This window comes from Onychostruthus taczanowskii, unplaced genomic scaffold, assembly GCF_017590055.1.
Source record: "Onychostruthus taczanowskii isolate IOZ18803 unplaced genomic scaffold, ASM1759005v1 scaffold76, whole genome shotgun sequence".
NCBI lineage: Eukaryota > Metazoa > Chordata > Aves > Passeriformes > Passeridae > Onychostruthus > Onychostruthus taczanowskii.
This window is the reverse complement of record NW_024505450.1, coordinates 2,483,533-2,614,681: the sequence shown is the minus strand read 5'-3', so window position 1 is coordinate 2,614,681 and position 131,149 is coordinate 2,483,533. Positions and strand designations below refer to the sequence as shown.

Genomic DNA, 131,149 nt, shown 5'->3' with positions numbered 1-131,149 from the left:
CGGGCTCCCCGCTGTCCCCGGCGGCCCGCGGCGGTGGCGGCGGCGGGGCGGGCGGTCTCTCCGCCCCGGAGGCTCGCGTCGGGCTGCGGCGCGGGTTCAAGAGTTCACGCGTCCGTGCCCGGCTCCCGGAGGGAAGCGGGGCCGCGGGCACCGGCGCTGCCCGGCCGAACAATGCTGCCCGCCGGGGCACCGGGCCGGCGGAGGCGGCCGCGCCGCGCCAGCATCCCCCGCGCCCTTCCATTTCTCCGCTGTTGTGCGCTCCGCTGTGCCTGGAGAACCTCTCCTCTAAAGCGCTGCTCCGGGGCGTGCGGAGCCTCCTCTCAGCCAAAACTTGTCTGGAGCGATTCAGTCCCACGGAGAGTTCTGCAAAGTTCCGGGAAGTGCGGGGAAAATACAGGCTATCTTATTGGCTTCGGGTTGCTTTTTGATTGTGTAACTCTGCCAACTAAAACGAGTATTCTCTAGGCGATGAGATTTTCGTTATCGCCTGCCTTTTATGTCTCTAGCTTGATTTATCTGCAGTTCCCATCTCGACGACGTCTAAAGGTAAAAGAGAGTCTCGGGCTAAAAATATCCCGTTAAAATAGGTGCGCTAATAGATGACTTTGCACTTCGTTCTGAGAGTGGTCAGACATGTCTGATAAGATTAATAGATTATCAAGTCAGAAGGACTGTTGCAATCATCTAATCTGACCTCTTCATAATGCAGGCCATAGAGCTTTTCTTTTTTCCCAATCTGTGTTTGAAAACAGAGCTCACTTTTTAGAAGGTGTAGTCAAAAATTTCTAGTGAGGCAAAATTCAGCACAGTTCTTGGTAAAGTATACAAGTGACTGATTTATATTGTATTTCTGATATGAAGAGGGCTAGCTTTAATTTTTGGCCACTGAGTCTTGTTTATAGCCTCATCGACACTGAAAATACCTTGAATATGAATTCTTACTAATTTTAATAAATTTGTTTTACTTTTCTTAATGAAAAGAACATAATCTTTTGAAGTCTATTGCCAGAGATTTTTTTTCTTTTTTCTCGCTGCTTTAGTTATTCTCCCAGATTTCTTTCAGATTTCCTCCACGTTGTTGTCAGTTTCCCTTCCTGAATTGTGCACATTGCATCTGAGATGCAGTTAAGGCAGTGAGAGGTGAGATCACAGGAGCTCCGTGGGATTAGAGGCTGTACATTCCATGTTTCACAGAGAGTTGCAAGGAGAGGCAGCTTTTTGGCCCAACCCTTGTCCCATGAAGCTCTTTAGCCAGTTTTTCTGAGGAGTTGCCTGCATGGCAAAATAAGGTCTCCATTAAATTATTTCCAGTTTTTCTTCATAATCACTGAAGTGCTTTTGGTCATGTTGCTATGTTGATTTCAGTGGAAGTCAGTGACCTGTCCTTTCTATATTGCTTTTGCCAGTTCTCATCATCTCTTGAGGGTCGTGCCAGCTGTTCCACAAAGGAGGTTTGGGTTTCCCAGGTTGTTTAGGAACAGGTAGTGTAGAAGCAGAAGTGGATCTGTCTTGGATTTTACAAGAAACAAAAGTGCTTGGTGATGTTTTTTTAATTTTTCAAAGAATCTCCTGGTTTTAGAACACATCTTTCACTTTTTTAATGACTGCTCTATTAATGATGTCTAAAATGTACATTTTGGGAATTCTTTAGAAGAAATGGCATGGAGAAAAATTCCAAGACAAGTACCATGCAGAAGCTCATTAGATCAATGCCTGCTGCCTTTACCAATCAAATTAGTATTACTGCATCCCTGTATGATACAGCAATATTTATACTATGCTTCAGGAAACAATGTGAAGAAAACCTTCTTTTAGTTCTTTCAAGTTTCATCTCCAGGTTCTATACATAGTGACAAATGATGCATTTAAAATGTGTTGGCTGAAACATTTAAACTTTGTTCTTTTGTTCCCAAGAACAGGGAAAATACAGAATAATGAATCATATTTTGTGCTTGAAATTCTCCTGAACTGATTTCTTTGGGTTCATATCATTTTAACAAGAATTAATATACCCTGTCTTTGGCCAGATTTAAAGATTTTCGTGTCCATGTTGGATGCAGTGATAAGTAGAGTCTGGGCTTTAGGTGCTTGTGGTTTCCTCTACTGCTGATAGCATTTGTCTTTGGATGGATGGAGTTGCTGAGGAATTGGGATGGAAGAGTAATTTCTGTCACTGCCAAGGCTTGCAGCAGCCTGGAAGGAAAGTGTGAAGGTATAGATGTACTGTAAAGGAATATGCTGTCCATGCCCTCAACTTGTGTTACAGATCACATCACATTTTTCCAAGTGGTGTTTTTGATTGTGGTTGACAGGTAGTCACCTTAACAGCTGAAGCTGCATTAGCCTGATGTTAAATTAAAAACTGTGTGTCATGTTCATCTGGTACTTGCTTGAAAAGAATTCAGCCTTTAGGTGATATAGATGACAATATTTCATTCAAATTTCATAGTTATGCTCTTGCAGGCTGTGTCGTGGCAGGTTATGTTTCCTTTGTGTGGAGACCATGTTCACAATCTCAGCTCATCTAAATGATTTCTCCTCCCTACAAGCATTGCTCCTGTCTTCCTGCGCTTCACTTCAGCCATCTGGTTTTTATCCTGCTTCTTATTTCTTGCAGGCACTGTTTTGTCTGTGCAATGCCTCTATTCTTATCAACTAAAGGAAATGTGTGGTGAAGTGTTACAAGGACATTTCTACCAGGCCTGCTGTGACATAGCTGTTCCCATGGAACAGGAGATGGTGAGCGGGGGTGGAAGCTGATGGAAATCCCTGGGATCACTGTGGTTCCTAAGCAGGGACCACTCTTGCTGGGGAGCACACTGGGACACTGCAGCCTGGTAGCAGGGGCTGAGGGGGTGCTCCTGACCCCCAGACCTCTTACACAGCCTGTCAGCATCTTGGAGGAATTTCTGGTGGTTCTAGCAGTGCACTGCCACTTTTGGCCTTTTACCGTAGCTGTCAAAAAACCCTCTTAAACCCTCTGTGCTTAAACCCTCTTTTTGCCAAAAGCTGTTGAATAGCAGATAAAGTGTGTCATGCTAACTTGATGCTTGCTCAGGAATTACTGAGTCTTCAGAAACCAGGTGGTGTGTAGTAGTGTGAGAAACTGTTGAAATTGCTTGGAAAGAGACATGGAGACACCTGTTAAAGGATGAGGTTTCTGGCTGAGTTTCTCTGACTTGGGGGTACTCGTGTAGTTAGTTTTTTGCTAATGGAAAGGTCTCACTCTTCTTGTTCTGTTTTTACCACAGCTCTAAGACTTAGATCTGCTACATGTGATTAAAAGTCAGTCGCAATTATTTTGTTGTTGATTTAAATTTTATGGTGATTGCCATGGTCTCTGATGTTCCTTTATGTCTGTATCCATCTCTGTCCTACCCAAGCATATGGGGTTTTATGTCATTTAGTTCAGTATGGTTCTTTATAACAGCACTGACATTATGTTAGTGTGGCCTATAACAGCTAATCTAAGATAAAGAGTTAGTTACTGTGATAGTTCATTTGCAAAATTACATAAATGGGAGACTTACACTTTTATGATAAATGGTTATGATGGGTTTTTAAACTCATTTTTGCATAGCTGTCAAACTAATGCTTATTGTAACAGCTGTGTGATAATTGTGTTTTAGTTAAGGCTCAGTTTTAAATTCTAATGGGGTTTTGCATAGCTATAGGAACTCTGTAAGTGCAGAGTATTTTAGAAAAGCAGAGAATGTTTCCTTTCATCGAATGAAATTGTTCTGAGAGGTGAAACCAATGTTTGTTGTTAAACACATTCTACAAAAAGTTCCCTATGGCGTAGTATTTCAAGTGTTGAAAGGAAAGCTCATAATCTGGGAATATACTTAGAATTTTTGTATTAAAACGCACAGAAAGATTAAATAAATTTTACAAACATATAGAAAGATAGGTCACTTTTCAAATCTTACCAAACTTTCTGTCGTAGTTTATATCTGAAACATTTATACATGCAAAATAAACACAGGTAGTCCATGGTATAGCACAGATACCTTACAGGGACTTGCTGGCTTTTGTTGGCCTTCCTTTCTTTTTCTTTTTTTTTCACCTGCATTCATTACACACTGAAATCACAGCTGTGGGAAGGTCAAAGATTGGCTGAACAGAAGTTGAATGCATTCTTGCTCTGTGTCCCATAGCCTTTCCCTTGTGCAGATGTGTGGTCATCTTGCAAAATCTTGGCTAAAGTTTCAAAATGAGCCAGCCAGGCTTGTTTGGATTGAGATGCTGCTTACCTGTGTGAGATTTAATGCCAGCTTTACATGGAAGATTTCAAGCGGTGTGTGTCATTCTGCTGCAGTGAGAAATGGTGATAAAGAACTGTCTGCAGAAGGAGTGAGCTGAAACTTAGTGTGAGGGTGCAGTTACCTGAGAAGGCTGAACTGGCTGCTCAGGCTCACTGCTGCTGAAGGGGCTCCCTTCCTCTTCCCTTGTCTTGGTTTGGTGTTTGTGCAACTGCACAGGGAGCTGGTCCCGTTTGTTAATCCGTGAGAACTTTCTTGGCTGAGGCAGTGAATGGCTTGAGCTGGATATCTGTGCTGGTGAGCCTGTGCTGGCAGACTGGAAGCCAGAGGTGGCACCTGGGGACAAGCAGGGAGCAGAACTGCAAGGAGTGAGCTGCGTGCCTTGGCAGGGATTCTTCCCAGTGGCTCTGGACAGGATTTAGATGGGCTTACTCTTGCCATGCCACTGCCTTTGAACATCCCACACAAATTGTGCTGCCTGCTTCCCTGGCAGGAGCACTTGGTGAGGTGTTAGCTGGGTGCCAGATCTGTCTTCAGATCACCTACAATGCCATTCCAGATGTGAGCCCTTTCCCGTGGAGCCAACATCCTCAACACAGGGTACAGAATACATTGTTCTGCACGACAGGGGGGCTGTATCCCACCACCTATGCAAAAAATGTTTCATTCCCATGTGTGTATTTTGCCTTTCATCCTGTTAACTTTAATCATAGGTGTGTTTACCTATGCCAACAGAGAGCAACCTTTTCACCTTGTTTCTTCTGTACTTTTGCCCACCTTTTATTTTTTTTGTTGGAGTTGCTGCTGATTCTGGAATGAAGCTGTCATAGGAAGGAGGTTGTTTTTAGAAAAATCCTTGTTCCTGTCAAGAAAAAAACACCTGTGCCTGAACTATAGTAATTCTGAGCAATACTAGGGCTCTTATTGAGTGGGTGTATTTTGCATGGATATCTTTGTTGTATTTTGTCAAAGCTTTCACAAATTTGTGTGTCAAGAAGTTACTTTGCATGGTGAGTGCCTGTTCCATACATTAAACAAACAAAGAAAAGACAAACCAAAACAAAAACCAGTCAAAAGGCGGTACATTAATAGTTTCACTTCAGACTTTCCTTAGCAGCCTTAACTGTGACAAAAATAATTTTGAGCAGCATGCAGAGTTCAGCCTTTCCAGCACAGCATTTCTTGCTGTACCATGCAAGTGGCAGAGAAAAGAAAATTCTTTGAATTTTTAAGCAAAGAGAAATGCTTTCTGAGAGGACAGAGTGCGTGGTTATTAAGTACTAGATTTACTTGTCTCACTGGGCAGATTTCATAGGTTTTAGGTTTACTTCTGCTTGCTATTCTGTCATTGTTACATGGCTTCTTTTGTTTCATTGCTCTGGACAGACCTGGGGCTAAGTGGACACTTCTATTCTTTAGAGCCTCCTCAGAACCTCTCTGATGATAGGCTACAAAAAGGGGCAGGGAGCTCTTATTCCTGGATTTCTGCACACTTCAAAGTTTCTTATTCCAAAACAATTCAGCAAGAACTTACATATGTTTAGACAAGCTTTTACTTTCCCATATTGCTTTTCTCGTTTTTCATCTTCCTTCTACATGCCTACCTGTACTCCTCGCTTAGGACTTGGAAAAGTGCAACCAATTATGCTCAGCAGGAAGAAGGCACCCTTAGGCATCCTTATCTTAGAGTAATAGTGTTTACACAGCAGGGTACTGAGGAGCATTTATTCCTTAATAATCCTGCAGGAGTTCTACTTGAGGCAGTCATACAGCTAAATTTCATGGGAGATATCCCTCCTTTTTCAGCTGGCAGTGCTGTGGGAGAAGAGTTAGAGAGCTCCAGCTCTTGGTCTAGCATTCCAGATGTCTGGCAAGCTGTTCTGAGAGCTTTTGGTCATCCAGAACGTGCCAGACAAAGGGTCACAGCGTGGGCCAGGCTGAATGTACCAGTCTGTGCTGCACCTTCCACGCTGCCCTTTTTCCTGACCAGGAAATCCCTGTCAGAAATATGGCAGCTTGGTGTTTCACACCACATCCTGTTTACTTTCTCTCGTCTTCGTGTCAAAAATTCCAGTGCTAGACAGTGAATAATCCTTCAATCCCCATGCTCGTCCCATTTCATTATGTTCTGCTGAGTCTGCCAAGAACAGGATTTCTAATAAGTTTTTCTTGAATCTGAACATTTGTTCATTTGCTGTGCAAAGAGTGATTGTAGAAAGCCAACTCCTCCCTACTCTGAGCACAGCCATGTGTTAACTACCTTCAGCTGCTGGCACTGGTGAGCTGCAGCTTGCTGATAGTCAGCACCACTGGAGAGAGATGGGATTTTCATCTTTTCCCTTTCAAAAAACTCCCTTTTGTTATTGTTTTTAAGAGAATACAGTTTTTTCACCAGTTAAAGGATATTTTTTTAGTTTCATGTGCATATGCTGTTTTGATCTGGATTAATAGTTTTGTTTAGACATGATCATCATGAAAGCTCAAATCAGTATAAATATTCCTTGAACATCAGTATATTCAAGGAATTTGTTTAATATGGTGTGGTTTTTCCTATCTCAAAGTAAATGCCATGTAGCTGTAACTGTATTTCTACAGTTTTGAACAATGCACATTTTCTGGTTGAAGCATTCACAAGCAACAGGGTTCATCTGGTATTTTTAGCTAAATAGTGACTTGTGGCAAATGAAATGATAGCCAGGGTCCCAGGATGAGGAGAGCACTTGTGAAGAGGCGTAAGAGCTGTGCTAATTTTCCTTATAAACTTGGTTAATAACACCCTGTGATGCTTCCTTTAATGTTAAGGACTCTTTGCTGCTGTGTTTTATGATGAACTTTGTTGTTAATATGTTAGATCTTTCCTGGGCACACCTCCTAAATTGGGATGGAAGTGGTGTTAGTCATAGGATACCTCTTGTTATGAATCTGAAGGAGCTCATATGAGCTGCTTAGCCCCTGTGGTGTGTTGTGGGGTGTGGAAAACACTGTGCTGGCCATGTGGAGGCTTAGAGCCCATCTAATGGCCCTGAATTTTTGGCTGTAGGGTGGCAGGATGTATGATCTCAGATGTGGTCGCTGAGTAGCTGCCCCATTCTGTGCCAGTGGCTGTGGGCCGTGAGACCCCGCTCTTCACAGGGATGCATTTAAACTTCACAAAACCTGGAGAAACTGCCTTTTTTCAGTACTGGAGACTAAGTGGTGAGGGATGTAAATCAGAGTGGTTATTCCTTGTTCCTGGCTTTCCCTAGAGTGAAGCACAAGGCATTCCTTGGGTTATGGAACTGGAAAGTGCTTCAAGGTTAGGTAATGAAGGGAACCCACTGACAGCATAAGATGGCTCTGTCAGTGTACAGCACACATGTATTTGCACTTCTTACCTCTTTCTGTGATGAGAACCTCAGCTTTGTCCTTTCCATATAAATGGAAAATAAAGGGCTTTGGTAAGAAATGGGATTTCAAGTATTCCTGTAGTACCCTAAAGGTAAGACTCAAGCTTGCCACAAAATATGATGCTGTAATAACTGTGGGAGAATGAGGGTTGAAAAGCCTCAATTTCAATAGGTAAAATGAACTGTAATTTTATTAAGGCTCTGATGTGGCTAACCCACATCTTGAGATAATGCTCTGCTGATTTTTATATTTTGAAATAAAATTTTGTTATTAAAAGCAATGGAATCTTTTCGTCTGCATCTCAGCTGTAATAGAGGATTATGCTGTGTGTTCAACCATTAATACTGGAACGATCTAGAGAAGAGTTTTGAATATGCCCCAAGTACACTTTTGACAACAGAATAGTATCACATATCAGAGAAAATGTGTTAGATTTCCATTACTGTCTGTTACAAAAATCTTTTGAAATTGTAAGTAAAACTCCAGGAGAGAAGTGTTTATAATTTTAAAAATCACAGCTATTCTCTTTATGCTGGGTAAAGCAAAAGTTCTTTCATAGAGGGAAGATAAGAGAAGAAGATAAATGTAGTGACAAAATAATCCAATGTCTCAAAAGGCAAAAAAATAAGATTGCAGATCTTCCAGTGGTGGAAGCTGCACAGACCATAATAATACTCCTGTTTCTGCAGGCACTGATTGAGTAGAAGCTGTCAGGGAAGATGTATGCATCCCCAAAACACTGCTTGGCAAACAAATGTCTTAAAATTATTTCTGACACTACATTATAATGCAAATTGGGAGGAATGTGTTACAATGTCTGTTTAAATGATAACTGTCTTAATAAGGACATCAAAGTTAGTCTTGAATATTCAGAGCAGGAAAGCACTGAGAGCTCCTTTCCAGACCTTGAAATCTTAAAACATGCATGAGGAGCTCTAGACTGACATTGTAAAATAGTTTAATTTTAGTTTCTTTTTTGTAAGCTGCAAAGTTTCTGTTTTGGTTATGTTACAAAGTTTTTTTTGTCAAAGCCAAGAGAAGTGGTTCCAAATTTACCAGTTATGATTTTTAAAAAAATTTGTTAAATGTACTCCATGTCAGCCATAAATAACCTCATAAAGAAAACTGGTTTAGGTTGCATGCATTAAAAAATGACAAAGTAATTAATCCAGTGCCTTAGTAGTAATTGAAGTTTATAAGTAGCTCATTTTTATTTGAATATTAGTTTTCACATACACATTTTAAAGACAGAATTTAACTGATTTTTTGGAAACAGAATCATATTCTTTGTTGTTAAGAACTCCACAGGTTACTTAATCAGACAAGCCAGCACTTGCACTCAGGTATTAAAGTCCCAGTAAGACTATTTTGGCATCCCTGTTTTTCATTTTTAAAAGGATCAAGCATAAGGAGTTCAGACACATTAACATGGGAATAAAAGGGAGCTGGACCTTTTGTGTCATACAATCTCTTTATTCCTTTAAGATACGATATATATTCAGGTGAAGAATCACAGGAACAGTGTGAATTTTGCTTATTGAGGCAGCACCCTGCATGTAATTTTCTACCTCAAAATCTGTTTCTTAGAAGCTCCTTATCTCTGCTCCTAGAAAGCAAGGAAGTAATGAGAGTTTCCTCTCACAAGTACCTCCAGGCAATCCTTGGCCCACATTGTGGTAGTCTCAGCCATGCTCTTGGTGGCTCTGCCTTTGAATTGAAGGGGAAAATTAACATTATAGCTTCATTTTTGATGAAAGAGTGGAGGGTGATTGCCTTTGGTGTGTTAGGATGGGATATATTCTATTCTGGGTATGTAGTGTGTAATTGCATTAAAAGGGAGACTGTGCCATAACCAACAGACAGTGAAGCTTGTCAGTAAAATGCTGCTCCTCTGTGGTTTACTGACTTAACTCAGTACTGGTGTCTAATTCTGTAGTTTCCATCTTTACAAAAGTTATCCACCCTGAAGAATAATGCTAATAACACTTAAAAATATTGACATCTATTTTTTCTTGCTATAACAGAAAAATAGGCTAGACAAATGATAAAGATTTATGCTGTTCTTAAAAGAATGCATTGTGTACCTTGAGGTATTAGTTGATTTTCTTTTGATTTTTCAGCAGTGGACTTTATTTTTTTCAAGTAGTAATTTTTTTTTCATTTGTTTCTTGTAGTGTGGGGCAAACATATTTGTGTGTAGACGATGTCTATGTTTTTAAATACAGCTGCAAAATATTCTACCCCTTTTCCTTCTCTCCCCGTTCACTCTCAGATCTAGATTTAAAGGCACAAAACTGATTTCTGGGCTAAACAGACAAATGGGGATAGAATTGAGCATCATAGTCACCCCAGAACACATGGACACTGCACTGTTCTGGATTGTTAAATATTCTTTCTCTTTGTGCAGTTATGATGTTAAGGTTTGTCTTGTCTTGTATAATCTAATGAGAGGATCAAGAGAATTAGATGCAGGGTGTAGGCTGGTTTCCTATTTTTCTTGAACCTGCCAACATTTTCAGGCTTCAACCCAAATTTGTGTTTGTACTGTCTTCCCCCTCCCTTCAGCATGTCTGTGGCTGGGAAATAGAAGTGAAAAATCACATATTGTATACATTTAAAAATGTTTTGCACTGAAATGAGTTTCTGGGCTGAGAAGGCATTTGTTTTCCATTGGAATTAATTATTGAAACATTCTCAATTTGTTTTCTGTTGTTTTTAAGGGCTTTCTGTGCTTTTAAACTTCCCTAAGTGTGTTGGACAGGAGTGACTTGGTATTACTAATGGTACTGAACTCATTTAAGTAGCAACTTTCTTCCTGGGCAACTCCCTCCTCTGCTTCTTAGGGTCATGGCTTATTTAAAATAGAAGATTATATCCATTTCTGGATTGAAGTCATCTACCTGTAACATTGCTTTTAAATTTTAATTTTATTCTGAGCTGCAGATAACCCCTGGGTGCTGAATTACATTCTAGTTTGACTGCAGCAAAGAGGGAACTCTTGCTGTTAAAATGAGCAGCTGACGGGCCATCTACCCTCCATTTCATCTCTATTAAATTCAAGTGAAGTTTTCAAGTAAAGCTCTTCCATTCTTTCTCCAGGAGATGTTTGAGTAAAGGCAAAATAACATAGAGAAGTATTTAAGGAAAGTAATAAGCATTGAATCTAATATTAAAGCTATTATTCTAATGATAGTATCTATTATATATATACTAGATGTTCTAATATGTAACACTAAAGGTATTAAATATTAATCCTAGCTATGTACTTGCTAGCAGGTAGTACAACCTGGAACTGCATTTTACACATCTAAAATCAAATACAGTGGACAAAAAAAGACGTAAGCTGCTTATCAGTTTCTAGATCTTATATTTCTTATGACATTTTTAATATTTAGAAGTGCATTTGTGAGTTTTATGGCTTTGCTTTCTGTCTGTGAGTGCTATAGCACAGCTGAGTAGCTGGTTGGAGAGACACTCCTTTGCCAAGTGTCTGAGCTTTGGGATAGAGAGGGAAGTTTGATGTTTCCCCTATTTCACGTATATCTCAAGTAAGATAAAATGCAAAGTGTGAGTTTAAAGGTATTTTCTTGCCAGTACGAGGCTATCACTGTTCTTTTTAATCTATTTTGTGGTGATTTAATTAGAAGGGGGCTGTGCCGAGTCATCTTCTCACAGGAGCTCTTGTTTTCAGTAAGGCAGAAGGGGCAGACAAAAATGAGATCAAATTTCCTGCTCTGCCTCAAATCTGATGCCTTGTGTGCATGCTGGGTCGGTGGCTTTTGTTGTTTGTGCTTGGTTGTTTTGGTCTCGGACTTGTGCTGGGGCACTGAGTTCCCTTCTCAGGGTGCTGGCAGCACCTCTGGGGTTTCCTGGAGCCAGGAGCTCCCTGTGCACCCTCTTGTCTTTGTTGGTGTCCGGGTTCACTTTGAGCACAGCTTTGGAAGTGCTCTGGGGTTTAATCTGGGTGTTTCTGTAGCAGTTTTCCTTTATGTGAGAGGCAGGAGGTACAGGTGCCCAAGAGCAAGGGATTGCACCCTGAAGAGTTCTGGTCTGCTTTCCAGAACCAGAAATTGTGAGGTTCCCTGGTACTTGAATGATTGCCGTTACTGAACGAAACATAACCCAAACAACCCCCCCAGAAAACACAGAATGCAAAAATAATCAATCAACCTTAAAAATTGCTAAGCTGTTATGAAGATTTATCCAGAAAATCAAGTAGAAAGATGAAAAAAATTACTTTACTTAGTAAAAAGAGTATCATTACATGGAAAGGGGACAAAGATACTCATGTGAAGTGCTTGTCTTCCATTTCTGTGTTTTATTCTGCATGGATGCCTTGGAGAGTATGGTGTTTTATATAAGTAAAAGAAATAAAAATACTTACTTGTATGTCCAGTGTTTATTGCAGCTAAATTTTGCTTCCATGTAAAAATGATACTTCAATCTGAGTTTGAAACTGGGAAATGAATCCCTCACTTGTGTGAAGGATAAACCTGATAATTGTCTTGGCAGGTGAGGAGGGTGGTGAGTGCAATGAGACTCGATAACCTTTTGCAGATGGAGACCTGAATTTGTATGAAACTATTTGATTGAAGAATGCTTTGAAAATAAATGATCATGAGAATAGCAATGCAAACAGATGTGTGAAGGGTCCATTCCTGACAGATTTAATATGGGCTAACAAAAAGGAGTTGTAAATCAAGGTTGAGGTATGTAAGTAACAATGAAGTGCAATGACTGTACAGTTTTCTTCCAGAAATTTTACTGGAGAAGTAAAAATCTTCTGTTAGCCCAGCTGACGCAGCTGAAAAAAATCAGATTAATACTTGAGTCATTTAACTTCCATTGTCATACACACTTTTCAATTGCATTATTACAGCAATGACAAATAATAACTCGTTACAGGCTATCTCTTACATTTAATTTTAGAGTAATATTTATCTTTTCAATGAAAAGTACTTCAGGGGAACCATTTTCCAAATGTGTGTGTCAAATTAATATTATTTCCTAGCAGTAATCACTCCATTATGACAGTGGGAGTGAGAAATCACTGTGATAATCAGGGATAAGGGCCGAGTGCTTTTGGAGCAGGGCATAACGAAGTACAGAGTCATGTGAATGTTTCTTCAGTAATTTATCTGACATTTCAGGACAAGTAAGAGCTTGCACAATTGTAGCAAACTTCCAAACAAGAGCATACAGAGTTTGGTAGCCATAAGGGTGTTTGCCATGCTGGATGTATTTTTGATATGCAAATTACATGCTGTGTAAATTCATCTGTTTAAAAGTTAAATTTTCTAAAAAGAAACCTTAAGGCAGTAACCTCTCAGATTGCTGTGCTTGTTTAGGATAAGCTTATGTAAACTGAAGGCATATATGCAGGGCTTTTTGAGATAAGAATCTACATTCCAGCGAGCAGTAATTATACCATAAACAATTAACTGTTCAAATAAATACAATGTTTTTTATTGAAAGACAGATTCATTTTTGAGGTTGCGGTTGCATGAACTATGGGCTGGGAGTTTGTATTAAAAAAAAAGCACCATCATATACTTGGAGTGCTCCAAGATGCCCAGCATTACTAGAATTTTGAGGTTCTAGTAATTAACAATGTTTCTGAGTGGTGAAGTCTAGGAGTTATTTTGTATCCCAGTGCTAATTCTAGCACCCTCCTTGTTACAAAGTCTTTGTCCAAGTTTGTTTTACAAGTTACTTTTATCTTCCAGAGGATTCTGCCTCTGGTCTGCAGGCTTGTCTTATGGTGTCTTACGGTATTTGTGTGTACTGTACCTGTCCTTTGCAAAAAAAGGTATTTATTGTATAGAAGTGAGGAGGGGAGAAATTAATCACAGTCCTGAACAAGCAGAAGAAATAGAATTTTAAAATAAAACAAACAACAAAAACCCAAACAAACAAAAATTCACAACAATTTTTTTTAATTTTCAGGTGGTTAATTAAAGTTAATCTACTTTTTGCTGATGACCTTTTGCTTTTACAATTATAGAGGAGGAATGAGGTGATGTTGCTTGATACACTGAACTGGGTCTGGGGTCTTGCCTCATCTGAAAGAATTTTGCTGCCAAGTGTAGCCCCAGTTGCCTGGAACACCACCAGAGTGCCTCTCATCTGAAAATACAGAATGGGAAAGGGAAGCTGTGCTGCTGTAGGGCTTTAGAGTTTGCCTTTAAAACACGTGTGAGAGAGAGGTCAGCACCACATACTTTTATATAGCTAAAATCTTTAAGTAAACTTGCAAGAAAACCTAAAAACAACCTATTGCTGTTGCAGGAAAGTTTCCACAAGCTCAGCATCTTTGTGAGTGAAGATAATTCTTGCGAGCAATCTGCCATGCTTCAGATTAGAAGCTTATTTTCTCATGTAGTGCTTTTTTATTTCTTAAAAAGACCTGAAGAAAGCTGCATGTCCCTGAAGTTCTATGTTTTGGGGGCTTTTTTCCCAGCTATCAAGTTTGTTCAAAAATCCTAGACCACCTTAACTTTAAAATTTTTCTTGTGAAAATGTTTGCACTTCAGTTGGCTTTATTACTTGCATAATGGTTTATGTGCAGAACACTGTTGCAATTTTTTGGGGGGTCTGGAAATAATAGAAATTGTTTCATGCTGTAAATAAAAAAATAATCTACAGTGGCATGCAATCATGTCTGCCAGTTGTCCATAGCAGTGATGCAAATAGTTAGATTTCAGTCAGCATATAATAGAAATCAGTTGCTGATGCATAGTGTTGAACTGCACAAAGATCTGTCCTCTACAGCATAAGCACAGGGATCTGCTGACTCTGAATTTAGGTTTGGCAATTCTCTAAATTGCAATTACTGCTGTGAAAGGTGTTAAAGTGCTAGACAATGAGCACAACTGAGAAAAGCAGTAGCTGAGGTTCTTTGTTTTTTCAAAGGATTTTGGTTCATTCTTTAGGCCTGTGCTGTAGCCTGGCATGCTGACTATAGAGCATTGCTGAAGTGGAAAATACATCCCCTGATAGTGCATCTCAGGCAGGAAAGTCCTGCACAGGCAGGCTCTTGCTGGTCCATGATGTGTGCAGGTCACAGTGCTCTAAGAGGCTCATCTGCCTCTTAATGAAAATGAAGCAAAGCCAGCAATGTTGCCAGTTTTTATATTATTTGGTGTATTCTATAAAAGTTTCCCATGATGTCATGATTCCTGGCACAGAGAGTTTAATTTTTCCTGATGCAAAGTGCCTGCCCCTCATCCCCAGGGATGAAAGATAAGGGAAGTCTCCCTTAGAGCAGGCAGCAGGGAGGGCTGTGGGTGTCCTTGTTTGGGTTGTTTTGGCATTTGTTTACACTTGAATTTTGAAATTGAAGCAGTCTCACATCTGCACCGGAGTAAGTAGCAGCTACCTATAAACTTAGTGTCCAAAAGCAAGAAAAGAAGCAGGTAAATGGTTACTTGGTCATGCTGGCCTTAATTTTCTTCCATTTGGCAGGTAGTATGCAGAGCTGAGTCTGGGGAAGCTTGAAAGTTTGGGAATTTTGTTTTGCTTCTCCTTCTGTTTTCTGCTTTTTAAACTGGAAATCATTAGGGCTTTTGGCAAGTTCCTAAGTTTGCTTGGTGTTTAGATTGCATTTATTTCTTTTGTGTGTTATTGGTTTTGCACAGACCCAGACAATGTATATTTTATGTGTGCTTCCATTAAGTCTGATTGAAACATCATGTTAATTTAGGTGACTCACTTAAAAATGTTAAATAAAAGCTGTGAATCATTAACTTGCATTTCATGCTAGGAGGTCTGAAGATGGATTTGTCACTTGGTAGTGCTTTCACTGTCAATTTTATTAAATTGTACCAAAAGCACCAAAATCTTTTTTAAAACTATTGCTCCTACAGCTTCCTAGTCATTTCAGCCTTTTAATTAAATGAGTCTGCAAGTTTTAATGGAATTAAAAATGGAGATGTTGAAGTGGGCATGTATTCATAGTTATCTGCTTTGCAGACTTGCTATCAGTAAATCATTACAAAAAGTGCCCAGTGAGTGTTTCTTACAGTTGAACTCTGTCTTTCTGATCTAGTCCTTTATAAACTTTTCTGTAGGCAGCTTTGATTTTTGTAAGGTTTTTCCCACCCTAAATCCTTTGGCTTTTTAGGTTTCAATAGTACATTTTTTTATCTGCTTAACATCTTTTGTGATATTCTAGCAGAGAGATCTGCCTGATCTTGGGCGTTTGCTTCCCTGTATTTCTGTAACTTCTTGGCTTGTGATTGAAACTTCATAATTGTTTTTTGTTTCTATAGGTGTACATTTTGTTAATAATGCTTAATTTCTTCCTTAGTTTAAGCTATGGAGGAGGACATTCATCACATTCAGAAACAGACCTTCACAGACAGACATACACAGCTTCTCATCAGCTTCCTGGATACTCAACTACACAACATCCTGCTGGTAACTGTCCATATCATGAGAATACTGCTTAAATTGCTACAGAGGAAAAAGAAAAAATAAACCAACTGTTATGTCATTTAGATTGAAGTTAATGAATTTTATAATCAAAGGGAGTTTGTCATGTAAGTGGTGGCAACTGGTATTAAAACATCTGTGTGTGTAGCAGGTGGTTAACAGTTGTTAGCTTTTTATCAAAATGTTGTAATTAGAAAGGAAAATATGAAGGCAGGTTATGCAGGCAAACAGCAGAACTGATGTGAGCTGGAGCATGCTGCTGCTGGTACTGCCATGTGCACACTGAGACCCTGCTGGGGAAAAGTTTAAATTCATTTAAAATGTAGCAGTAGCTTAGGCTATGTTATAGCTGCATCAGGGTCTGTCTTTGAGCCTGATTATATCCTGTCTCTGGATCCTTCCAGAACATGAGGCTTCACCTCTTCCTGTTCATTTTGCAACCCAGGTTCCAAAGAAAGGTGTTTGAGCTCATGTGCTGACTGGAGTCTGTATCTCCTGCCAGGTCCTTGATCAGGGTGATGGAGGGTTGGAATTGCAGTCTTGACATAATCTCAGTTACTCACAGCTCTGGATCTCACCAGTGCTTCCCACTGAGCCCCCTGCTATGGAAAGGTCTGAGCAGTGGGAAACACATGAAGGTGTTTGTTGAAACAGGGAATGCAACCAAAACCCCTTTTCACGTGCCAGTCTTATAGATGTGTCCAAACTTCCATAAGCTGTCCAAAAGGGAGAAACTGGATGTAGAAAAATTGGACATGTTTCAGGAGGAATTCTGAATGTTTAACCAGGTGAAAATAGAACAGTGAACCTTCAGATAAAGGGAACATTTTACTGGTATACCTAAGTACTGTTAGAAGCATCATATTTAGCATGCATTTATTAATAGGTTTTAAAATGTATACTGATGTTTCAGTTTACAGTCATAGCACTGCATAACAGTAAAACACAGAAAAATCCATGTACTTTACATTGCTAATGTTTCATAAGGTGGGGGTTTTTAGTGATTTATGAACATATATCTTTATTATTTGATTTTGCTTCTTTGAAGTTCATCTGAATAATCTGTTTTGTTTCATTTCCCTCCACTATCATCTAGGTCTTTCAGGAATATTTGATACCAGTATGCACAGTGCTGGAGGTAACACTAAGGAAACTTCTTCAGTTATGAATTTTCTCTCTGCTATTGAGTCTCGTACTGCTCAAGCAGTCTCTTCAGGATCTACCCTTTTACCACAATTCAGGGCTCCTTCCTGGCAGACAGGTGAGCATTTTCTCTTTAAATAAATTTTGTCATTGTTATATTGAATGTTTGGGAGGATTTGAAATAAATATTCTGACTAAGTGAAAAGGCTGCATGTTTTCTACCTCTTTTACATCTCAATATTTAAAAATATTAAAATAAAGGAAATTATGTTGGCATGAGATTTATATGAGCAGTTCTTGTTGTTTAGAAGAAATTTAGGTGTATAGGGTATTATTTTGTCTGACAAGTCAAATTTATTTTCTCAGCTTTGTTTACAATTAGTCTCACTATAAGCATTTTCAGGTACACTATCTGTACCTCCTAGCAAATCTTTCACTCTCAAACTGTTCCCTATGATAGTTCTTCTGTGGTATTAGTACCAAAAGTTATGGGTAGCTTTGGCCCCTTTGTTATGCAGAAGTAATGAGCATGGGGTTCTCAAAAATAAGGTCTGAGGTGCATGTCACATAGAAATAAGGGATCTAATTTACAACTGAACGAATGTGCCATCTCTTTTGGCAGACTGACTGCCTTCCACAAACCTCCCCCATCTGTCAAGCCTTCTGTGCAGAGCAGGAAACTGCAGATTTTGAGCTTGCTGTAGACAGTCACACCAAGATAAGTGTTGCTACTGCATCTGTGGGTAGCTTCAGGTTCTGCTTCATCTTATGGAGTGATTGTGCAGCTGTGCAGTGAATTGGATCTATTCACTGATCTGGCAGAAAATGTTTGAGTGGCTGTTTTCCTTTGGTAGGATGGTTTTCCTCTGTATCAGCAGGCTGATCTGTGTCTCAGTGCAGCTGTATGATTGCTGTTCTGATTTGGGGAGGAGGCACAAGGTAGCTAGAGTGGAGCAGTCCTTTTGTTGACAGTTTGCACTCGTTCTGTTAAGGGTAATGTGCAGCTGCATTCTGTGAAGAGCTGCTCAAAAAGTTGAGACTAGAGACTGTGGGTTTTAACTCGCCATTGACAAAAGCAGATATGTGGGAGCACAGATGAAGATGCATGCTGGTAATCTGGCAAACAAACTTAATATCAATCAGTTATGAGTTTAGAGTTATGATGACCCATCCTCACATCAGAATGTCATCTGGGAAGAAATCTTTTTTTCTCTTTGTCCTAGCATTCTCTCCATTGCAGCCTGCCTAACAGTGAATTGTGAAGAATGGGGAGACACGCTGTGGGTTGGGTTTGATGTTGGTACCAATGACTGGGAGACTTCTCAGTACTCATTGCTAAGAACTCATCAGCAAGCCCATTTTTCAATATTGCCATATCTCTGAGCTTTCTATTGTCCTTTAATACTTTTGCTGCTTTTCTGTAACCCTCGATCCTTCCAAGTGTCTTTTGAGAGCTTTGTCTTCTGCAGACTTCTTTGATGAGGGAAAGCAAGAGCTCTTCACTCTGGAAGCTGAACCCTTTTTTCAGAAGGGTTTCTTACTTTGGGGTTTTCTGCAAACCCTGCACTGCGGATTTTGGGGGAAAAAAAGAAGAACATTGTTATATTAGTCTTTCCAACTGTTCCTTTGATCTGTGTTATCAGGGTTCTGATTTGTTCGGGGCGTGAGGGTGTGTCTGTGCATGCAACTTAGTACCTTTGCCATGCCTTTTTTCTGCTCCTGAGCAAATATTAGAATATAAAGCCCAGCAGTTCTGCCATAGTACTGCTCCTGTGACAGGCTCTTGTCTGGTTTAAGAAGTTACAGGTGTATTTGGAAGGGTTTTGATTTATGGAAGAGAAAGGTAAAATACAGGTTAGATGAGAAATTAACATCTGCAGTTAAAACAGGTTGAAATTCTTCCTTTTCTTTGAGGCTTCCAGATGGCCCTTCCTTTGTGTTAGCAGTAGGGATCAGTAGAAGAGAACCCAGTTGTACATGATGTTGCGGTTTTTTAGAATAGGGGGAGAAAAATGCCTTAAAACACTGATTATGCTTTCTCACTCAGAAAGACCTTATTGTTGACTAAGGAAAAATATCTTGGCATTCCTTCACTATCACATCTCTTCGTATCAGTTTGTCTTGGACTGAAAGGGAGAAACAAAGAATTTATTTCTCAGCTTCACCTGAAACTTCAAAAGCAATTGTATGATTAAGTTGCAATCAGCTTAAGAAGACTTACTGTATCGTAAATGAAATATTTTTTTAACTGAAGTATTTGTTTCAAAACAAGCTTTATTTACTGAGAGTTTTTATTTGTTCTTGAATGATGCTAAGCTAAAAAGTGTTTTAAGTGTGCAAGAAGAATCTAGAAAGGTCAAATCATTCCACTGATTTTAATTTTTTCTGATTTGCATACCCTGGTAAATTTCCCAGAGGAGAAACTGAGTCCTTTACAAGAATTTTAAGCTCCTCTGGGAATAAACTTGTCTTCTTCACTCTTCTTGGTAGACTTTGGAAACAGTACACAAACTTCACCAGAGTCTGCAAGTTACAGGGTGAAAAGCAAGGTGAATAATTGCAGGGTTACAGGGTGAATGATATGGATCACTGCTCTAAGCCTCAAAGCTTGCAAGGGAATTTCATACTCCTGTTTCAGTTGGAGTAGTGTATTCTATTGAGAAATCTTGTTTAGCCAGGGTGTCATACCCATGGCTGGATGCAAATAAGAAATATGCTTTTCATTTGGATAGTTGATATCGCACCATGCAGATAATTGTTGTCTGAGGATATTTGGTACTTTCACTTCAGAAAGCATACAAATTATATTTACTGCTTGTACTGAAAGTCAAACCCCTCCTTTAAGAAAATTGATTGCACTGTATGCTCTGAAATGCTTCCCATAAAGTGAGTTAGAAAATTATTGCTGAGGGTAACTCCAGGAGATGGGATTGCTTCTTAAAGCAATTGTAATGTACTGTGTATATATTACAACTGCTAAGGTGTAATTTTGCCTTTTTAGTGTTTATTAAAGGTGGCTAGGGCTTTTGATCAGTTTACTATGACTTTCTTTTTAAACTGAAATAAAAACTAATAAACAGCCTGCAGTTTCAAAGCAGAATTAATCTTGTACAATTTTTTAATCAATAATTTGCATCTTAAGGATATGAGGTTTTCCCTCAGCAATTCACTGCAGGTATAGAGTTTGGCATTCTAAAAAACCCTGCACTTCCATTTTGAAAATAATTTCCACAAGAAGTGCCTCCCTATGTATGTTTGGGGCTTTTTTAAGTGTGGTGATTCTAAGGAGCATTATATTTGTAAATGCTCTAAGAGCTTGCAGTTAAATGACTTACAGAAATGCAATGTTGTTACTTTTAAAGCTCTCTTATGCTCCTTTTACCTCCTTGTTTTGTTTTTGTTTTTTCCAGGTATGCATTCCTCGACAGCCACAGAACTATTTGTTACTGGAGCTTTGCCAACCTCTGGAACATTTCCACCAACCTCTGCTTTGTCAGCGTATCAGCATCCCAACACCTTCAGCAGCAGAAACTTTGCTACTACCCCTTCTCTTACTCTTCAAGATGCCACTTTCAGTGCCACGTCCAACGGTCTCTTAACTGCCCACGATCCTTTATTGCAGATTAAAACATCCCAAGGCACTGTTCCAACCGCTTTGACATTCGAGCGCCTGGGCAGCTCTGTTCTGAGTACCAGTGTACCGCCCCAGTCATCCACATACCGTTCTGCTCAAGAATCTGCACCCCATCTTTTGCAGCCTCAGTTCAGTTTGTTGCCTTCGACCCTTGGAGGAGCCCAGCAGGTGTCTCAGGCCTACAGCACGTCTGTCTTCACTGGTTCCACTGCTTCCATGGACAGAGCACTTCAGCGAGAATGTAGTGTTATTAAACACCACCAGCGGCCTTCGAGTACTCAGTCTGTCCAGCCTCAGCTGACTGTTTCACAGCATTCCTTACACAGCTATTTAACAAGTACAAGTGGAGTTAACTTTCAGGATACATCTAGGCACTCAGCATTACCCTGCAGTCCGGTTGGAGATGTTACTCAGGTGAGCAATGGAGGACCACAGCAGAAGACTTCTCAAGTCACAGTGGAACTTGCTCAGTCGTACACATCTGCAATTCCATCGCCCGGTTTTCCCTCTGCTTCCACTGCAAAAGTGAAAAACTGTTCCATGAAGCAGCCTCCAAGGTCAACAAAGACCCCCAAACCTCAGAGTGTAGCTCCCACTGTGCAGACACAAAGCTATGCCAAAACTGCACAAAACCAGAGTTCTGTCATTACGGGCCAAGCACAGATCTATTCTACAGCACAGCTCCCCAGCCTCCTGTCGGTCAGTCAGTCCCAAAATTATATTTCATGCCAGGCTCAGAATGTGCCACCTGTCAGCCACTCACAGGACTTCTCATCCAGTAAGGTTGAGAAGCTGCCCTCACTGTACAAAACATTGACTTTTTCTGGGCAATCTCAAGCTATTACTTCTGACAGTCAGACTCTAAGTTACTCCTCAGAGGAACAGGTATTGACCTCAGTTCCAAACGAGAACTACTCTGGGCAAATGAGGGAACTTTCTTCAGTCAGCCAAGCTCAGAACTACTCTTCTAGTCACTCTCAGGGTTTATCTCCAGTTACCCAGTCCCAAGTTAATTTTTCATCTCAATCACAAGTTTTAGCAGCTGTTAGTCCTTCAGAAAGCTATTCTTCAGGGCAGTCTTTAACATTAACATCGCCTTCTCTTTCCTTTAATGCCTCTCCTCGGGTACAAACTCTTCCAGCCTCGAGCCCTAATCAAAGCTATATTTCTTTACATTCTTCTCAGAACTCTCAGTCACAAGAATCCTCCTCTCCGCAGTCTCAAAAGTTTTTGCCATCTGTCCAGTCTCCTTTTGCATCCCCAGCTCACTCCCAGACGCTGCAGAACAACAGACCTTCCTCAGAAACAAAGTCCTATGTTAAAAGGAAGTCTGACTCTAACTTGTACGCCTCATCGAAACAGGAGGAGGAATTATCAATGCAGGACATGCAGGCATTGCAACAGCAAGCTACTCTTGAATCTTCCACTCAAAGCCTAACAGAGGAGGAGATCAATGCTCAGGATGCATCCTACAGGGTCTCAAAAGCAAATGACAGATACTCTCAAAGTGTAATCAGAAGCAACTCTCGTCTTGAAGATCAAGTTGTTGGACTCACTCTTCAAGGAACAAAAAAAGATGAAAGAATGGTCAGTTCTGTGGAACAGCTTTCCCAACACATTGGCCATATCAGCAGCCTAAGCCATGATATCAAAAAGACAGCGAATTTAATGCAAACAGCACAGGGAACTGTGAGTGCTAAGGAACTAAACCAGCAGCATTCCCTTATGCATAAGGTACATGACAGTAAAGCTCAAGAGCAGCAGGGCCAAGTCATCAGCACGCCACCGCAGGTGCAGCCTCATGCTTTAAGACGTGGTCATCAGCTGTGCTTGCCAAGTGCACAGGTACTGCTGGAATCAAGCTGTGACTTGCAGATTCTTCACCAGTCAATCCTGCAGTCGGCTTTAGGACAAGCAAAGGCATCACCGCAAGTGCAAAGAATACAGAGTCCTCAGCAGGTGGCACATCCGTTCCTTCAGATGGATGGTCACATTGTTCAGAGTAATGGGGGTCATTCTCAGCAGCAGCTTCATAGTCAGAATTCAGAAGTAATGAAAATGGACATTTCTGAGTCTTCAAAACCACTACAACAACATTTGACCGCAAAAGATCATTTTACTCAGACAAATCAACATGATGCAAAAAATCAATTTGTTTCTCTTAGTTCAATATGCTTCCCAGAATCTATGCTTCTCAGCGATGACAGGAATATATTATCCAACGTGGATGACATCTTAGCAGCAACAGTAGCAGCCTGTGGAGTAACACCGTCTGACTTTGCCAAATCAGCCTCTAATGAAGAGGAAATCCAAACTGTGGAAAATAGTGAGGAGTCTAAAACGCAGTTCCGAACGTTGGATTCCAGACACGTGTCTTCTGTTTTCAGTGCCTCACCTACTGTAGTTGGAAAGCCAGCAAGCAGAAATAATATTTCACTGAATGGAGGCCAAATTACCCTAAATCTTACCCCAGTGTCAACAATACAGACAAAAGCTGTGAACCTGGATCAGCAGCACCTTGAAACTTCTGATCAGAGTGTACCAATAAGAATGACCTCTCCCACCCTTGGTCCTGGTCAGGAGGAGCAGGAGGCTGTTCGAGTGAAGAAACAATCTAGCATCAGTCACGAGTCTGAAGAAGATAATGATGCTTCTGTTGATGGTGCACTGAATGCAAGGGAGACAGAGTTTGTTTCAAGTGGTAGGAGCCTGAGTGAGGAAAGTGCTGCTTCAGAGAATGATTTTAATGTGGGCGGTGATGATGGCGCAGTAGCAGGTAACCAGCCAAAGGTGCCGTTGCAACCGCTGTCTGTGCCCCAGAGTGCAGATGGAGCCATTAATAGAACTGAAGAAGAATGCCAGGATTTAACTCAAGGTAGCCTTCAGAAGAAAAAAAGCAAAGGAAAAAGCCAAAACAAAAATGCTGCAGAAGATGACAGTGCAACTCAGAAACAGGTAAAAAGAAGCGGACAGTGTAAACGTCAAAATTCAAGAGGAAATGATGCATGTTTCACATACTCTTCTCCTGTTTCTGAAGGTTGTTATGATACTTACCAACATCAGGAAAGAATGAGGCAAAAAATTAAAGAAGTTGAAGAAAAACAGCCTGAAGTCAGAACAGGATTTATTGCATCTTTTTTAGACTTTCTAAAGTCTGGGCCTAGGCAACAGTTTTCCACTCCAGCTGTACGAATGCCAAACAGGACTAGGAGACCAGTCACACAAATAGTTCGTGCCCCTTGCCTGCAGCCCTCTGCAAAGCCTCAGCCAGCAGCAGCACCACCTATGGCTGCTGAGGTCAGTGGAGAAAGTCCAACCAAAAAAGTTGATGAGGAACTTAAGAAAAATTTAGAAACGCTGCCTTCATTTTCTTCTGATGAAGATGATTCTGTGGGTGGTAACCATGATCTTCAAAAGAGCATCTCTACTGCATTGTCAGCCCTGGATGAAACATCTGACAAAAAGATCAAATCAGGTAAAAAGGTTACTACACGTGCATATGTTGAAGGAGATTTTTGTAGCTGATGGGACAAAAAAAAGAATAATTTTATCTCTCTTCAGGTAAAGGTTTTGATTTAGTTTGGTTTTGGCCACAATTGAGAGTTTTCTTCAGAAGGTGTATTGACTATGGATTAAAATAGTGTTTTCCACAATTAGAAAATATGTAAATAAACTTTTTCGTGCTACTTAAATAGGACTAATGCCAAAAAGTTATTTTAGCCTGGAGTTGGAATAATGTGTGTGTTCTCTTCAATTCTGGCTTGAAACACTAAATATGATTTTCATCTGGGAACATCAACAAAACATGTCAGAGGTTCTAAACCTATTTCAAACAAATTCTAGCAAGAGAATCTATTAATAATTGCCATCAGCAGGTGATAGGTTCATGCTAGGTAAACACACATTTTCTGTGTTTTGGAGTTGCACTGGATATGTGTGTGAAACAACTTTTGCTCTTGTAAATTGCACTCATTTACTTCTTGTAAACTTGTGGTCCAAGGTAGGAGTCATTTGAACCATATTGATCAGGGGTGTTGTAGCTCCATGTGTGTTGATAGGTTACTAACAAAAGAACAAAACCTGGGAAGGATTGGTTTGGGTAGGGAAGAGCAGGCAGCAACCACTGATCACAGTAGTAATTAGTTTTTCACACACTTTTCAGTTTCACTTGTGTTACATCCATGCTGTACATGCATCTTCAGAGCTTTTAACTGATGGTGCTTTGTTGTGAAGTATTTTCAGCATAGAGAATGTTTTTGCCTGGACAGGTCTCTTCAGTAAAGATTTTTTTTTTCCTCCCCCTCTGGTAAGCAATTAGAAACTATCCAGCCAATCACATAATTGTACTAATTCCAGAGAAATACCATTGTCTTCCAAAATAATCACAAGGAGAAAATGAAACAGTTCTTTAACTCTTCTCAGGATTCAGGACCTGTGACCCATAAGCTGATTCTTAACAAGAGAGAATGAAGTAATGGTTTCCCTTTTTAGATTAAAGGAGAAAAGGAGATTTTTCTTTCTATAGGTGTGACATGATTTACTGAAAAATACATAGCAAAATTAAACTTGGATTGTAATAATCATACCTAAGATACTGGGAAATTATTGCAGAATGTGTGAGATGCTGAACAATACTTTATCTTAATTACTGTTCTGGTTTTTTTCTGTGCCTATTTCTATGTAATTATGTTAAGTGCATGCATTTCAAAAATGTTGTTATAGAGGATGAAGTTCCTTCTGTCTGTCAGCTGAATATATACTTCAAACAAGAAAGCACTGATCATTTTTCTTCCCAGAAAGCTGAAACCTAGACAGTGCCAGGGCATGAGCCTCTTGCTGAAGTTTGTTAATTTTAGTAAGCCATTTCTGTGTACAATGTCCAAAGAAGTATTTCAAATGGGGTTTTTTTTGTTTGTGTGTTTTGTTTTTTTGGGTGAACATTTCCATTAGTGTTTTATTTTCAGTGATTTATTTTATGATATTATTGTATCTTCTTTGCTATCCATAAGGATGTATTATTTATGTCACCAATTTCTTGAATTCACCTTCCTGTTTTGTGACACACAAGATTATTTGTACAAGATGCTTAACAATGACATCTTTCTTCCTTTCTTGCTGGTGTTTTGCAGGTTTTTTTGTAATACCCTCTTCTGTCTGTTTTTACAAATAAGTATAGACAGACAAATATTGAAACATAGTCTTTTGTTGATAGTATTAAGTAGTACATGTACCTTTATCTGCTGTTATGACAAATATATAAATATACCTGGGCAACTAATAATGGTGTGGCTAATTAAAGCTGTTGGAGCTCTCTTTCACTGAAGAAGTAGAACATATTTGCAATAATGTGAGGTGATGTATCTGGAAGAACACATTTCACATTCCAAATTAACAATTTTATTGAATCGATTTAGTGACTCTTCACTTAGTTAGGTATATGGGTTTTGTGTTGACACATTAATTTGACATTTAACTCACTTGTTTGGAGTCACTTTTGTTAAAATATGTTACATTATCTTTTATATAATTTTTCAAGTGAAAAAGTGAACAATTAGCAGTGATTATAACAAAAATGTGCAGTGGTTTAAGTTTCCTGAGTGATATTAGTAATTGTGTTATAGTTAATATAATTTGATTTCTTTTAGATCAGCAAGTCACTGTTAAAACTAATACGCATAGAAAATTGTAAAGTAATATCTAAAAAGGATTCTAATTTTTTTCAGGTGGGAAAGAATAATTTTGAAAGGTGGGACTTCTCTGTGGCTCTTTGGAATAGAGGAGGAAAGGAATGTTCTTTTCCCTTCTTTGTTTTGTATCATCAGTTCTCATTGCTCACCTCTGTTAATATTAAAAATCATTAGGCTATTGCTGAAGATTTAATCTGGAACGTCCCATTATATTATCACAAGATATAAATTATAAATGTCCAAAAGTCACACAGAAAATGTTTTCATATTTCACGTGTATTTCTCTTTCTGCAATCCAATTTCAAAAGATTTATCAGCAGATAACAAGATTCAGTGTTATAACCTTTACTGTTGTATTTGCTTATTGTCACAAAGTACAGCAGTACTACCTGGTGATCATGTCTGTAACTGTCAAATTGTTTTCCAAAGCATTTTGTTAATTCCAGATGCTAACAGATGTAGCAGTTTAATACAAACAGAGGTATATTAGCTACAGTATTCTGGTTTTGTTTAATATTTAGTTGTGGTCAAATACTGCTTCTAATTTAACTCCTAGAACAGGTGTTTTTCCTAGAATAGTTGCTTTTAATATAAATTGTAACAGAAAAGAAGAGAAACCTAGCTCCATATTGCATTGCTAATCCTTGATAATTTAACTGAAATTTGGGTTTTTTCCTTCAGAAACTGAAAAAGTGACAGCTGTTACTGCTGCTGCCACCACCACCAGTGCTGTGGTGAAGCAGGAATCTCCACAGACAACTGCTCCTGTAGGCAATGTGCAGGAGAAAATGAATCCAGCTGACCCCTTAAAAGTAGCTCAACAGGATGCTGTGACTTCAGAACAATTGGCAAAAATGCAGGAGACTGTTGCAATAGAAGGATGTACTGATGAGGAGAATATGGACAGTGAAGGAGAGGGGATGTACAGAGAACGTGATGAATTTGTAGTGAAGATTGAAGATATAGAGACACTAAAGGTAATCTGAATATTTGCTGGGGGGGAAACACAGCACAAAACCCCTGCATATGAATTTAGCCTCAAGGAACTACCAGAAGAGGAAAGGCTGCAGAGTAGTTTTCTCTTTCTATTCTACTGTTCCCTGATTGCTGCCAAAATGCCTTGAAGGTGTCTTTCTAGTGCAGATTACAAACATGTTTTGAATGTCCATGACCCATTTTATGCTACATACATAATAAAGTAAATCTGTGTGCTGGTAACCTCTGTTAGAACTTGGAATTACCTATTTGAATATTAAAAAGCATAAATTTTTCAAAGGCTCTTGACTACTTTTTTTTTTTAAGATATGAGTACACTTTCATGTGTAACTTTGCAAAAGAACTTGAATGGAATTGGCTTCTGGTTCTTTGTAAGAGGTTCTGCTTTGTATTTCAACAAGAAATTATTGCCATAAGCAACCAGTGCAACTCTTCACATGAGTTTATGTGAATTTCCTTGTTGTCTTTGATTGTTTGGTTTGGTTTTGTTGCTTCGCCATTTTAATTCTTCTGCATGTTAACCTTTCCTTTTGTTGCTATCATAGCCAGCAATATTCTTACTGTTAGAAATTTTCTATTTTTGATTACTTGTCTCTGTGCTCATCCTCTGAAGCTGCAGTTTTAAATTAAGTTATGCTGTTTTGTCAGATAAGACAAGTGTGTATCAGTCTGAAATATTCCCTTGTCACTTATAAAATGGATTTAAGTACATTAGGAGATATTTTGAATTTTAAATTTGTTAGTTCAGGAGTCATGAAAAAGTAATCAATGTTTGACTACATTTTCCAAAAGGTTTATTTGAGTTAGTAGTTTGTTTGTAGGATCTGGAGAAAATTCTCATTCAAGCTGATAATTACAAACTTGCCTTGATGCAAACAGGACTTAATAACGATGGTGTTGGAATTTTAAATTACTTATTTACATTTTATCCTTGGGTAACTTCCTCAAAAAACATGATGCACAAACACATTTCTGGAAGAAAAATAAGCACTGCTTTTAGCAATTTTTATGTTCTTCCAGGTTGCTTTGCAGACAGGAAAAGAGCCTCCAGCTATCTGGAAAGTACAGAAGGCTTTATTGCAGAAGTTTGTTCCTGAAGTGCGTGACGGACACAGAGAGTTTGCTGCTACTAACAGTGTGAGTCCTCAGAATTCCTTGGGAAGCCTCCTGGGAGCTGCTTTCCTTCATGCAAGGCTAGGAAGCTAAACAGAATGTGATTCTGCATACATTTTTAGCAATCATCCTTGAGGGGAAAACCCCCTCCAACTCTCTCCCTAAAGACATCCATGGACTGATTTTCTGCTTTCCAGCACAGGGTCTTTGATATCATTTTGATATCACTTTCATGTCTTTTGTAAAGGAACAAGTTTTCCTGACCAGAATCAAATTAGTGGAAAAAAGCTGGTGAACCAGCTGCTTTCTGCAATAGGAGTGATACAGAGAGGAAGGATGCAGTTTTAACAGGCAGCCTTTTGCCAGGCAGATAATGCTTTTGGGATAACACATGTGGAGAATAAAATCAAGGGAGAAAAAGAAGCCCAGAGTACCTCCCCTTACTATATTGTCTTCAGTTTTAATTATTATCAGGAAATCTGATGGAGAATTTTGTTTAAATGATAAATGCTGTAAAGTGGCTTGTTGTTGTATTTAAACGTGGCGGAGTTTAAACTGATTTTTTTTCTTTAGTATTGAAATTTTTACTTGTTAAAACTGACAAATTTTGCTTAACATAAACACTTGTGGTTTGGTTTTTTTTCCTTTTAGTATCTTGGGTACTTTGGGGATGCAAAGACAAAATACAAACGAGTGTACGTGAAGTTTGTTGAAAATGCAAACAAAAAGGAATATGTCAGAGTATGCTCAAAAAAACCACGAATCAAGCCTGTGCAGTCAGCAAGGTACTTTATTTCAATTTGTTTTTCATTTTGCCATATTGTTTTCATATTAAGTACGCACCTGTTGAAATAAACAGGAGTTATAACTTTCATGTATATTAACTGTGCTTTAATATGGAAACGGAGAACTGTCTGGTTTGCTTTAAGAAATTAAATATGAATCACTGCCTTGTCTTCCCTACTCTATTCTGTCCCATAATCAGTTATTTTGGAGGTGTTAGGTCTCTACATCCTATTTCTATGTCATCCTTTGCCCTACATGCCTGCTAGTGTAATGATTTTAATTTTCTGTGTGTTGTTTTCTCATATCCTGTGGACTTCGCTAATTTTAGTTTTTTCTGGGTTGTTTTAATGACTGTTCTGTCCCAGTGTACTGAAAGTACCATGCTTTCTTCACAATCCTGGAAAGAAAATTTGAAACCACGTGTTCGTGACAGTGCCCTTCATTCAGGGAAACACTGGAGTTTTAAGTCTAGTTTGCTCTCAAAGAAAGCAGTGCCATCAGATAATAAATTCTATGAAATAATCCTGTTCTACTAAAAGAATTTGATGGGATTTTGAAGCTCCTTTTTTCTTGGGCTGTGGAAGACTGTTCCAGGACTGACCTGTTCTTGCAGTGCTCTGAAGCAGCCCCCTCTTTTAACAAAACATTGTGATAAGCTCGTTAAGCTTCTACTGTTCTCTCAACACTGCTTTTGGCTTTTCTTTCTGTTTGTACTGCATGTTGTATTTGTGGAGAAATCAGTCAGATCCTACCTCTGTGTCCAGTGTTTACTGAGCTCCATTAAGTGAGGTCTTTCAGCTTCCTCCTTTGGAGCAGACTTTCCATTGCTCTCATCCTTCTACTGTCTGTTGTCTCCATCCATTTTGGTTTGAAGTCTCCATTTCTGACAGATGTCTAGAATTATTCTCAGTGTTCCAGAAGATACTGGCAATATTTCTGCTGTACATATCACTGCTTTCCCATCTTGACAAAACTCTTAACTCAAGATTGTATTCCCTGCCATGCTCTCAAAACTGTATTGCATTATTAGTCCTAAACCACAGAACTTTGTATTTCTGATATTAACATTCCTGTTTGTTTCCTGTTTTGAGGGGTAGGAAGAGAAAGGCGTTGTTTGGTCAAGTATTATTTCAAAAATATAGTAGTATGTAAAATGGGTAGGACCTAATACCCAGTTACAGTGAAATAAGTATGTATAATCAGTGGGGAGTATATTCTGGTTAAATAAGATTATAGCTGTTTTATTACTGCCAAAACTTGTGTGAATTATATACATAAACATTCTCCTCATAATTTTGCAGGACTATTCACTGCAAACCTAGTAATAGCAACATCAAACCCCCCGATCCACCAACACCAAAACCAGCAGCAACAAAAGTCTCTTCTGTGAAACCCAAAGCTAAACAGCCAAAGGTAAAGGCTGAACCACCACCAAAGAAAAGGAAAAAGTGGAAAGAAGAATTTTCATCTTCCCAGTCTGATTCTTCACCTGAGGCCCAGAGTGAAGAAGATGGTGAGTGAGATACCATTGCTGGCACCCTAGACCCTTTTGACCTTAGCTGGGAAGAGTATTATAAAATTACATTGTTTGATCTTGCATATTTTTCTGTACAAGCCTCAGAAAGAAAATATAAAATCCAACAGTGCCATGCAAATTGAGTTTGTTAAAACTTTTCAGCTGCTGTTGGTGTATAAGCAAATTGAATTTCTTTCAAATGTAGTTTATCTACATGAATACATTTTTTGCCACTTGCTGTCTGTGACGGGTACAATTGTAGGAGGAGAAGCCAATTTGAGTTTTGAATACATCTTAAGAATGAGATTCTTCATTAGTTTTCCATTGCAACTGAATGTCATGTCTAAAATAACATTCCTGTAGTGTTTGCCTGCATGCAGATATGGGCAGAATTCAGATGCTTCTGTTGTTTTTTCAGAACCCAAGGAGAAAAAGCAGTTGACTTTTTGGCTGCTCCATTGCTTGTCTGAATGCCAGCTGTTCAAATGTAGCCTGCTGAGCAGATTTGCTATTAAGACATTCATAGAACATTGAGATTCAATGTTTGCAGGAGCTCTCCAGAAGAAAAAGGGATTTCTGAATTATAGGGGTTATCTGTTCTAGCAGATTTACAGTCCATTTTGCAGGGTTCTATTTCCTGGTTGTTTGAAGCAAAGCTGTGTATTGCTCGTACTTTGTTATTGCTGCATTTCTAAAGCATCCTGGTGACTTTTAAATATAGATACACTCTCAGTGGTGTACTGGCACACTGCCTCTGTGAGGACAGCACCTTTGAAATAATTTTCAAGCAAACTTGCCCAAGTAACACTGTCCATATTTAAGACCTCAAATAACTTGGTGATTATGGTCATCCCTAAGGAAGTTTAGCAGCCTTGCTGGCTGAATCACTGCAAAACCCTGGTGTCAGACATGGAGCCTATAAAAAGCTGCAGAATGCTTCCTAGTACTGATGACTACTCTGTGTGCATGTTAAAATCGCTGTCTATGAAAAAATAAAAGCTTCCTCAGAGTAAGCATAGCATGCCTATATCGCTACGCTGATAAAATGTGTTTTACCTTTTTGTGGTTTTTTTTTTTTTGAGTTTAAAAATGAGGTGTGATTGACTTCAAAGTATGCAGGCTCCTAAGTGACATTAGTAGTCAGAAATTATTTTTCCTGTTAGATGACTTCAAATTTTGCAGTTTTGGGAGGTACTTGCCCTGATGTGGAAATTAGGGCACTTAAGGTACTTCACTTGACTGAAGTTATGAATTATCCTGTTTCTCTGAATTTCCATCTACAATAATAGGAAAATGTTTTAATTCTTTAAAATATAATTTAAATGCTTATAGTTAAAACATTGAACCATTTGTACCACATTTGGTGTCTGTCCCTGTTTTTGATATTTAAGTAGTTTATTGCAATTGACTGCACTGAATTTTAATCTCTTAGGGTACCAGTAGGGGTCACTTGTGTTTTAAGAAAGAAACCTTCAGTTTTGAAAAACACAAGTGTTTTTAGGATATTGAAGGGAAAAAAATCATTCTATCCTGTTGGCTTTTTAGAGGTTGTACCTCCAGCTCCACTTGTTACTCGTTTTTTGAATACAAGAGCTATGAAAGAGACTTTCAAGAGCTACATGGAGTTGCTTGTGAGCATTGCCTTGGATCCAGACACAATGCAAGCCTTGGAAAAGAGCAATGGTACAGTATGTTTAACATTTGTGTGTTCTTACTAGATTTCAAGGTTATTAATCAGTAAAGTAAGTGTTCTTTTAAAAAAACCCCGCAAACACAACAAAATTCAAGTTATATAACCTCATCTGAAGAATCTACACATATTATATGTGTGTGAGTATATACATGTATTTTTGCATTATCTCTTTCAACAATCAAAGTTACTTGGAAATATTGTTTTATCTTCTTTGCTGCATTAGAATTTTGCTGTGAATGTCAGAATTGAGCTATTTGTTCCTACAAAACCTTAGCAAAGATTTATTTCAAGTTACAGAGTTTCAAGTCTATTTGCTTTCTCATGAAAAAATAGGCATATAAGTAGGTATGATTCCTCCTACTATTAAAAATACAGCTTTTTAAACTCTGAAATCTTGAAATCCTGATCACAGTGAATTATATTAATACACACTTTTTCTTTGAAGACAAAATATTTGGATTTGTTTATCCTAGTAAACTCCAGGGTAAAATCAAAACTCCTATTTCTCAAAATTTAGTAAAACACCCACGTTCAAAGATAAAGGTTCCAAAAGAGAAATCCTTTCATGTATTATTTAGTTGCAAGCTGTTGTTTTGTACTACATTCTACTTGTCTGTGTTTTAAAAAAAATATTTTTTAGCCTTTCCTCTCCTGCCTCTCTTATTTGAGCGTGCATCAGTGCACACTTATCTCAAGATTTCAGACCCATGCATTATGTCAGTAGTACCACTAAAATCAAAGTCATTGACTTTATAAATAAAATGTTCCATACTGAGCTGTAAATTTTCATTCCTGGCTACATGCCTATGTTCAGCTGTATATTGTGCAATTCATAGTGGTTTATCAAATAACTTTTATAAGTAAGCACTTATCTCAATTTTTTTTTTTGTTATAAATGCCAGCAGGACCATTTCTTGTAAAGTGGAATAACAAATGTCAAAACCACATACTTGTGTTCATAAAACTGCCAGCTGTATTTCACAGAAGAGGATTATCTAGGAATTGGTGTAAAATTGTCTCTAATATTTATGCTCTGTATTGCTCTATCTTAATTTTTCCTTGCAGCAAAGGAAACTGAGAGAAGGAGTAATTAAACTTCATACTATCTACACCAGCTTAGTGGGCTGATGAAAAATAAAAGATTTTTCTCTCACGTTTGAAATTAGATTGTGTGCCAGTTGCTTTATTTTTCCACTTTGTATATTAATGGGTTAAAGTATAGCATGAATATGAATCTCATTATTGTGCATCTCTTAATAATCAACTGCTGTGGGTTTTTAATGTGTTTTAGATGAGCTGCTTTTGCCTCACATGAGAAAGATTGATGGTATGCTGAATGACAATAGGAAAAGGCTGCTGTCCAAATTGCGCTTGGATCACGCTTTCAAGGTACTCTCTTTCAAATTGCAGGCTTTTAACAGTGGTGTTTTGGGTAGATGACTGAATTCATACCATGCAGGCACAGCTTAAAACCCATTTGTAACAGAAGCGAATGTGGATTTGAAAGCCGTGCTATAAATTTAGTGCTTGTATGTGGCATTTGGAGAACATTTTGGGATGGAGGAGTTTATACTGCAGAGGTGAAGTTCTAGTTTTACTCCCCATGCTTTCTGATTCGTTCTCAAGCATTTTTTCCTTTAGGTTTTTCAAGTTTGCCAAAAGAAAATCTGTTTCCTGTCCTTCTAGAGCTTTTGGTTAAGTGAGTGTATTGCCTAAAAATAAAGTTTTACATGAAATAGCTGTGCTGTGGAGCAGATGTCTGACCCTCTTTGAAGTAGAGAACATGATCAGAGGAGTTTAAAGCCAGGACAAAGAGATGCAAGAACAACTCATTTGTGTGCTCTTTCATGTATCTTCAGCATGGAAGGTTGAGGAAAGTGTGGATAACAAGCCCACATTACAGCAGCTTTGACATGGTAATAAAAAAAACAGGTCTGGATGTGGCCAGGGAAGAGAGAAGCCATACCATCTCAGTAGAGAGAAGGTAAACAGGAGGATAATCACTGTGCCTCCTACTGTTCCCACCCACCCTCCAAGCAACAATGCAGAGCTTGCAAGTGCAGGAAGGTGATTTCCACTCATGTAGGTTAGAAAAGATCGATTCCAACTGTTAACCCAGCACTGCCAAGTCCACCACTAAACCCTGTCCCAAAGTGCCACCACATCTGCTGCACGTGTTTCAGGACCTCCAGGGATGGTGACTCCACCACTTCCCTGGGCAGCCTGTTCCAATACTTCATAACCTTCCTGGTAAAGAAATCTTTTGCAATATCCACTCTAAATCTCCCATTTCCTCTTGTCCTTCTGCTTGAGAATAAGACATCCTTTTGTCAGTGTCTCTAAGCAGACTGATGATTTGTTCTTGTAAGAGTTTTGAGGCCAACAACAGTAAAGCAGGCCTGACTATGAACACCATCACCAAACTTGTTCTTTGCCTCTCTTTCCCTGTCCCACAGCACAGAGACACTTGGAGAATGAGTGCTGTTCTTTGTACTGCTGTGAGCTTATATCTGATAACTAGGTGAGGAGGGGGATAATAACAGACTTGAAAGTTCTGCTTGTTTCCATGATGAAACCTTTTTCCCTCCTTCCATGTCTGGTAAATTTTGTGGGACATAAGGTGGCTTTGTTTCAGGGAGGAGACTACCATCAACCAGAGAAACAGCTGTAATTCACATAATTCTTGAACTTTTTAAATGTTAGTTATGCTGTTTTCCCAACAGCTGAATAATTTGTATCTCCTTGAACAGAATTGCTTGTGACTCCCTCCTTACAGTAAAAAGGCCCAGGGAGGGCTGTGTAGTTTCAAATGCACAGAGCCTCAGAGCAGTAGCATGTGTTAGCTCTCCATTTGTTTTTCTGCTGTGGTAAGAATTTAGTGCTAATAGTTATTAATATAGATACCTCTTTTTGACCTGTCTGTGCAGAGAAGATAGACCAGTTAAGGGAAGACACAAATTTGTAGAATTTCAGTTAAATTCACAGTACACAAAAAGTGAAAGGTAGTCACACTTGATTTTTTCCCAGTTTAATAGAATAATTCTCTGTAATACCAACATGTAATTTCAACATGTAATTAAACTGGAGTTCATAGTGAATACAATAGCTTTGCTGTGTGCTCACTTAGCAGCAGATTATGTATCATGTCTCTAAAGTTAATTTAATACTGTATTCCATCATATAATCTGCAAGATATTAATGGAGTTAATGCATGTAAGGAAGGGATCTGCTTGTGATGTCATCTGCAGGATAGAAAACCATTTCTGTTTTTCTTCAGATGTGACAGTGCCAACTTGTGCCATCCTTGGGTCAATATCTTGGACAAAAATGAAATGCCTACTTGTCATCATAACTGCTTATGTTAGTTAGAAAAATGTGTTTGATGCTCTTTAAGATACAGGAGGTTTCTGTTCCACCTTTAATGAAATAATCAGGTATTAGAGTTGAATGAGGCACTGAAGAAAGCAGTAGGTTAAAAGTATCATTTGTCATTCACTGCTACCATTGTTTGAATGTTTTTACTGTTCTGCATTGATTGGCATGGATGAATTTAATACTGTTTTTCCACTGGATACAGTAAATATGGAATATGTTAGCACTATACTACAAACCAAAGCAGACACTGGAGTTAGCAGTCAGCGTTTGGTAGTTTTGCCTGTAACATTTTTTGTAGTTCTAACAATTCATTGCATCCTTTGGGTAATAATTGTTACAAACAAAATTATGAAATATTATCTTTGCTTTAGTTGGAGATCAGTAAGTGAAGCATCTCAGCTGTATTGTGTAAACTTCATTAGAAAACAATTGTGTGTCATGCTCCCAAAGATGCAGTAATCACTAGTATTTACTTCTTCATTGCAGTTCACATATCTCTGGTGTAGTTTAGTGGGGTGGCCATGGAACTGTTCTAGTTCTTAGGAATTCTCCAGAGGAGACCAGAAGTGGCCAGAGCCCCTTGACACTCCAAAGCAGCCTTGAGGAAGGCTATCACAGTGAATAGCAAAACTAAAAATTCAAACCTGTGCAAGTTGTACCACTTTGGAAGTATTGCAGAGAAGACTGGATATGGCCAGATTGGCTGGTCAAGGTTACTGCTACCACTGTACAGGAGATTTAATAGCTGTTTACTGAGAGGTTGCTTAATAAATTTATAAATGGCTGATCTAGATAAAGAGATAATAAGTTACAGGCGGGGAGATTGTTGTAGTCAGGTACTGTTTGTTAGAAGAAAATGTAAAAATTGAGTCAAATTCATATTTTAACCCAATAGTCCCAGTAAGGCCCTCAAGCTGCATTGATTCATTTCTCCATATGTGTATTTTTCTGCCTCATACTGGAGTGTAATACAAAGATGTATGTTTATTTAATGTGAAACATATTTTTCAGGACCAGATTATGTAGCATAGCAGGACTGTTTCAAAGCAGCTGCTAACATAATGCTGTGTTTGTTCAACAAAATTGTATTCAAATTTACTCATGCAAATAATGTAGAATTGAAGCTGGCAGAAATGCAGTTCACTCTCATGAATTAAAATGTCTTAAACTTGTGCTTTTTTTTAACCAGCCTTCTACTTCACTGTGCATAAGCTTTTCTACCTTACAGATCTGATGATACGCAATTAGTTTGTAATTTGGAAAATCTGGAACAAAACCTATGAAGATACTTAGGCATCTAATCCCTGTGTGCCTGACTATGCATGAATTACTTAGAGATCTTCAAGTAACTTAGCCTTAGAAATTCTTGGGTAGAAATGGAATGGAAAGCAATTTAGAAGTTAAAAATTGCCCTGTGGAACTTCCCCCCCCCCCCCCCCCCTTTCTAGTGAGAGAATCACAGATGTTAATCTGACATAGAGTGAAAGAATCTGCTGGTCTTGAAAAATTACAGTAGTCAGGAGCAGGTGGTCATGCTTTCCAAACCAGATTTGGTTGTATAATCTAATAAAGACACTTTTTCAGGTCTTTGTGGAAGTACAATTTTTTTCCTAATAGGCTGCACTCTAATCTTTTCAAAGAAAAAAGGCCAATTTATCATCAGTGTGGCCATTCTTGAATTTTTCATAATCCTTTGTCTTTATATGCTCTGTTAAAGAATGCTTTGGAAAACTTTCCTGAACTGACAGTGGTCACTCGGGATTCCAAGACAAAGTGTGGAGGGACATCTGTGTCTAAGATCAAAATGAATGGTAAAGCTTACAACAAGAAAACACTGAGGGCTTCTAAATCAACCACTAAATCAGCACAGGTGAGTGTTCACAGGGTTTGTTGCTGCCACCATGTGACTTGTGCTGTGATAACCATGTTTATATAAAACACTGCTCCATGTGTTAGCTGCTTTGGTTGGTTGATCAAAATATAAAATCTTTGAGAGAGGTGCTTTTTCTGTAACAAGGGGATGTTGAAAACCAACATTTAAGGGAGTACATGAAATCATTATTATAACTCATATGTGAAACATGGTTTGTTACCTTCCTGAGCTGTTGCTGGAGCAGCAACAATTTGCCTTCACCATTGCTGCTGTAGATCATAATAATAAGTCATATTATAATAATATATATAATAATCATAATAACAATTTCTTACACTTGCTGCAAAGTAAATGATACAACGGCTTCTAGATCAAAAATTTAATAAAAATAGTGTTGATGCTGTAAAATCTGAGATCAGATAGCACTTAAAAATTGAGCTCTATCTTGTTCCATTCCTCATTTTCAATGGCAGAATGACGCTGTGTATCTTAAATTAAAAAAAAAAAAAAAACCAAATTAAAAAATAACATGGAAAAAATTTAAGAAGCACATATTGTTTATTTCTATGGAATTCCTGGCAAGCACTCTAACTAGATTTGGCTTGCTTAGCCTCATCTCCCTGCAGTAAATAGTGGCTTGACAAGTGACCTGTACATACAGCTCACACTCATATATATTGCAAAATTAATCTAATTTTTAGGTAAGCACAAATCAGCTCTCTCAAGGACCAAGTCTGTGTCTTTTGCAATGATAGCCATCAGTCTGGTAGAGTAATGGTTAAACTTTGGTAGTTCTTGGAGTACTTCTTGAGAAGGGAGTGTCTTACCCATTTTGGGTTTGCAGTGCATTCAGGATGACTGAAAGCATTCTCACACCTGGTTTTGATAAAACAACATGGGAAGTGGAGGTAGAAGTAAATTATGATATAAATGGAATCCTAGTTTGCCAGATATGTCACAATAATGATTTGAATGAAGCACTCTGTTTCTGAATTGCTGAAAAAAATTGTTTACAGAAGAAAATGTCTGTCATATCTCCTGGTAAATACCATGAATTTTCCTAAAATAATTGTTCTTTTTGCAGGAGTTTACAGTAGATCCAGAAAAAATACAGTTATATTCTTTGTATCACTCACTCCATCATTACAAATATCACATATATCTAACATGTAAAGAAGAGGTAAGTATTGCTCTCGCTCTTTGCATTCATTGAGGGAATTGAGTCCAGCTTGAGAGATTGTTCTCCCATTCTTGGTAAATTAGTTTGGATTGAGGCCTCTTATGGATGGTAAATGAATGGATTGAGGCCTCCTATTTTAATTATTTCTTTATGACAAGCAAAGGCTACACTGTCCACATGAGTTGCCCCTAATGGGAGTTGTTGCTTAGAACATTCAGATGTGAGGCTTGCAAGGTTTGTGGGATTCCCTGAAGTGTTCTTCACTGTTATCCAAAATAAACAAAACAAATCTTATCAGTGTATTTAACTCCTTGCATCTAAAAGGTTTTTTTGGTCTTAGAATGTCGTGCCTCAATTTATTCTGCAAATCCTTGCTGGAAATATTTCAGGTAGCAGAAATACAAGAGTTGAGCTCTGGCTCATTTGTTAAGAAATCCATTTTGGGGAGCATTACCCTTGTTTTTAAAACTTAAAGGTATTCTGGTAGAGAAGGTTCATATTTAACTGCAGACTTTTATAAAAATGAAAATTCTCCAATTCTGGCCTAACGTGTGTGTGCATTTCTCCCCCCCACCTCCTTTTTTTTAAATAGATTTCTTCTGTTCAGAAGACGAGTGCAGATCTAGGCCAGGAAGAGATCGTGCAGCTGTGCATGAAAAACATAAAATGGGTGGAGGATCTTTTTGAAAAGTTTGGTGAACTCTTGAATCGTGTCCAGCAGAAATGCTCCTAACAGAAATGTGTCCCAAATCCCACATTTTTCTACGGCACTAACCTGATGGAACAGAAAGCTCAGAGAGAGGCTCTGATTTCTTTTACAATGCCAGACTGCATTCTTGTTCGTAGCCATTTTTATTTCTCTTTATGGAACTCTGTGCCTTGGCTTGTGCTAAGGAAAAGTGATGCTGCCAAGGAAATCAGTCCTTTGGAGATGGAACTAAACATAAACCTAACCACATTTTTAACCTGAAGAGTTATTTTTGATTTTGTAAACTATTGGATAACTTAGTTTTATTTTCAGAAATGTTTTTGACAAGTGATGAAGCATGCACTACATATACTTTTTTTCTTTTTTATTGCTCAACAGATAACAACACTTAAAATACTACAGATTTTTCCATCCCTGACTAAGTGAGAGAAAATTCAGCGTTGGGGCGAACTAATTTTTACATGTCTGGCCACCAAATTTAGAGTTTTGTACATTTTGTGAACAGAGCTGGAGTGACATCAGTTTCTGCATACGTATATTGCCATCATAAAATCCAGAAATTTCATTATGCTTTATGGACTCCTTTTACTATTGTCATGTTTGGGAGACCGAACATGGAGTTGGTGCAATCCTATGACTGCTTTTGTGTCAAATTATATTGTAATGAAAGACAATGACCTTAACTATTTTCCCTGTTTTGAAGAAAAAAATATTTTCCTTTATACTGTGGTTTTTTTTTTCTTTTGGAAAAAAAAATCAATTGTACATTTTATCTCACTAATAGTTGTATTTTTCACAGAGGAAATATTGTGGTTAAAATTGTTACATGTATCTTTGTAATACACTTTCCATTGTTTTCAGTAAATCCTATTCATTTATATGTTGATTTTATATTGTAAACTATGTATCTCGAGGTAACCCTTTTGTTTATACAGGTTTGCTTCAGTGTTAACCAGAATAATGCATAATGCATACTAGACTAGTTTTGCTTTAAGTGTAGTTGTGTTAGACACTGCAATTATTTTCTGGTATGTGAAAATAAATTTCTTACTAAACTAGCACTTGATTAACTGAGAGTTTAAATGAAGAGCTACTACACTTTATCTTGGTCAACAAAGATTGTTGATTGAAAATAGACTATATGCAGTGTTAAACACAGCTTACATAATTGTGTGTAGAACTGGCAGTTGCAGAGCTGTTCTCTTTTTGGTGCCTTTCAAGTCTTCAGACATCTTTGTAGCTTTTCTCCCCCCTCCAGGTTGTTAACACTTAATAGTGCCACTAGTCACACTCAGACACTGAATGTAATGGGCTCTGATCAGGAGAGCATTTTCTTTAAATTTGCCAATAGAATGCCTTACTGAGTCATTCAGAATGGAGATGTACTCTACTGGCGTCCTAAAAAAAAAAGTCATGTTGGTCTTTTTTCAGATAATGTCAAAAAAAAAAAACCTTCATTCCTTTATCCTTTTACTGCCACTTAGTGCCTTAATTTCAGCCAAGAGAGCAGGGTTCACTATTCATTGGCCAAATGAAGTAATGTTCATTGCCATGTGACCTTTCCCCCATGTTTTGATCCTATTTAGTTGTTAAATATTCATTAGACTGTAGAACTATAAAGAGTTTAATGAATAGATGTGAAAATGAAATTATTTGATCTTGAGTAAGCAAATAGAGGTTTGAATATTAAAGTATGTACAGAATTTTAGCTGATTAGATTTAGAACCTTGTAGGATGTTTACCATATTTCCAAAGCTTTTCATCCTTAAAAAGCAATAATTCTCCTTTACAATTTGTGTGCAGACTACGATGAACAGAAATGGGTATGTGCCCTTGCCTTTTTTAAAGCCTCTTCCTCGTGGTTTTGCATTAAAAAGGGAGGTCACTGTCGTGTTAATGGCACATTGTGCTACTGCTGTGTCTGCAGTTATCAAGGAGGGCTTGGGGTTAGGCAGAATGTGCAGATTGTTAGAGCAATCATGGAGCTAATTAATTCCCAGGGTGAAAAGAGGGGTAGCTGTGGGGGTAAGGAATTTCTGTAGTTTCTGTCCTGCTGGGTCTGCTAGGAGCTCGAGTTTGGTTTTATCCTCTAAACAGTAGAGTTACCAGCCTTGGCAGCAATTAGATAAAATGATTTTAATGTAAATGTGCACACTGGAGTAGAAATGTGCCTGGTACACTCTTCAGTCATGAGTGGGCATTCCCAAATTTCCATCCCTTACTGGGATGGCTGGCAGTGGCTGCAGGTTCCTCAGAGGGAATTAGGTGCCCAGGCAGAGTTCTCTGGTCACCTTACAGTTTGGAAAATCCTAGTCTGTGGTTTTAAAAATCATGAGGATACAGGCTGAGGGAACAATGGAATCAGCTCCTTGATGGTGTAGTAAAGAGCTGGTCACACTTTGTCTCTCTCTCACCCCTTCCTAATGAAGCAGTGAGTTGAGAGAGTTCTCTGTGTTTTCTAGAACATTACCACTACTGGGTACTTACTCTGGATTTTCTATTCTAGAAGAAGCTTTAGAAAGCTGCTTTCACTCCTTAGAAGCTGGAAAAAAAAATGAGAGGCTTTTGGAATAGCTTGTCCCTGTTTAAAAAGGAAGTAATTTTAGCAACAACCATTTAAAAAAAGTAAAAATAAAAAAGGGGGTGGGGGGACCAGGATGCTCTGCACTGCCATAGAAAGTGACCTGGCTTATTTTTGGCTGTTTTGTTCCCAAGGCCAGTTAAACAAGCACTGTGCCTGTAGAAGACAGGAAAAACTTGTCTTGAATAAAAGTAACTGCCCCAGACTACTAAAGATTAATATAATGGAGCTTCCATTTTTGTCTTGGGGTGCAGAAATGGTGGCTGGATTGTTAATTTACCAAACCAGAATAAGTAAAAACATGAAACTCTTGTGTGTGTTGAAGGGTCATAAATCAAAGCAAAGCTTTGTTAGTAGGATTGAAGAGGTTTTTTTATACTGAAGCAAACTTAATGAAAAAATCAATGTACAAATTACTTTTTTGCACAAATACTTTGTTTTGTTGCATTTTAGTTAATGAAGTCTGCACCCACACCTCAGATTTTTTTCCCCTTGGAGTAACAGTGAGGTCTTCATCCCTTAATATGACAGTGGAAATTGAGCACTGATTTGACTGCAAGAGAAGATGCACTAGGAAAGAACAAAGCCCTCCTTAGACTATGAATTAGCAAAACAGGAATGAAACAAATTGCATAATCAGTTATTTGGCTTTTAATTCCACTATTCTTTCCTTTAGTATGGCATCCCAATTTACACTGGGTTTGGTTTTATTCAAATACAGCATTGCTCTTAAAGGCAGGTTTGCTTTGAGATGCTACTCCCAAAGTTTTGCTAGCAAAAAATCAGACACAAAATTGGATTGAGAAATTGTTTCTGAAAACAGCTAAGGACTTTAGGGTCTTTGAGGTTCTGTGTCATGTATTGTATTCATATATTGTCAAAATGAAATACTACTTTTTAAAAAGTCAGATCTTACAGGCTGTCTTCCAAGTAAATGATTCCCATAGGAAATATATTTTAAATATTATTTAAATATTTACTACTATTTAAAACAATTTTAAAGCAGGAAAGTTAATACTATGGTCACAAAATGTCAGTGTGTCACCAACCATTTCTTATTTCGTTGCCAGCACTTGACATTTGGTCTCTCTTACCCTATTATGAACCTGTGCATTTCACAGTGCACATTCTGCCATATTTTATTATTTAAGCTAATATTAACATGTCATTGGTAATAAATGCATGTTTTTCTGCATATCTGTTCTACATATGGCAAAAATGAAGCTAGGGCTAATTAAGAGACACTATGCATTCTTAGTCCAGATTTTCAGGTGGTCCATAATACAATGTATGGAAATGTGAAAAAGGACAGTTTTGTACCATTCATGATGTTATTAACTAAACCCATTAAAGTGAAAACACTTTTTAAACAAAAACCTTATAATGCTTAGTCATTTGTTATTAAAATATTAAGTCTCAAATAGTTAAGATTGTTGGAAACAAATTGGCAATTTGAAAGTTTTCCTGTATTTTCTGCTTGCAACATGAAGAAATACAGTTCTAGGGTTGGGGGCGGGGGGGTTTCCATTATGTTGCCTGGGCTGAGCGTGTCTGGTTGATTTGGATTTTTTAGTTCTGGGTTCTAAATATTCTGAATTAATTTGTACAATATAGCTGCCAGATCTTCAGCTGCTGTGGTGAGTGAGGAGCCAGACTGTTGGGGCAAGAGAGAATCTGCCGCTGTGATTCAGGTGGGATTTACCTGAACTTCAGTCTTTTCATTTGTTCTCTTTCGTGCTGGACTAGAACGTCATCTCTGTGTACCTTAGGGGAAGAAATGGTGCTCCACAGAGTTTTGGTATTTTTGCCCCCAGCCACAAGGAATTACCCTGGATATTCTTAGCACTTGTTTTCCCTCACACAGAGGGCTGAACCCCCATCCCATGCTGTGAATATTGCCCATAAGATCCACAGCAGCCCTTCTCTGAGCAACTTGCTTGCAGAAAAAGGAAATTCTGGAGGCTGGAATATTTTTTTTTTAATGGTCCTCTGTATAAGCTTCTTCCCAAACCAAGATGAATATAAAATGAGTCGTTTTCCCATGAAATTGATTGTTGTTTTCTTCAAAAAGTACTTTGGGAAGCAGGTAGGCAGAGAATGTCCTGTTGCAATCCTGAAGTTTTCAATGCTGTGTTTCAGGTACAACTTTTAATTTCTGAAGGTTTTATTTAAAAAAAAAATAAAGAAAAAGCAAGGCAAGAAGCTGAATGCATACAGCTTTTTAAAAAAGGAAAGCAGCTCCTACTATCAGCAGTTTGTGGGTAAGTATCTCAGGCAATCAAAATTACTTGCTCTGCATCAGCTATTTGCTTTTTCCATAGATAACCTAACAAATCTTTGTTTCATTTCTAGAAACTGAAGAAGGGAAAACTGTATTAATATTATTTTCATTTGATTTCTTACAAGGATACAGAAATACAGAAAACAAGCTTTTTATAAAGGAAAAAAATAAATGGTGAGTCAGGGAAAACAGCAAACATTTCAGGGCTGTACTCTCTCATTTGACCTGAGTGTCTTGGCTTCTTCTTTTTAAAAGTTCCACTGGGCTTTTTCTTTTCTATGTGTGTGCTTAATTTTGGTTGGTTTTGTTGCGGTTTTTTTAGCTACCTGATGCCCAAAGGGTAGAGGGAAGCAGCAGTAACAGCAGAGCCCATGAGCAGGACTGAAGGAGCAGCTAAGGCCCTTCATTTTAGTGTTCAGTTCAATTTATGAATAAATGAAGTCCTTTGTTTACGTGTGTTATTTGAAATCGTAAACTATATATTTGGGAAAACATGTTGTAGCCTTCTCAGACTCCCAGAACACAAATAGCAAGGTCTTTTAAGTAAAATTATGTTGGTTTCCATCATCCTTTCCTTTCTAACTGTGGTGGCTGCTAGTGTGATTTGTCTGTGTGTTATTTATGTATCAGATATTTTTGCTGTGGCAACAGAAGGTAAGTGATATGATAATTGAATAAAAGCTGGAGCATCAATGTTTTATTGTGTGGTTAGGTCAAATGGGCAGCTTGTTCAAAGCTCTGGGAGAATGAGGATTTAGAGCTCTTCCCTAATTAAAGAACTTTGGTGGCTTCTGAAACTTGCCAGATTTTTGTTGTTGGTCAGAACGCAGAAATTCCCGTCCCTACAGCTTTCCTAACAAACAACAGTAAGGGAACACTTACTTGTTTCAGTGCAGCATCCAGCAGCTTTGTTTAGAGGTAGCTTGAGCCAGCCAGAGAGGCAGTTTGACCACAGTCAATGGACTTTGCACTGAAGGAGTTGGAGAGAGAGCTCACTGTTCTGTGAGAATCCAAGTGTTGCAATTCTGGAACCAGATGCCTTAAATAAACCCCAGAAACGAGGTAACAAGAAATGCTCAGCCAGGGACTGTCACTTTCTCTTTGACATGAACTGTACAAGTTCCCTTTGAGTTTAGTGGGGTAATAAAATTCTGCTGGATGCTTCTGAGGACATTTTCCTATCCTAAACCACGGGCCTGGCAAAATATGGCATAATTGAGTTAGGTGGCCTCAGCCATTGTACAGTAATATAAAAGGTAAATTATAGATTCCTGTTTCTAACATACATGAACAATAAGCCTAGAGCATATAGGGTATGCAGCTTTTTCTAAGAAAATCAAAACAAATGGTCAAAATCAGGAATTCAGTTTTGCTCAGCAAATCCATTTAGAGTTCTCCTTTTCTCTCCCCTCACCCACTAGCTCCTGCTGTCCCATTAAGCTGGTGCCACTGGTGAGTGTTTGTGGGATTATGCCCTTTTCTGACCCAGAGATGGGGCAACTGAGAGGGGTTTTAAAAACTTTTATTCCATTTTCAGTCTCATGTGAAGGGTGAGTCAATACAAATGTTATAATTCACACCATCATAATCAGAAATGAACTATTTCCTAATTACAATACATTATAAGTGTTTCTTATAAACTTTTACTACACCATACTATAATTACCTTAAAGCCAATCATCTAAAATTACCCCTTGTAAGTCCTACTACAATACATCTTTCATAGCTCTATTTGTCTAAAATATCTAATCTTATTTATAAAATCGTCCTTTAAAATTTGTTTCTAGTTCCATTTCTCTCTCAACAATGTCTATCCTATTCCTATCCTAAGCCAACATTTCCTATCTCAAAATTTACGTACAATTGCATACTGCGTAAACCTTCTGTCAAACTTTAAGAATTCTCTACAAATTCATTTCTCACGAGTGCTCACTGGGGAGGGGGAACATGGAACTTGTCCCACAGTGAAGTTACCACCTCACCGAGCTTCAGGTGGACATCACTGCTCCTCCTGGCTCTCCACAGCTGTGAACTGGTGAGAGCTGCTCCCCTAATTCTGAACTCACCCAAAGCCCCTTCCAGTAGTAACCCGAGTTAGCGTTTGGTTTTGTGACGCACAATAGCGGAGTTAATGCTGGGTCAGTAAGGAAACGGCCCCTCCCAGCTGGGCACAGTGACTCCTGCCGCCTGAATTGTTCACAGTGTCTGATTGCACTCCTCCTTCTGGCGTGCAGAGGACACTGAGCCTTCGCTCTCCTGAGAGGAATCTTTGCATACTAAATATTTTTCTTTACCAGCCAGGTTCATGGCTTGATCACGGCTATAAAATTGGTTGGGAGACGTTTTCTGTTTAGTGCAAAAAAAATATTTTAACATGAACAACTTATGAATTATTAAAAATAGAGGTATTTAAATTTTCCACTTAATATGTGTCATAGTTTGACGATATGGTATCAGTGTAAGTAATGTACTTTTCTTAGAAGTTAGAAATTTGCTATTGATTTTAGTAAGTGACTTTTAGGTTTTTAAAATGCTGACAGGTGGCAAATTCTTAGTTAAAAGACTTTGCAGCTGAAATTTGCTTATGATATTAGTAAATTCATGTTGTATGTATGCTTTGGACCTAGAATGTTGGGATGATTATATTCTTTGAATCTTCTAGGTCGATCTAGATCTATTACAAGTAGAAATACTAAGAGAAAACTTACTAACATACATTCCAGGATCTCTTTAATACACAGTAGCCCATACCTGAGACAGAAGCTAAATGTTTTCTTAGGAACTGTAATCCAGACAGCAGTGCCAGGACTCATTTAGGGATGGTGGAGTCAGTCTCTCATTACAGCATCTAATCATGCTTGAAATCCCAGGAAACCTCCACTAGAGGGAAAAGTGGGAAAATTCACTAAAGACAAAATCCTTGTATCTTTATTAAGACTGAGAAATGTGGGCTTGTGACATCACAAGTTGTGTTTGTGGTGAGGTTGCTCCATTCCCACTTCCTTGCCATGAGCCACCTTGAGGACGGGTGTGTGCCAGCTGCTGTGGCTCCTCCTGGAGTGTGGGAAATGGATCTGTAGAGAGCTCTAGGTCAAGAAAAGAGTGTTGTCTACAAACTGGACAATACTCTTTTTCTTAACCTAGAGATGGGGCAACTGAGAAGTTGAAAGTTTAAAAACTTTTATTCTATTTTTAGTCTTATGAGAAAGGTGAGACAATACAGATGTTGTAAATTCACGCTATCACAAATAGAAGCCAACTATTTTCTAATTACAATACGCTTATAAGTGTTTATATCTGTTTTTTACTACACCATGCTGTATATGTCTTAAAACTAATCATCTAAAACTACTCCTCGTATAAGTCTTACTACAATACATCTTTTATAGTTCTGTTTCTCTAAAGTAGCTAGTCTTGTAAAACCATCTTTTGGAACATTTTTTAAACTCCATTTCTCTCTCAACAATATCTGTCCCACTCCATGGCATTTCTAAGTCGGCATTTCTAAGTCAGCATTTCTTATCTCAAAGTTTACACACAAATACATACAGTGTAAGCCTTCTATGAAGCCCTGGAAGCTCTCTACAAACGCAGCCCGTGTTCCAGCGGGGTCAGTGTGCAGCAGCAGCCACAATACAGACGTTGTAATTCACGCTATCACAATTAGAAGCCAACCATTTTCTAATTACAATACGCTTATGTGTTTATATCTGTTTTTTACTACACCATGCTGTATATGTCTTAAAACTAATCATCTAAAACTACTCCTCGTATAAGTCTTACTACAATACATCTTTTATAGTTCTGTTTCTCTAAAGTAGCTAGTCTTGTAAAACCATCTTTTGGAACTTTTTTTAAACTCCATTTCTCTCTCAACAATATCTGTCCCACTCCATGGCATTTCTAAGTCGGCATTTCTAAGTCAGCATTTCTTATCTCAAAGTTTACACACAAATACATACAGTGTAAGCCTTCTATGAAGCCCTGGAAGCTCTCTACAAACGCAGCCCGTGTTCCAGCGGGGTCAGTGTGCAGCAGCAGCCTGCCCTGCCCTGCCCTGCCCGCCGTGCTCCCGCAGACAGTCGGTGTTCCAGCCCGGCGGTGGAAGGATGGCGCTCCCCGACAATGCTCCCTTTGTCACCAGAAGCTTCTGTCCTGGGAGCTTGTTTATTGTTCCAGGCTCTTCAGAAAGGCCAGGGTGGAATCCTTACAGATTTCACTTCACAGTAAGGTTCCAGAGCTGCCCTTCAGGAGTGAGCGGTGCTCTGCAGCAGCCTCTCCGGGCTGGGGCAGGTGCTGTGCTCGCTGTGGCTTCAGCGTGGCCAGATGGAACCACTGAATCCCACAGAACCTATCAATGCAGTGCGACCCCAACGTAGGGAATAACGTGCTCTGACTCCATGATTCAGAAGGCTGAACAATTGCTTTATTAAGCTATACCATATTACACTAATACTATACTAAACTATATACTAAAGAGATGCTATACTAAAGAAAAACCTGAGACTGTCTCCAGACAGTCACCACACATGTGGATCGATGCCATACTAAAGAAAAACCTGAGACTGTCTCCAGACAGTCACCACACACGTGGATCCAATTGGCCAATCAATGCAAACAACCCTCAGCAGAATCCAATTAACAAGTCACTCTTGGTAAACAATCTCCATAACACATTCCACATGTGCAAAACAACAGGAGCAGCAAGTAGAGATAAGAATTGTTTTCTCCTTCTCTGAGCTTCTCACTGCCTTTCCCTAGGAGAAGTCCTTGGGAACTTGTGTCTGCTGCTCTCTGTGAGGAGAGCTGTGGCCACACTGCGCCGTCCTCTCTTGTAATTCCTGTGTGGGTGGGAAATGGGACTAACAGAGTGAGTTTGTGAGTAACCTGCTCTGCATCCTAAGGGAGAGCGTCTGTCCTCTGCAGCCCGTGGAGCTCAGCCCCAAGCAATGCTCGTGCTCTGAGCTGCACACGGCAGAGCCCGTTGGTCAGTGCTAAGGGAGATTCCCTGTGCCAGCTCTGGAATCAGCCTTCAGATCTGTCCAGCTTGTCAAACAGCCCTTTGCAATCTGATGTTGTGTGAATAGCTGTTCCTGTTCTTCAATTTGAGATTACCGGAGAAGAGTTTTCCCATTTTTATAGGTCCCTTTCATTACTGAAAACCTTTTGCACTGGCCTTTGTATCCTCAGGCACTGAAGTAGAGCAGATTTGATAATGCCATGATAATTGTAGCAATTTCTGTAACAGAAGCTGTTGATTTTCCCTTCCATGAGGATCTCTGTGCGACAGTGAACCATGTGCTGAACTTTAATTTGTCTCGACATTTGTCAATGGAATGGAGCAACATTTTAAGGGTTACTCTTTATAATGTACTCCTTTCATCAACTTCACCACTGTAGTGAATACAGGCATTGTTGATATTTAAGTGGGGAAAAAACAGAAGTGTAACTGTTCTAAATAACTGGAATATTTTTCTGAATTTTTATGGTAATTATTAATTGCTATGCTTTTTCAGAAACAGACAACAATTGGGCTCAACAGATCTTGATGACAATGGCAATAAATTTTACGTACATATACATTTAAGCTGTGTTGATATACACTTAATCTTTAAAGCTTTATTGTTATGGGAAGACATTTGAAATCTAAAGAATAAAGTTTGATATATAAGACAGAGCTTTCTGACGTGCTTGAGATGTAAGAGAGGCATTTGAAATGCAGAGTTCTATGTTAACTATTTGAAAAAGTGAGATCTAAATTCATTTGAAAATAAGAAATTGGATGGTATTGTTCTACAAAAATCCCTCTTTATTTCCTAGTCAGTTTTCAATGACAAGTCACTGTCTATTGTGGTGTTTAAAATTTGAATAATAATTGGAACACTGAACAATTCTGGGTTTTAGAACAGCTTATGTTCCAGCTTTGGTGTCCTTCCAGGTTTTTTTAAAGTTATGAAATTAAAACTTTTTCCTGTGTTTTTTTTCAAGAACACATACCATTTCCCAGACACTTAACCAAGCATTGAACTCTTGCAGATAAAACAGCAGCACCCCTATAGAATAGAACATTTTCTGTTGATATGCCTCTTGTGTTTTTACTTTGTAAGGTCTTAAATCCAATTATATCTCCTTCATTCATGCTCAGAATATCTGAAAATTACAGGTGCTGTCACTTCCCCATCCTGGTTGGCTGCCCAGATTCCAGGTTCGTTATGGGAAAAGCTTTTTGCATTTAACATGCAGGTGTGCATCATTGCTCCCTTTGTGAGCTTCAGAGTTCCATTTTGCCTTCTCTCCCTCCATGATCAGACAAGACCTGAACATGGGTCTTTATCCTCTGTCATCTTTATCCCTGAGCAAACACTTAATTGACATGAGGAAGTTAATCAACAGACATGCCTGAAATTGTGGCTGTTGAATTTAAATACTCTGTTTCTGCTTTACGCTTCTAATTAAACCCTACAGGTCTTACATGAGACTCAGAAATTCTTGAAAACTGAAGTTTTTAAGTTCTTCAAAGCATAATCACTCTCTTGATCCTTTTGTAGCTGGTAGGAGTATATCTAGCTGACCTGGAAATAAATGAAAATTGATTTTTATTTTGCTGTTCCTTGGTATAAAAATCCTTTATAACAATTGAAAAGAATCTGACACAACTGTGGACTTCTGTTAGGACTAGGTCTTTTGTTAAAAATACATTGGTCTCAAACGATTTTATGAATAAATTATGTTAGTTGTGTCTTTGTAATTGGCATTCTCTTTTGTATCCTGTGTTCGGATTTATGGAGGTTAACTGGGGGAATCTGCAGTGGAAGGGTAAACCAGATACAGGGAGTTGTACTTTTATCCTGAAGTCTTTCCACCATGGTCTGAGGAATTCCCCAGCCAAGACCATCCTGGCTGCAGAGGCTGCACTGTTTCAAGTGACTAAATAAAATTATAAACAAACTATTATATTGTAAATAATTATGTATATATTAATAATTACATAAAAGTTTAACTGTGCTTTAGGAAAGCATTTTATAATAATGTTATTTTAAGAAATAACAAAAGATGGCATTTCTCAGATTCTGTCTGACCAGCCAGTATCTGCTGCCTGCCCCTGTCAAAACTGGGCTGTGGCACAAAACATGAAGGCGAAGGCAGAAATCCAGGGTAGGCTGTTGGTCCCCTGATGATAAAATACAAGAATAAAACCTTACAAACTTCTCAACGAGCAGCCCTCAGTGCATTGGCTGTGGCTCTGCTCCCTGCAAGAGGCTTTTTGACAAATCATTCTCCAAGGTAAGGTGCAATGTTCTGATTGGTGCACCTCCTACTCCAAAATGTTCGTGGGTTGGAATTCTCTCAAGATTAGGTGAACCACAGCAGAATGATTGACTGCATCACTTTATTTCAACAACTGTTCAAAATTAAATCATTTTTAAAAATTAAAATTAATTCAGTATTTATTGATTTGCAGTTATATTTTGGCAATGCATCAAAAATTCTAGCATCAAATTGCTACAAAAGCAGGGAATAATAAAACAGTGCATTGGCTTTGCATTATATATTATTTCATTGGGTTCTTATTGGCACCTGTGAATCAGGACTACTTTTTTTTAAACATCTTCTGTTCTTTCCCCAACAAATAAATCTCTATTAGTCACTTCCTATTGTCCAGGAAACGAGATGAACTTTTAATTTTTGTAGGCTGGCACTTTGCTGCAGCTTGAATAGTTTTCTTTCTCTGTGCCCAGAGACTTAAGCCTTCCTTATCTGAAAAAAACTTCACAAAAAACTTCCATGTTTAGAGCTCCCTTTACCCAATACTGTGTTGCTCAGGCAATGAAACATGGAGAAATGTTTGTCTGCCACAAGTCTATGAAACCTAGTTGCCTGTAGTAATTTTTCACAGCTTCAAATGCAGTGCATTGTCTATTTATTTGCACACAATGAACAAACTTGCAGTGCCCTACCTGTAAGTGTGACAAATGAGGGTCAAAGAAGGCCCTGAGCTTCAGTGGATAGCAAACATCCTGCATTTCCACCTGCTAGCACAGAATTTGGTGTAGAACAGGCTAAAGTTCAACAATCTGATGACTCAAAGTGACTTTTTGAATCACTTGTAACACTGTATTACTTATACTTCTGAGTCTGTGTACCATGGAGATCAGTTTGTCTTTGTCTGTTCCTATGGAAATCAATCCAAAAAAAAGAATTATTTTAAGTTGTTCTAATACACTTCTATTGAGTAAGAATATCAAAATACTTGATTCTTAGTAGAAAATTATACTTTATATACAGTAGAAAATTATGTTGGATCTCTCAGCAGTTTGCTGCAGGCAGTAGGAAAAAAACCACTTATTACTCTGAAAATGAATTTGTGTTTTCATTTCATGGCAATGAGAAATGCCAGCTGCTATAATGAACAGCTCATAGAAGACATCACAAGAAAACTTCAACCACATGTGCTCTTCAAGCCGTGTGTCCCACAGGAACAGCCAAGGACAGCGTTCAGGTGTTCAGCCATGGTCATGTGCAAGGCCTGTGCTCAGTTAACCCACAGAAACAAATCTGACCAGTCTGGGGCTTGAAATGACACAGTAAATAAGGGCAAAATAAGGAGAATTGTTGAAGAGAGACATGAAGGTCCTGGAGTGGGTCCAGCTGAGGGCAGTGAGGATGACTGGGGGACTGGAGAATCTGTTGCAAGGAAAAGCAGAGGCAGCTGGTCCTGTTCAGGCTGGGGAAGAGGACAGAGAGGGGATCTCATCCACGGGTATAAATGTAGCCATGATATTTTATGAAAAATCCTTTGCTAGGATTTTTCTCCTGAGGAGCTGAGGAGCCTCAGGAGAGAAGTGTAAACAATAACTGTGTGCTGCTGTGGAATGCAACAGGTGCAGCTGTGATTGTTGCATGTTGGTTGCTTCCAATTAATGGCCAATCACAGATGCAGCTGGCTCAGGAGTCAGAAGTCTGTTATTCATTCCGTGCTTGTTCTTTCTAGCCTTCTGATGAATCATTTTCTCTCTATTCTTTTAGTATAGTTTTAATGTATCATTTTAATATAATATATATCATAATATAATAAACCAGCCTTCTGAAACATGAAGTCAAGATTCTCGTCTCTCCACTTGTCCCTGGAGCACCCCTCAAAGCAGACACCACATATAAATATCTACAGCCAAGAGCACAGAGCCAGGCTCTTCTCAGTGGTTCCAAGCAATGGGACAGGAACGGGCAGAAGCTGATCCACAGCAGTTCCACCTGAACCCGAGGAAGAACTTCTTCACTGTGCAGTGACCACACACTGAACAGCTTGCCCAGAGAGGCTGTGGAGTCTCCCTCACTGAGATATTCCAGACCCATCTGGCCACAATCCTGTGCCATTGCTCTGAGATGGCTCTGCTTGGGCACAGAGGCTGGACCAGGTGTCCACTGTGTGTCCTTCCAGCCGGCCCCTGGGATTTTGGGAAATCCAGCATTTTGTGCTCTGTCACCAGGGACATGTCCTGCTGCCAGGAGCACAGGTGGTGCTGCCAGTGCTGCAGGAGGCAGCTGTCTGTGTGGCAGAGCACAGTTCTTCATGCAGGACCAGTGGTGCTCTCACAGCAGGCTCCGGCGCTCGCCATGGCCACGGTGCGGGAGAAGGCGGCGGCTCTGAGCCTCAGCGCCGTCTGCAGCCCCGCCGCCAAGCCGCCGGGTACGGCCGGGCACCGGCACCGGGGGCCGCGGGGAGCGGGACGGGAAATGGGAGCGGGAGGAGCGGGTTGCCCGCAGCCCGGGATCGGCTGGACGGACGAGACGGTTCTGCCGCTGTGGGATGCGGGTTCCCGCCGGCGGCAGCTGCGCTCGGCGCCTTTCCCGGCTCCGGGAGTTTAAAACTTGGCCGCGCTCCGGCGCCGGGAGCCGCTTCCGCAGGGATCCCGTCCCGGCTGCGTGCCCGCTCCGCCGGCAGCAGCGGCGGCTTCGGGCCGGGCGGCAGCGCCGGGGATCCGCGGGGCCCTGCCCTTCCCTGCCTTACCCTGCCCTACCCTGCCTTACCCTGCCCTTCCCTGCCTTACCCTGCCCTTCCCGGCCCGGCCCGGTCCGGCCCGGCGGGTGCCAGGGAGGCTCGGGCAGATCCGGGGCCCCAGCGCGGCTTAGGAGCAGGTGCCTCGCTAGCGCAGCGTAGGCGGTGAAAGGGCGCTCGCTGGGAACTGGCTTTGCCCTTTTTCCTTCCCTGCCTTGAGCGCCTTAACTTTGTGAAAACTTGTCTTAATGCTGCACTTCATACCGCTTCCCTCAGAAAAGATGGGAGGCTGTGTGTGTAAGGAAGTGCTGATAAGGCTGTGAGTAGTAGCATTGCAGGCTGTACGTGTTTGTGTTTATTCTAGCGACAGAAGGCAGCGTTGTTGTATGTTTGGTGATGTCGGGTTTGGGGTTCTTTCTTTCCAAAGAGCGTAGCTGGCTATTGGAATGTAGGGCAGGAAGTGAATCCTGTGGTCGTTGTGTTTGTTCTGCCTTCCTGAAGGTGTCATCTGGTTAAAGTGCCAGCAGTTGTGTACCTGGTCCGTCTTGTTCTTTTAAAGCTTTGGAAGCTGGAGGTTCTGGGAGATTTCTACCTTGGCTGGTTCCATGCTGTGTATTAAAAAGCTGCTTTGCTTTACTTTCCATGAATATTTTCAGAAAGAAAAGATGCTGTCTTTCTGAAGTGTTGGTGTGTTCAAATGGTGTTGTGTTCTTTGCTTTCTCTCCCTCTTCCCAGTCTTTACTGCCCCTCTACCTTTCCTTTTCCCCTTGTTCATTTGCCAATTTCTGGGCTTTCTTACAGCTGGGGATCAGCTGAAAACTGATTGGTGATTTGGTGCTCCAAATTGGAATGCAGCTCTCTAACTAAAGCCACTTCAGACTAAACAGAGCAGAGAAAACCACCTCCTGCATCTCTGTGGAAAACGTTCATGGTAATATGTTCCAGAAGGAGTTGCATGTTGTTGTTTTTTTCGAACACTGCATCTCACTGTTAATTCATTTGGTTTGAGGTCTGTCACAATCCCAGCTGGCTTTCTGTAGGATTGCTGCCAACTCCTCCTTCCATATTTTGTCCTCAGCTTTTGATTTCTCTCTTCTTCCTCTGCTTTAACTCTTAGTAAATTATTCATCTGACTTACTGAAAAGCATGTTCTAATTCTAGCCTCCCTGGTGGCTGCAGCTCTCCCGAGTTGGGTGCCACCTGCTTAAAAACAAACTTCGTGTGTTTTTGAGTCCTTGTGGAGGCTGAGTGTAGCCTCAGGTCAAGCTGTTGGCTGCTGGCATTTTGTTCTAATCAGACTGGTAAATGAGTAATAGTTCAGTGGTTTCCCTGGGGGAGGGAAGGCAGACTGGCTCACGGAAGTGGCGTTGGGTGACAGAGCTGAGGTCTCCGCTGGAGCCGTGGTGGCCAAGGGCTGTCTGCAGGGATCAGCGTGGAGTGAGTGGCACCTCCAGAGAATCCATGGATTCTTAGTGGTGTGCTAAGCACGGATGTTAGATAGCTTGTGTGTATGCACAGTCCTGTAGCAAGCAGGGTCCTGAGGTGTCTCTTCATCCCTGCTTCCCTCTTCCCTGCCTGATGGTGTTAGTGGAGGAACCAGGGTGTTACGAGTGCACGCAGCTGGTCTGTGGTTGTGGGACCTGTGTGCTTAGCAGTGGTTCTGCAAGGGTAACCACTGGGTGACCGAGGGACACACGAAAGGACAAAGGGAGAGGCTGAAAAAACAGGAACTCCTGGTTGCAGAGCTTTAGGCTGGTGTAGCGAGGGGAACCACCAAAGAGAGAGAGGGAGATGGTGGTGCTGAGCAGGCAGACTTGCCGAGGAAGTAACACAGTGTTAACGCCTGAGCAACCCGAGCCAAAGTGGAAGTCTCAAAGATTTTTAAATCCTTAGGAGGTTGATGAAAGCTAGAAGCCAGAAAGGGGGCTGTTCTCTGTGGCTGCAGCATGAATTCAGGCTTTGTCTGTGTTCTCAGGCTTCAGCCTGGCGCAGAAGCCGTTTGGAGCGACCTTGGTCTGGAGCAGCATTATCAGCGCTCTGCAAACGCAAGTGGAAGTGAAGAAGCGCCGCCAGAACCTCAAGAGTTACCACGACTGCTTCATTGGCTCGGATGCAGTGGATGTTGTCTTTTCCCACCTTCTGCAGAACAAGTACTTTGGGGACGTGGATATTCCCCGGGCGAAGGTGGTGCGGGTGTGCCAGGCGCTGATGGATTGCAAAGTGTTTGAGGCTGTCTCGACGAGGGTCTTCGGCAAAGACAAACGCTCCGTGTTTGAGGACAGCAGCAGCAGCCTCTACAGATTCACAAACGCCTCGAACCAGCCAGAGCTTGAGAAAGATTACCAGCAGTCTATCCCACAGAGGTTAGTACGTGGAGGTGAAGAGAAATTTTTTACAAGAGGAAAATATTATGTATCCTGGGGGAGAGAAAAGAAGACTTGTACATTTACGGGGTAAAAATAGACACTGCATAGATGTTTGTGAAGATGTGGGTGGAAGACAGGTAGGAAAGAGCAATTTGAAGAGGGTAAACCACACAGCCTACATGGTTGCTTGTTTTCTCTGTCTGTTATCACCTTGCCTTGGGGGAGGGAGGTGAGAGGGTAGAAATTAAGTGCATTTACATGCTGATCTAAATCAGTATAACCAGCTGGAATTCAGGTGCATCAAACAGGCTAATGCAACAGGGCAATCTTAGTCACTGCACACCCAGCTCTGGCATAAACCAGTAACCCATGCACCTTCTAAGAAAAAAATGTTTTCCCCTTTCACCTTCTTTGCTTTGCTACACTTCCAGCTTAGCTCTTTTTTTAGCTGTTTCTTTATGCATGTATGACTTGTCCCCAGCAGGCTGTTCTGCTGTTATGCTATTGCACTCCATCCTAGGACCAGAGGGAAGTGCAATGGTGAGGTTTTGTTTCCCTGCCCTTTTAGGAGTGGGCACAGAAAACCCTGGTGCTAACTAACCCCACACAAAGCAGAACATGTAGATGCCACTTTGCCAAATAACTTTCCTTCAATGGTTTTTGCTCAGTGATCATCTCTTCACCTACTCTGACATATTCTTACAAGAAACCACATGGATGAATTTAATGCAGTAGTTTTAGCAATGTGCACTTTTGAAAATCGTAAATAGTATTGACCCAAAATTCCTTATTTGATTGACGTGTTCGTGTGAGTAGCAAATGTGAACTTGAGTGCATCAACCCTGATGAAAAAAGTAGAGGAACAGAGGTTAAAAATATTTCCTTTGTCCTGCTTCTCCCCTCTTTCCCACTAGCTCTAGTTCTGTCCTGAGGCATACCAAGTCTTTCTTTAAAAAGATAATTCACGAGAAATTAAAACCACTTTAATTATATGTGGTACTTAAAAATATTTCCATCACAAGAGCTGTTAAATTAAGACTTAGAATATATTGAACAAACAGTCATTAAACAGGATTATTCCTGTTTTATTAGTGTAGAATGAAGGTGATTTTCTTCTGGACAGGGCACAGATCCATTAGGTTACATTTCTTCATTTAGTGAAAGGAACAGCTCTATCAATACAAGCATATTCATGTCAAAGATAGTGGACATCAAAAAGATTTTACATGCCCTAAAACAAAGAAACTGTGGGAATTGAACTCATACAGCTGTGCTTGGAGGAACACTAATTTTGTGGCTGGAGTGGTTCTGTTACATGCAAATAATTTTTGAAGGTATGATACATTCTGCTGGGTGACTTGGACAGAGGAAGTGTCAGGCAGGGGAGATGAGGGGGATTATGTAAATATCTATACAGGAGAGAATTTTTGATCTTGGCACAGTTACCCACATCTTCATGTTGCATGATATGTTTGGTTATCCATATATATGGTTATAGATATATATCTATAAAAACTGGTTTTAATCTCAGATATGAGAACAGCACGTTGCTCTACTCTACCCCATTCAAACCAGAAAGCTTGGAGGATCTTTGGGAAAACCTCAGTCTAAAACCTGCGAGCAGCCCTCAAGTAAACATCTCGGACAGCTTGTCCCGTCGAGGTAAGCCAAGTCATGTCACAGCCACTTGTCTGTGGGAGAAGGAAGGTACATCTGCAGGACTGGGAAGACTTGTGTCCTCAGGCTGGAGAGGGAGGCAAACTGACACTCACCGTATTTTGGTTTGAGCACCAGGTCATGAAAAGGCAAATTATATTTCTTGCAGACTTGCCTTTTGCCTTTTTGTTTCATCAGACAAGAGGAATTATCTCTTGATTGAAATAAATCAGCATTGACCTTTGTGGAGAAGAATATCCGATGTAAAGAGCTTGATTTGAGTTAGAAATATTCATAATACTCAGTTACCTGCGCTACTTGTGTGCTTGTTTTAGTCAGGGCAAATAGTCTGCTGTTAGCTGGAAGTGAATTGTGTATCTGCACATCCAGCACTCCTTCAGTATTGTGTGAAACTATTCCGGACAATTCAGGGCTTGTCTTTCAGACCAAAGGATGATTTAATGTGGTTTTTTCCTTTGGTTAAAAGTGCTAATGCATCCTAAAAACTGGGGTTTCATCATAGGGAAATATTCAAGGAAGCTGTGATAAGGAGAGTGTCACTGTTGCACTTTTTTTTTCATCCCTTATCTAGAACAAAGATTGTTTGCAAATTAGACCACAAAGAGTGTAAGGCACTTCAGACTTATCCGAAAAGCAGTTCTCTCACACTTGTAGCTAACTAAACAAATGGGTAATTCTTGCCTTTTTGTGGTGATAAAAGGCACTTCAAGCTGATAAGAGCCACATGCTTTGCTACTGCAAGTGACTACTTTGGTAAAATCAATCTGTTAGGTTAGGCCTGATGGGAGGAAGGGGAGTTATCTTCCTTGTGATCGGTTTTTGCACATGCTGAGTCTCCATGTGTGCTTTGTGTATCCACCCTGCCCAGTTATTAATGAAGTGTGGCGAGAACAAACAATTGCTCGCCTGCTGCAGCTGGTCGACCTCCCTCTCCTGGAGTCTCTGCTGGAGCACCAGGAGATCAGACCTCAGCTGCCAGAGCCCAGGAAAGCAGCTGGATATGTCATCACCAGCAACTACCTGGACAGAGAGATCCTCAAGGCTTTCAGTGACTCGCAGTAAGTGATCATTGCTGTCCTCTGCAGCTCTGAAAAACTTGCTGCTTTCAGGGGAGTGTAAAGCACAGCTGGTCTTTGGGGGGATGCGGCAAATGTAGCAGTCTCAATCCTGCAGAAAGTCCTGAGACTGCAGGAGCAGGCATTTTTTTGTCTGTTGGACTTGACTGGAATAACTGGTAAATAACAATTGCTTAGTGAGAACGTCTGCTGAACACTGGGATGGTTTTTGAATGCAATGACAGTAGTTGATGGTATTCAGAGGGGAAATTCTTTGCTGCATTGAGGGAAGAATAGAGGGTTTGTAATCATCATAAAAGTTTTTTCCTGGAGACATTGCTTGTGAGGAACTGGTTTAGTTCCTCCTACTGTATTAAAAGAGCTAAGAATGTTGAGCTTGAAACTGTGCATAGAGTTGAAAACATTCTCAGAAAAACTTGTACCAGTCTGAATCAGATCAAGGTTCATGTTTCTGTTTATCTAGTGATAATTGTGTCCTTATCTAACAGTAGAGGACATGATTGACTTTGGGTTTTACTGCTTGGGACTGTTTACTTGTGGGTTACTAATTTTTCATCTTGATTAAATACATTACAAAGAGGCTTATGACTGTGATCTGCCCGAGTGTGTCAGGTGAAGTGTCTTGTGTGTGTGAATTTCTAGTGGGTTTTAGTGCCCACACACGCAGTTTTCACTGTGATGAAGGAATCAGTCTGTCTGCCCTCTGTGGAAAGCATCGCAGCCAGCTCTGCAGGGCACCCACAATTCAAGGTACAAAACCCAAACCCCTCTGTCTTCCAGGACAGACGAGTGGCTCTCGGCAGCAATTGATTGCTTGGAATATCTTCCTGATCATATGGTGGTGGATATTAGCAGGAACCTGCCTGATCAGCCAGACAAAGCAGATTCCTGGAAACTGCTGCTGTTTGAAAACATTGGGAGATACTACAGCCAAAAAAAGGAGCCACTCTTAAGCCATGCACCTGAAATTCTTTTAGGAATTGCAGAACTATTAGGTAAGTCAAATAGAGCTGTGTTCCAATGCTTATGTGAGATATGTACTAAGAAACTGAGTGCTTACCTCAGGAGCCAAAATTAAAAGATGATTTCTACAAGTGGTGTTTTGGTTTTGTTTTTTTGGGGGTTTTATGTATGATTGTTTTGTGGGTGGTTTTTTCATTTCTAGTCATAAAGACTGTTCTTTGGTATTTTGGTTCTTACTGTATGCAGTTCTGTAATCATTGTTCAGGTCTGTGTAGAATGGCTATGAAACCAGAGTGCTGTAATTTCACGGTACTAGCTGGTATCTATGGAAGTCAGATATCCATGGGAAATGAAATATAAATATAGCCTAATACTAAATATTTAGGCTGTAAGAGCTAAACTGAAAGCTGTGTGGATGCTTGGTACCCCACTGACAACTTTTACTGTTTTCTTCTTTACTCATTTCTTAAATTTTGCTTGGACAGCATTTTAGAAAGCTTTTGATGTTTCAGTTCTCATCATTTTATCCCAGATCTCCTTATTTTTCATAAATTCTCTGCCTTGATTATTCTCCGTGTTCCATGTTAACTGGAATACTTTGTATTTATATCCCATTCTTCCCCTCTACATGATAAAGGATATTAGTACAACCTACTTCATTTAAACAATTCACAACTCTAAAATGGCTATTCTGCATAGTAAGGCAAATTAAAACTTAGCAAAGTTCTACAAAGTAATTTGCAATTAATTTATCAAACTCGCCCATGTATCTAGCACATATTCCTCAGTTTTTGTGAGGTCTTTATTACCACAAGCAGAGGTCATTCTTTTTTTTTTTTAATAGAACCATTTTCCTTTTTCAGTATTTCTCAGCCCCTTTAAGATGGCTGAACTGTAATTGTACTTAATTACAAGAGAGCTTTAATGCCAGGCTGGAGGGCTGTGTGTGGGATGTTGCCAGAGGCTCTGCAAGCAGCTCTCAGCCTGGGAGGAGTTTTTGGGAAAATGGATTGCCGTGTTTGGCCTGTTCTGTTTAGAGAGATGGGCATCTCTTCAGTGGCTAATTCAGGTGTTTTATGGTAGCATTTATTTAAATGAACATGGCAATGGATCCCTTTCTCTCTCCTCAGTGAATGGGAAGATGGAGCAATCTTTAGAAGCTGTTCAGCTCTATTTGAAGCTCCTAGACAGCCAAGTCAGGGAGGAGTTCAGGAGACTGCTGTACTTCATGGCTGTTGCAGCACATCATTCTGAGCTCAAGCTGCAGAAGGAGGTAAATCTGCATTCTCAATAGTTGTTTTACTCTTCCTGAAATCCAGAGGTCCCAGGTACTGGTCAGAAAAGTTTAAATTTGTGACTACAGGAAAAGCAATGTCTCAGAAGAATAAAGGTGATTCCCTTCTCCTCTTCTGGTCATTATTTCCCTTTGTTCTTTAGAGTGACAACAGGATGGTTGTGAAAAGGACATTCTCTAAAGCTATTATCAACAATAAAAACCTATCCAGAGGGAAAACTGACCTCCTGATCTTGTTCCTTGTGGACAACCAGAGAGATGTGTTAAAGGTAAGAGCTAGAAAATGCGCAGGTTTTGTTTATCTGGTCTGCTCATGGAGAACTGCCTTCTCTAAGCTGCTGTTGCATCTTTGTCCTCTCTTTCTGTTCCAGATCCCAGGGGCACTGCACAAGATGGTCAGCGATAAACTGCTGGCCCTGCAGAAAGGCCAGGATCCCAGCAAGATATCAGGTAACTCTTCCCACTGAGCTTTGTAATCTTGTCATGCCAAATGAGAAATGCAGTGATGCAAAGAAAAAGTTTGTAACAATGACTGATGTGATCTGAAGGAGGGTGGGTCCCTAGAATCTCGAGGGTGGGTGGAGTGTGGTGATAATCCTCTCCATGTCTCACCTTTCCTTTCAGGTTACACCTTTTGCCAAAAGCTGGATGAGAGAGAGTATCGCTCCAACACTGAGAAGACCACAAAGAATGAGCTGTTATCTCTATTGAAAGCTATTGATGAAGATTCAAAGCTCTCTGACAAAGAGAAAAAGAGGCTGCTAGATCAGTTTCACAGTAGTAATCCAAGCATTTTCATGCAGTATTTTGGAGACAGAGTTACTAATATGTGTAAATATTGATTACTTTGTATACCCCAGCAGTGAAAACACTAATATATTTGTAAATCTTTTATATTCATGTATCTGCCTAATAAAGTTATTTTGTTGAAATGGATACAATTTATGCAATTATTACCGAAGCCAACAGTACCTGAGTTTCACCTTTATTTATAGTTTAGCTTTTCTCATTCTTAATTGCTATAGGACCAAAATAATACTTCCTTTCCCTCCCCAAAAGCCAAGTACTCCCTCTATTCAAGTATCAAAATCACTGAGATAGAAGACACCATGGATGAAATTTCTCTGCCACCTTTTGCCCCAGCACTGAATTTTATGCTTTTTTATTTCCTAATTTCCCTTTGATTGTGTGACTATCAGATAACATTGATCTTTGACAGCTGTGTGCTGGGGAGAGCTGAAAAATGTGTTCTGCTTGATACTGCACAGCTTTTCCTCAGGCTTGCCAGCTAACTAACCCGTGTGTGTGACAGATTACTGTGCTGTTTTCAGCTCAAATGGCACCAGATTGAGGAATTGGCTCTCCTGGGCTGGCAAAGTCAGTCTGGATTTTTAAGTCAGTCTGGCTTTGGTTGCCACAGGATGTACTGTTTGTGGCTGGTTATCTTCATCCCTGCAGGGTTTTTCTCTGTCTGTAACTCTTGCTGATGGCATCAGCTGTAATTAGAAAAGTGCTGGAGCGAATGAAGGGCCTTTGGCTTTTCTTGTGGCATTTCTTATTCATGGCTGGTCTACAGTGGAAATACCAAGATTTGCAACTCAGGAATGCAGTCATATATCTTTATATATATAACATGATCAGACATCTAATTTTGACTCTTGCAGAGTTATCTTTGGAATCATATCACCAAAACTTCATTACAGCTGCTGTTGAAAAAGAAATACCAACCAAATTTTGTTCCATTTAAATTGTTGAGCTCTGTTATTTTATTTAGGAGCAAAAACTAATTTAATTATGACAACAAAGTAGTAATAACTGTTACAGTCACATGTGGTGAGCTGTTCTTAAAAAACACCATCTTGTTGTCAGACTCTCATGTCTCACTAATTAATGCTTCAATGATTACTGGTGTCTGCTGCCAGGGGCCAGAGTCTTTCTCTGAAATGGAGCTGAAGGACTTGGTGTGCAACAGGACAATGTTTTACTGTGTCCTGATGGGGGATGGAAGACAAAAATGTAAAAAGCTTCTAGTTGATTAGAAAGGCCTTCTAAAAATAATCAGTTCCTGAGAACTAGCAGGGAAACGTAAGCCTTTATAGTAGTTATAGTTCTTAGTTTTAACTGAAAGGTTTTTATTATGAACGCACTTCTTCAGAAAAATTGGTTTTGCTCATACTTTAAAATGTGAGAGTGGAAATCCCAAGTTACTGGTGGTGTTGGATTGGTTTGCTCTTCAGCAGAAGTATTTCCCCTTTCTACCTCCTGCCTGCTGTAACATCTCGGTTATGAGATTCCTGTCTGGGACAGGGGCTGCTGCAGAGTCCCAGAGCCAGTCCCAGAGGGAGTCACCGGGCTGGCCCTGGTCGGGCTACGGAAAAGCAGCCCGGGGCACTCAGAGGCGGGCACAAGGCAAGGTCAGCACGCTCCTTCCTCTTTTTAGGGTGATTTAGGGAATCTGAGTACCTCCGATTCCCCTTTGGAGGAACTGGCGGTCACTCTGTGACCTGTACGAGGTGCCTAAGGACAGCAAGGACGATCCAGGACTGCGTTCCCTGGTTGCAGGGGCGGTTGATCTGTGTGATGGGGCAGACCCCGACCTATCCATCTCCCCATGGATGTCCGGCCGCGGGCTGCGGGGCGCTCTGCTTGGGCTCGGGGCCCGCTCCTCGCTGCCCAGCGCCGTTGGTGCCCCCGGTGCCGGGACAGCGGCCCCTCAGCCGCTCCGCCGCGGGGCGAGCCCGGGGCCGGCGGGGCCCTCGCTCCGCCCCGCCCCCGCCCCCCGTTCGGCCCAGCAGCCCACGGCCCCCCGGGCTCGTTTTCCCCCTTCGCCCATTGATAAACCCCGGGGCTCCCTCGCGAAGGGAAAATGTGTCCGGAGCGGCGGCGCTGCTGCAGGGCCGGTGGGGATGGGGACGGTGCCGTGTGAGCTCCCGGTGGGGATGGACTGGCAGGGCCTCACCCGGAGCGGGCGGCGGAGGAAACAGCGGAATTTCACAGCATCCCTTTAACTGGGACGGCGGACAGGCTGCGGCTTGCCTGCTAGCGGGTTACGAGGGAAAGCAGGCTGTGGTGTGGCAGGTGAACGGAGGGAAGGGGAGAGTTCAGCGCTGGGGAAGGCAGCCCGGGGCTTGGGCCGGGACTCGGGGAGCTGCCAGGCCTGCCCCGGACGGTGGGACAGCGCTGGGAGCGGAGAGCTGCTGCTCCAGCCCTGTGTGTGCCCCAGGGCAGCACAGTCAGGTTTATTTAGTGCCCACCCTGTGTGTGCCCCAGGGCAGCACAGTCAGGTTTATTTAGTGCCCACCCTGTGTGTGCCCCAGGACAGCACAGTCAGGTTTATTTAGTGCCCACCCGTGTGTGTGCCCCAGGACAGCACAGTCAGGTTTATTTAGTGCCCACCCTGTGTGTGCCCCAGGGCAGCACAGTCAGGTTTATTTCGTGCCCACCCTGTGTGTGCTCCAGTGAGGTTTATTTCGTGCAGGTGCGCATCACACGGTTTGAGGACCTGTAATGAAGCTGTGGAGAATGTTTTGTTTAGATTTTAATTTTGTTGCGTTTTCCTCTTGCGTTTCTGTTCTCATTAAAAATAAATGCAGGGAAAGTGCCAAGAAGTAGACTTTGCTCTATTAAGAGTCAGAATTGTTTCTGTGAAAGGAGGGATGACGGTCATGCTTCTGGAAGAGGTATTGTCAAGCTTATTTACCCAGTGGAAAGAGGATATGTTCTAGATGTGTTCTGGCAATAATAGCAGTAATCCATCAGAAAAGAGCAGACCATTGCAAACTAAACAACTAAACCAACAAGTGTGCCTGTTTACATCATCTGCTGAACAGTCATTTGGTAGAATGGCCCAGGAGTTCTAATACCTGTCCTCCATAGCTGAATTTTTCTGAAACAAATGGTAATTAAATGAAACTTGAGCTGGGTTTGAGACTGTAGCTCTTGAGCTGCCATTTTATGGGAGGCAACACTTTAAGGTGTAATCTGTGTGCTAGGAATGGTGACCTGCTGGGCAAAGCTGGGGCTAGGAATCATCAGACTGATGATCTTGTCCCTGTCATGTATCTTCTGTGAGTCCTCAAGCAACTGAAACGTCACTTTCCCTTCTGTAAGTGAGGTTTTTTATATTTCTCTGCTTTTCTCAGGATAGTGAGGGTAAAGTGCAGTGGGAGATTGCAAGGCACTAGGAAGTGTTGTGTGCATTTAAGATGAAAGTGGTGCTTGGTTGAGTCATCTTTGTGGTTCAGATTTGGCTTCAGGAGGATGCTTTGTGGAAGAGAATGGATGGGAAGAACAGCCATCTAGTCTGGAATGAGTGTGGAAGTCTTTATGATAATGCTTTTATCCTAGCCAAATTCAACAACAGGTTTCTTCTCTCTCTCTCTTTAACCAGTCCTATTTTATATTTTATATTCCCATGGTTGCTCTGCTGTTAGCTGTGAACAGCCCCTTTATTAACAGAGCTCCTCATCCTCCATCCAGAGGTGGAGTGAGTCTAACAGTACCTGTACTGGTGCCTGTGTGCCACGGGTGTTCTCCTGTGTTATTCATCCCAAGCTTCTCATGCTGCTTTCTCTTCTAAAATAGAAATGACACAGTGCTGTGGGCAAGTGTTGCGTGCTGTTGTCTCTCATGCATCGAGCAAGATGATGATCCTGAGTCATTGCTGTAGAGCAAAGCTGTTCCTTACGTGCCCTGAGCTTTCCAGCTGTCCTGAGGAATCTCATTGTGCGATCAATTTAAGCGCTGGTGGAGCTGTAGTTATTACAGCTGTTGTAGGAAAATAAATCTCAGTGGTGCATTTTATATTTCTGCAATGTTGCTTGCTTCTGCTGCATCCTCTTCAGTGTGGTTTTTGGTGCTGTATTTTCTCTCAGTGGCTGTGAGGTGCCTCTGCAGAGTGTCTGTCTTGCAGGGATCTTGGTTTATTTCAAAATGTGAAGGTGGGGATGGTGGGTCACTAGGGGGAAGAGGAAGTTGTTGCTTTTCCAGGAGCTTTCTTTTATTTTGAAAGCAGACTCTTCCGGACTCCGACTTCACAGAACATCTAAGTTATTTAATTTAGAGACATCATATGCTCTCAAAGAGATTTCTGTGAAATTAAAGCCTGAGCAGCAGCTTCCTGTGTGATAGATTTCAGTGGTGGATGTAGAAATTACATTCTTGATAGGGAAATGTGAGAATGAAATAAGTGAAGATAAGGAATTGAGTGAGACTTGGTTTTCTACTGGTAATTTTGTCAGTGTAACTTTGGGTACCCTGCAGGTCTGCAATGTGATATAAATATCCTTTAATATGTAATGTCTAATAAACCAGGATTTTAATTACTATAGCTGTTCTTTACTGTCTTAATTTAAAAACATAAACAACTGTGATATTTTAGGAATAAATCAGGATTCTTGAATGTAATGGAAATATGGGAATGTAATTTTATATTAATTTCTTTCTAGTTCTTTTCCTGCTTCTTAATGCTTTTGGATGGCTCAGAGGGAAGTTTTTAAGTTGTGAGCAGTTGGGGCAGACCATAGTTCAGGGATATGTTATGTTCAGAAAGATTTATTGCTGTGTAGTAAGGAAATGTTGTCTCATAATATTTTGTAAAACATGTTTGTGACATTGTTCTGAAGGTGTTTTTCATCCTTCTCTTAAAAGCAGTGCTAGGAAAGAAAACAGTATCTTTTTCTCTCATCTGCATCATTATGGCAAGGGAACAGTTTGAGATTTTTGAGAACTGACTAGGACTGCAGATTAAATAAATGGTGGCTGTGTTGAAAGCATCCCGTTTTGTGGAAGATGGAAGTGAGTCACTGAGTCCAGGTCCCCTGCCATTATGGGGATGACATCATATAACTCCTCATAAAAATTCTTTCATTCTTAATTTTTTTCTTAATCAAGAGGACTCCTGGTGATGTTTACCCCCTCAGCCATGTCAGAAAATACTTATTCATTCCCTTTTTCATATTTTTTTCTTTTTGTAAGGAGCCAACTGAAAATGTCTCAGAATCCTGACAAGCTAAATTCGAGTGAAGAAAAGTTGAGTGCTTTGGAGGATGATGAGGAGGAGAGCTTGGACAACTCAGATCAGTCTGTCCGAAAAAGAATACGACAGAGTGCTCCAGGGTCACACAGAAATGATACACCCAAGTGTAAGCAAAACTGATTTATTAAATACACACAAAAAAAGAGTCAATTCTGTAATTGTTGTTGGAGGCAATCCTAGTGTTTTATAGCATTCTGTGCAAGTTTGACTGTCTTGCAATTAAATACAGTGTGACTTTGATGTTATGCCTTGAAACTGTAACACTTTTCTCCCCGTTTTCATTTTATTTTCCTAATTGTACACACAGTGTGCACCTTTTCTTAATTGTACACAATGACCACGTTGCTCTGAGCCATGTATGTCCTAAATATCCTGGTGTGTTTGTGCTCTTGGAATGGATGAACACCACTCCAGTGTGTTCCAGCTAAACTGACTCTGCTGTTTGCCTCATCAGCTGAACCTTCTGCATTGCTGCAGCCCCTGTTCCCACTGCAGGGCAGAAAAGGCTGTTATCAACAAAGGGATGTCCTGTCAGCCCCCTCACAAGATAGCTGGAAAGTTATATTCCATATAAGCAGGACTGCATATTTTCCCTAAGGCATATTTTTCTTTGCCATTCTGCTTTTAGCATGAAGGTCTGGATGCAGTATGGGAGCCAATATTTCTGGCAAATCTGTAGATAAAACCAAGGGGACGTTTTCTGCCTCCAGGGATTCAAATCAAAGAAGCAGAAGCGCTCAGGTTTCTATATTTCTGTAGGGAGTAACATTTTGTTTGTTGCATTGTTTTTATTTTTTGTTTGTGTTCAGTGTGGTGTTACTCAGAGGAGATGTTCTGAGGGAGTTTCTGTTCCCATGCCTTGCTGGTTGCCTGCTGGGAAATGGGGTGTTTGTATGGAGAGAGGCTCTGAACACATGGAAAGAAAAAGCATGGCACAGTCTAGCCCTGCACTGTACCACAAAGAGGTGGTTTGGTCTCAAGCCCTTCCATCATCTAAGGGAGCAGGTATGAGAATGAAGGGATGTGATTTAGGAGCAGTCTTTGGCCAGTGAAAGAGTCTTAGTTATTAGAGCCCCCAGTGCTGGAGTGAAGTCATTTGGCACTCGGACAAGAGCACTGTGAACTTTGCTGTCTGCTGGTTCTTCTCAGAATATCAATCCTTGATGTGTTCCCAGAGTCACCTGCAAGGTTAAGCTCCAAGCAGAAGGAAATAAGGATTTAGGAGGGTTGCATGAAAAGAGCAAGATATTGATGAAAAATGAGCAGGTTGGAACCCAGCTGTATGAACTCAGAAGATGGATACTTACTTTTGAAAAACCTTTTCTGTGTAATTACTTAAGTCCAATCAACATGGATTATCAGATGAGATGGTCATAGTTTGCCTGAAACATTTCTCAGGGAGCCCAGCCTATGAAGATCCTTGCTTGGTTTCTTTCACTTTTGGATTACTACGTTGCTCCTATGCCTGGCCTGTAGCTGAAGTGAATGAACTACAGAATGGAATGGATCCATCAGGGCACCAGCCCTGTCACTAACCCAGGGCCCAGTCTGAGGCTGCTGGCCCATCCTGGTCAGTCCCAAGTGCCTGCCAGGGGAACAGCTCCTAAGCATTGCTGCTGCCACTGCTGCTGTCCTCTGTTGTTTGGGTGATGGCCTCTGGGGGGAAAAAAAAAAAGAGTTTGGAGGAGTGCCATTTGCATTGGAAGTAGTGAGAATAATTAGCTAGTGGTGTGCTGCTGCTTAACAGTGATGGTGATTGTTTCTTGACTGCTTTAATGATGAAATCACTTCCTTGAAAAATGTAAAACTGAAATGGCAATATGTGCACAATACTTGTGGAAGTAGTATTGTGAAAAAGCTGCTGTTTGTAATTATTTCTTCCTGCAGTGTGGAGAAAGGTGCCAAGATGCTATTAAGCCATCCTAAAGAAGTATTGGTTGTTGGGGGGGGGTGTTTGTTTGGAGATGGTTTTTAAAAGAGCTTGATAGAAGGAATTGACATACTGAGCCCAGAATATCAACTGGGATCCACTCATTGGTTTTTTGAAATACCCCAAACCTGTGTCATCCACCAGATGGGAAAGGAAGGGAAGGAAAGGAGAAAAATCTTCAGCTGATGCTGTCATTTGACCCTTTGTACTGTCAATAAGGTGGAAAGGGTCCAAAAGACTCTTTCTGCAGGCTTTTGTTGGGAACTGTCTGACAGTGTAATTGATGTTGCAGCCAGTCCCTCTCGGCCCGTGTCCATAGAAGAGCTCATGGAGACAGCAAAGGGAGTCACCAACATGGCACTGGCACATGAAATTGTGGTGAATGGAGACTTCCAGATAAAACCAGCTGAATTGCCAGAACACAGGTAAGCTGGTACCAAATACTAAATACAATTGTGTTTGTAGAACTGCAGAGCAGCTCTGGGTTCAGGTAAAGGCTCTGGCTGGTGACTCGTCTGGCAGTGCCTGGGAGGAGGTAGGAAAGAATATAAAAAGAAGGTGGTAACTGTGCAATTCTGCTTCCCCAGGTATGTGTGTGTTGAACCTCTTGGATTAATTGGAGATGTGTGGTGTAAACCCCAGAGTGCTGTGGTTTCTGTTGTGTCCCCTTGTCCCAGCACTCTGAGGCTGCAGCCTTCCTTCTCAGTACCCCAGGCTGGCTGCAGATGTAGGTAGTGCTTTTAGCAATTTTTAAGCTTTCCTTGCCTGTGGGAGTAAGAGGAAACTGATTATTTTAGCTTTTCCTGTCTGTTTCTTCAGGGATATTCTGGGGAGAGATTCCTGTGTTTTATTAGGTTAGTCCTTGCTCCTTTCAAGTTGGAAGCCTTTCCTTCTCTGTGTGAGTCTGCAGTAGTTGTGTGCCCTGCTGAGAGGGGAGAGGGAGAACAGAGGAAGCTTCATCTTCTGTTCCTCTCTCTCACACGCAGTGAGGTGTGGCTGACAGCCTCCTGGCCTGATTTGGGGAAGGGGTGCATATTTCATGGAGGGAACTTGGTCCCCATTGGGGCCAGTGGTGAACTAACACCTGGTGTGAACAGGAACTGTCACTATTTTGAATTAGGAATTGGTACTGAAGCAGTGGAATTAATTTATTCTTTGTATACAAACTGATCTGGGCCCTCATCTCAGAGTAGGTGCAATACTTTATACAGTGAAACAAAAGATTTTCTGTCAGGAAAGTTACTTAATTTCTCTTAGGTTTACTACTGAATTTTATGTAATAGAATTGATTTTACTTAGTGGGGTCTTTAAGAGGACTTTTGAAGACAAAATATATTTTTTGCCATTTTTGTTTTGGTCCATTTTTCTAGATGTAGAATGTGATAAATACTTTGAAGGCTTTTACTTTGTAGCCACCTTGCTGTTGTGTAACCTTGTATTAGGACATAAACCATTATAAATCCTGTGTCCAGTTTTTCTTGAGAAACTTTAAATGATGGATCTCTGTTAATCATCATGTAGTTACTATTATATTATATTCATATTATTACATGCTGTGCTTCAGAAGCTGCAGGTTGTCTTTGTAAGGTGGTGCAGAGACCAGTATCATTCTTTTTAACATGTTTATTCACAGCTTAGAGAAGAAAGTCAGAGATATTGTGCATAAAGCTTTTTGGGATTGTCTGGAAGCTCAGCTGAAGGAAGATCCCCCAACATATGATCATGCAATTAAGTTATTGGGAGAAATTAAAGAGGTAAGACGATGTGATATAAAGGGAAATTATTCAGTTTGAGTAGCTGCACTGATATGAATGAGCAAAAGTGTTTGGAGTTTGGGTTTTCATTAAAAAATCCTCTTGTTCTCTTTCATTACTCTATCACTGTGAACATATACAAGCTGTATAATCCTAGAGGAGAAATTTGAATATAAAACCAAATGCAAAACTATGTAAGGTGATTAACAGGTGATTAACAATACCAGTTCCATAATTCCAAGCTTCCTTCATGTTATGGCACTGGTATTATTTATAGAATCAGTGAGATGCTCCAGCACTGGGCTGATAAAACTAAGCACAACAGTCTGAAGCATGATCTGTGCCACATAGTATTTACCACTTATTAGCTTCAGTATCACACAGTGTGAGGTGAAAAACTTGGAGTTGGTGAATGGTTGGTTAAAAAAAAAAAAGCAATTATTTACTTGTTTAGATAAGAATTCCTGGTAGTGTTCAAGGCCAGGTTGGATGAGGCATTAAATAAACTGGTTTAGTGGGAGGTGACTCTGCCCCTGGCAGGGGTTTGGAACGAGGTTGACCCAAACCATTCTATGATTCTATAATTCTGTGAGAGGTGGTTCAGTAACTGTTTGGATCCTTGTAGTCTTTGATGTAGAACTAATGCACTTGTAACTTTCCATTTCAGAGTCTTCTGTCTTTCCTGTTGCCTGGTCATACTAGACTGAGAAGCCAGATTACAGAAGTTCTTGACCTGGATTTGATAAAACAGGAGGCAGAGAATGGGGCCCTTGACATTTCTAAGTTGGTCAAATTTGTTATTGGGATGATGGGGACTCTCTGTGCTCCAGCTCGAGATGAAGACATTAAGAAACTGAAAGATATTAATGAAATAGTTCCTCTTTTCAGGTACTGAAATGTATTTATTAGTAACGTTCAGAGTCCCTTAATTTCTCCTAGAAAGAAAAGAGTAATAGGGAAAAGGATACAGCTGTGGGTGTGAAGGGGAGAGATGCTCCAGGAGTCGTTAACAAGGGCCATCTCTGGTCTGGTGAGCTGGAGTACTTGTCTGGCTCCTGCATGTCACTGAAGGACATTTGCTTAAATGTCAAATGCAAATAAGCTGCAAGGTAGCAGATGAATAGTCAGTTTGTATCAGAATTGAATGTCAACAGCAGAAGGTGGAAATAGCACACAGGGGCTTAGGGGAAAAGCATTACTGCTTTCCAACCCATTTGTCCTTTCCTCCCAGTTTGAGCTTTCTTCACCCCACTCCCTGTAATTCCCTGTCAGTTCTAAAGGGAGTGTTTGTTCCACATCTGGGAGCATCCAGGCTTCTGCTTTGCCACCATGTTCTCAGCTCAAGGTCTCAATAGTTGGGAGAAACTTCATTAACCTTGCTGTTTTCTAATTTGAAAAGCTTCCAGGAGTTCAGGATTGACTTGGCAGAAATATTGCCAGCATGAATTAGGTTGCTTGGAAATTAAGGTGGTTTTTTTTGGTGTTTGTTTGTTTGTTCTTTTTTGCCCCTTGGGTCTGATTATTCACTTCCCACTGAGGCTGGCTTTCCAGGCTGCCAACAGCCATGGCATGCAAGCTTGGAAACCCAGATATCTTTTCATATGCAATACTGCACATCCTGGGAGATAAAATCTATGGAGCTAATGAAGTTAATTCCATGGAGGCTTTTTTACAGGAGAGCAAGATTTGTTTCCCACTTGGAAGAGGCACATGCATGCATGTACATGGTCGCTCCAGCTTTCTCTGTCTCATGCTCTGAAGTTGTTAAGCTGTTACTGTTTCCCATGCATGTTTTTGCTCTTTCTTTAGACAACCTGTAATAAATCTTGTAAACAGCACCTCTGAAACATCTGCAGCCTTGAATAACTTTTTCTGTTTGTTTGTTTAGAGCAATTTTCTCTGTATTAGACCTAATGAAAATGGATATGGCAAACTTCGCTGTCAGTAGTATTAGGCCAAAATTAATGCAGCAGTCTGCTGAATATGAAAGAAAGAAGTTTCAGGAGTTTCTTGAGAAACAGCCAAGTATGACTTTGTTCCTTTCTTTCTTTCCCCCTGACCTCCCAATAAACTGCGTGTCTTTGCCTGTAGATCATGAAAAGAACTGAGATATTTCTATAAGTTCTAGAATTCTTATGGTAAATGACATTTTGGGGCTTGTGCCCCAAAACTGTGGTTAGAAAAAGTCTGCCAGAACAATAGTTGTGCCCTTGGTACATTCGGTTTAATTTCAGTACAGTGTAGGGCATGGTTACCCAGCATCATCTCACCTCTGATTTCCTGTAGCTGTCTGGTTTTGTTTTAGATGTTCCGCTTGATGCAATAAATGAAATGCATGTCATACCTGATATCATGGGCATTAGTCATAGTAACTAATGGGATTGTTTGGAAATTATTGGTGGAAGAACCTAACTGTGAAAAGGAATTTTCTCAACAAGTGTTTTTTTCCCTGCTCTTCCAGGTTCTTTAGACCTTGTCACAAAGTGGTTGCAAGAAGCAGCAGATGATCTTGCAAAGCTGGGACATGAAATGTTGCCTCCCCACTGTAGTGATGGTGCCGCTGGCGGAGCTTCTGCCTTGTGCTTCACTGCTGTACAAAATCAGGCCTATCTGAAGCTTCTGAAGTGGGATCACGTGAACAGGCCTTTTCCAGAAGTAGGTATTTAACAGAAAAATTGGTTTCTGTGCTTGTTCCACTCCTCTATTCCCAGCACACAGCAGAAGCTGTTTGAATTTGTAGCCTGGCAACACATACAGTACTAAACCATTGATCTCTGACTGGGAGATGGGGCAGCTCTAACAGGTGCTTGTCTTTCAGCTTTTGTTTTTTGAAACCTGCTTAGCTGGGAGAGAGGAGCCAGTGCTTTTCACTGTGCTCCTGTTGCTGACCTGCTGTTCCCTGGGCCTTTGCTGCTGCACCCCAGTGTCCCTTCCCAGCCCTGCAGACTGACTCCCTGCTGTGCTGGCTCCTTCCCTCCCTCCTTGCAGACGCTGCTCATGGACCAGACACGCTTCCTGGAGATGCAGCTGGAGCTGGAGCAGCTCCTGGTGGTGGGGACAGTGCTGCTGGTCACGTTCAGTGCAGCAGGCCCAGCTCTCATCGACCTGCCTGGATTCGCCGAGAGAATCAAAACCATCGTCAAGGTGCTGCTGACAGGAATGCATCTCCCGTGAGTACAGCACAGTCCTGCTCTCAGGGGCAGCTGGAGCTCGCTTGTCACCCTGGGAAATCATCAGGTTAAGCCACTTGGATGGGGAATGCAGGAAATGCAGAGGAGGTGATGAGGGCTTTCTATGAGTCCAGTTTTTCCTCAGCTAACTCACACAGAGATGTCTTTTCTTACTCTCTCTTTCATGGTTTGTGCAAGCTGCTCTTTTCAGAGCACGTTTTTCATGGTGCCAGGCTGGCACAGGAGGGTGCCAGCAGCTGCCCTGCTCAGAGCTTGTGCCAGGCTTCCCAAAAACCTGAGTGTGGCACCTGCAGATTCAGTGATTACACCTACAGGTTTTGCTTTAGTCAGAGCTGTCCTCAGGCAGAAAGTCAGCTCTTATATGTATGGATTGTTCAGGCTTGTAGTCTTGAATGTTCTCCTACTTGCTTGCTTTAGATCTCAGCTTTATTTTTCATGTATATGTAATTGTATTAATCTTTATAATTGGCTTTATCTCCATTATGCTTTTCCCAATACATTTGATAAGTAAGGCAACTCTAATTGAACGGTTTATTTTTAATAACTAATTAGTAACTAATACAGTCATGCTGTACCTCATGTTTTCTAGCTCCTTTAACCTGAAGGAATCCCTGGCCACCGTGGGTGAGAAGGTGTGTGCTGAAGTGAACAGCTGCCTTTCCCAGCATGGCTTTACCCCGTTCTCAGCTGAGAGAGAGGCTGTGCTGAAGGGGCAGATCCAGGCAGTGGCCAGCCCAGATAACTCCATCTGCAAGCTCATAGGTAGGTCTGGAGAGTGCTCTGCTCTCCCTGTCTGTGGAACTGGGGCTGGATTGTGTGCAGGGCTCCCCTTTCCCTGTTGTTTCCACGTTGTTTCCATGTTGTCTTTCCAACTTGCTGGCCACATTCAGGCTTGTTCCATTTCACATGAGGTGATGCTGTTTCTATTTCACCATCTCTTTTGAAAACAAATCAAACCCCTTTTTTCCAGATTCTCGAATTCAAAAGTTTCTGGAGAATTATCTTGCATCCAGTCACCAGAAATCATTGCCTGCCATTCCTGGAGGATTAGGCCCTATTCAGAGGGAGCTGGAGGAGATTGCTACCAAGTACATTCGTCTAGTCAACTACAACAGAATGGTCTTCAGCCCTTACTATGATGCAGTCCTTGGCAAAATACTGACTAAGGAAGAATCCCAAATTGTAGGGAAGTCAGAAGAATCATAAAAACCAGTCTGTGTGCTACCAATACAGTATTGTCAGCTATTAAATAAAACTTGTACCAATATTTGTCTAGGAAAACAGCTTTCCGTGTAAATACTGGTTCCTTTTAACCCACGAGTGCTGACTGGTGAGGGAAATAGAGGAGATGCCAAAAGGGTTCTGAGGTAAAAGATGAGAGTTGCATTTCTAATACAATTATGCAACCTGGGGAAGGGGATATCATGGGAGTTTTGTGGCTGCAGTTTTTAGAGTTTTGAGCTGGTGATAGGTAGGGCAAGTTTAAGAACCAAACTTTGTATTTAAGTGGCTCATTTCAGGGTATTTAACTCTTAATTTACAGTGAACTTAGTTTAATTTATCCAGAGCTGATTAGTAATGGTTCTTCCCAGAAGGGGTGATTTGGTTTTTCTAAAAAATCTTACTTCAAAGAATTAATTAAGCTAAAATTCTAAAGAAGAATTTTACCAGACAAACACCAAGCCAAGCGGCACTTTACTGTAACATTATGGTGAGTATGGTAGGATTACTAGTTTTTTCTGTATTTTACTGCATTTTTAATAGCATTTTTTTGCTGTTTACCTGCAGATGTTACAAAACATAACATATTTTTGTAGCAAATTTTCTGGTTATTGGGTAACTGTCCTCTGCTATGTACAGTACTCCCAGAGGTGGCAATCTTATAGATTGCAGCTGTATTTATATCTTGTAAAGATTTCGGAAAGGGCAGAGCTAAAATGTTTTGATAAAAGTGGCATTTCTTACCTTTTTTTTTTGCTAGTAATTTACTCCTTTTTAGGTGCAATACTAATTTTAAAGTAAATTCTTATTTGCAGAAGGTGGATTTAAAGTGTGTGAAACTTTAGGTTGAAAATGTTGAGCTTTTTTAAAAAGTACAACAGGGGATGGTTGCATATTCAATCATGTCTTCAAAAATATCGCGTGCAGAGCACTGTGGGCAGTAAGAGTGATTTTAATGTACCGTGAGAGGTGAATGGTTTGATGTTAGTTTGAATATACAGGGAATATTTTAGTAGTTTTTTTTTTTACTTTCTAAATGTGTTCTTGAAACTTAGAATATTTGTAGGTCTTGAATTTAATAAGCTACATGTTGTATAGAGGAGAAGAGCCTTGTGATTTTTACATTGCAATCTCAGGCTCAGCTGGGAGGTAAGTGAAATTTTCCTCTGGTTGAGCACAACTGTGTATTACAGTAATCAATATTTGATGGTTTTGTGAAAGCAAAGTTTGTAGTTACTCACAGTAAGTGGCCCAAGTATGAGGCTGTCCAAACTAGAACGTGCTGTCTTTAAAAAAAAACAACAAGGTACGTGAAATAAATAAATGAAGGGCCCTTGTATTGCCAACAGGCAGGTTAGTTTAGGAATCAACCAAAAAGAACTTGCAGAAGCACTTGATTATGATCCACTGTTGATGCTTCCCTTTCCAGCTCCCTTTAAATGTCCATGTGGCTAAAGCTGCACCAACTTTGTGTTTGGAGGGGGATGGAAGAAATAAGACCTTTTTTTCTATATTAGCCTATGCAACTTTAAACCAAATCTTTTCTCATTCATTACAAAGCCCCTTCCCCAAGGGAGAAACCCAGCAAAACCCTGTGAGAGTTCATCAGCTCAGACAAGAGACTTGGCCAAATGAATGTCTGTCTTGGGAATCCTTCTTGGAGAATGCAAAAATGAGGTTGGTTAGCCAGAAAAAAAGTGTTCTGAGTAGGGTCTGTGTCATTGTTTGGATCAGCAAAGGATTCTACAGAGGCCTTCAAGGCTGCTGCCTCAGCTTGCTGGGCTTTGCCATTAGAGCAGGCTCTGCCTCATCACAGCCTAAAGCTCTGCAGCAGCACCAACCCCCTCAGCCTGTGCTCGGTGAGCAACCAGAGCCATCTCTGCTGGAATTAGCACCAGGACAGAGAACCAAGGCACAGCTGTTTCCAGTTTTCCTAAATGAGAGCTGCACAAGTTAGAAATTGCTGCTGTTTTATCATTCAGTCCTGCCTGGGAGCTGCCTTTAGAGGCACAGAGTTAGATGAGGAACAGCATGGTGGGACAGGTACCTAGCAAAGCCCTTGAAAGGTGTGTGAGTGATGGCAGGGTGCAGGGCACTGCTTTAGCAGTGGATAAAACCCTGACTGAGGAGATGGCTGCTCCCAGGGCTGGGATTCAGGGCTCAGGGCCCACGAGTGCCTGCTCCTGCCATGGCAGCAGGGACTGTGCTGCCACCAGTGCTTGTACTGCTCACAGGGCCCACACAGGGAATCCCAGCTCTCCTCACAGATGGGTTTGATCCTCAGCCTTCGTGCAGCAGAACGATCCTAGAATGAAGGAACAGAGTGCAGTACTCACCTGTGGCTCCACTCTCACCTCCAGGGCCCACAAAGAAGGAACAAATGCTCCTGGCACAGGTGCCGGGTGCCTTTCAACAGGAAAGATCTAAAGGAACTGCAATAAATTCCCCCAAGTGCAAGGTAATGATTCTCCCAGGTTGTTCTTTCTAATGAGAGTGTTTGACAAACAGTTTCTCTGCGTCCTCTCCAAAAGAAACAGGGAGCTGCCATTGAGTGGCAAAGCAAGGAGGGCATTCCAGGATGGCTAAAGCCAGCCCCATCTCCATGGGCAGGTGTTCACCCTTGCCCTGGCTGAGGCAGCTGTGCTGGGGAGGGAATGGCTTTCATTTGCCCCAGGCTCTGACTGCCCTGTAGTCCAAGGGGTTCTTAGGATCTTATCAGAGTCAATCTTATCACAGCCAATTCCAAGTTAAAAACTGAAGTAGGCATAGAAACTGCTTGGAAAGCTCACATAGTCTTTCTTTAGCTTGTTTGAAGATAACAAGTGCAACGATGTAGCTGATTATTAACATTTAGCTTTGTACTTTACGTGGAAGAGCAGTGCAGGTATCCAGGACCAGGCTGTGTGAGCCAGGGCTCCTGGACTACCTACACTGAACTGAGTTACTCTTATGATGCTGTCTTCTTCAAACAGTCCTGGAATTACAAGCAAAGTGTGCTGTATCCTCTAGAAAATGGAAACCAAGCTCTATTCTAATATGTACGCTCTGATCAATTTCCTGTGATGGTATAATTAGCATTGCTTTTGAAGTGGCTGAGTAATATTTAAGAAGTACCTTGTTGTGTTTGAATAAAACCAGAATGAGGCATGATGTTATGGATATCCTTTTATTTTAAAGGAATGGTCTTTTGTTGTTGTTTTATTTTTAAATTTTCAACTACAAAACAGATTCCTTACATTCTGCCATAAATAAAAACGAACAATAAGGCAGGACACTACATGAACAAACTGAGAACAATTGTTTTCCAGAAAATGTGACTTAAAAATGCTTCACAAGTATAAGCCATCCAGTTTTTAAAATAAAACTGTTGAAAACCCACAAGAGTTCAAGTGGTAGATGTGTACACCCTCGAGGAACAAAATACAGTTTTGACATTTTGCACTTTTGGTTTTGAAAACCGAGTTTTGTTCGGAGCACATTCTAAGGTTGTTCGGGCCGTTTTCAGATCAAGAACCATATGGGAGAAGAGGCACCACAGTAACAAAACCATGTTCAAGGACTTTTTTTTGTTTGCAGCTGTCCCTTTTAAATGCTTGACTTTTAAGAGACTGATTCAATGCAAGTCTTTGTCCGTCACAGCAGAACTCCAAACTTGTTTCACCGGATTCTCTTTTGCTGTCGTGCTCTGTAAATGTCATGTACAGGGGGAACTACAGATCCTTTCTCCTCATCGTCATCAGAATCCTCATGTGATCTCTTCACAGCCTTGTTGAGAATGGTGTTGTTTTCCACAGGTCCATTGCCTTCCACAGCTATTTCAGGCAGGCCGCCCGTGATGATCCGTACGGCTTCGTCAACAGCTTCAGAGAGAGACACAGAGGCACTGAGGGGGTGAAGCTCAGAGCCTGCCCAGCAACCAGCACCCCAGCAGGGACACCCACAGACACCTCAGGGACACTTCTGCACCGTGAGGCACTTCTCCTGCCCTCTCCTACTGATATTAAGCCTCAGCTGTCTGAAAGTCTGAGCTGTGGTGAACAGCAATTAGAAAGGAAATGCTGCTGCTCCAGCTCGAGCCCTCCCTTTACACAGGAATTGAGGTCATTCGAGAGCTGCAATAAAATAGGAAGGCCTTTTGGGAATCAGGGTAACTAGTTCATGATTCACCAGAGAGGCTGCAGAGCAAATCAGTTTCTGCTTCTCAACAGAGGAAGCCTCAAAAATACCCTGTATAATTTAAATAGATATTTTAGTTTCACTCAAAGAAATTAAATCCTACGTTTCTTTCTGTATGATAATTTTTTTCCTTAAACTAACAAGGAAGGTGAGGAGTAGCATATTATCATCTGCTGTAGGATCTGTGCTGTTTCTCTGTTCAGAACCCTCCTTCCCTTCTTTGCAGGAGCTCAGAAAGCACTGCCTGCAGCTTGTGCCCAGGCACTGCAGCAATGTGCACTCAGAGTTACCCGTCACCGTGCTGCAAATCTGTAATTTCATGTTGCAGCTGCAATGCTGCTGGAAATGCTGCCTTTAAAGGGTATTCTCAAAATCTTAATTGCTTTCTTTCAGTAGATACCACCAACATATTAAAGAGCAGCTGGTGATTTGCAGTTTTTTGACTTTTTGTTGCCTCCCTCCAGGTAGAAGTGAAAACATCTCTATGCAGATTCCAGCACAATCTCCTCTGCTCTTAAACACTAATTACAGTCTGTAAATGAGGTCTGGGCTTTAGACAGAAATATCCATATGTAACCCCAAGTCTCATGCAGCACTAGCACAGCCTCTAGAGAGGACAAGTAACTTACTGTCTGGCAGTTTGCATCTTCTGAATATCTCCATGAGCTCATCCACTTGAACAAAGGGACCCTGATTTGTTACCAAAGGAGAAAAAAAACAAGTTTAGAAGGTTATTTTCAATAGAGTGATACACACTGTGGTTCTGTCATGACAGAATGTCTTCCACAGCTTTCTGAAATGTTCAGAGTTCTTTAAAACAAACCTGAAAACAAATAGGAGGTGGCAGGAGCTTCATGAGAACTACAGCTGCTGGTGGAACAGGAAATACCCCGCCTGGGACAGGATGTAAACCTGGAGCTGTGGGGAGAAAAGCTGGGTGAAGCCTGTGCAAGACAGCTGGGCCAGAGCTGCTTTTGCACTGTGTTGTTATTTGATACAAGTAACTGGTAGCCTGTCCCTTTTGCCTCTACTAATTCCACCTTGTTCACTCAGCCATCTTCTCTGTGATGTGTGTAACAGCTTATTACCATTTACCAGACCCCAAACTCCTTGTACTTATTTCCATGTGACCTTGGCATTAATTAAAACACATGTGCCTTTAGCAAGCCAGTGAAATGACAGACTAAGAGTTAAGTACAGGTTTAGGTGACTGAGGAGTAGGAAAGCCTCTGATTAGGCTGGCTGAACAGCCAGGTTCCTAACTCACCACAGGTGAAACAACCACTTCCCAAAGCCTGACTTACGTGCTAAGTGTCTTGGCTGAAATGGAATCATCTGCTGGGTGTCTGGTTTGGGATATTCAGGTTTCCTGTCTACTTCATCCTTGAGGACAGGCACGATGGAAGGTGCAACCACAGGGTCTGGAATTATTGCTGCTAGCTTGGCACGGGAGACATCCTGTGAAAGCCAATTAGAGAGTGCTGAACTTGGCAGGATCACATTGCTAGCTTCGATTACAGAACAAAACCTCACTCTGCACCAGTCACTTATTCTCACTTTGTCTTCATTATCATCTCAGATGGCCTCTTACAAGACCATCTGGGCAAAACTTGCATGGTTTCATTAAAGATTTTAATCCTACAGCGACCCAGTGGAATGGAAACACTTGTTTCTGTTACTGAATGTGTGTTTGTCATTTTCCAGTGGCTCCTTTTTTAGGTTAAGAGGATTTAGGTGAACAGGTGCAGACCACTAGGCCTTCACAACTATCATTTCTCCCTCATTTCATTCCCTAGATTACTTTAGCTGGAAAAGAAGTAAAGCATAAGGCAGTCAGCAGGCATTCAAACAGGATTATGTTTTGGCATGTTCCAAGCAGCAGGACTGCACCATCTTAGGCACACACTGCCCTGCATGCACTTAGCAAAATGTACTTGTTTGTAAGCTCACATCAAACCTCAAAATAACTTTGCCCCCACTGCATTCAAATAAAAGTATTCAGTGGCTCAATGTGAATCTGATTTCTACCTCTCAGGTTATTTTACAGCTCTGTGATGGTCAACAATTCAGCTGCTTTGTTAACTTTGATGGCATCTGTATTTTTCATACATTATTTTTCTGTGTAAGAAGTAAGTGGAAGTTGAGGCACTGTTTTAGAGGCACGGATTGAGGGCTCTCTTCCTGTCCATGCAGATGGCAATCAGCTGTTTCTGCTTCTCTGGCAGCCTTAAAAAAAGGTAAACCAACATCCTGTTCTGTTCTAAGGATTCCTCAAAATGACAGAAATAGTAAAAATGCATGTGGTTAGAAACAAAACTAGGGGTCTGGACTAGACTATGAACTCCACATGGCAGCACCAAAGCACTTTAGCCCTAAGAAACGGCTGAAAAAAGAGTCACCACTGATCCCTGCCAAGAGCTTCCCTCAGCCATTCCCAAGAAACCTTGGGACTGCAGCATGTGGGGTTTGATGCAGTTCCCAGTGAAGTCAGGGGAGCTCTGCCAGCTCAGAGCAGAAGGACAGTCAGCCATATTTCCTACACATGACCTGATCCTACAAGTTTCCCACAGAATTCTGCTTTTTGAAGGAGCTCAGATGTGGAGTGGAGGCCTGTAGAGGTGATGGCATTAACACATCGACCTTTCCAAGGGAAGATGGGAGGTAACCAGGAATACCCAAAATTGCAGCTGTTACTGATGGTCCTGGCTCCTTTCTGCCCTTGGCCCCTGGCACTTTGCTGCCCAACGAGACCAGGAGGAGGAGGAGGAGGAGGAGGAGGAAGAGGCCTATTTTACCTGCTTTTCTAGCAAGGGGAAGGACGGTAAGGCAAGTCCCAAATGAGGAATTGCCCAAGATTCCTAGAACTGAAAAGAACAATAGTGAACTGAAGTGTTCTTACCCACTCACCTTATAACCAAGGGCCTTCAGCTCGCTGGCAGAGCAAGGGTACAGATCCATGAACTTGTACCTGTCCACCAGCAGAGCTGTTTCTTTGCCTTCATACTCTTCCTTGAAGGCTGTAAACCTCCGTTTTTCCACTTTCAGGATGCTGGCCAGATCCCCAATGTTACTTTCGAAGGCTAAAAACCGAGCCCAGATTTCCCTGGAACAGAACAGGACACTGAGAGTTACTGAAGGAGAAAGGATTACTGAGCACAACCCAGTTAAAAAACTACGAGAGGACAGAGCCAGAGGAGGCCATCTGGGAGTGCATGGCCATTTCTGATATTTACTTCAGGTGCAAAATAGGCATTACCCTCCCAGTGCCTTCTGTGTTTCTCTAAGAGCTTTCAGTCTGGTGGACTGCAAAGGAATTTGTTACAGTGAGGAAGGGATTTCTGGTGTCAAAGACTTCAGCATTTGAGGTGAGCTTTTATCAAACACTGTTCATCCTGTACACACAGCTTCACTCTGATGCTGATATGGGAAGAACTTTTTACCAAGCACTATGATCTAGTTCCTCTGCACAGACCAGCACATTCTAACTGGCAAGAACACAACAGGCAGTGCTTCAGAATTTTATACAGCCCAAAATATATACAGTTACTGCTGATTTCTCCATGGAAAATCTCATATATAACTCAAGCAATGTCTGACCATATTTCTGGACTTGATTCAACTTTAATTTTAGCTTTGGAGTTCACCTTTGAAGAAGGTTCAGCTTTTAAGCTCTTGTGTTTTGTCACTTTTAAATTTGGTATAAAAATATTTCTCACAAAAGATCAGAACTGAAGTGCAGAATGAATGTGCACAGCAGTGCCATATTTGATTCCTTAGTTTTGATGCTTTTGTCTATCAGAATAATGGTGAAGTGAACGCTCAGACTGCAAGGCTTTGGTGAGCATTTTTTTGAGAAAGAAACTTAAAAAGTAGTTATGAAAATATGGCAGCAAGTGGTTAATCCAAGTCCTTTCTGGTTCTTTCCTTATTTTATTTTTATGGCTGGGAGATGCTCAGCACCCTCCTCAACAAATTCCTGACTCACCTTCCCAGCTCAGACCACCGAGTCCTTTCTGTACAGGAGGATTTTGCACACTATTCTCAACAATCCTGCATCAGTGAGGTTTTAAAGTCAATAAATTAATGAATTTCACGAGAAGTGGGAGAGGGACTTTCCCAAATCTATCATAGTTGTTCCTATTTTGGACAGCATGAAGAGGAGAAGGAACATCTGTACCTAATTTCATCCTGCTGTTCATGTTTCTAATTTCTTTGGGATATTTACAGTTGAAAGGGGTTATGTATATATTTTCCAGTGCAGTAAAACTGCTTTTGCAGACATACCCAGATTTCTCAGGTGGAAGGCTCCCTGAAGTTAAAACACGCTCAAACAAAACTCTTGTATTGTTGTCCTCTTTAAAAACAGAAAGAAAAAAAAATCACACTGAGTAAAACATATTAAAGACAAGTTAAAAGATGTCCATTCAAAGAGATGTGTACACTGAACTGAGCATAAAGCTGACTTTCATGGATTTGAATTTCAGTAAGTACAGAGATCTGAGTGCCCACATAAAACTTTCCTGATGTTAAATTTCAATGTGAATTTTTTCTTTGGAAGTCTGTTTTTATTGATAGTGACAAACTGATCCTACTACAGGTTCTTTGATAACAGCACAGCTATTGCTTGGCATCTCTTCAGGATTTCTGGGGAGTTTTATCCTTTTTTAAAATTATCTCAATAGCATAAGTTGGTAAATTTAAATTTGGCCTTTCAATTCATTATTTCCCTTTTAAATCAGGGCAATATCAATATGCTTGTATAGTCCTCAGAAGTCCTCCCAAAATTATTAGACGGGGTTCCCAGCAAGCAGTCAGTCTTTGCACATTGCCAGCTGGGGGGTGGAGAGGTTGGTGGGTTTGTTCCTAAAACTGCCAGTCCCTGCCCTGTGCACTGCCCACCTCCTACACTTACAGCCCAGAGATCAGTTCTCCTGGGTTCCAGGAGTTCTGCTGGGCTATTAAAATAGAGCAATAAATTAGAAAGTTCTAAGATAATTTTTTCTCTGGCAACTTACAGAAAGGTATTTTTAATATTTATGTAGACCCACAATAACTTAGAGCAAAATTAAATATACTTTGACTTAGATAAAATCTCTCACTTAACAGCTCACAGGAGAAAAAACCTTCAAAATCTTTAAACTCCCAGTGCCTGAAAAACCCAGGAACTGCAGTCTGACAGATGGTGAATGGTGCTGCAGAATCCACACAGCAGCTTGGGTTTCCTTCTAAGAAGGCCATTCAGCCCCTGCCCCAGGGAATTCCACCCAGAGCCCTTCCACCTCCACCTCCTGCCCAGGTCTCCCCAGCCCCTGTGTCCTGCTCTTTCCACTGCAGCTCCCCAGCACATTCCAAGCAGGACTGACATGCCCAGTACTGATTTTACATGTTGTTCATCTCATCTACTTGGGGAGAACGAGTTTAAATTCATCCTAGTCAGGACCAGCTGATCCCTCACTCCTCTCATGCTGACTGTAAACTCCTTTAGACCTTTTCCCTCAGGATTTAAACTCTTCAGTGTACTTCCCACTGTTCACAGCAGATTCTGTAAAACCCCTGCACTGCCAGTGAGTTACAATTTGGAAAGTTCACTCTCCTCCCTTCAGCAGAATCAAGATTTAATGTCACCAGACTTCGGGAGCTTCGGTTCAGACAAACCAGCAGGTTTTGTGTTCAGATTAACTGCTGAGCTTCATGAAGAATTTAAACACCAAGAACCTGGCCTGGACCTAAACTCACAGAGTAATGCTTCATTAGACCTCTCAAAGCTCAAAGCTTACCATTAAGGTGGGAAAGGTAGTCGATATATGCCAGTACATATTCTGGAATGTCCCCATATTTTTTCAGCCCTAGCTCAAAAATCTTAAAGGCCACAGACTTATCCTGCAAACATTGGGGGGAAAAAAAAAAAAAAGTTATTAGCTTCAGTGAGCTGTGCACCCTCCTGCCACTTGTTTAGGATCAGGGTGAGCACCTGTGGTTACCTTACTACAATAATACTCCATTAAAGCTGCAGTAACATAGACATGGTGGCGGGTCCGGGCATCCTCTCTGGCTTTCTTAAATATCGTCCTTCCGGATTTAATGCCTTCTGCTCGCCTTGCAAATTTCATGTACTGGATATAAACCTAAGGTGCACATTAATATTTAAATAGCATCAGTGCTAACAAAGAACACCAGCATATCATTAAGTGTTTTACTACGTCTGAAGTAATCACGACTCACAAAATACAGCAGATGAATCCTAATAGAAACAAGGCTGTCTTGTGCCTCTGAGTTGTTTCGCTTTAAATACTGAGGCAAATCTTTCTATAGATTTTTTTAAAAATAAAAAATGGAATACACCTAAGACCGATTCCATGAAAAGACAGTAATGAATACACAGATTTTTCAAGGAAGGGGAGGTAAGGAGATGAATGCCATTTACATTAGCTGGTGCCTTCAGAGAACTCAAGGCTTGTTGTAAAAATGATAACTTTCCAATAAAGTTAAGACGTCCATAAAGCCAAGGAATAGCCAAAAGGCCTGATGAAGCATTTTACTATACATGATACAATCCAAGATACAAATCCTCCTGCCTGCAAGTATTTATACCTGATCAAGGAAATAATGAATGTGCTACTTAATTCAGCAGCCAATTTGTGATTTGCATTTCTTTGGGATTCAACTCTCCTTCAGTCTGAATTAGATCACGAATAGCAGCATTCCTCAGCAGGAGGAACTGGTACATGATTTCCCACAAAATGTGCCTTTGGGAAGCATTAGGATGTGTCTCTAAAGAATGGCAAGTGTCAGTAAATGGAAACCTCTCCTCTGACACTGTTGTTTAGTGTTAGGCTTCACACCTTCTTTTGCCTCCTCATGCTTTGTTGTGTCTGTTTATAATAAACTAAATAACCTTTCGAGGGCAGGTTCATTCTGACACCTCTTGTTCAGCTCCACCACAGCTGGCACATGGACAGTGTTTACTGTGTCACTTCAGCAGAGGTACAGCAACACTCTGATACCTACATGGTGCATTGCAGATTTATTTGGAAACTACATGGCCACAGGATGCTTGTGAAATATTTTATATCTTTTATCTTCTTTACTTGTTGTAAAAGACAGTATAAAAGAGACAGAGGAGGAAATGCATGTGTCTTAGTGTATTTCAATGGATTAAAGATTGTCATTCTGCCACCTCAGTACTCCATCCCTGTGACCCAAGGAATCCTGTAAGTGCTTCCCCACTCTGTGCATGCACTGGGTGCCAATCCACGAGGATGTGGAGGCACTAAGGAGGATCTTACCAGCGTGGGGTCGATGTCCTCGATGGCCAGGAGCCGGTTGTAGATGCTGTGCACTTTCTCGTACTTCATCCGGCTCTGAGGGAAGGCAAACGCACCCTGCTCAGTAAATCCCTTCAGATCCCCTCCCAGAATGCAAAACTCAAGCTGAAGACATAACTAGAATTTTCCTGTTCCCATTTTCCCTGGCTGAACACTGTGTATGTCAGTCCCTTTACGCAGACACATATTCTCTCTTGTGCAGACATTTTTTACTTCCCACACTAACTTCCCACTAGTGGTTACCTACACGCCTTTCAGGAGTCTCTGAAGTCTTTTTCTAATGTAGTAATGCTGCAGCAGAACTGCCATTGGAGGTGTTTGGCATACAAAGTCTGTACCCTTTACCTCTGTCTAAAAATAATGTGCAGATGGGTAGGAAAACCATCTTCTTAACTCTCCAACCTACACATTGCCAATAGTCCACTCTGTTCCCTGCCAGCTGCAGCGCTCCAGGCTGTATTGTGAGCCTTGAAAAACCAGGACACAGCATACAGGAGGCTGCACTGGAAACCAAGGAAGGATTTTTCTTTGAAAGGCAAAGGCTTTTCTCCCTCCTCTGTTATCCTGAAGTTCTTCCTGGAAAGATTCTTTCACAATAAAATAAGTGGGCAAACTGTACCCCACAGAGGACTCCACAGTCCCCATCTGATCAGTGGGAACCAGTCTTTTCTCCTGGTGGAATAAACACCACTGGGGCACTGCTCCTTGTGGAGAATGCACAGTGAGGTGCTGGCCTGAGGAAAGAGATTTCTCCAGACAGCTGCAGCAAAGGTGGCTCCCATCTTCTGTCACAGCCATGCCAACATAAACATCAACTCCCCAAGAACCAGACAGGAAAAGGTGCCCTTTATGCCCATTTTAAAAGTGAAGAAGCTGATGCTCAAGGAAATGGAAATCTGTAAGCATTTTGCCCTTATGGTAGTTTCAGAAATACAGTCAATATTGAAATGGAAAGACAGTGGATTTTCACAGCTCATACTATGGGCTTTTCCTCTCCGTTTTGTCAGCTCCATCTCAGAAACACTGAATGAGAATAAGGCTAAATGAATCAGTAAATTAATTCTGCAGAACTTTGTGTACCCAGTATGTTTCAAATAAATGACAGTATTAATGGGAGATGTATTTGGATTTTAATGTCAGTGCATCACTATTTTTGCTCACCTCTTCATAATCTGCATATGCAAAATAAAGAAGCATATTCTTCTTTAATAAAGTGCTGATCGCTCTTTCATAAATATTAGCAGCCTCATCACTGAAAAGTTTAGCATTGTTCATGTCCTGTTATAAAATAAGTATAATAACATAATTGTTCAGCATCTGTGACAATGAAGGCAAATGTATGGAATATCTTCTGTGTGTGACAAGCCCCAGTGAATTTCCATTCAGTGCTCCAACAAAGAGATAATCACCCCTCCAGTACTTAAGGAATCACAAAATCAGGCCCAAAAAATCCCCCAAGCCTAAAACTGGCCAAGATTGACATAATTTTTCACAATTCTTATCTAAATTGCAGACATTTTTATTTCTTAAAATTTTTAGTTTGAAATTTCTGAACATTTGAAAATTCTGAACACGTCACAACTATTTTTCACACCCCCCTCCTTGATTCCGAGGAAGAACTGACAGTACACCATGTCAGAGCAAGGAAATAAGAGAAAGCCAGTGGCAAGCTGCTTACCCCTTTCTCAGCCAGCAGCTTGCTGGACTGCTCGAGGTACTGAGCTGCTTCATACCAGATGTCTGGGTGATGGCCCAGCACCAGGAGACACTGCTCATAGGCAAACATCACTGTGGGCAAAACACGAGAGAAACACTCCTTGGAAACGGTACCACCATTGTACAACTCAGGTATGGAATGCAAAATTCATCACATAAATCAGACAACATCAACACTAATTGGCTTTGAATACAATGGTCACTGCTGCAGCTCTTTTATATTGCCAGGAACTTTATGAACCACAACCAGCAGCCAAAACCTGCCTTGTCCACAGAGGAACAAGCACAGCTCACTCAAAATCAGCCATAAAATCAGGCTGCAATCTATTGTTTCCAGACCTGCACTGGAGGTTCAGTGGCACACACCTACAGCACTGTGTCCCAAAATCCATTTCTTACATTCAGCTTGGCTTTAGAAAAATTTACATTGTTTTTTTATAAAAAAACACCCACACAATTCAAGAAACTTGATCAACTTCTACTCCAGCACGATCCCTGAACACCAAATCATGTCATGACTTCTGCTGGATCTGAGAAATACAATTCTCTACACCCTAGAGATTTGTAATTACCTCTTTTTGTTATGAGAGTTTGATCTTCTGTTCGTAGAGGGTTGCTCTTCTCCCACTGGATGTACTTCTTCCACATGTCCACCTGCTGAGCCTCCTGGGGGGTGTTTTGTGGGGGCACGGAGGGAGCGTTGCGGTCCAGGCCCTTCATCACCGTCTCATATTCCTGAAACAGAAGCAATGCTTTGAATTAAACACATTGAACACTTCAGGTTATGCTTTCTAAAACGGGAAATATTTTAGCATACCAGCCTTATTAGTCTGTACATGCTTTTATTTGATGTAAGAACCAAGTTTAATGCTGGTTTGTGGAATTAAATAGAGCAAAGAAAAGTCAACAGAAGGTTGTACCTTTGCCACACGTCGTGCATTCATATAATCTCTACTCCTGTCCTCGATCATCTTCTTGGCTAAGTGAATATTGATGCCCTGGAGAAGGGTGAAAAAAGGAATTGGCAATGTGCAGTTTCCCTTTGGACATACTGAATCTTATTTTACACAGGAAAGGGCTTGAAAGGGGATGCAAAAGTGAGCAAGGACAAAGTTATTTTAAGACACCAATCTCAAAATATTTATTTCCACTAATAAGTATATAGGCAAGAACTTATATCAGAAGATGAAGTCACTACTAAAATTCAAGTGACCTGAAGCACCTCAGCCTATTTTTAATCACTTTCAAAAATACAATGAACTTCACATGCACTGCTGTGAGTGAAAGTGGGAAAAATGTATTTGTGATTTACAATTTTGGTCTTAAATGACGGCCAGTGACAGCTCCCTGAACAAGAGCACATGAGCAATTTGATTTTCTGGTACAAGGAGTACCAGAGACTGACCTCCAGGCTCAGAGCTCTGCCTTCTCCTCTGTTCCTGAAGTAACTGACAGCTCTTAGAAGAGGTTCCATGCAACACACACCCTGCCTTTGTCAGCTGGGGCTGAGATGTGTCAGCACTGCCTGACACCCTCCAGGACTGCACACGTGTCACACACGTGCAGAGGGCTCTGCTGTGCTGCTGTGCAAGAGCAGCAGGGGCTGGGGCAGCCAGGCCTGGGCACAGGGTTCTGGCAAGAACAAAACCTTGAAGAACTGCTCTTGGGCAGGAAAAGCAGCCACGCTTTGGTGATGCTGTGTCTGGGTGGATTTCGCTGGTGTTGTTGCCAGGACTGTGCAGAAGTCGTGCACAGCTGTCAGTCCAAGTCCAAAGAGGCACCTGAGCTGGGAAGCAAAGGAAGCTTTGCCCTCACTGCAGAAGCAAAGGCACCATCTGGGATAGCAAACTGGGCCATGTGGCACACAAACCCAGGTAACCCAGGACCAGGCTGAGGGTACAGCAGGACTCTCCCAGGATGCACTCCCAGCTCAGCAGCCATGCAGGTTTGTGAGCCAGACTGCCACTCTGTGACCGAGCCACCTCTCCCTAAAAGCTCTACCACTTTTGACCATTTAGTTAATGAAAGACTGGTGACTGACAGGCTGGTATTGTTACCTGGTGGCTACAGCTGAGCTGAAGGAAAGCTTGAATTACAGCAAATGGCCATTAACTTTCCATACTGAGACCTGCATGAAGTCTCTGTGCTGTTGGGCTGCTGACATGGGCAATCACCTCCCCCTCAAAGAGCCCTTTGGGTGAGGAGCATTTCCCTGTGCCAGGACACCTGTGAGCAGCAGCCCTGTCCCTGAGCCAGTGTAGCCACAACAGGACAGGCAGATCCCTGTGCCCCAGCAGAGCACTGGCCCTCAGCTCCCCCAGCTCAGACAGCCTGGAGGGACTGCCTGGAGCTCCAGGTGTCAGCCAGAGCTGCCTCAGCTGGGAACTGGACAGCTCTGAGCCATTGTTTTGGCATTGTTTCCCCATGTGTAATGAAAGCAGCAGGAACCAGCAGCGAGAGCCTTTGCTTGCTGTGTGGGAGGGGAAGGGGTGGTTTATGGGGAAGTTGTGTTGGGGATTTTCTATACTGGAGAAGGTGTGTCCTGGGCATCCTCCCTGGGGACAGCAGTGGTGTCCCCAAACACCTATGGGGCAATGAGCTGTCATGGTACACGCTCATGGCTGGGGATGCCTGGAGTTCTCCCACCCAGAGGTTCTCCCACCAGCTAAGAACCGTTAACATGAGAGGGCATCAAGCTCACAACTTGCATAATTAGCAACAAGGGAAGAGGAACTGGCCCTTCTTTGCTGCTCAGGGCACAGGGACCCACAGCAACCATGCCTGAGCACAACCAGCAGGACCAGGGTTGTATGAGCATCCCTGCTGGGCAGTGCTGAGCACAAGGGCATCCACATCAGCTTTGCAGTCACACTGCTGCTGACTGGGGCTACTTGGTCACTAGATGTGTTTAAAATACATCTAAAGGTGCAGCTACAAACTGGCCTGAAAGGGTATAGAGCTGAGCTGAAGGCAGTGTGGGAGCAGACTCACCTGAAGGGGTTCTGGAATGGCTTCAGGTGGAGGATGGTGAGGAGCACTTTTAGCACTGAGACCACGTAACTTAATGCTGTGGAGGAAGTCCAAACCATCCCAGCTGAATGCCATTTGACTCTAAGTGAAAGGAGGGGAGTGCCTCCTTAGGGACACAAGTCCTCACTGCCAGCTGCGCTGCTCCAGTGAAGTCTCACTCACTCACCAGCAATTCCACTGGGCCAACTGGGAAATGGGACAGTCAAATGAATTTCATGGAGGGTCTTTGAAAGAAATTTAAAAATCACTCAGGAGTGATTTTTTTGCTACAGGAGTTGGTACATCCTGCACACAAAAAATGTGTTTATACTGCTGGTCATCTCTTTTATACATATGTGTTTAGGGGATATGGCTCGGGCACAATATTTGATTACAGGACAATTACTTCTTTCTGAATGTCACAAAGAATCAGTTATTGGTTACCTCTTCATATTTGTTATAATCTCTCCAGAGCTGCTCTATGTTTATCATGGGGTTGACACAACCACGCTGGTAAACCCTACGGACAGCTGTGATCCTCTGGTTTTCTGCATAAGATCCTACTGCTTCTCTAAACAGTGGGGAGAGAGAGCAAGGTCAGCTATGACAGGTCACAACTGGCAGGAACATCAGCATTGCATTAACTGAGCTTAAAAAAAGGTAATTTTTAAGTACTTACACGCCTTTCAAAAAATTGATGTAATCCACCCAGATCTAGGTGAGAAAAAATATTACATATAGTGAAACCAATGGTTAGCTGTACTTGTCATAAAGTTAGAAATAAAATGTGTTTTGATTAAGAAAACATACCTGGTATGACATGATTTCCATGCCAATCTTATCCAGAGCAAAATCATATGCCTGAGCCATTTTTTCTCTGAGGAAAAGAACCACAAAGACCATAAAGCAAGTGTCTAGTATTTTTAAAATTCTTTATTTAAGAGTATTCTTTTGTGCAGCAAAGTCTAACCAAACATCAAGGAATGAGAAATATCATTCAACAGCTGAGAGCAAAAATTGGTATTCAGACAGCTTTAAATTCCTTTTTCAGATTCTGTTGGGGTTTTGGTTGTTTGTTTTATTCAAGAATTATTTAAATCCATTGGTGGCAATCCAGCATTTTAACAGTTCCTGGCCCACCCCAAGTCAGTGGAAATCCACAAATATGACATGAAGTTGAGAAGAAACCAACTGCTCTCCACATCTTCTCAGCTGACAGATGCACCAATGGTTTCTTATTTTTTCCCCTCAGAGTTCCCCAAACCTTTTTGTAACTCTCCAGGAACCCCAAAAGGCTGGGACAATTAGGAGTAGCTCCCTTGTGTGGAAACTGCCCAGAATACTTCACAAGATTTCTTATTTCCCCCAAATTCAAAGTATTTCCCCTCAAATTTAAAATGTTTACAGAACTTCCTTGGTTAAGTTTCAGTGAAAGCTGATTTTTTTTCTCCTCAAATGTTCTCTTAATTTCCTTTACTCAAGCACACTTCCATACCTTATTGCCTCCTTGACCATGTTAACAGGAGAAACAGAGGAAAGGCAAACTGAATAAACTGATACTTCTAAAACTGTTTCACAACAGTCATGTAAAAATAAATTAAAACCCCTTGCTTATTTTCTCTGTTAATGTATTACTCATTTTGCCAATTATAGTGCAAAGAAATTATGGTGGGCTGGGGAAGAAACAGTTTATAGATGCTGGAAGTCACTGGTATTTTTTGAAACTCAACCCACTGGAATATAAACAAGCAAAATGTAATAACTGAAAGGGGATGAAGAGTGACATATCCCAAAATTCTCACACCTTAAATTTTATGACTTTTTTTATGCTTTCCAAAACTTCCTCCAATTCCTGAACTCTTTACTGCTACTGGTCTCAGCTGGAACCAGTGCTGAATTTTGTGGAGACTAAACAGGACACTGAGGGCAAGGACAAAGAGGAAGAAATGTGTTTCAGGTTTTTCAGGTTTTTGGTTCAAGCACCAATCCCATCTGCAGGGAACTGGCATTGATTCACCAGCTTCTCCACTGCTCTTATCCCTCCCTGTTAGAGGATCCAGACTAAGGAACCAATTTTACCCAGGCAAGCTCAATTAAAGAGACTTGAATGTTTTCTAAATGCAGATTATATATTAACCCCCCAACAGAAAATCCCCAGACAGATTTGTCACCCAGGCTCCTCCCCATCCCCCGGTCAAAAACCAAGAAGAGATCCACCATAGAACTAAAATAATTCAGAGCAACTCTGGGAACTTACTTGTAACTAGGTAGCTTCCCCTTGGTTTCTCGTACATAGGAAAGGTAACATTTCCATAAATCAATGTGTAAAACCTTCATAAGGCAGCGCTGAAATAACTGTTTAATACATCAAGAAGATGTGATCAGGATTCCAGACACAGAAATTAAGTTTCTACTTTTAAAGCTACACAAAATGAATTTAAATCGCCCCTCTAATTACGATTGAGATTTATAAGGAAGAATAAGTTAAACTACTCATTCTTATGCTTAAAGCATCTCCGTGCTATGCAAGGGAACTGGAGAGAATTAAGCAGAGAATTTCCCCTGCACATTTCACTGATTAGAGCTTGGCAGCAACAAGTCAACTTTAGTGCTACTTTTTATCTGTGTTTCACATTCAATGACAGCTATAGAGTTTTTTCAATCTGATTTAGACCAATCACAAGATACTTGTTCTTGCTATAGAGATATATTACATATATTAATATGACTCACCTTTTCCACCTTGTCATAATTTTTTGCTTTAATCTATAGGGAAGCAGAGAAAAAACAAATCACTTAAGAAACTATTTTAGAATAGTAGGAATATATTCTTCATACAGTACTATAGCATTCCAGTTTGTACTTTGTCTGCCTAAACTAATTACACCAAAACACCACATAATGTTGTAAAAATATAATTAAACCTACAGAAGTCATGTACTTTGCTGCAAAATTAGCAGTTTTTTATTTTTAATTCTTCAATTCCAAAATGTAGGTACCAGGAGGCAAAACTGCTTTCTGGTTTGAACACCCAGACTTAGCCTTTTATTTCAAGGAACCTGATGCATTCAGTGCAGATATAGATTTAGATATTTAGATTTAGATTTAGATATATGTCAATATTTAGTAAAGGGTAAAATACTGTATTTAGAACTACTAGGCTAATAAATGTATTATACTTGAATATTCATTCCTCAAAGTGCACTTTGCTCCAATCTGCTGATGCTGAATAAGGGAATAATACCCATGGAGAACCTGTTTTTCCACAGCTGCCCCAGCCCCGGTTCCCCCTGTGAGGAGGGAGCAAAGCACACTCACATGCCAGCAGCACTTTCATTCATTCAGACACACACCACAAGGGCAGGGGGTGAAATTCACACCCCAGCTCAGAGTTTGCCTTTCAGACAGGACAAAGGAAAGCAGGAGACTGATGAGGAGGGCAGAGTGGCATCCTGCATGGATTTGTTAGCTCCAGCTGTGGTAGCAGGCTAAGCCATCTCTACAGACACACCCTGATGACACAAGGAAAAACAACAACACCCTTAAAAGATGCCTTGAAATAAAGAGCTTTAATGAAGTAAGGATTTGTTATGCTGTCTTGCATTTTTGTAAAGCATCAAAGTCCCCTTTTAAATCTCACTGCTCTTTGTTCACTTAGAGGATTCCCAGCCTTTACTGTGGTGTGAAACACAAGCGCCTCTCCATCTCCCCTAGGAGCACGGTGTGAGAAGCAAACAGCACCCTTTGCACCAGGGGTTCATGATTTCATTTTCTATCATTCCCACTCTAGAGCACACAGAATTTTTAATGGATGCATCAGGAGACAGGGACTGCAGGAGATCTAAAATAAGTACACCCCGCCTCCTGTTCCCTGAGCGTCTCTACTTCTGCAACAGCCCAGGCCTGAGAGGCTTAAAAGAGCCGTCCCCATCTCTCTCACTCCCAAAAAAAGATCAGTTAAAAATGAGAGAACTGAAATAATATTGTAAAAAAAACTTTATTGGCACACAAGGCAGACTGGACCTTTGTGTCTGGACGATACTTTAACTGGAGCAGTATCCCACCCAGGCTGAAAGAATTCCACACAATCCAGGATGGCAGGAAGGTAAACCTAATTGTGTCTTGCAAAGAGTCCAAAAAAAAAATTTCTACTTCTTCCTTCTTCTCCCACTCCCTAAAATCTCCTGCTATCCTTGGCTGAGTGAAAAAGAACAAATTAATCTTGGTTTCTTAGCACACAGGACAGCTGCCTGCACCTTCTTTCCCTTGCACTTAAGTAAAACCTTCAACAAGATAGGCAGGATTAATTATCTTTTTAAACAGAGTGAGACAGGAGATAGTATGAATTCTTCTGTGAAAATTACATAATTAGTTCATGGCCCTGCCACTGACAAATGCATCACCCTCTAGTTATTCGGTAACAGGAGGAAAAATAATTTTTAAGAGCTCAGAAGGAAAAGCTGCAGGCAGAAAGGGCAAAAAATGAGTTTGCCTCCCAGGTGCAGCCAGGAAAACAGTGTCAGCAAGTTTAGTAGCCCCTGGCAGCACTGTCACCAGGCAACATCAAAAGGATGGAGCACAAGGAGTATGTATCAATTAGACTGCTTGCACTTCCCAGAACCAAAGACCTTGAAAAGAAAACTACTTTGCTCAGAAAAGAGGCTATAGTCTTTATTTGCATGGGCTATGACTCAAAGCAAAATATCTGCTGTGTGATTATCATATATATGAAAAGCTGCTGACCACATCTGGACTTCAAGTCAGTGTTCTGTATTTGTTAAATGCACACGAGTGATTTGGTACCTAAAAATCCAGAAATCTTGGTAGCAGTGGAGTTAGGAGGCTGGCAGGCAGGATTTGTTTAAGAAGAAAAGCAAAGCAATATTGGCCAATCCTTACTGGATCTCTCAATGGAAAAGTGTGGAGGAGGTTTTACAGCAACTCCTGTGAGACATCGAGAAGTTTGATAAGAGGATCCATGTTTACCCCTGAAAGAATTTCCTACCAAGGTCATTGACATAGAAACCAAGAAAGAAAGAAGGATAAATAAGAGAAACCTGCAACTACCTATTCCAATAAGCACTTTGTTTGTCTTTCCTGTAAAGGAAGTGTAAAACTAGGAGTTTTGTAAGAATGTGTAAAAAGCATTCATGCCAGAATAAAGACAGGTTTGAAGCCTTCTGAGAATGGAGAGTTGCTTTGTGTTGTGACTGTCTCAACTATGACAGAAAAGCATCTTTCCTGCAGGAATCTGCCTGCATTTCTTGGCTCACCACTCCCAAGCAAACAGCCCTGGCTCAGGGAAAGCCCAGCACCATCCCCAGCAGGGGCAGGTGCTGCACCCAGGACCCATCACACATTTCTTGGTTTTCCTATGACAGACATTGCAACAGGCACTGATGACATGTGGGAAAGCATTAAAGAACTGACGTTTATACTGTAATTTTGTCCTTTAAAGACAAACATAAAGTCAACTGTAAAGATATTTACAGCAGCTTATGCTCCAGTTTCTAAGGCAGCCAGGATTCCTGTTCTGACTGCTTTAATTCAAGGGGCAGGTCTAACCCTCACAAGCTGACACAAAGGAATGGCTCCACCACAAATCCATCTCCTACTCAATGAGATGAGGGATATCCTCATTCCAAGGTGAAATCCATGCAATGAATGTCTCCCCTCCATCCCTGAAGGCTACACAAAGACCACCCAGTCTGACCAGCTATGCTTGGACATTCCTGTAGCAAAACACACCCGAACCTGCCTTCCTCTGCCTGTGACAAGGAAAAATTCCACCTCCTTTGCTAGAAGAGTAACTTTAGATTTGATGCTCCAAGAAGAAATTTAAGTCACTACTGTATCATCTTTGTGCAAGATGAATTTGTGATCTAAGTCAAATTTCTTCCCAGAATACACAATGTAATTCCCTATAACGAGCTTCATAAGCACTGAAGGGCAAAACTTAATCCATAAATTACACAGCACTTCACCCTTTTAAACAGACTTTTACAAGCCACATGAATCATTTATGATTATGCAAGGCAAGTGATTTTACTAATCTAGAGATGTAATACGTATTTAGTTCTAGTTGTCTGCCAACATGCAACACAAGCCTAAAAAGCATCCCCGTTTTATTTTAACCTCTTCAGCTTTCCATCAAGCTCCTAAGGAAGCATAGTTAGTAAGGGCCAGCATGGTTTGATTTATTTCTATATCCCAACTCCATTTTCTTTCTAGCAATTGTTGCTTTCCAGGGGGAAAAAAAAGATTTTCTGCAGCAGAAAATCTGATGTTCCTTTATTCACTCCTTGCAGCCCTCCCCTTGGTGAGGCAGATCCTCTTGCTCTCTTTACTGCCCCCCACTGCCCCTGCACTACTCTCCAAGGTTTTTTAGAGTTTTTCTGGACTTGAAGAGAAACACTCTGTACACCTGAGACTGCAGCAACTGATGAGAGACAAACTAGGAGAGAAAAAAACCACCACAGCTACACAGGTGTTAACTTTTTGAGGTTTTTCTTAAAATCTGGTTTTGTTACAAACACTAAAAGGCATGCAACATCCTTATTTTTTGGGGTTTTTAAAAAAAATACACAACATCTGTTTCACAGTACAAAATTACAACCAGAGTCTAAATATATATACTTGGAAATATTGCTTTTGTTTGTTAACTGAAGGGAACTCACTGTGAAAACCTAGATCCTTTGACAGTCACACGACTGGGTGTTAGATAAATAAAATTAACATTTTAAAAATAAGACCAGACTACACAAAATTATCACCACTGAATCCATTTGCGTTGACCATTTGCTTTTTTTAGTTTACATCTTGATTGTTTGGGTGAAGTAATCAACTCCCCACTGTGCAGTTTGGGTCTCTAGCAGTAAGAACTGTGGGTGTAAGAAAATACACTCACATTTCTCTGTTTCCAAAGTACAGGCTAGGGACCACAGCAGTTTAAAGTGTTCAGACCACCTCCAAGGAGTGGCATTTGAAAGGATGGAGTTGCTAATTCTCTGTTCTATCTTCAGCACATTCAGCCTTTTGCTGTTTGCTGGGGATCCCAGTCAGTGAGTAATTGTGTGAGCACTTAACGTGACAAACTCCTTTTGCTCCAGCTCAGGGAACAGCAATGGCCTTTGCAAACGCAACCCAAGCTCTGCTCAGGCCCATGAAATGCAGAAAAAAGGCAGGGTTAACACTGCACCTCCCCATGGTCATTAACCCAAGGAGGCTGGACTATCACTGTCTAAATAACTGGATGCAAAACTATTTTTTTATGCATATATTTAATTTGTATCAGGTATTCCAAATCCTTTCTTTAAAAACATTAGCATGTGACTGCAGATGCAGTTTTTGTAATATATTGTTTTGCTACAATTTGTCCCAGATAAGACTTGAATTGTTAGGTATTTCTGCTGCCTTCATTCAGAGTTTTAATATTCCCTGTGAATATATAGCTTTTATCCTGCTATTAGTAAAGCCTGCAAGGAAGAGATAGAGTACACTGACCAAGGGAAAACTCATTTTCTCAAAAGGCAGCAAGATGAGATTCTACATATTTTCATTCAGAACTGTAATTTTCCACATTCACCTGCTCATATGTTTCAATTTCAAAATCTGTCATAAAAGTTCCTTAAAATTATTCTAAATTAAATGCCTCCAACTACTATTTACAAGACTATTTCTAGAGCTTCCAGAGCCATAGCATCAAAATTTAAAAGTCATGTTGTTTCCACTAGATATATCACATGAAAAACAGGATTCACTCACAGCTGCCAAAAAACCCAGCTGTAATGCAGAGGGGGAAAATCCCCACTGTCTTGCAATCTGCTTCTGAGGAAACCTACGAATAGAATATTTCAGTGGGAAGGAACCTACCCTGATCTCCCAATCCAACCTCAGGGCTGACAAGAGGCTCAAGGATGTTCTTAAGGGCTAAATTACACCTAAATGTAATTTACATGTCCAAATGACACCTAAACCCCAGCAGGCTCTGGGCATTGACCACCTCCCTGGGAAACCTGTCCCAGTGTTCCACCAGCTTCCTGATCCCCACCATCCTTGAGGTGTCACACACACTATATTTATAGTTAGGTACACTTTCAATTTGCTCACAGTATATACAATAAAAAACTTCACAGTAACTGAGAATATTGGCTCTGCTAATGAAGCAAAGCTGCAGTTCTGTAAATCCAATTATCAGTTCATATCCTGCACACAAAAATAGCTGAACAGGCACTTACTGAACAGATAGTGGGAAAGCTGACTTTTAATAGCAAAATTCTGAGCCACATTACCAGTTTCAACAGAAAAATGTGGTCCTGTCTACAGGAAAAATGATACTTAGGAAATGAAGGGCAGCAATTTTCATAAGGAGCTAAGTGGCAGCAGGAAATGGGGACAGGGCAGTGGCAGAGACAGAGCCACTTCATGCATGGGCAGTAATAGGCAAGACTGCTCCTCACTCTTTTAACTTCTTGAAAATTCTCATTACAGCTTCATCACCCCAAGCCTTTAATAAATCCTGCAACAGCCTTGAGAAACAATTAACCACAGCATATCAAGTTAACACAGTCTACCAACATCTCTCCTCTCAGAGGCAGCAGCCAGGAGAATCTCTGCCTGAACATCTCCCTCACTGACTAACTGCAAAAATTAGACTGAAGATTTGAAAAGGCCATTTCTGGAACTGCAAACATAAAACTAGATTTATCTGGAGGTCTGGAAAAGAAAGGAACCCAGGGGGCCTGAGGGTGGTGATGGAGCAGCTCAGAGCAGAAGGCTTCAGAAAAGGGTGCAAAAGAAGAACTTGTGAAATGCCCCTCGGCAGACAGAGTAACATTCCCCAGTTAAAGTGTTAGGAGTCATTCTTAATTAGAAAAACTACATCAACAAATAATTACCACTTTAAAAAAACCTGCAAGTGGAAGATGTCTTTTTGTTTAATCTATTAGACTGAAAGACTCAGTACCTTCAGTTTTCAGATGCATCAGGAAAGGAATCAATCCATAGAAATACTTCAACAGAAAATGCTTAGGTATGAGCAAACTGCATTCCAGAAGTGCAGTAATACAAGGAATATGGAGAATATGGACAGCCTCTTTGTTACTTACAGCAAACATTTATCTAGAAGTGATGAAGGATTAATGCATTGCAGCAAATAAACTTTGCTGCTAATAATATAGTTTGGAATATAAAAGAACTACCTACATCATCTAATTGCTAAATAGCTGCTCTAGTGTAAAGGGAAAATGCTTCACTAACAAATATGAGCTCAGAGAGAGAGCTACTAAAATAAGTAACTGTGCTTCAGTTTACACCTTAGTGCAATTTGATTAATTTTCTATTAAATAGAATATTAGAAATAGAAATGGAATTTTGTCTATTTCTATTAAATAGACAAATTTGCAGGAGTAGCATCTGCCCCTACTCCCTTACAAAAAATGCTGGACTCTTGGTCCTGCAGGGAGGGCCTTCCTTCATGTTAATATTTTGAAAAGAATGCATAATTTTCAGGCACCACTCTCAAGAGACTAGACAGAGGGTGTACAGAGAAATATTTATTTATAGGCTGCCTTAAAAAAAAACAACCTGTGGTGACAGAAGTCTTCAGTGATTTTTCTGGTTGGAGAATGATTCTGAATTGCAATCACTGATTTACTTCCTACTTGATTTATTTCGGACATCAAATACATCTTTTTTTGTTTTTCATCTGATTATAAAAGAGAAGCAATTTCCATTGTGTATTTTCTCTTTCTTTCTATCTACAGCATCCTACTGTTATCTCTTCTCATTTTGCTTTGGAGTTGTTACTTTCTTTAATGAAAGAACACACTTTCATTAGAAAAACCCCCAAACACATTAAACACCAAACCCATCTGTTATTACTTGCACTGCTGTTCTTCCTGACTGAGCCCCAGTATTGCAAACATCTCTCACAGATTAGCAGTGAAGTGAAGCTGCAAAAACAGCCCTTTTAAGTCATGATAAAAAGCACACTCTGTGCTATTGAAAACAAAAAAGACAGTGTCACTTCTCTTTTACTTTACCACCCTACAGCTCTGACATTTAAAAACTGCCCAGAAATTGGGGGTGAAGAAGAGAACTGCTCCATGTCTAAGTTTCCTTTTCCTGGGAGTCTGTTGAACTGGCTGTTCTTGATGAAGCTCCCAGATAGACAGCTCACATCAGCACTGCCAGCTTTTTTTCCATGCTGTGTTTCTACCCACTCTTTAATATGTTCTCCAACTCAGGAAAACCATTACCTTTTTTTATTTAGGCAATCTGCCCATTATGAAATTGAATGTAATAGTAGCTGTATGGAGTAATTTACAAATGCTAAGCACCTACTACTTTCTAGCCAGATTCTACTTCATAACCAGATTCTCAATCTCATTTTAATGAAAAGTCAATTTTCAACATGCCCCGTGGCTTGTAATTTCCTCTTCAATTTCACACTCCCTTTAAGCCACAGCGGAAAACACCACCCCACATTCACAGCCCTGCAAACTTGCTTCCTTCCCAGCTTAGGCATTTTGGTTTTTCCTGTGTGCTTTAGTTCATTTCTGCTGCTCATCCCTTTCTCAATGTCTTTTGTACTTTACAGAAGCAGTGGGATGTTCTAGGATGTGTTTTTGGATAGCTAACATTCCCAGAGCTACTGGGATCCTTTGCAGTTCTCAGGAAGCATGCAAATCAGCAGTGATTCTCCTCCTAGAATTTATTTTTTATCATTTAACTCTCAAATTATAGGACTCAAAAGCACATCTAGCACCCATATATTGCAAGATAATCACTAACACGACAAAATGCAATGAGATAAATTAAAGATTTGCAGTCTTTGCTGTTGGCCAGATCACTGAAGTTAAAAAGTTTTATTAAGATGGAAGTCTAAAGCCAAGGTATTTGACCCATCTCATTTGGCTAGAGATCCCTAATTTGTAAAATCAGACAAATGTCACCATTTATCTGCTTCAATGGCTTTTCAAAAGAGAACAGTCCCTCAGCAGGGCCTTGGAATTGAACACAGGCACTCCTCTAATGCTTTTTTCAGCTGATTTAATAAGATAATAGGCACCAGTGCCTGTTATCTGAGGAGCACAGAGCAGTCTGCCAGTGCCTCCAGACAGGCTCTACCCCATAATCCAAGCTGGACATTCCTTGCTACACTCAGACCTAAACACAAGGCAGGGATCAGACCACTGCAACAGATTACATGGAATAAAGGGTACGTGAGGCATCACAACCAAGGGAAAAAAGCCAATTGTTCCTCTCACACGTTACAAGGCTGTGGCCTAAGATGTAATTTATTAAGACTCTTAATTTGAAATCATTGTGTTTTCTCATGTCTATCAGAAATCAGTGTCCATTACAGTAATGTACAGCTATTTTAAAAAATCATTCCTGCTTTCATTTTGCTACCCTCAAATTTTTAAAGAAAATGGCAGTTTACTATGTCATTTGAGGTTATAGCTGGGAAAAATGGGTGTTTTAGGGGGCACTGAGTTCCCCGTTAGGTTTATAGTTTTATAATTTCTCACTATACTCATCACATGCCTACAATTTTTACACATTCTTTTCAGATGAAAAGGGTTTGCATAAAAGGGCAGAAAATAGTTTGATAAGCATATTTTTTTTCCAAACTGTCAATTACAGTGTTTCAGAGAATTTGTTTTAGTAAAATATGGCTATCAAATAATAATAATTTTGATGGAAGAAATCTGTTCATTCACCAAGCCTATGTTAAAAGCACACTTGAACAATTTCAAAGAGATCTTACTTCTTAAAGAGATCCTAGACTATAAAATGTTTAAAAAGCTACACATCTGTAAGGCAGCCTCTACAGGGACTTAGCAAAAAGGGCTGACAGCCCAAATGAAGATCTCATAAGACCAGAAAGAACTGCTGCCCTTTTGAGTGGTCAAATTCATTCAGTGGCCATGCATTCATGGCTCACATTTTCTAGCATGGAACTGGTCTCAGAAAGGCTCTCCCCAGTAAAGCCAGCCAAACAAGCAATTCTCCTAAGGAAAAGGAATACAGGTTACTCAAAGAGTAAAAAATAGTACTAAAAGATGTAATTATGTCATACAGCATAATCTTCTTACTCTTGTAATATTAGCACAAGACCAGCTTGGCCTGTTAGCAGATTCTTATTATCTTGCCTCTGTTCTTAGAACATAAAGAGCAATTTTCCAATAATTTGTAGCAGAAATGGCCCAGAGAATGGTTCTCAAAATCATTAGACTGATCTTCAGCCTCCAAAAGTGCCTAAGGGCTCCCATGTCTGACCACACAAGCCAGCTGTCTCATCACAGGAAACCATAAATCAGAAATCTCAAAGTTAATAGTGCAGAATAATGCTCAGGCACAAGTAATTCTCTGCAACTGCTGCCCAGCATTGATTTGCAGCTGACAAGATGTTGTTTATTGTACACTGCATTACAAAATAAACCCTAGCAGAGGTAACCCACTAATCCCAAACCAAGCACACTTCAACTGCAGTGCTATGAAATGAATCTTTAAAGGAAGGGATGTGGTTCCTGGCCATGGACTTCCTAAGAAATCATTAAGAAACAGGATTATGTCAATCATTTACTAAACCAGGGTAATAATCTGCCTCAGATGATGACTGAGCTGCTTTTGGTTTACAAGAATGAAATATTCCTGCTGAAGTTCAGGGAAGTTATTTTTCTAATATAGGCAGCTGCCCTCATCAAAAATCTTTAATGTCTGTCAGAAATCAAGGGAATTTCCCCATGTCTTCTTTGAAAATGCACATTCTTAATCATAATTACTGGGGAACCTCATCTATAATATTAAATTAATATTGGAAAAGGAAAGAGTCATCACAGAATTAAATACCCAGATTTTTGTCTTTGGCCATGAAGAGAAAACAGAATTCACTATAAAAACAGCATTCAGTGGTGAAACAGTTTCCTTCAAGACAGGAGTTTTACTGCAGGGTCTCCTCCATATCTAGCTACCATATCTGCACTGATCATCAACAACCTAATCCGAAACCACATGAACAATGCAAATCTTTTTGGTAAAAACTTGATCCAAAAACTTTCCATGGATAGTCTCTGCAAAACTACTATGGATCCTCTTTCCAGAATAGTTGAATTTGAGTGAAATTACTGTCCTAGCTGATGAGACTGCGTGTATTACAAAGCCCTCAAGTTTCTAGAATATGTAAATGCTATACTGCTTTTCCCCTTAAACACTGTACAAGTAGAGTTTTTTAAGTGGGTTCCTCTTCTCCTTCCCTAAATTTCAGCTTCATGCCCTCAAAGGTTAAAGTTAAGCCTGCTCAACTTCCACTTATGGAAATTTATTCAAAAAACAGGACCAAGACAAAAATATTTGTATAGCTACTTGTAAATCTACAAGTTGATGTTAGTGCTTAGATCACCTAATAAGTGACTTCACACTTGAATAATTGGCTACATAGAGATGCACTGAAGTTGGAAAATAAAACCACAGATCACACATTCCCATGCTTAGGTGACACTGCCACTGAAAGGTGAGAGGGGATCTCTCACTGAAAGGTGAGAGGGCTTGACACAGAAGTCTTTTAATTTTACAGGGCATCTCAAAATGACTGACACATTATGTGAGGTTCCTGTTTGCTTGTGGGCTTTTTCTATACACTCTGTGATATCAGAATTACAGGACTAAAACCCACTTAAGTCAGCTGCACTTCTAAGACAAAAGACTTGCAAAGACAATTCATTATGTTGCTCCTATCTGAAACTCACTGGTGTTGGGTTAGCAGAGAGAAGAGCTGCTCTGATGTCAGATTTCAGTATCACAGTGGAGCTAACATTCATTTCCCATGCAGCATAGGTAGGTGCATTTGCAGCTTATTTCACCTCTTAGGAGGAAGATGAAATACAGAAGCCCATCATAAAAGCAGTACAGAACTTACAGCCCTTGTGGCCTAAACAAGAGATGGAACACCACTGACCTCCCAGTTTCCTCCCACCTATCCCCCTTTCAGTATACTGAGAAGAAAGACCAGGAGTTAGGGTCACATATTTAAGCTAAAGATTCTGATTTGGGAGTAATGAAGAGAAACTGGCACAGGTAAACCCTAGCCTTGCCAAAGGTCAGCCTTGACCCACATGCTAGAAAGAACACCTGCTTAGTGACCAGAAATGTGCTACTTTTAGACACCTGTGCAAAACAAATAAATACTGCTGGCAGTTCTGCCCCCTCTGCTAGAGAACACCCACAACAATTAGCTTCTTTGTAGTAAAGCCTTGTTTGGTACTAATAATCTCATTTCTTTATTGCTTTTCACAGGGAAAAGTGCATTTTCTTCTGCACCCCACCACCACCACCACGTGCTGGCCACGCAGAACGAAACACATCCTAGGGAACTGCTGTTTTGAGACAGCAGAACATCTGTTCAGTTTGATACTTCTCTCCCCTACCCCTCTAACCAAGCATTTTGGGGCTTTTCTGCTATAACTGATCATTCAGAAGCCCATGGTAAAGTGTCCTAAAACTTTCTGCACAAAAGAGCCTCTTCAGTAGATGGACAGCAGGCAATTATTTGATTCAGGACTTGACTGTGACTCCTGGGTTAGGTGCATTGTTATGCAAATACACAACACATTCAGACAGCACTTGCATTACAGAATGCTGCAAATGCCTGCAAAGAGAAAATTAAAGCATAGTGTTAAAAATGATACGTAGGCTTCCAGCTAATTTAATTTGCATAGAAGCACATGAGGGATCTCAGAAATCTAAGATAGCTCCTTTTTCTTCTATTTTGCTGCCTTAAGCTAGGATGCCAAGAGCAGGTTTGATATAAGAACACCAAGCACATGCCAATACCAAATCAGTCTGTAAAAGGGACACGTAACTAACACAGCAGCTTAACTGGAAGAAAATATTTTGCTAAGTACAAAACAGAGACCCGCTACAAAACATAATGTAAGCCCTCTAAATTGAGAATGTGCAGCTCCCAGCAAGGCAGCCAAGGTTCCCAAGAAAAGATGTGGATCTCCCCAGGTCCAAACTTGAGGCCAGCTTTGGAAGAGAAAGGGTTTGGCAATGGTGCTTGGCTTGATTTGGGCACACATCATCATGGTGATGTAGAAGCCTTAAAAACTCCACTCTGAAGGCTCAGCAGCACAGTGAAGCATCACCACAAAACCTCTGTGACAGAATGAGTCAGGCAGTCGCCCAGAACTGACTTCCAGTACTGACTGCAGCAGAAATCTCTGCTCACAGGTGAAAACCAGCACTTTCCAGACACTTACAGCAACTCTGCCAGCCTGGGAGGCAAACACAGCTACCACCACAGGGTTCAAGCAGCTGCAGCAACTCAGCATGTGCTCAACATTTCTGTGTGTCAGAGGCACAAAGGTACACTCCAAGAGCAGTGAAAAATGTTTGACTGTGAAGCTTCTGCAGAAATGACAGACTGCTAGAAGTCTAAGGACACCTCCTCAGTGCAGGGTCTTCATCTGACTCAGACAGAAGATCAACCAGAATTATCAAACTTCATTATTTGAAAACACCAGTACTTTTCTCACTGGCAGATTAAAAAACCCACAGTTGACCTTATTCACAACTCTTCTAGGGCTAAACCCAAACTTTGGAACATCTCCTCAGTGCAGGGTCTTCATCTGACTCAGACAGAAGATCAACCAGAATTATCAAACTTCGTTATTTGAAAACACCAGTGCTTCTCTCACTGGCAAATTAAAAAACCCACAGCTGACCTTACTGACTTTTCTAGGGGTAAACCCAAACTTTGGGAGCACCAGTAAAATGACAAATAAATATGTCATCTCTAACTTCATGCCTTTTTTCTTTTGTAAATACCTGATAATGCAACAGTAATTTTTTTTAACAGCTAAGACTACTAGCATGAAACTTACCTTCATTTGCTTAGTGCCAGAAAAAATATTCCTAAATTCAAGTATATCAGCTAATTTTAAAGTTCCACAGTATTTCCCTTTTAGTACCCATCCTGTACACATACAAAAAAGCATGTGCTTTTGTGTATTCATCTGAAATTGAATTCCCCCTCCCCCACCCCCCCCAAAAAAAGTGAGGCCTGAATTAAATTTAGTCCCATCTTATATGGGAGAACTTAAATTTTTATCCTGTAACAATAAAACATGGAGTCTGTTTCCTGCTCAGGCTTACAAGCACTGATATTTTATCAAGAGCAAATACTGTGGAATATTCTGAGGTGCTTGCCCATCCTGCTCAAGGACTTCTGTGCAGAATTTCAGTTAAGCTACATTTATTGGTAACATTTCCCTGGGGAATGGTAACTGGTGGACAACAATCATGGGCAAGTAAGGTACCAGGGCAGCAATTTCTTTCCTAGGGGGTGGAGTAGGGATGGGAACCCTGCTCTGCATTTAGCTTGCACTCACTGCACTTCTTGGATGACTTGGACCAACAAAGCATGCATTTGGGACTGTTTTAAGAGTGCATTTTTACAAAAAATCCTTAAATAGCTAGTAGGGTATTCCAGGGCATCTATGTGTGCTTTTAAACACACATTTTTATCCCTGTCTATTTAGAAGCAGGCCATTTGAACTTTATGTTCTTTATTATAAATGAACTTTCCTGTAGTCACTTTTTATCCAACTACTGGCCATCATCACATGGAGTAAGAACATCTAGCACAATCCTGCAATTAGGCAGAACTTAAAATTCCCAAAGCCAGTCACCAGAATGATAAAATTCCCCCAGTGAAATGAAACCTGCTAGACTAAGGCTCTCAGTGTAGGGCCTGCTTATCTAGCACAATCCTGCAATTAGGCAGGATTAAATTAAAATTCCCAAAGCCAGTCAGTCAGGACCAGAATGATAAAATTCCCCCAGTGAAATGAAACCTGCTAGACTAAGGCTCTCAGTGTAGGGCCTGCTGGTCTGATCTGGTATGAAGGAAATGTTTCTTCATGTAGAAACCTGGCTGCACTGTCAGGCTGTGCAGGGACACTTCAAAGCACACTGCTGGGAATTAAAGTTATTAATTACTGCAGCACCACAGAAAATCTTGAAAGGGGTCAATTGACAAAGCTGTTGGAAGGAAAACTGCAAGCTAAGCTTCCAAAAGCAAATGTGTTACAAAAGCAATTTTTTGTGAACTTATTCACTGTCACTCATCTTCAGCTTGCATTTACTGTATATAAGAAATGCTTAACACCTTTAAGTGGCTGCAAGCCTATATATTAAATTACCATCCTTCTAGCCCCTGCTGCATTAACATCAATAGCAAGGCTGCTTGTACCTCAAGCTCCTGCAGGCTGTAATGAAATCTTCTAAGTCTCTGTGATACAATATGAAAGAGTAACCTAGAGAGACTAACTAAACCATGTTTCAGGGTAAGTTTAAAAGAAATTAATTCAGAACTGTTCCTACAATATAGTGCTTATTACAGGCTGTTAAATGTGCTTGCACACTTTAAAAATGCAATACCATTAGTAACCAGCAGCTATTCAACTGCATAAGCATAATTTAGATAGCAAGAGTACCAGATTTCTTCTGCAGTAATCAGAATGTTAAAAAGTATGTCAGGGGATTATTTAAGATTTATTTTTTAGATCAAATCAGCAGTTACATTTCATTACTAGGGAATCTCCCCCCCAGTCCCCTTGCTGTCCCATCTGAAATGGTCAGTACAGTTGTGGCACTGAAAGAACATGTCTGAGCTGTGCAGTGACAGCTTCTTGCCAAGGCCTCCTGGCACCTCCTCTCCATCTGAAAGATGAACTGCAAGCACACATTGCAAGATACTGCACCCAGCAATGCCTGAGAGTTCACAATTCTTACACAGAATATACTCCTGCACCTGCCCTAAAAACACACAAAGACAGTACTGTGATGGGTAGGTGGGAATGGAGAAAAGGCAGGCCAATACTGGGTTCAAGACAACAAAAATAAAGAGGAAATCCAGCTCTACTCCTTCACACACAGCACCAAGGCCATGTTTTTGCACTCGGATAGAAGCTGCAAAGAATAAAATCCTTTTCACTGAAATTCTACATATATTCTACATACATTATTTTTCTAAGTACCTACACTTTTAGGTAGCCTGAGTAAATTACCTGTAGACAATTTGCACCTACTTCTATTCCTACTCTGTGATTTAAAAAGAACATTATGCTGTGTGACCTTATTATCTAAACATTTATACACACATGAACACAGATGCATATACATAGTCTGAGAGATTCCTCAGGAATCCACAGGCACAGAACCTATAGTAAGTCTTCATTTACCACAAAAAATAAAATAATAAAAATCCTAAATTAAGAGAACCTTAAAAAACATAGTTTGATGTTTAAATGCAGCTCCACTGAATACAATGAAGTTAGCTCACATGCTAACTTCATATGTGTTTTATCTGCAGGACAGTATATATACAACTACACACCTGCCACCCCATTTTTGCAAATCTGAATTTCAAACTGAGAGTTCATTTTAATTTTGTCTAAACAGTAAAAACTGTGTTTGAAAACCCATGCTTCAAAGGTGAGCAACAGCTAAAGGAAGTTGACTTTTCTGGACATAGAAAATACTATAAATTGAACAAATAGGCATTATTTTAGTCCAAATGCAAGACCTGAGATGTATTTTAATCCATGTATTCATTCTCACAAAAACCAATACAGAAGTATCAGATTGTTTATAGCAAGAATGTACAGTCATCTCTTGTTCTAGTTTCACACACTTGTTATTTCTGACTCTATTTCAAGCACTAATGGAAACCATGAAGAAATGGACTGAGTATCCTGTCCTCATTAGACTCTCTAAGTTTCATCCAGAGATATTACAGGAATTAAAGGAGGCAAGACACTTGACCCTCCATCACAATATTCAACTTTTCAAATTAGCTGATTTAGAGGAACAGTTTGAATTGAGGATTAAAACTGTGTAATTTAAACATATGTACAAGCTGTTCTGCTGAAACTCAGAGCCAGGGTGAAAGCAGGAATAAAATTAGCACACATCCTCAGCATACTTTCCTTTTGGAGTACGTCAGAGATGTCACAGCTCCGAGAGCCTTGAGCCCAGCAACCTACAAGAGCACTGGGTACAGCACCTGCCAACAGATCAGCACTGGGCTCACTGGAACTGGTGCAAGGTAAGATTAATGCACAGCCCCTGTCACAGGGCTCGTCCAATCTGCTTTTAAGGGAACAGACACAGCCCAGTTGCTTACACTTTAGATTAACAGTGAGGTTTTGTCTCCAGATGCAACAGGACTCCACTCTAGAGAAGTTATTACTGAAAATTGTGCACAAACTCAATTAAAAAATAACACATTTCTTCTTATCTGCCTATCCTCAAAATGTAACACTTACAATGCTCCAATGAACCCTGGAAATGCTCCCATGCTTTTGTATTAGGAATATTTGTCATTACCAAACCAGTTAAACCCCACTACAGATCAAATTCAAATTACTTAGCTTATTAGAAATAATTGAATAATAATAATAATTCTATTAGAAATAACAGAATAATTTCTAATTAGAAATTAATTAATTACAAATGAAGATATCCTCATGTAGTAGTTAACTACATGTACATAATGCGCACACAGCAAATGCTATCTGTGCAATGTTATACAGTTACAGACCAATGCATATTCCTTCTTGTCACTTTTGAATTGCTTTATGTAAGAAACAAAAAAAATGTCATAGGATGTTAGGTACACAACGTGTCATTGCAGAAATCCAAAACTGTCACTGGATATGGAGCACCCATCATTCTGAAGCCACTGGTGAGAAAAATCAAGAATAAAATGAGGAGGAAACCCAAGACACTCTTGTAAATGAAGACAACTAGTACTAACAGAACACAGGAATGCCATGGGGAAGGGCTTGCTCCCACAGACCTTCCAGCTAAGAAAAGTCACTGGATTTCATCCCAGCCATGACTCAAAGCCTTCCCACAGTCTGTAAAGACATTCTGCAGCAAACAGCCACACATTATTTTAGGTAGTAGCATTAGCAGAGATGGTTTAACAGGAAGTGTTCTCTCAACCATCACGTTTCCCAAAATCTGAACAAAGATCAGGAACTCAACCAGCTGGCAGCTGGAAGAGATGTAGAAAAGAATCAAAGATTACAATTACAGCTTCCCTCTCCCAAGCAGATGGAGAACCAATCCACAGCAAATACAGCATACACAAGAAACCTGTTAACTTCTGGTTCTTTCAGGTTCAGACATAGGAAGCCCAAGTTTGTGCCTGACCTGACACACAGATTCCCCCCTCAAAATATCAAAGAATCAATGAATGACTTCAATGGAAGAAAGCACACAGTAAGTTTTCACTGTCCTTCTTACATTTGGAAGGGACACTTCAGAAATGTTGTGAACAAGAGCACACATCTAACATGGCTAACTTCTGTCACCCCACATGGAAAGAATACAACAGAACAGGAAGTAGTTTGTGTTTATTTATGTGTAAATAGCAACACATTATAGAAGAGGGTTCAGAGTAATCTCTTCATTAGGCATCGCTTCCACTTCAAAAATGTCCTAAAACCTCCCCACAGTATTTTTAATGATCAAATACTGCAAACAGAATTATGAAGAAACCCACTAGTGTTGTACTGCATGCATCTTCTCAAACTACAAATGTCAGTATGTGGGCAATTTTCTGATATTACACAGCTTATAGGACCAGGGGAACTATGCAAGATGTAGACACATCTGTATTCACACTTTAGCAGAAGAGACAGGAAGAAGGTGCATTCACTTTCTAGTGCAAGTCTACAATAATCACACAGACAGAACAACATTTATTAACAGGAATGGAACAAGTCCACACATGAATAAGAAAAGATCATAAATAATACAGCTGTAAAAAAGATTGAAAATCTCAGACTGAGGCAGTCAAGACTGTGGAGTATGGGTATTTGTACAGAGCACCTGTACAGCAGTTTCTCAAAGCTTACCATGAGAAATGTGGCTGGCTACTGGGTTGGGCATGGATTATCATGGGGATGCTTTCCATTAAGAAATTCACTAAGATCAGCTGGTGATACACACAATATATTCAGTTGAAAGTACCACTAAACAGAATCTCAGGCAAGAAGTCTATTCTACTTTGACTTCTGATCACTCCAACTTCATCCTGACAGAAGTCAGTTCCCATTTTTCCCCAAGCAGAATAATTCTGGTGATATGCACAACATTCTCCTTTCTGAATTCATAACCAGACTAAAGTAAAACAGGGGAAGAAAATACTTTGAAGAAACACAGACATTTTAAACAAAAACAGTAATTTTTCTAAATGGTTTTATTTACATTTTTTCATATACAAGTACGTTAAATGATACATTCTGACTAGTATCCACACCAGTGTGAATTACATTAATTAAAGATACTGATGTATTGCATAAGATGAAATGCAAAACAATCAACCCTAAGCTGTGGTCCAACCCCCTGAATGTGAGATGCTTCACACAGCATCTGTTTGTTACAAAGACATTTAAAATTCAAAATGTCCATATGAAATAGAAGTTATCTAAACAAATGTATCTGGTTGCATTTCTTTAGGACAAGCAATAACACAGGAGTCTTGCAAAATTCTCAAGACAAAAAAATACATATTAACAGCCAAACCTTTTACATGTATGTTACCAGCTTTGTATTTATTGTTTCTAGACTTGGGGCTACTTGTCACAACTGTCTTCTGGATATGATTTTTATGTCTTTAATTATGGCAACCTTTTAACCCTTATTAACAATGTTCAAAGTGACCAGGATACAATGCTGTACCACTCAATAAAAAAGGTAAAAAGGTGTGGTGTGAACTGGCCTGAAGCATTCAGGACAATTACAGAGGAAACTTTCCATTCAGAGTACATGGAACTAAAAATTCCTCAGATAATATAAAAAAATCTTGAAAATATGTGAATACAGTTTGATGAATGTGCTTAAGAGGATTTTCAACCTGGTGATTTCTCAAAGGAAACTAGCAGAGAAAAAAAAAGGCAACTTCAAAAGCTTGCTTCAGAGCTACTGAAGCATTTATGACACTGGTAAAATAAATGTTCTTCCATGAGCATGAAAAGCATTATCAGGTCATTCTGTATCTAAAAGATGGTTCAATCAGTCAAAGTGACAAAGAAAACAGTAACAGACAGCTGGGCCTATGGGATCACAGGGTATTAAACTGGATTTATTTTCACATTTCTGAAGCACCTTTTAGGCAGGTGCCAAAAGCACTTTAATCACTAAAGCAGCCTCACAACAACCCTGTGAGGTAGGTAGGTATCTGATTCATAACGGCAAACAGGTTAAATAACTTACCCAAGGAGACACAGCACAGCAGCAGAGCAGGCTAGAGTCCAGATTGTGAGATCTATGAATTTAATATTATGGCACACGTGGGGCTGGGACTTAGACACTCCTTTGTACAACTGTGAAAGAGGCACTGCCACATCAATCGAGTCAAGTTTTCTGAGAGGAGGTTTTTATGAGAAAGGTATCAGAAGAAAAGTGTACTTTAAGTAACTAGAGAAAATAAGAGTTTGGGAAGAATAGCACTACTGTTTCACTTCCTAAATGTTAACAGATGCAGAATAGCAAGTTCACTATTTTACTTGCTTAAATACTTAGCAAATCCAAAACTCTACTTAGATGTTCAAAGAGTATGACCCAAAACTGTGAACTAGGAGTTGTTTCATCCACTTATATTATTTCTAAGTCCTGTAGCTCTTATTTGAAGGTCAGAAGAAATAATAACCAGTGCAAGAATCCAAACTTTTCATCAATTTCAACTTTAATAGTGTAATTCCTGTTAACAGACTGTCAAAGCATGCTCTTCCTAACTCATCTCCATGTTCTACTGACTACCTAACCAGTCACAATGCAGAGAGCAGAGCATATAAATCAGTGCTTGGCACACAAAATGCTAATTTGGTTACTTCAGCACGCTCTGTGTACCAGTTGTGGTGAGCTGGATGATACACTGAGTGCTGGCTGAGCACTGCTCTCAGCTATATTCCACTAGGGAACACAGTCATACACAAAAAGCAGAACAGTCAGTGAGCTGAACAAACACAGCCATAAAGCCAAGAGGTAATCACAGCAGCAAGGCCTGCACTTTCAAGTTATACATTACAAATGCAACTGGCATATGCAGTTTTTGTTCAGATAGTTTATCAACAATTTCTACTGAACACTGGAAGCAACTAAAGAGAACACATTTGTTAAGTCAGGCAAAGGGGAATTTAAAGACTTTTAACAACTTGGAGAGCACAGCTGTTAAAGGGCTAACTTCTTTTTTGTAAGGCTCTTTTCATAACCCTCACCCTGGCTCATCTTCCAATACACCAGAACTAGGTAATGTTTTTCAGCTCTGATTTGTGTCTTTCAGAGGGCGAAAGTCTCTAGTGAAAGACAACCTGCCAGAACAGAACCCCCACTTCCCCCCTCTTTCTGTCTTTCTGGGATGAAAGAGAAAACATGTTCATGTTGAAGAATAAAATACTTGTTTTGACACCAGAGGAAATGCAGGTAACAGATGACTGAAGATTTTGCAAATTTCAGATTTCATTAATGAGGCAGCAAAAATAAATTGAAAACAGTGCAGGAGATCTACCAGTTTTTTTGTACTTTTCATGGCTAGAAAGTTATATACTTCTGAACAGCCCAAGAAAAGCTTTCTAGCAGGAGGAGGCTACTAAAATTGCCAAGGAAAAAAAACTTTTGGAAAATAACTTTCCTTATACTCCTTGTACATCTTAAGGCTGCAGTAAAAAGAAGCCTGAACAGAATTCCTCTACTCAGCCTTCAAAAATTAACTGAAGTCTTAATTTAACCACTTGATTCTTAATTTAACCACCTGAGTCTTAATTTAACCATTTGATAAAGCATTTTGATTTGAATTCACCCAGATGGACTGTACAAATAATATGCAACTGAAAACAACACTGACTACAGTGCCCAGTTGTGTGAGCATATTTTTTTAGAGAGGAATTTGGAAATAAGTTATTTCAACTTATAGCTATGTATGCTTAAAATAACCAGAGAACAGTAGAGTGCTTTGCTCGTAAACTGGCCACTATCAGTTGTAATATGTTAATTTTCAACTTTCCTGGTTACAATAAGTCATAACTGGGATTTTAAAAGTTAGGCTGTTAAGATAAAAAATAAATTTCTGAAAATCACCTCCTTACATTTCTTTCAAATATAACCCTATTCAGGTGTAACCTCTACCAGGAATCTACAGCTCCTATTTTTCCATTGTTTTGAATAACAGAACTATATATTGCATTTCTCTACTATTTGAAGTGTATAATTAAGCAGACACACAAGAACTAGTGATGGTTATGACAATTCTTTCCCTCTCAGATTTACCTCACAGTCCCTGGTACCTGTAACTGCTGAGGTGCTGACCTGCCCTCCTTGAAGGAACAGGTAAAAAATTCTGCCCATGACTGTTACAAGTTTGCCACTGTTAAGGTTTCTAAATACTCTTAGATTGTAAATGAGGGGAGGTGATGTCTGTCAGTTCATCTCTGAATGTGGTTTAAGGCAGGGAGCTTTACACTGACAACAGGAATTTCTGCTGAAGGATGTACAGTATAGTACTGGCTTTCAGAGATGGCCTTACTCAACCCTTAAATTTGAGGCATGGGAAAGGTAAAGGTTTTAAAAAAGCACAGAAATCAGGAAATTTAATGCAATATGAAATTAGATTCAATTCTGAAAACTAGAACCTGTAGCAAACATTTCAGGGTATACAAGAGGCTAATGGGATTTGGCTGCAGGGTCCAAAAAGCAAAAATATGTATTTGTATGTTAGTCCATTTGCAATCTCCCAAACATGAATAACCATCAGCATTCTAACTACTGCTACAAACAAGACAGTGAAAACTCTCTGTATTTAATTTGGTAGCATTTAATTTAGATGGCACTATTTTGCACTGCAGCATCTTACTATAAACTGCAAAATAAAAATTTCTGCTTGATTCCCATGATTCCAATTTTCCTTATCTTCAAAATTTACTGCCAGACATTTCTGGATAAGTAATTTAATGTAAAATAAGATATGATAACTATGCAATGAAATTTCACATCAAATGGAAGAAAAAGAGAGCTCATTTCTCATCTATAGAACACAGGCCCCCACCCCAGAAGTTTAGCATATAGAAAATCTGTCTCAAGGAAAATGTGCAGGCAGAAGATGCCCACAGAAAACATGTGTATTAGTATTAAATACCAGCTACAGAAAGGAATCAAACCAAAATGAACACCACCACCCCCTCCCCCATGATTATACAGGGAATTTCATGGCATGTCATTAGAGACAGTTTAACTGACCAATGCACTTAGTGGTAAGTCTTACCCAGTTATGGAAACAATCACAATTGGCTGGGATTTTTAAAAGCTAATGAGTTGGGCTAATGCATTTTCATTCCACAAATTAGCTTCCATCCCCACACCCTCCCTGCAAACACTGTTCACAGAAACATTCAATTCCCTAAGAAAGCAAAAAAAAAAAATAAAAGAACCAAATATTCAGAGAAAGTCACTCAAATTAGTTTGTATGTGTAAATAAAAAAAAAAATCCTCTAAGTAAATGACACGGGAGGCAATAAATTGACACGACAAGCAAATAAAAGGCTAAAGCACTCCAATACCATTGAAACAGTTTTAATGTTGTTGCAATTCCATAATGCAACAATCATCAACTCATGAAAGACCCAATACTTTAGAATTCATTTTAATCATTCCTTTGTACCTATTTTACAAAATAAAGGCAAGGCATATTTAAAATCCCCTTTCCCCTAGATATTATGTGCCTATCTTATTCATGCTTATAAAAATATCAACTTAAAATCCTAAGAAATGTTATGTAAGAAAAAATGTAAAAATATTAACCTCTGCTTCAATGTACAGTTTCCAGAATCTGCCAGAACTGGGGAACTGGGCAACAAGGCGTTCATAGGTCTTCCGTGCTTTGTCTATAGGCTGATTCTAAAAATTGAAAATCAAAACAGCATTTACAATATTATGATTTATGTAAATGAATATGCTGATTTTACTCCAGAACGAAATAGTGTGAGTGGACCATAGATAAGGAAATGTAATCCTATATCACTAAACCTGTGCCTCTCGAATGAGAATGCTCCAAGCGTCAAGGTCATATGGATTTTCTTCTAGTTTCTTTTCAGCTTTCTTCACTTTTTCTGGGACATATTCAGCAGTCTAGAAAAATTAAAAAGAAGACATAAGAGATCACAAGCAGTATTTGAAAAGTTCTGTCCCACCTACACAGTCAAGCTAAAGATAACGTTTCAACAGTGTAACATTCCACAGCTCAGCTTTTAAAATGGAGTTCCTAAACTGGAAAACAAGTTGTCTCAGGAAGATAATGCACACTCAGCACAAGTTCTGCATGTTATGGACATCAACCAAGATGTCAGACTAAACCAATTCAGTGTCTCTAAAACATGAAAACAAATTTGAGTTTGCTGGAATATTTACTGCACTAAGAATTTTAAACATTTTTACCGACCTGGAACTTCAAGATGCAAAATGTAAATTCAGCCCAGTATTGCTATTACAGAGTTCAGGCAAACAAATCCAGTTTATCCAGGAGTCATTCTGGACTTGGAGAACAGCAGGTATTTGGTATCACAGGTTTAACATGCAAACCAGGAGAGGATGGTTTAGCAGAAACCGATACACACTATCCAAACACAATTTCTTTGTTCACTTGCTGATCTCTCAATCCTACAGATGCCTTCCTGTAGCTTTGGCACTAAAACCACCTTGGTTTTTTTAAACACTTAGACATCCCTATTGAAATTTAAAAGCTTTTTTTGAGGCTAAAAGCTTTACCAAATGGAATGCAAACTTGTTAACATAGTTACTTTCAAATTATTTTGGAAATAACTTGCTTTATGATTTTCAGGGTTTCTTTTCCTAGATCTAACATTGTTAACACAAAGTAGAATAAAAAAACACAGTGTGAAGATCACACACAGACACCCTTAAAATACATGCTTGTTCCAACCCTAAATGAACTGAAGTTTAGGTATTAAGCCTGAAATATTGTTCTGACCAGTACTCCAAACCACTTATTCACTAACTTTGAAAACTGGGCTCAATTTTAGGAGGTAACAGCAACACAAAAACCACACCAACTAAATTCTTGCCTTTGTGAGATGCAACAATAGTAACCCTTAAATCGCCACTATAAGACCTTGCTGGTGAAATTTTACCATTTCACTTCATAATTACTGTTAGAACATTCATCCCTAATGTATAGTGCAGTGTGACTGTAAAAAAAAAATTCTAAAATTTGCAGAAAGATCTAAAAAAACCCACAAACTCTGTCACTTGCTAAAAGATTATCTCCAGGAATTTGTTTTCATTCTTAATATTGGGTCTAGGTCCCAGAATCCCAGCATGGGGCAGGCTGGAAGGGATTACAGTGGTCACCTGGTCCAAGCTCCCTGCCAAAGGTGCCACCACTCTTTAGAATGAGAGGCAGAAGGTAACTACACTAGTTCTGAATATTTTTCAGCATTACCAGTTTTTGTGTCAGACCTACTAGCAGGATATAATTCAAAGCATATCCCTTTAAATATATTATTTAATAAAACTACTCATAAAATGGGAAAAGGATCAAAAATATTGCAGAATTGTTAAATGGACATGTACTGGCAAATATGTAATAAAGGGAAAAAAAATCAGTAGTCTGGGCTTTATAGGTATTTAAAGACCATTACTCCTTTCACTTTTCAAGCAATTCAAAACACTAATTAATGCAAAGCAGTGTAGCTTGGAAGGCAAATATCAAGTTCCACATTAAACTATTATAAAATTAATTTGGTTTAAAAATCAAAGTAGCTCAAAGCTATCAGCTCTAAAGTAGTAAATTTATAAATTGCCATATGAATAGTTTTACATCTTTAAGCCCATGACAATTTTGATTCTGTAGTAGTTCAACTGATACAGGCTTAAGACATAAAACAGAATAAAATGAACTAGTGGTTTTATTTATTCCCAAATGACATGCATAAACATTACTCAGCTTCCAGAAACAGCACTGAAGCTGAAATTTCTGAAGTTTAAAACTATTTCTGTAAGCTACCCCAACAGGTGGCCCAAAGTTGAAGCACTGCTTATTCAATAAAGCATTAATTCAAATAAACCAACATCAGTGGGAAGCACAGCTTCTGACTACAACCAGCCCAGAGAAATTTACTTGTCTCAAATAAATTATTCTGGATACATTTAGACAGAAGGCCTGGCACATGTACCATTAATGTGTGCTACAACAAAATGGACCCCACCCTACAAAAGCACAAGGTCCTGCCCTGTAAGTACTGAGTTTTAAACATGGTAAAGTAATATGGGCTACTGAAGCACCTTTCAACTATTACAGTAGTAGTTAAATTGGATTTCCTCAAATCTTTCCAGGTGACACAAAAATAAGCATTTCACTGCAGTGGCAGCTGAGTTTAGACTTCCAGGAATTCGCTTCACCTACGCAGATACAGGGTCATAAATTCAAACTCAGAAAGGCAGAAAGAGCTCAGGAAAAAAACAGATGGGGATAAGATGCACAACCATAATGGTCCTGAATTTTGTGTATTTGACACATGAATCAAACTGTGCAAGAAGCACAATTATTTTACTGGAAAATAAAAAGGACTGATTTTCTAAGTTGGCAAATAATTGTTCAGCAGCAGCAGATAAAGTTCTCCATTCAGTTATACAAGACAAATCATAGGCACCCTACAGATGACCAGTTTTAAACTAGACTGCCTGGACTTGCCTGTGGCCTTAGGTCACACAGAAGAAAACACTCAACTTCTCTCTCAGAGCCAGTGAGAACTCCCTCTCCTGTCCCTCTCCACCTCCAGCACTGACCAAAGCCCTCCACATCTCAGGGACACACTGCACTGCAGGCAAATCCATGTCCTGCTCCTAGCTGAGCACAAATAAAGCCTCATTGCATCTTCACAAATAATCACTCCTAATATCCTGGAGGAATCAACACTTAGGATTTTCTGGACCATTTTGCCAAAACTGGGTGTGTGAACAAACACCCATTGTGAGGACTAACATCTAACACAGCAAAATGGAACCACGAGTTTGACTTTTAACCTAACTCAACCACAGCCAGGAAGATGTGATCCTACTTCTGAGAACTTCATGTTAACTGCAATTTGTGCTTACTGCTGCTGCTATCACAGTTCAAGGGCACACAGCTTCTGATTATGTATTTCTCATTGTAGTGCTTGCACAACTGCCAGTATCGAAACTGTGACCATATAATTCCTGGGTGTTCACTGCCATTAACCTGCCCCTAGATAAATATTTCCAGGTAATCTCATCCTGTAGCAAGCCACTTCAGGGAGTTAAATCAGCAGAAAAATAATCCTGTTGGAAAACGGATTAACTTTCTAATGGTTCAACCTTCTGGTTTCAGGATCAGATGCAACAAAAAGGATGCAAAATCATTCAGGACTCTAGCAGCCCAAACAAAGACCAGCTTAAATATCATCAAACTAAACCTGATCAGATACTGGCTTTTAACTTTTCTTCACTGCCTGAAAAAAACATTGCACACAGACTGTAAAAACACTTTTTTCCTCTGCTTTTACTAACTACCTACGGTAGATCTCTACATCATCAGGATCCTATCCCATGAACAACTCTTTGAAGGTCATGGAATTATTTTAGCACTTAGGGTTTTCTACAGATTATTACCACCTAGTCCAGTTCACAACTACCCTTTTATTATTTATACACTGACAAACAGCAATAGAATTGAAGTTTCACAGATGCCAGAAGTATAGAAAGATCTTTCCAAAATCTCAAGAGACCTAAATCAACATTTTCTAGAAAGGGATCTAGCAGCTCCTTCCTGCAAAATACATAAACTGAACAAAATCCAATTCTGAATTCATAAAGAATGTCCAAGGGAACAAAACCAGAGGAAATAAAGTTGACTTTTAGTATTTGCTTATTTATCAATCACCTCCAAAGGAATACTCTTGGTTTATACCATATTCCTAAAATCAACAGCTTCCTCAGGCCTCTTGAATGAATCTTCATGATGCCAAAGTGTCTAAGAAAATACCTAAATACCTTTGAATTATTTGCAAGGCTAAACAGATCCAATTGGTTAAGGTATCCTCCTGTTTCCACAGAAGGATTCTCTGCAGTGGAAAGGAAATGTGTTTACAACACCCCTTAATCCATGAAGGGGCCAGCTCAAGATGCTTTAAAAACTACCACCAATTATGAAATAAGAACTTCTACAAACCAAAGAAGATTTTTCTTGCAGGACTGTGTGGGTTTAACATCACAGGAGAAGCTGTTGTACACAAAAAGGCAGGAATTTTAATGGCTACTTTAGTCAAATTGCTTTGATATCCAAAAGGAGGTTTCTGGCCATTAAGACATTAGCCAGTTTGGTGGTTTTGGCTGGGTATTGCACACTTTAGCACAGCCGGGCCTGTAACACACCCAGTGAATGAAATTTCAAATATATCAACATGCAACTGAACTAGCACTGTTAGTTGTCCAGTTTGCTAAATTTACAGGCTGGTTTAGTCTAAGGTTTTTCTCCCTTAAAAGCTTATTTAAAGCTGCATGTGCAGAAAACAACAATTTTTAAAACCCTTTCCTCAGTAACACATCCCTTCACTGGGGGAACTGTAGTTTCAGCTTATCAAAACTTGCACTTTCTTAAATGTTCTTAATGCCTTGACTTCTTCTATTCTACACTAAGCCACTTCAACTGTGAACAGCCTTGGAAAAACTGTGTCCTTTAAGACTGGAGCAGACATAGCCCAGTGTCGTAGGTTAAGAAGGAAGTGAATTTTTTGGGAGGTTGTGGTCAAACCAATCAGTTCTTAGATTTGAATATTGGCACCTGGTCTGGCCACTGAAGGTATGGACCACCTCTGAGAACACAGGGGGTTAAAAGCAAGAACTGCCAGGAGAACTGTCTTGGTCCCAGTCAGTGAAGGAGGAGGGAAGCCATGCGGTGGGTGAGGTAGGCCGGAGCCTTGGGCAGAGGAGGGGGAGGAAGGCCTGGCAAGATGGAAGGATGGAGGAGCCCTGAGAGGCATCGGGCCCGCTCCTACCCCCGGGAGACAGAGACAGCCAGTGCCTGTGCTGCCTTGGAATGTGATATCGGGCAGCGTGGGAAGTGGGGGATGCGGCACCGGGAACCGGCCTCCGTGGGAGTTCTGGGCAGACAGAGGCAAAGATTTGAACCCTTTTCTAGAACAGTGGAAACCTTACAAATACTGATCCTCCTGAATCTGAATGAGGAGAGCGAGAGATGAAACAGGAGAGAAATGGGCAAGCGTGAGGGAAGCTGGTGCAAGTGAGGGATGTCCAAAGAGTCGAGAAGAATCCTAGGTTAGGAGATGATGGAGTGGCCTTGAGCTGGAGTCTTTCTTGTACAGCCATGGACAGACCCATGTTTTTCCTGTGACACAGCCTGCATTTAGGGGGAGGCAATGCCTTGGAGCCAAAGAGAGTGTGGTGAAGCAGTGGTGTGCTGAGAAGGGTGTGGGATGCCCTCTGTCTTCAGCGAAGAGGAAGATCTCTGTTCACGAGGCCCCTCGGCCCCAGGGGGTAAATTTGGGGGGGACTAGTGTCCCGAAGCTGAGAGACTGCTGCTTTTTTGGAACTGGCCAAAGCATCCTTAAACAGGGAACCCTAAAGGCAGTCCTGGTCCATGTGCAGGGGTGAGAGCACTGGACATGGAGGGAAGAAGTCACGAGGGCAGATGTTCTCCGGGCAGTGCTACGAGTGACATGGAAACACCCGAGGTTCCAGTTGTGTTTCTGGGGGAAGCCTGTGGTGCAAGGGGGGACTCCTCTCTCCCTGATGGACTGAGGGGTGGTGATGGAGTGAAAGTTGATTATTTGAGAGATGGTGACGGGGTGGAACTCTAAGATTTTTTTCCTTTATTCCTAAGTTGGAGCCTGCTTTGCTGCGCTCCTGATCACATCTCACAGCAGCCACAAGGGAGAGTATATTTTCATGGGGGCACTGGCATTATGCCAGCCTCAAACCGTGACACCCAATATATTAATCTCGACCAAAAAAAGGTACTTTTTAAAGTACTGCCCCATCCCTACATAGTCTGGGCCCAAAACTCCAGATAAATTGAAAGTTTTAGATTGGGAATGATTATCTTTCTTTCCTCACAGGACTATTTCCCAAATGTTGGACTGACACATTTTTCACTTAACTTCTTACTATACCTGGAACTTACTGACTCTGGAAATACACCTGAATTATAATTTATTTACAACTGTGTAAAAATTGTCATTAAATCACTGCATTACAAACTCAGGAGCCTTCCTTCACCAATACTTGTACTTATTCTGTCTACTTTTAAAGAGGTTTCTCTAAAATGGGTCCTCCTGTGATGTTAAACCCACACAATCCTGCACTAAAGTCTTCTTTCAGCACTGCATTCAGTGACGTCTATTTTTAAAATATTACACTGAAGTTAACTACAACATTTACTATTGTCTTTAGCATGCAGAAACGTTCATGATGTACCACATCAAACAGACATAAGACAAAGGGAGGAAGGAACCAAAAGGGACAAAAGCACCTCAAGAAACCAGAACAAACTGGTTTTGAGGTATTTTCTACAGTCACAGAGACAATACAAACATCTCTTTTTCCACAGCTTAGTCTCAGATCAGATCCATATTCATGTAACATAAAAAATGCATCTCAGACTGGGGGATGTATCTTAGAACCACTAACTGGAGTGTGAAATGCATGTTCTAACCTTGAAAGATTGGAAGGCACTAATGCAGGGGCAAAGCAAATGTTATGTGAAGCTGAAGTGGGGGAAAAAAAGTGGGGAATTTAGGTTTTGTTACCAAGCACATGAAACAAGCACCATGACTGAAATGGAACTAGATGTGTACATAAAAATGTCAAGACATCCATAGGTGCAAGCATGGGCTCTTTGTAACCCTGACTATCAGGCTGGGAAGAGCCTGTCATGGAATTTTCTGGCAAACAGTGGCAGATGCAGCAGCCTTTCAGTCTCCAAAAGTGCATTTCTATGATACAGACAGGGCTGAGTGTTGGTATTCCAGAAGCTGACCCTGGAAATTCTGGTTTGCTAAACATCATGGAGGCCTCGCCAGGAGTCTGGCAGGGGCCTGACAGATTTTAAGTCCTCAAATGATTCACCTGGTTCTTCAGGATTAATTTGGGCACAGCACAGTTAACACAGAGCAAGAATTTAAAATATACTCCAAGAGTTATGGCTGCATTGTATTTCCTTGTCCTCCTGCTCTGTCTGCTCTACAATAACATAATGAGGAGACAACCAACATAACACAGATTAGGCTCCTGGTCCACACAGTAAAGCAGCCCAAAAACTCCTAGAGCTCAGCTTGGCCTAAAGGTGGTAAAGCCACGTTTCAACTGCACTGTATCTGGTACAATAAAGCCTCCTAAAGCCCACCTATGTCTTAAACCTTACATTCCCTTTTCCCTCCCTCTCTTCCTACAATCAGCATTCCACTCTGCTGTTCCTTCCTACAGCAGCACAGCTCTGTACTTGCTGCAGACAGCATGACAATTTATTATTCACCTGGCTGCTTTCTGGCAGTGCCTTCCAAAAGCTGGCATCTGGGAATCAACACGCAGAACCCCCTGCCTGAGAGTGGGCCAAAGCTAAGAGCTCTGCCTTGTCAAAGGCGCTCTCACATTTTTGCATCTAATGCACAGCACAGATGCAAATTAACTGTGTGGTGCCCGTTTCATACTGATCCCTGCACAGCACCGAGCTAAGAGCTCTGCCTTGTCAAAGGCACTTTTGCATCTAATGCACAGCACAGATGCAAATTAACTGTGTGTGCCCGTTTCATACTGACCCCTGCACAGCACCCAAACCTCAGAGCTGGGAGCAGCAGATGAAACCTCAAACAGGGAAGGCAGCTGCAATCCCACTCTGCCCAGCCTCAGCTTCTACAGCAAAGCACGTTCAGAACCCCATGCACGCTGAGCCTGAGGCCTTGCAGCCAGCACCAGGCTGGTCTAGAGCAGCTGCAGTGTGGGTGCCCCAGCCACCAGGCTCTGCTGCTCCTCCCTTCAGGGACACTGGCTTGGATCCCTCAAGCCATGTCAGGCTCCCTGCAGGGACTGGGTGGCAGCCTCTGTGCTGAAAACTCCATGGCAGTGTCGCTAAAGCCACCGGGATGTGGATACAGCCTGTGGCAACAGTCAGAGTCAGACACACAAGTCTGCCCGCTGAGAATAAAGCTGTTATTGAAAGCGAAGGAAACTGACGGATGGCAGGTCATCGACCACAGCAAAATTAGACTGGCAGGAAAACAGAATCCAGAAGCCTTCATCAGGAGGATGGAGCAGTATACATAAAAATATAAAAATTAACCCAACCTGTAAGAGCTGGTTTTTTAATCTGAAGTGCACCCAACATGAACACAGAAATAATAATGGGCAAAAAAACGAACCTTAGTATGGCCCAAAGGCCAAGTCACAGGTTGGACTACATGCTTTACACAGGCTGCAAGTAACAATTTCCAGGTTTGGGAAGGCTAAACCCCTCTGAGATACGGCATAGCAGTGTTACCCCTGCCACTCTCATGCAGTATACAGACAGTAACTCAACCTTTTGCTTATCAAAGTCTCCCCTGCAAACGAAAATAAAGCCTGAAGTCAGCAGGGTTGAAGTTAAATAGTAACACTTTACAAGCTACAGAAAAACACATGCCCTTTTAACAAACAGCTTAATTAAGGTATGAAACATCACTGTGCTCTTGAAAACACTCTGGAGGGGGGAGATGAAATCTGGAACATGCCACACAGCAGCATTAATGACATTTTGCTGTGGCATATTCTTCCCTCTCTGCAGCCATCCATCTCGTAATGAAGGGAACCATTCTGAAGAATGCTCAAACACACTCCAAGTACACTGATCAACTCGGAGCACACAGGGAATTTTGGGACATTATCTAAGCAGGCAGAACCTGACTATTTCACACTCTGAGCACCACATTTCCTATACCCACCCTCTCCACCAAAACAGTGATCTTATAAAACTCACCCACCACCCTTTAGGGGCACAGGCCCAGACATACAGAAATTCACCTGCTTTGTAAGAAACTAACATGCTACAAACAAAAAGGCACTTCAAGAAGCACTAAGGCATCAGCTTGATTTTAAATATTTCTAAAGGCTACACTGGCCACTAAGACACATGACTGTTGGCAACAACTCTTCCCTCAATCAGGAATTTTCATCCTCACCCCTCCAATTACCACCGATTTTAAACAGAATCCTAATACTAAAAAAAGCCATTTTGGAGTAACTCTGCCAGTAAGTTGGAATCATTCACAATAATACCAGATTAAAGAAGGTGACACATAACACTATGGTGGCACCTCCCTAAAAACTAAGAGATTAGGGTAAATACAGACCTTAGTCTAATTAAAAAAAAAGAAAAAACAAAAAAACCCAAAACAAAACAACCTTTAAGAACAAACAAGCCAAACTCAGCTGAAACTGCAGTTATCTCACAGAAACCCAGAAGTATTAGGTTTGGAAGGGACCTCTGGAGACCCCCTAGTCCAACCCTCCTGCCCAGGCAAGGTCACCTGCTGGAGTAGGTTACACAGGAATGCGTCCAGGTGGGTTTTGGATGCGTCCAGAGAGGGAAACTCGGCGCCCTCCCGGGGCAGCCGTTCCAGTGCTCTGCCACCCCGAGCATAAAGAAGTTCTTCCTCGTGCTGAGGTGGCACTTCTTGGGCTTTAGTTTAGCTCCCTACTAAGCGGAACGAAAGCTGTACCACAAAGAAGACCCTTCATCAAATAAAGCAGTATTTATGGTTTCTAGTTCAAGGATTAAGCGTATTTTGGCAATGCTTTATTCTGGATGCAGACGGTGTCGTTAGAGAGGCCTTCTCCACCAAATGCCTGAGCTCAGCCAACGCTCGCTTTACATAACACCGCAAACTGGCCCTGTAAACAGCCTGTGCGGGCTGCAATTTTGTCCCCGAGTGTGCTGCGATCAGCGACCGAGGGATACCGTGGCCGGGGCGTCCATTGTCCAGCGGCCCGAGCCGGGAAGGCGAGGGCTGGGAGCCGGAGCTCCCGGCGCGTCACCGCCGGGCCCGGCCCGGCTGCCCGCGGGCACACGGAGCTCCTTCCGACGGCCAGCAGGGCAGGGAGCCCCGGCCGGGCTCAGGGCCCCGCGCCGCTCGGCCCCGCCGCACGCCCGCCCTCGCCGAGCCCACACCGCACCGCTCCCTCAGGGCGCGGCCTGCGCTCACCCGGCCCCCGCTCACCTGATCGCCGGCGGTTCCCTCTCCGGACATGGCGCGTTCAAACCGGGCCGGGGCGCGGGGCCCCGAGCGGGTTAAAGCTCCTTAAAAAAGCTCGTCCGGCCGCAGCCGCCGCGCCCGGAGAGCGGCAGCGAGAGAGCGGCAAAATGGCGGCGGCACCTCCGGCCCGGGGGCGGGGGAGCGGGGCTGGCGGGAGGAAGTGCGTCATCGCGGCGCGCGGGGGCGGCCGGAAAAGGCGGGGCGGCGCGCTGAGGGCGGGAGGTCGCGCTTCCTCCTCACGCTGGTCTTCCTCTTCCCGCTTCTCTTCCTCTCGTTTTTCCTGTCCCTTCCTTCCCTTTCCACTTCGTGGGGTCAGAGATGGCTCCTTAGAGCTGCTCCTGCCCCACACGGGCAGGATGGAGCCGCGATACCCGGCCCGGTCCTGAGGGTGGCCCCGGGAGCCGCTGGAGGCGCTCATGGCGCCCGCCCGAGGGACGGAGGGAGCCGGGGGAGTTCGCTGGCTTTCGGCGGCGCTTTGCCTTGGCTGAGGCAGCGCCAGCGCAGAGCCGTCCCTTCCGCCTCACGAGAGCTCTCGCTAATCGAGCACAGGAGGCAGCTCCCCCTAAAGCTACTTAATTTTGTTTACAAAGTACTTGCCAGCCAGAGAAAAGGGGCTTGAATCGGCCACTGCAGGGAAACTGCTATGTGAAAAAAAAAAATCTGGGAGGATTTTTTCACCTGGCACATACCAAGGTGTTTTAACTGCCTTCACAGCAACAGTGTAAGTGTTCTTAAAATTGTGTAATAGAGAAATACATTAAGTAACTCGGTGTTAGCACTGGGATTTCCTTTCTGCCTCATCTTCCAGAAGTCGCTGTCTTAAACCACAGAAGTGCTTGGCAATGGGACATAAGGAAAACAATCTGCAGCCTTCTGAAGCTTCACCTGGGAAAAGGAAAGGGAGCAGAGAGTGGCGAGCTACCTGACTAACTCTGCAGTAACATTGCTCAGAACTTTGATTCGTCAGAAGTGAAATACAAACGTGTCTTGGCTGATAAGCTCTCCTGGCCTTGGAGAACAGGGGCTTTGTGATATGAGCCTAAAGTGTTGAAAATACTAGAGAAATAAATACAATTCAAAAGCCCTGCAGTTGTCCAAGTCGTCCTTGTAATGTTTTTCCACTTCCTACACAGGAACTAATTCCTTCAAAGTAATTGCTTGGAGCAATGCTGGTGAAGCCTCTAATTAGACAATATTTGTGTTATTCCAGGGCTGCAGAGTGTCAGCTGCCTCCCTGGCCTGGCTGAATTTCTCTTTTTCTGGTTCTTCGGGTTTCCATTTTGTGGGGAATGTCAGGGCTCCCAGCCTGGGGCGGCGAGGACGCGGTTACAGGCCTGGCTGCTGGGAAGGGCTGCTCCTCGGTTTTGGGCTGGTTTGTGGTATCAAAGCTGGAGGCTGCTGCTAATGCCTGCTGTGCTGATTCATGCTCAGCTCAGTCACGGGTGTGGAACTTGATGAATTTAACAAGGAAACTCTGTGGGTTATACTGCTCTGGGAGGGAATGGGGCAGAAATCAAAGATCTGAGGCTGCTCAGGAGTTAAAGACTACTGTGCCTACAGGTCAGTGGGACTTGGAACTGGAACAAAATGAGAACCTCAACAGGTGTTGAACCTTAAAGGCTTCCAGGCCAGGATCCTGGTGAACTGTAAGCAAAACAAATTTGAAAGGAAGCTGCTCTCAGGGACTTGGGGCAGTGGTTGTCAAACAGACCTGACATGCCTGGCTCCCAAGGCATTTTAGCAGCTTATTTTTAATGCTAGCTATGAAATCACAGGTTTTGTGCAACTAAAACCACTACAAACAGTGCTTGCGACCTTATTCTCAGAAGGATTCCATCACAGATGTAATTATGTTAATTGTGTCTGCTCAGTGCTGGGGAGAGTTGAAGCTCTCAGATTTGAGCTGTGCTATTAATTTCTGTGTCAGGGCTGAATCTCACCAGAGTGCAGAGGATGCTGAAGATGGTCACCAGTGTCACTTGGAGGCTGTGGGCTCTCTGAGAGGGATTTCAGAGACAGGGTGAAGGTGAGAACCTCAGAACTGAGAGACCCCGTCCTGCTCTTGGCCAGGGCCATGGCAGGGCCTGGTGTTTGCTCAGCTGAGACTTCTGCAGTGCCTGGGTGTCACTGTGACATTTTATGAAAATCCTTTGCTAGGATTTTTCTCCTCTTCTGGTTGAGAAGCCTCAGAAAAGAAATGCAAACAATAACTATCTGATGGCTGTGGAATGTGGTCTGGACATTGTTCACCAACAGGTGCATCTTGGATTGGTCCGTGTGAGTTGTTTCTAATTAATGACCAATCAAAGATGCAGCTGTGTCAGACTCTCGGAGAGTCACGAGATTTTGTTATCATTCCATTCCTTTCCAGCTCTCTGATGGATCCCTTCTTTCTGTTCTTTTTAGTATAGTTTT

At 40.9% G+C, this 131,149-nt stretch overlaps 4 protein-coding genes across 10 annotated transcripts in view; 3 read left to right on the top strand and 1 right to left on the bottom strand.

Annotated features, from left to right (window-relative positions):
- Positions 1-40,845, top strand: part of QSER1 (glutamine and serine rich 1) — a 42,373-nt gene extending 1,528 nt beyond the window's left edge. The window contains exons 1-13 of one of the 3 annotated variants that reach the window (XM_041423327.1): positions 2,124-2,212; positions 15,958-16,067; positions 17,179-17,343; positions 20,636-24,334; positions 27,228-27,523; positions 28,563-28,679; positions 29,307-29,440; positions 30,743-30,954; positions 32,503-32,640; positions 33,942-34,039; positions 37,743-37,895; positions 38,983-39,078; positions 39,671-40,845. In XM_041423327.1, the coding sequence (XP_041279261.1) occupies positions 17,205-17,343; positions 20,636-24,334; positions 27,228-27,523; positions 28,563-28,679; positions 29,307-29,440; positions 30,743-30,954; positions 32,503-32,640; positions 33,942-34,039; positions 37,743-37,895; positions 38,983-39,078; positions 39,671-39,811 (5,223 nt within the window). In that variant the 5' untranslated portion in view covers positions 2,124-2,212; positions 15,958-16,067; positions 17,179-17,204 and the 3' untranslated portion in view covers positions 39,812-40,845. Of the gene's footprint in view, positions 1-2,123; positions 2,213-13,820; positions 13,856-15,957; positions 16,068-17,178; positions 17,344-20,635; positions 24,335-27,227; positions 27,524-28,562; positions 28,680-29,306; positions 29,441-30,742; positions 30,955-32,502; positions 32,641-33,941; positions 34,040-37,742; positions 37,896-38,982; positions 39,079-39,670 lie in introns of those variants that run through there. The other 2 variants (XM_041423326.1, XM_041423324.1) reach the window with 2 other exon arrangements.
- A 13,413-nt stretch (positions 40,846-54,258) lies between these two features.
- On the top strand, positions 54,259-62,970 carry DEPDC7 (DEP domain containing 7). The gene is made up of 9 exons (XM_041423256.1): positions 54,259-54,337; positions 56,622-57,009; positions 58,544-58,674; positions 59,558-59,747; positions 60,546-60,760; positions 61,859-62,001; positions 62,166-62,291; positions 62,394-62,472; positions 62,647-62,970. The coding sequence occupies exons 1-9, from the start codon at positions 54,265-54,267 to the stop codon at positions 62,862-62,864; spliced, it is 1,563 nt and encodes a 520-aa protein (XP_041279190.1). The 5' UTR covers positions 54,259-54,264; the 3' UTR covers positions 62,865-62,970.
- Positions 62,971-65,651: 2,681 nt separating this feature from the next.
- TCP11L1 (t-complex 11 like 1) lies at positions 65,652-79,305 on the top strand. Of its 3 annotated transcripts, XM_041423299.1 has the most exons (12): positions 65,652-65,920; positions 66,015-66,127; positions 67,999-68,165; positions 68,869-69,064; positions 70,282-70,414; positions 71,623-71,743; positions 72,411-72,631; positions 73,632-73,768; positions 74,205-74,398; positions 74,732-74,913; positions 75,524-75,696; positions 75,905-79,305. In XM_041423299.1, the coding sequence occupies exons 3-12, from the start codon at positions 68,070-68,072 to the stop codon at positions 76,138-76,140; spliced, it is 1,689 nt and encodes a 562-aa protein (XP_041279233.1). In that variant the 5' UTR covers positions 65,652-65,920; positions 66,015-66,127; positions 67,999-68,069; the 3' UTR covers positions 76,141-79,305. The 3 variants fall into 3 exon arrangements, with proteins under 3 accessions (XP_041279233.1, XP_041279232.1, XP_041279234.1); XM_041423298.1 differs by having other exon boundaries at positions 65,652-66,127; XM_041423300.1 differs by lacking the exon at positions 68,869-69,064 and having other exon boundaries at positions 65,658-66,127.
- Positions 79,306-128,837, bottom strand: CSTF3 (cleavage stimulation factor subunit 3). 3 transcript variants are annotated; one of them, XM_041423294.1, is made up of 21 exons: positions 128,699-128,837; positions 118,482-118,583; positions 118,257-118,352; positions 95,115-95,147; positions 94,639-94,736; positions 93,192-93,258; positions 93,061-93,095; positions 92,826-92,952; positions 90,293-90,370; positions 89,945-90,107; positions 89,335-89,444; positions 88,818-88,934; positions 87,618-87,692; positions 86,313-86,456; positions 86,109-86,211; positions 84,616-84,685; positions 83,239-83,434; positions 81,636-81,789; positions 81,155-81,249; positions 80,961-81,021; positions 79,306-80,015 (listed from the first exon to the last, which is right to left on the bottom strand). In XM_041423294.1, exons 1-21 carry the CDS (start codon positions 128,726-128,728, stop codon positions 79,813-79,815), a joined length of 2,157 nt encoding a protein of 718 aa, XP_041279228.1. In that variant the 5' UTR covers positions 128,729-128,837; the 3' UTR covers positions 79,306-79,812. The 3 variants fall into 3 exon arrangements, with proteins under 3 accessions (XP_041279228.1, XP_041279229.1, XP_041279231.1); XM_041423295.1 differs by lacking the exon at positions 88,818-88,934; XM_041423297.1 differs by lacking the exon at positions 81,155-81,249 and having other exon boundaries at positions 79,878-80,015.
- Between the last annotated feature and the right edge of the window lie 2,312 nt (positions 128,838-131,149).

Coding starts and splice junctions, on each gene's coding strand:
- DEPDC7 (XM_041423256.1), top strand. CDS start 54,265: ATGGCCACGGTGCGGGAGAAGGCGGCGGCTCTGAGCCTCAGCGCCGTC. Junction 54,338..56,621: donor CCCCGCCGCCAAGCCGCCGG/GTACGGCCGGGC, acceptor CTGTGTTCTCAG/GCTTCAGCCTGGCGCAGAAG. Junction 57,010..58,543: donor CAGCAGTCTATCCCACAGAG/GTTAGTACGTGG, acceptor TTTTAATCTCAG/ATATGAGAACAGCACGTTGC.
- CSTF3 (XM_041423294.1), bottom strand. CDS start 128,728: ATGTCCGGAGAGGGAACCGCCGGCGATCAG. Junction 118,584..128,698: donor AGGGAACCGCCGGCGATCAG/GTGAGCGGGGGC, acceptor TAATTTTTCTAG/ACTGCTGAATATGTCCCAGA. Junction 94,737..95,114: donor ATTATGACAAGGTGGAAAAG/GTGAGTCATATT, acceptor TGTATTAAACAG/TTATTTCAGCGCTGCCTTAT.
- TCP11L1 (XM_041423299.1), top strand. CDS start 68,070: ATGATGAGGAGGAGAGCTTGGACAACTCAGATCAGTCTGTCCGAAAAA. Junction 71,744..72,410: donor TATTGGGAGAAATTAAAGAG/GTAAGACGATGT, acceptor TTTCCATTTCAG/AGTCTTCTGTCTTTCCTGTT. Junction 74,914..75,523: donor CTGACAGGAATGCATCTCCC/GTGAGTACAGCA, acceptor CATGTTTTCTAG/CTCCTTTAACCTGAAGGAAT.